General features: G+C 33.8%; 6 protein-coding genes, 1 long non-coding RNA gene and 2 pseudogenes across 8 annotated transcripts; 6 read left to right on the forward strand and 3 right to left on the reverse strand.

The window, feature by feature from the left end:
• The first annotated feature begins 18,778 nt into the window (after window positions 1-18,778).
• Window positions 18,779-21,284, forward strand: LOC146912214 (cytochrome P450 82A4-like). The gene is made up of 2 exons (XM_085719828.1): window positions 18,779-19,789; window positions 20,284-21,284. The coding sequence occupies exons 1-2, from the start codon at window positions 18,827-18,829 to the stop codon at window positions 20,911-20,913; spliced, it is 1,593 nt and encodes a 530-aa protein (XP_085575954.1). The 5' UTR covers window positions 18,779-18,826; the 3' UTR covers window positions 20,914-21,284.
• A 24,532-nt stretch (window positions 21,285-45,816) lies between these two features.
• Window positions 45,817-46,239, forward strand: LOC146912215 (cytochrome P450 82A4-like). The gene has a single exon (XM_085720702.1). The coding sequence runs from the start codon at window positions 45,817-45,819 to the stop codon at window positions 46,237-46,239; it is 423 nt and encodes a 140-aa protein (XP_085576828.1).
• Window positions 46,240-48,704: 2,465 nt separating this feature from the next.
• Window positions 48,705-50,986, forward strand: LOC146912216 (cytochrome P450 82A3-like). Its single transcript, XM_085719830.1, has 2 exons — window positions 48,705-49,798; window positions 50,281-50,986. Exons 1-2 carry the CDS (start codon window positions 48,830-48,832, stop codon window positions 50,560-50,562), a joined length of 1,251 nt encoding a protein of 416 aa, XP_085575956.1. The 5' UTR covers window positions 48,705-48,829; the 3' UTR covers window positions 50,563-50,986.
• Window positions 50,987-63,282: 12,296 nt separating this feature from the next.
• On the forward strand, window positions 63,283-86,183 carry LOC146912217 (cytochrome P450 82A3-like). The gene is made up of 2 exons (XM_085719870.1): window positions 63,283-64,265; window positions 85,266-86,183. Exons 1-2 carry the CDS (start codon window positions 63,300-63,302, stop codon window positions 85,893-85,895), a joined length of 1,596 nt encoding a protein of 531 aa, XP_085575996.1. The 5' UTR covers window positions 63,283-63,299; the 3' UTR covers window positions 85,896-86,183.
• On the reverse strand, window positions 85,265-88,022 carry LOC146912218 (cytochrome P450 82A3 pseudogene; annotated as a pseudogene). The gene has a single exon (XR_015016079.1). The product of XR_015016079.1 is annotated as a cytochrome P450 82A3 pseudogene (transcript).
• Window positions 88,023-92,919: 4,897 nt separating this feature from the next.
• Window positions 92,920-99,919, forward strand: LOC146912219 (uncharacterized; annotated as a pseudogene).
• Window positions 99,920-103,918: 3,999 nt separating this feature from the next.
• On the forward strand, window positions 103,919-106,061 carry LOC146912220 (uncharacterized). Its single transcript, XM_085719917.1, has 2 exons — window positions 103,919-104,100; window positions 105,165-106,061. The coding sequence occupies exons 1-2, from the start codon at window positions 103,992-103,994 to the stop codon at window positions 105,341-105,343; spliced, it is 288 nt and encodes a 95-aa protein (XP_085576043.1). The 5' UTR covers window positions 103,919-103,991; the 3' UTR covers window positions 105,344-106,061.
• Window positions 106,062-106,409: 348 nt separating this feature from the next.
• On the reverse strand, window positions 106,410-111,119 carry LOC146912221 (Major facilitator superfamily protein). The gene is made up of 4 exons (XM_085719916.1): window positions 110,855-111,119; window positions 110,002-110,219; window positions 107,759-108,285; window positions 106,410-107,344 (listed from the first exon to the last, which is right to left on the reverse strand). The coding sequence occupies exons 1-4, from the start codon at window positions 110,907-110,909 to the stop codon at window positions 106,516-106,518; spliced, it is 1,629 nt and encodes a 542-aa protein (XP_085576042.1). The 5' UTR covers window positions 110,910-111,119; the 3' UTR covers window positions 106,410-106,515.
• A 17,561-nt stretch (window positions 111,120-128,680) lies between these two features.
• LOC146912222 (uncharacterized) lies at window positions 128,681-131,315 on the reverse strand. The gene is made up of 3 exons (XR_015016095.1): window positions 131,182-131,315; window positions 131,003-131,088; window positions 128,681-130,615 (listed from the first exon to the last, which is right to left on the reverse strand). It is a non-coding gene; the product is annotated as an uncharacterized LOC146912222 (long non-coding RNA).
• Between the last annotated feature and the right edge of the window lie 11,304 nt (window positions 131,316-142,619).

Raw genomic sequence — 142,619 nt, forward strand, 5'->3', positions numbered from 1 at the left:
ATGAAGTTGTTTATGAGTTTGATTAAGAAGTTGTTATGATGATTATAAGATGCTAAATGATTATTGTTGTTGATGTTCATGATTGTTTTGATGATGATGTTTGTTTATGAGTTGATGATTATGATTTGATGATTATGGTTATGATTAGTACTTGATGTTATATGATGATGTTTATGTCTATGATTAAGATGATGTATGATACTATGATTAAAAGGATATATGATAATGCTTATGACCAATATTTGTAGATATGTGATGATATTTATATGATGATATGATACGAAGTATATGACTAATATAGGAAGAATAGTGACACTAGTTAAGAAAGTTTAAGTTGTTAGATATGATTAATGAACTATAAGATGCTTAAGTTGTTGAATGTACTTTATATGATTTATATGATTTATATTATTGTTTGAGAAATCTCACCCCTTCTGCGTATATGTTGCCTCGACCGTGGGTAATGTGCAGGTAACAAAGATTAGAAGTGTTCGTGAGAGGACTCCTCACATTGTGTCTAGGTGCTCTGATACGTAACGGGATGGGGATTGCTTTTACTTCTATTCCTTACGTGTCATTTTATGAACTTTTTATGAATAAGTATTGAACCAACCTTATGAGATTTTGATGAGGCCTGCGCGCCAAGACTTTTAGTATGCTGAACTATTTTCCGCTGCATGATTTTAGACTTTTGATGTTGAATTTGAGAGATAATTATTATTAACTATTTTATGATTTTCAAGAAGTATGTGACATCCCGTTAAAGATGTTAAACTCTGATTTTATTTAAGAAATTTGTATGTTGGGAAAACGGGGTGTTACACTAAACATATTTATTTATAAACATAAAATTTCATTAGATATAGATAAAGAAACTATAAATTGTAATAAGTTAAATATAAAGTATGTAAATAAATTAAAAATTAAAAATATAATTATGTCTATATATACTATATTTTATTACCGTGTTTTTTAAATTCGTTTAAATATTATTTTAATTAATGGTTAAGAAAAGGGAAAATTTCTTATACGATATTTAGTGTGACAATAACAATAGTTAAATATCATAATAATATGAAATCATGAATATAAATATGATAAAGGGCGACAACGGATTATACCCATGTTGGAGAATCGACTTAAACTAAACAATTTTAGAAGCTACTATGCATGTGTTTGATTATGCGGTGACCAAAATTGAGTTTGATTGAATTGATTTTATATATTTTTTTTGAAAAATAAAAGAAGGATTATATTAATTGGAAATGGATCCCAAATTTCTTTTGGATTTTCTTCTACCCAAATCTTATTTAAAAGACTTAAACGCACTTTTGGCCCCTAACTTTATCATAGTTGCAATTTTGGTCCCCTATTAAAAAAACCACTTTTTAACCCCCTAAGTTTACCCTTTTTTTTCAACTTTAAGGTCCCCTTAATCTTGACTCTATCAACGCCCACGTGGCTCATCACTTAAGTGAGTTGGATGCCACATGCATTATTTTTCAATTAAATTTAAAAGAAAAAGCCACATGTGTATATTATAATTAAAGAAACAAAAAAGAAAAAGGTAATGGGAAGGGGCGCACGTGACAATCTTCATCTAAAACACAAACAACGATGTCAGCAGTTCAACATCTTACAACATGAACAACAACAAACCACTTATTATCAAAAGAAAAAAAAACTATGGTCCTCTTTAGAAAGAATTTATCAGGCCACACTCATGCTTTCTCACCTACCATTTCTTCTTCTTTTTCATGGATAAGAAAATTCAAGGATGAAGGTGACATTCACAGCCATGGTCATGTGTATTTATAGTTATACCGTATGAAAGAAAGAAGTAACAAACAACACCTTTGTGTTCTTAGTAAAGTGGATGAAAAAATGGGGGAAAAAATTAGGTTTAGGGTTAGCTTTACGGATTAAGCATTTACCACGGTTTAGGGTTTATTTTTATCGAGAGAAACAGGTTTAGGGCTTCGTATATATAAACAAAATATTTGCTTCATAAAAAAAAAGGCGAGGATAAGAATAAAATTTGTGCGATGCATTTTTTTAGATGGAATTTGTTATGTTAAATTGCAATCGTAAAAGTGTAGAAAATATTTGTTTCAAAAAAAAAGAGGAGGATACGAATGAAATTTGTTAGGTTAAATTTTTTTTTTTTTGAAAGGGAAATTTGTTAGGTTAATTAATAAATAAGGATTCGGATGGCCAAAACTATAGGAAAACAAATTTCGGATTTAAGTGAATTGATAACAAATTTCGGAAATGACCAAAATTATAATTAGAGATAAATATGAAATAGTTGTTTCGGAAAATAGAAGAGATAAATACGAAATAGTTGTTTTGGAAAATAGAAGAGATAAATATAATATGATCAATGGCTAAAATTGAATGGCGCCTAAATGCGCAAGATCCAATGGCTTAGAAAAGTGGATGAAAAAATGGGGGGAAAAAATTAGGTTTAGGGTTAGCTTTACGGATTAAGCATTTACCACGGTTTAGGGTTTATTTTTATCGAGAGAAACAGGTTTAGGTCTTCGTATATATAACCAAAATATTTGCTTCATAAAAAAAAAGGCGAGGATAAGAATAAAATTTGTGCGATGCATTTTTTTAGATGGAATTTGTTATGTTAAATTGCAATCGTAAAAGTGTAGAAAATATTTGTTTCAAAAAAAAAAGGAGGATACGAATGAAATTTGTTAGGTTAATTTTTTTTTTTTGAAAGGGAAATTTGTTAGGTTAATTAATAAATAAGGATTCGGATGGCCAAAACTATAGGAAAACAAATTTCGGATTTAAGTGAATTGATAACAAATTTCGGATATGACCAAAATTATAATTAGAGATAAATATGAAATAGTTGTTTCGGAAAATAGAAGAGATAAATACGAAATAGTTGTTTCGGAAAATAGAAGAGATAAATATAATATGATCAATGGCTAAAATTGAATGGCGCCTAAATGCGCAAGATCCAATGGTTTAGAAAAGTGGATGAAAAAATGGGGGGAAAAAAATTAGGTTTAGGGTTAGCTTTACGGGTTAAGCTTTAGTAAATAAGATTTTGTTACGTCTGCAGCAACTTAACCTAATTTTTTCCCGCTCATTTGCTTCATTAGGTTTGCAATTATTTAACCTAACAAATTCCATCTAAAAAAAATGCATTGCACACCAATTTCATTCTTATCCGCTTGCCTTTTTTTTTGAAGAAAATATTTTCTACCATATCAATGATCATGTATGATCCTTCTATTTTATACTTTTTTTTTGTCAAGAATTTTACACTTTTTTTTGGATTTTTTTTAATTTCATGCTTTTTTTTGACATCCTTATTTATTAATTTTGTTACGTCTGCAGCAACTTAACGTAATTTTTTTCTGCTCATTTGCTTTATTAGGTTTGCAATTATTTAATCTAACAAATTCCATCTAAAAAATGCATAGCACACCAATTTAATTCCTATTAGCTTGCTCTTTTTTTTTTGAAGAAAATATTTTCTAGCATATCAATGATCACGTATGATCCTTCTATTTTATACTTTTTTTTTGGATTTTTTTTTTAATTTCATGCCTTTTTTTTTGACATCCTTATTTATTAATTTTGTTACGTCTGCAGCAACTTAACCTAATTTTTTCCCGCTCATTTGCTTTATTAGGTTTGCAATTATTTAACCTAACAAATTTCATCTAAAAAAAATGCATTGCACACCAATTTCATTCCTATCCGCTTGCCTTTTTTTTTTTGAAGAAAATATTTTCTACCATATCAATAATCTTACGGGTTAAAAATTATTTATTGGTCTCTATTATAGTCGAAAAAAAATTATTTATTCCCGTAAATAATTTGTTCCTCTTATTTATTGGTCTCTGTTTATTCCCGTAAAAATTATTTATTCCTCTTAATTTGTTTTACATATTATATTAACCAATCCAATTTTGTTGTCCTCGTAAGCTTAACTCAGTTGGTAGGAATAACGCATAATATATGTAAGGTTCGGGGTTCAAAACGATGTTTTCCTGACCATCACAAAAAAAAAAAAACCAATCACCATCCTTTATTATTATTTATTTATTATTATTTAAACCAATTTAAACCAATTATAATATAACTTGTGTCATTTTTATATAATAATCCAATCATACTGCATGTTTTTATATTTTTGTTTATTATTATTTATATAATATAACTTGTGTCATTTTTATATAATAATCCAATCATACTGCATGTTTTTATATTTTTGTTTATTATTATTTAAACCAATTTAAACCAATTATAATATAACTTGTGTCATTTTTATATAATAATCCAATCATACTGCATGTTTTTATATTTTTGCATCATCACAAACTGACACTGGGCAACAACAAACGCCCCCTCCCAAAGAGCACTACACAGTTCACACTCATAGCATCAACTCAAGAGACAATCACTTGAATTCCATAACCATTCATACAACATACATGCCGGAATTTTCATTCTTCCAAAACTTCATTGCCACGACAAAACTTTAATTTTCTCCACCAATTCTTCCGCCTTTTTAATTATATTTTTGGAAATACAATTATTTCTCGCTTTCTAAATTATCCAAATAGCCACATGCCACATCATCTGCCTCCCTTTCCGGACTTTCTTATTTATCGACCCCCGCTCCAACGTTCCCAATGAATAAACAAATTTGGGGGAATGACAAAATTGTTACCAACCACAACATCAAATTCAACCAAACATTAATTGACATATCACAATGCAAAAATAAATGCGCAAACGAGTCTCTTTTGTTAACACACCAACCACAATTCAACCCATTATCCGGAGGTAAAACATTCCTTCTCGCACGATTAACTCTTGTTGGAATCCTATCAAGAAGTAGCTTCCACGAGAAAGCTACCACTTTTCGATGGCGCCAGTGACTTCCAAATTTCACCAAAAACTCACCTTTCCTCTTCCGTACGCTCCTCCTCCCAAAGCAACAAGTCTTCCAATTTGTCAAACATCGACTTCAAAGGAAATAATCCATCTTCCTCTAAACTCCAACTCCACTTATCAAGATATTGATGCCTCACAAAATCTCCTAAATCTTACAATAAATTGTTGAAAACATCGTTTTCCCAAACAAAAAATTGACGCCTCCAAACAAAACCCCAACTCTACCGGTTATGTTATTATTCCACATCTCATCCACCATTGCCTCTTGTTGATTGGACATAGCATAAAGTCTCGGATATTTATGTATGAACGGTACCCCCCCCCCCCCCCCCCCCCTCTCCACGCCACCTTCCAAAAACTAATATCACATCGATTTCCAACTTTCTTAACCACCTCCGAATTAAACCATAAATGCCCCGCCCCACCTTCGAAATTAACAATGTCCTTCCACCACCTCGAATCATATCTAATCCAAGAATTTGTACCTCCCTCCAACAACCCATTTACTCTCGTGCCATATTTCTCCTCCAAAACTTCTTTTCAAAGGGCATTTTCTTTGGTCAACAAACTTCATTTCCATTTAGCCAAAAGACTCAAATTCACCACTCTAACATCTCTTACATCCAACCCCCAATTTTCCTTCGGTTGACACACGCTCTTACACTTAACCCAATTAATTTCCCTCCCTCCGGCCACACCCTCCAAGAAACTCGCGTTGGATTCTACCAATCTTCCTGCCAACCTTTTCCAACATTTCACCACTATAACGTCATTGTTTGTTTTTATTGTTTTGTTAATCATTTGTATTGAGTTGATGTTCTAACAATTGGTTTCATACAACTTTCAATCGTTATGTCAAAAAAAAAAAAAATCAATCCTAGTGCAAAGTTTGAACCCGTGTTTCCATATGGATTTCAAACATTTTTTTTTTGATGGAATATGGATTTCAAACTTCAAATGTATGATTTTCTTTACTTGTGAACTTTTAGTCTTAAATATATTTATGTCCCAAAACAAATAATTAATTTGAAGCCTAAAAATCCAATATAAAAATATGTGTGAATGATCAAAATAACATGAATTTTTTTAAATAAATAAATTGTTATATGAAATTAAATTAAAAGACGACGATAATAATTTTATCAAAATGGTAAACTCAATTCTTTTCTCATTTTCCTCATCTCAATTTATTGTAGGTCCATCGAAAAAGCTATACGCGGAAAAGAAACTTAATAATTTTCTTATTAGTCTCCTCGTGGTAAAGAAACAGTAGCTCTATCTCTTTCAATTCTTTTTCTCTATCTTCTAGTTACAAACCGTGCTTCGCACCGGTTGAACAACGGATTCGATAAAAAAATTATTCGAAAGAAAAGATGTTAAAACGACGGAATATTGTGATTCATCATAAAATATTTATGGGCTGATTAAGAGATCATATAATCAGTTTATGAGATTAGGAATTGACATAATATTTAGGATGAAAACAATTGGAACCAAAAAGGAACCAATGATGTGTGAATTATGATTACATATTATCCAAAATTATAAAAAAGAGTGTTGTTGTTGTAGAGTTACCGAAAAAGGATTGATACCCATATTTACATCAGATGAAATCAAGCAAAGAAGTAGCATCGGTGAGTGAAGATAATCTTGTCGAGGATTAGAGTTAAGGTGATTTGTTGAAAGTACGGATCTTGAACACCAAATCTTTATTTGGGAACGACTTGAACATGCATATTTTTAGGTGGCTTCTCTAGATCAAAAATTAGCTTATCACCTACCTCCAACATATGTTCTTGGCAAAAGTTGAACCATTGACCACCTAAGTATTTTTCGTAACTTGCTCTCTTTGCCGTTATCAAGCGACACTTATACCTTTTTTGAGTTTGTTTGTCGATGAGTGTGATTTTTTTCCCTATTCCTTTTAGAAATGTCCTTGATATCTCATTTGGGAAGTGCTAGGTACAAAACAAATTGCAGTGTTAATTAGATGTTATATATATAAGTACATTTCTAAAACATTTACCAAAGCATTATAAAGATTTGTTGTAGGAAAATAACATGTTTTATTTTGTTCAAGATATTAGAAAAACAACATTATAATTAACATGATACTAATTGGAACCAATGAAGGAACCAACAATGTGCAGATTAATGTTACATAATAGTTAGGTTTATTCATAGACTAACCAAAAAGAGATTTTTGCCAATATTTAAATCAGACAAAATGAAAAGAACAAATGACATCCCAAAGTCAAGATAGTTTACGATTACAGTCCAAAGTGATGCGTCAAAATAGTAGAAGTTCAAATAGTTCAGTAGCAAAGATCTACTTTGAAACAACTCGAACATGCAAGTTCTTCGGTGACTTTTCAAGATCAAAGATGAGTTTACCACCTTCTTCCATCACATGCTCTCTGCAGAAATTGAACCACTGCCCACCCAAGTATTTTTAATAGCTTTCTCTTTCGGCGGTAATGAGGCGACACTTATATTTTCTCTGTGTCTGGTCATCAATGAGAGTGATTGTTTCCTTTTAGAATTGTTCTTGACACCTCGTTTGGGAAATGCTAAACAGGGAAATAACAACAATATTAGTCTAAAGCATATTAACATGGATAAGATGTATGCGAATATAGTTACATATAATTTATAAAATAAAGACAGCATAACTGATTTTAATCTAAAGAAAATGTATCATGCCTTCTAATTTATCTTCCTAAAAAGGCTATATAAATGCATTCATTTGCATTATATTAACCCCGTTGACCAATTAACATTGTTGAAACAAATGGAAATTAAGCATACTCCCGCATGTGCATCTATAGCTAGCACCATTTGACATTGATTTCTTCAAACATTTGGTGCAACTCTCATAATATCATCCAAACTGGTTAAGATTGAATTTAGTTGCTTTCCAAATAGTGATGCAATATGTATCCTAACACAAATTATGCACACGAAATAAAGAATAATGCAATATGTATTTTTAATTTGTGCGTAAAAAAATTCAAAGCATGTTTGTGCATAAAAAAAGCAGACCTTGACTAAGTTTATCAATTCAACAATTGGCCTAACCTGAGACAGATTGAGAAGAAGCCGAACTCTGACTTAAGTTCTGACTGATGCTTTGACTCTGAGCTTGAGAAGTGTTAAGGTCACGACAACAATTCAAGAAACTTGGTCAAAAAACAATCAAATCAGATTGTGAAATAATAAGTTACTCTAACACTGTATTGTGAAATCATAATGCAAACTTACTAAGTCTTAAACTTCTCAACAACCAGATATTGTAGGTTGATGAGCAGCCTCGAACCTGACCAATTGTTACATATATTTGGGTTGCCATTGACTACAAAATGGAAGCAAAGAACTCAAAGTAAATAGATGGTAAATGATAAAGCTACGGAATATTTTTCCCATAGTGTTACGTCAACTATATTCTCAATGCATACGGAAAGACATCTTTCATGTCATTATCAAACTTATACAAAATCCTATCATCTGATGCTCACAAATTAGAAAATAATACCTTTTATCTTTCAACACAATGTTCGTACACATTTTCTTTGTAGTCCCAATTGGCATTGTCTTGACAATCTCATGAAGAACCCGATGATTTCTTAAAAAAAAATTACTATTATAAATGTTGGAATTTAATAAGAATTTATATTATATGATATTATATTTGTTACATTGTTGGTGTCATGGAAACATATATGTTTAGTTTTTTTGAAGAAGAAAAAGATATGCATAGTTTGTTACAATATAAAGGTGTGTATATATGGGCATTTCAAATGAGAGGAGTGGTTATTGTAAGAGATGAGAGGACTTAATAATAACCATTGGATCTAAACTAATCATGTTACTTCATCAATATCTATGCAGTCAATTAAAACAAAAAACACAGCTCTTCGTCTTTCCTCTGCACACGCTTCTCAATGCAACTTGTACATAACCCTTTAGTTGGCGATGACGATGTGATGCTTACTGCTTTTGTTAGAAGATTTCTATGGCCACCTAAATCATACATACCCCAATTGAATGTTTTTTTTTTCTTTCTATTTTCCAATTTTCGTGACCCGTTTCTTATCAATTGATTGAATTTTTTAAAAGGGTTAATTTAAGTTGGATTTGAACAATAGTAGAACTAAACTATAATTTCACTCTTAACCAAATCAGCTTGTGATTATTTGTTAGTCTTCTACGAAATTACTCTAACTAATTAGAATTTTTCTCCCAAAGCTATCATAATCTTTTTTTCTTTGACAAAATCTTATTATGTTTTCTTTCTATTGAACCTAAATTGAGGGAAAGGAAAGAAAGGAATAGAAGAACATTGAAGAGATCCTTTCTATAGAGAGAAAAATCAAGGAAGAACAATACATAGAAAAGGTAAAAAGAGCAGTCACTTATGACTTATGCAATAGAAAGAGAACGGGATAAGGGAAATGGAGAAAGCCAATTACTCTTAACACTCCTCTCATTTGATATGCCCTATATATATTTATATATATATATATATATATATATATATATATATATATATATATAAGTATAATTTTTTAGGCATCTAGACCTTTTTTGAAGAAAAGACATCTACAATTTTAAGTTTTTATTAAAATCAAAATTTTATAAAAATAATCATAACCATTATGCAACGCCAAAAAAATTATACGCAGTAGCGTAACAAAAAAACAGACACACATAAAGTATTACTCTAAACGCTAATGTGTGTGTATATTTGTGAGGTTGAAGAAAGAAAATAAAAATATTTGGTATCATTAAATGACAGCGTGAATAAAAATATTTGTGAGGTTGTGATGATTAAACAATATTGAAATTAAATATATAAGTGATAAAAAGATAATAAAATTCATTTGAAAAAAGGTAATAAAATTAAATGGGACCTCCTTAAAAAAAGTTAAATGGAACGGTTAAAAAAAAGTAAATGGAAGAAAAAAAACGAATTGAAATATAATATTAAAAAATAAAAGAAAAGGTTTCCAACGTGAATTGAAGAGAGATACTTGTGAAATAAATTGTCGAGAAGTAGTTTTTTGAAGTAGCATTCAACAACTTTTAGCCAAAGCTCATTCCATTCAATTTTATGCATTAAAAAAAGTACATTTTTTAGTAAGTACTTAATTGATATTGCATTTGGCCTAACTTCTCCTTAAAAATGTAGAGAAGTTGAAAAAAAAAACCGGATTAAACGGTACATTAGGGAGTGGCCTTGTCCTAATGTCAGTCACTGTATTTGATATTTTGATCATTGTTGTGTGGCTGTGATCCAAAATATTCAACACTTTTTCAGTGTTCTTTTGGCATTTTCCTCACCTCAATTCAATAGAGTATGCATGCCCAATTGCCCATATGTGGAAAAGAAACAGCAACATACTCAAAAACAAAAATTAAAGTTTCTTTATCAAAAATTCGATGTTTTAAAAAAATTCGATATTTCAAAAATTAATTTAATCTAAAATATATGATTATTTTATACCTAACTTATGCTTATATTTTCAATTAGACTATCGTTTTATTTAAAAAAATACGTTGAAATATTAATTTAAAAGGTCAAAGATATAAATTATGTTTACTTTTGAGTTATGTGATTCAATCTAATTAACAAGATGAATAAAGTTCTCCACAAATTTGAATATAAATTATGTTTACTTTTGAGTTATGTGATTCAATCTAATTAACAAGATGAACAAAGTTCTCCACAAATTTGAATCTAGTTAAATTCAAGCTAAAAGAAGTAGTTTATATTGAACTCAAATTGGATTTCAAGCTTAATAAATTCTTATCGATTTGAGTTGAGCCCAATTCGACTTGGTTAGACACATTTTAATTTCAACCCTATATGCCTCTTTAAAAAAAAATTCCAGACACAGAAAATTTTGTGAAAGTATTAAAATCTTAATTTTTTTTTTCTTTTCAAATAGCCTACTGGCCGGAGCTCACGCATTTTTAAATGTGAAGAAGTGGAGTGTCCGTGGTTCGATCCTCGGCCCATATATATATATATATTATGCAATGTCTCTACAAATTGAGATAAATTCATGAAAAAATATTAATATTTTATTTTCCTACTTAATTTCCTCTTTATTATTCATTTAGACCTTTAGACATCAACTCATTTTTTTTAAGGGTCATTTATCTCATTGATAAATTCATGGAAAAAATTTAATATTTTATTTTCCTACTTAATTTCCTCTTTATTATTCATTTACACCTTTAGACAGCAACTCATTTTTTTTAAGGGTCATTTATCTCATTGATATATTTTATGTGATTTATGTTGTATGTTTATGTGATAACTAGTTTGCAGCCCGTGCCCTGCACGGGAAATTTTTTGCTGAATTTTTGTTTATATTTTTTAGTTTATGTTGATAATATTTAAAATACATGTCAAAATGTAAGTATATTGTATCTTTGTTTATAAAGGGTATAAACATATTTTTTTAGGTGGTTTTTTTATTCAATTATTTCCATTCATTTAAATTATTTTATTATTTTGGGTTTCAAAGATAAAGAGGTAATCACGATGGAAACGAAAGTTGAACAAATGATTTTGCGGTCTTTACCAAATGCGCCAACCTTTTCGACTATTTTTTTAACATTACTTAAACTATTTAACAATTTTAATGACATCTTTTGATCTTATTTGCCAATTTTTTATTCTTTTTTATATTTGAGTGCAATAGAAAATCTCTAGTTTAATTAATATAAATTGAAGTGGGATCTATTTAAACATGAGTTTTTTCTATTAATTTTTTTTATCCAAACATGCTTATTCACAGTTAGAAATGGAATGTCTTTGATCCAAAAACTAATGTGATATACTTGCAAAGAAATCTATTAAAATAAACACCTAATTTTAACAACCTAAATAAATTTAAACGGGAACACAACCTGTGTTAAAAGAAATTAAAATTTTTTGTTTCGTTGCAAAACTAACTTAAGAACGGATTAAAAACGAACTTCATCTTCAAATATACCAGCCCGTGAAGTGAAATGATACAGATATCATGGTAGATCATCTTTGTCAAGTGAAATGAAAAAAAAAAATATCTTATAATTGACAGCCCGTGAAATGATACGAATTAAAAACCCATGAAGTGAAAGAAAAAAAAGTTTGTCAAGTGAAATCATCTTTGTCAAGTGAAATGGTGCGAATTAAAAAGAAATGATACCAGCCCGTGAAGTGGTAAAAAAAAAAGCTTTATAAAAGTCATCTTGACAAATATTGGCCAGTCCAGTGGAGTGAAATGGCACATAGTTTTGTGGTAGTCATCCTTGACAGCCCTTGTAAATTTACGCCTTAAAAAAAAACCTTGTAATTTTAGTATTGTACACTATGTATATTTTAAAGTTGTGTCTGATAGTATGATATTCTCTTGTGTTCTTAACAACATTAAACAAATTCATCGTACATACAACACCTTCTCTCAACTATTTTTCAAATATGTATAGGAGCGTTTTTCTACTCTTGAAATTTTTTTGATAAAAAAAGAATTAAGGACTATGTTTTTATGAAACAACTTCAATTTTGAGTTGACACCCATGGTTGAAACCATGATAATATAAAAATATATGAATTAAAAAAGATAGCAAAAAATACACATCGTGATAGTAAAATAATAAAAAAAATCTAATTAAAGACCAACAAAACAAAACTCTTCTATTAAGATGGTCAAATGTAAAATGGTGTGCTTCTCACTTTGTCACTTTACATATTTATTAGACAAAATGATCAATTTAGTGCACAAAATAATTACAAAACCAGTGCATAAATTTCGGATATTTTAAGTTACAAATTAAAATTTATTTAAAAGTTATCATAGAAATCAGTGTGTCTTAATAAGCTGTCTTATTAAGCACATTTAAAGATTTGTAATGTTAGGCTTAAGTACTATTAGTCAATTCTCGTTTCCAAAAAAAATCTAATTCCATGTAATTTTAATTTACAAATTAAAATTAATTTAAAAGGTTATTATAGAAATGAATGTATTTTATGGTGTAATTTTATTTTTACTTCAATTTTCTTCATTGCGGTGTTCTTGTTTATGGCACAGGTGACTTGACATTGTAAATTGTTTGGGTGTTTCTCTTTGTGCGAGATGAATCACCTTTGCTAATGTTATATATTCCATTTTGGTTTGTTCATAAAAAGAAATTAATGTATTTTAATATGCATACTTATAAATCGAACAATGTTAGGCCGAATTCAAAGTTTATTCTGATGTGTTCAGTGATCACCATTTTTTTAAAAATTGAATCATGTAACAATTTTAAAATAATTACATTTAGTCATGATTTTAGGTGTCATGGGATCAACTCGAATGTAAAATATAATTTCAAGTTTAAATATTATGTGTCATATGTTTAATGAAAATTAGTATTTAATGTGCTTTAATCATTTTTGTGCAAGTAGTTTCAATTTTATATCAAATTGACCCTAAAAATACTAATATTATTATACATCATAAACAATGAGGATTTGTTTTGTTTTAATGTCATTTCAATCAATTCCATTTTTTTAAAGGATTAACGAAATTCATTTGGTTTTTGCAAGAAATAAAAGCGTGAGTCAATTACATGAAGGACAAATACATGATACATATAAAGAGAAAATGATAATTGTCTTATATAGTACTTAATTAATGATGGGAAGGTTAATTGAAAACTATTATTTGTGATGGTTGCTGATGTACAAAAATCTAAAATCTGTAAATCATGGTCTTCTTAGAAGTTGCATGTATGTTGTTACCCTATATATACATTGAATTGAAAAGATTGTAGTACATTAAAGAATATAAAATAAAAACACAAAAAATAAAGACGTAATATATTGATCAACCTCAAAATCCTGCAAAACCAGCAAAACCAATTTGAGTGACTGAGATTTATGTGAGTTCTAGAACTCCAGCACAAGGCTCATTCTCAAAACCTCACCGTCAACACCAAATTGTGGAAATTTACGGTAACATCAGAGATAAGACGTTTTTGGAATTAACAACCATTTTAAAAACGAAAAAAAACCAAGTTAAAAAAAAAGTTTTCAAAGCTTTTTTCTGAAGAAAGATGTGATGGAAAATGATTGAAGGATGAACCAATTTATAGTTCAATTGAGAACACAATTTTGTTAAGCATATAAATTGTTGTAATTACATTAACAATGAAAATGAATACACATTATAATTGTTTAATGTAGCAGTTGACTTTCTTACCATATTATTTAGGGTTAATTATGTTTCTAGTCCCTATAAAATAGCGACCTTGTAAGTTTAGTCCCTACTTAATTTTAATAGCATTTTTAGTCCCTAATTTTGTTTTTCTGCACTGAGTATTAGTCCCTACTCAATTCAAATTTGTTTAATTTATGCTTAAACTCTTAAATTTTTGAACAATTTTTTGCAGACATGTTTAGAACATTACTAAAAGTTCGTCCGCAAAAAATTATTGCAAAATTTGATTTCTACATCCAGATTTTATTACTTTTTATCTTTAACTTTTGTCGTTTTAAAAAATTCATATTTAATTCATTTCATGTCAGAAAATTCTAAATTTTAGTAAACGAACCTTTCATAGTGTTCTAATCTTGTCTCAAAAAAACCGTTCAAAAATTTAAGAGTTTAAGGATAATTAATCAAACTTTGTTTTAGCACGGACTAAAATTATAAGTAATTTTTTTTTATAGGGACTAAAAATGCTATTAAAATTAAGTAGGGACTAAACTTACAAGGTCGCTATTTTATAGGGACTAGAAACATAATTAACCCTATTATTTATCAGATTTTTTTTTAACTTGACAATGAATAGAAATGTGTCACACAACCCTTCTGACATACAAATGTGCCTGGAAAAAAAAAATACAACTCCACAATTCTTCTTAATTTTTCTTTTAAATCAGCTAGTATTATTATTTTTCTGATTTAAATCAATTTGATACATATACTAATATTATGCACCATTATAATTATTTTTTTGATCTCAATCGATTTGGTGTAACTGTGTAAGTAGAATTACTACCTTTTTTTTTTCTTCAAATAAAGAATTAAAAAAGTAGTTACATGCAATTTATTTCTATTTGTCTTCTAAGAATGTTGCCCTTTATAATTAGTGTCATACAAAATGGTGAAATAATTCTCAATTGCCAAGTGGCAAAATATTCATGTGGATGGCTAAGAGAAGAGAAGCATTTAATTTGGCCATTGTAAATCATTCTCAATTGTTGTTTTATCTTGGTTTTCGGGTGTCAAACATTGATTACGTTTGAACCTTTTTAACCGGTGATATCTCATTTTTTCTTGGGAAGGGAAAAAGTAAGCAAAACCCTTGAGAATCGAGGTCCGGGAGTTGTTTTCGCTACGGGAAGGTGTTAGGCACCCATAACGACTATAGTATCCTATAGGAACCGTCTTTATTTTCTACGCGCGCGCTTTATTTTTAAATGCTATTTGGAAAATGATATTTGCACCTAAGAGTTTTCTAAGTGAAGAATTGGAGGGAGAAGAATGCGTTTGAATTTTTATTTTATTTGAATTGAAGGAATTTTGTTCCTTGCCTACGTACCCGTTTAAGGGATCAAATCCACCGTAGTTCTCTTCCAAAAATGTTTTTGTTTTTGTTGGTTGATTTTAAGTTTGAAAATTGGAATTTGAAGAATAAGAGAGAGGCCTCAAGGGCATGAGATTATGAAAAGAGTGAGGTGGAATTAGTTGCTTGCAAAATGTGGTCTAAGTATGATTATTTTTCATTGAGATTTGATTAAGAAAATAAAAGAGAAAATCAATGGGATTTTGGATCCCAAGGTTTATTTAGAAAATGATTTGAGTGAAGTTTGTTCATTTTTTTTGGAAAATTGATTTTTCTAAGTATAAAGCCTAAACATTCATCTAAACATACAATCCTAAACATACATCTAAACATGCATATTCTAGCTATATACCTAAAGTGAAGTGTGTGCATGTGTCGGTGCTTGTGTCGGTGTACATTGTTAGAGTCCATTGTCCTTATTACATCATTGGCCTAGATACATTCTATGGTCTTGCAAGAAATTTAAAGGCATAAAGGTAAAGTACAAAAAGTCCTAAGTGTTTACATGCTAAGTCTTGGTAAAACTTAAAGTACAAGAAATTAAAGTGGAGAAAGGGATGAGATATGGAACGCTTATGATATATGAAACATGAAACAAAAAAAGTTAGTAGCACAAGATATAAAACGAGTCAAAGCTATCATAACAAAAGTAAGAAAATTAACATAAAAAAACAAGCAAAAACAATGTGAAATAGGCCTAAAAAACATCACCAATGCAAGGCTTGAATATGACCCATAATCCTCATATTTCAAAGGGTTCCCAAAGAATTTCCATTCAGTTTTCACAAAGAGGATTAAAGGAATATATACTACCAAGCATTTAAGACAAAAATTAGGCAAATTTCACATTATTTATTTACAAACAAATCTTGGAATACAAGGCATTAATGAAATATTCACAAACAGCACCAATTTCATGGATTCAAAGTCACAATCTTCATAAAATTCATATAGCAAGGTTCCATATCAAATACTCAAGATTAAGGGCCAAGATCATGCAAGGTTCTTTCTAGTTCTTCACAAAGTATCACACATAAGCAAGAAAATTCCTACATTATTATTTTTTCAATTTTCAAATTGTAAAAACACTGCAAAAATGCCACAAATGTACTTAGAAACGTATAGAAAAAAGATTAGGACATTAACATGAAAATTGAGCAACATGGGGGGTGCAGCAGTAACACGGGTGGTGCAAACAATAAAACAGCAAAGAAACAACACAAAAGGAAAATATATGGGCCTGGAGCGGGTTAGTGTAGTGATGGGCATGGGTCAAAAACGGGTTAAGACCCTTTCTTCCTTGTTTGCACAGAACACGTATTTCTTTCTCCTTCTCCACCGTTCAACACTTCTTCTCTTCCAATCTCAAACGAAACCAGCTTCTCCTCATAACAACAACACCCAAACAGACTCACGTAAGCGTAATCATCCCCCAAATCGCCTTTCTTCTCCCTAAACGTTCATTCTCCTAACCTTCATTAATCGTTCCTCGTCTCTAACAACGCAACACAGAACAGGAATGGACGCAGGCGCGCAATGAAAAGAGCAAACACCAACGATTCCATTAAAGGCTTTAAATCCGACGCAAAAAAATGGAGAAACAACACGAGATCACACATGAACCAGGAACGAATTGGAACTATGACATGATTACAGGGGGAGTTCAAAACGTAGAACAAATGAAAGAGGAAAACGGTGATACCTGAGGTAAGATCGGAGAATTGAAGGATTTAACACGGAGAACTTCGACAAGATTTCGATCCAGCAAGCATCTTCAATGATCTGGACGCTTTTTCTTCTTCTTGATCCTGGTGAATTCGAACCCCTCTCCTTGAGCTTCGATGCGGTTTTGTTCCTGATTCCGTTTTGAGTCCGATTCGGGTGTGTCTTGACTCGTACAGTCTGAGTTCGTCGCCGTTGTTGCGATTGCTGCGTTTCAGTTTACTGCTTGGAATGAATCATTGTTTGAGGACGATGATTGTGGCGGTATTGAGATGGATTCGGATGAATTTTGTATCGAATTGAAGGTTTGTGTTGTTATGAATTCAGCAATGGAAGAAGATGAGAATTGCAACTGCAATGAGTTTGTGTAGATTTCGTTTTGGTGATGGAAGAATGCGAATTGTTTTGAAAGTGATGAAGGTTTGGGTTATGGAGGATTTGTGGTGGTGATGGAGGTTGAAGATGAAGTTTGATGGTGGTTATGGTGGTTAGGGTGGTTAGAGTGGTGGTTTAAGTTGGTTAGGGTGGTTGGAGTTGGTTAGGGATGGAGGAAGAGTTAGTTACGTGGTTGAAGAGAGGAGAGGAAAAAGAGAGAAATTTTGTGACTTTTTTGTGGAATTTGTAAAAAATGATTGGTGCCTTGAAATTTGACCATGGGTTTGACCTTTATAGGCTAGCTCATTGGCCTTGGACCAATAGGATAGAGACATGTGGCACTGAACTTGTAACAAACTCTTGTGGACTAATAGCATTTGGACACGTGGCACTTGGACTCTAACAAACTTAAAAAGGGATTAAAATGCAAATAACAAAAGTACGAGGACCAAAATGAAAATTAAACTAAAATTGACTTGAAAAAGTAAATTGGAAATAAACGTAAAGCGAGACGATTAAAAACAACAAAGCAGATAAGAGATTTTATGTGAAATGACCAAAATGCCCCTGGAGGCTTAAAACGACTAAAAATGACTCAGATGAAATTTTAAAATGGATTTTTAACAGGAAATTAAAGCAAGGACCTATACAAACAAAATTAAAAGACTCAGAGACAACTTTTAGACATTAAACAGGGTTTTAACATATGAAAAGACTAAAATGCCCCTAGGGGCTAAACTGACTCAAAATGACCTCAAATGCAAATTTTGAACTGGATTTTGACATAGAATTGAAATGAGGACTTATTCAAACTACTTGAAAGGATTCAAACAAATTTTAAAAGATTGAAAGAAATTTTGACATGGGAAATGACTAAAATGCCCTTTTGCAAATAACATTGAAATAAAATGCAGAGAAAGATGCAATTGATCAGAGACAGTTCAACTGACTTAGAATGCAAGAAAAGAAGAATTGATCAAGTATTTTTAGGTCCAAAATTAGGGTATAACAATTGTATATAATATAGATATAGATATAGATATAGATATAGATTTGAGGAAGCAATAATTGTTTTCAGCCACAAATGCTTCACATCTCTTCATCCTTTCTTTCCTATATTTAGCTAGCATTCAAGAGTGATACTAATACTAATTCATCAACCACCTACAAAACATAACCTCATCTAGCTATAATGGATTTAATTCTAAGCAGCCTAATGAACGCCACAACAATTGCACTCCCCTTTCTAATTCTACTATGTTTGTTTCTATTTGGATCTTTAAAAGTTGCTCAAAGCAAAAACAAAAAGGCACCAATAGCCAAAGGTGCATGGCCAATACTCGGTCACCTCTCACTTTTTAGGGGCAAACAATCGCCCCATAGAGTTTTAGGTGCCTTAGCTGATAAATATGGACCAATATTCACTATCAAGCTTGGTTCTAAACATGCTTTAGTTATCAACAATTGGGAAATGGCTAAGGAATGTTTCACTACAAACGACAAGGCCGTTTCTTCTCGTCCTAAGCTTGTTTCAACAAAACACTTGGCCTATAATGGAGCCATGTTTGGTCTTGGACCATATGGTCCTTATTGGCGCCAACTTCGCAAGATTGTAACCCTAGAGGTCCTCACAAATCGCAGAGTCGAGCAACAACAACATGTTCGTGTTTCTGAGGTTCGAGCATCGATTAAAGAGCTATTCGATGTTTGGTCTTGCAAAAATAACGAGTCATATTCATCAAACTATGTGCTAGTAGAGTTAGATCAATGGTTTGCACATTTAACATTCAACATGGTTCTTCGAATGGTTGTTGGGAAAAGATATTTTGGTCTAACAACTAGTTCTGAGGATGAAGAATTTAAAAGATGTGTGAATGCTTTGAAGAAATGGATGCATTTGTTTGGGGTAATCACAGTTGGAGATGTTATTCCTTGCTTGAATTTTTTTGATTTTGGTGGTTATGTGAAGGCCATGAAAGAAACTTCCAAGGAGTTGGATACGTTTTTTGATAAGTGGTTGAAGGAGCGTCGCCATAAAAGGACTTTGGATGAAAAGGTTGATGATCAAGATATCATGGATGTATTACTCTCATTGCTTGATGGAACAACCATTGAAGGGTTTGATGGTGATACCATAATCAAAGCCACACTATTGGTATGTATTTTTATGATATTGAATTTTGTTTTGAAGAGCATGATATTGAATATTTACTTGTGATCTCGCTATATTTGATAAAAATAGTAAATAAATTAGATAATTTATAACTAAAAATTGATCGTAAAACTTTGTGGGAGAGAAAAACGATGTGTTAATTTACTAAAAAAAGGTGAATTTTCAACTACAAACATTTTTATGAATTCTATTCAACTACAAACATTTTTATGAATTCTATATTAGAAGCACTCATTTTTAATTGTTAAGCAAATCACTCATTGGATTAACAAGTGCTTTCAATATGCACCTTATAATCTTTAAAAAAAAAAATCCACCTTTTAATAAAATGTTTAAAGGTGGACAGTTGAAGTTATAAATATACTTATTAGAAAATATATTTTTTTGGATTGTAAATATTTGTTGTTAAATTAATATTTAATATTTATTCATTCGTCGGAAATATACTTATTAGAATATTTGCACTTATTTGACAGACACTGTTTTCCGGAGGAAATGAGACAAGTAGTGTAATCCTTACGTGGGCACTATGTTTGCTATTGAATAATCCTCCTGTAATGGAAAAAGCAAAAGAAGAACTTGACACTCAAGTTGGCAAAGAGAGATGTGTAAGTGAGTCGGATATTAGTAAGTTGGTATACCTTCAAGCTACAATAAAAGAAACCCTAAGATTGTATCCACCGGGTCCTCTCTCTGGACCTCGTGAATTCTCAGAGAATTGCACTTTAGGGGGTTATCATATTATAAAGGGAACTAGATTAATCACAAATCTTTGGAAGATCCAAACCGATCCTAGTGTTTGGCCAGATCCATTAGAGTTCAAACCAGAAAGGTTTCTTACCACCCATAAAGCTGTTGATGTTGGAGGTAATCATTTTGAACTATTACCATTTGGAAGTGGTAGAAGGAAATGTCCTGCAATATCGTTTGGACTTCAAATGGTGCATTTCACCCTAGCTAGTTTTTTGCAGTCCTTTGATATCTTAAATCCTACACCTGGTGTTGTTGATATGAGTGAAGTCTTTGGATTGTCGAACTCCAAAGCTACTCCTCTTGAGATTCTCATTAAACCACGTTTGTCTCTCAGTTGTTATGAGTTTATGTGAGTTCGTATTAATCGTTTACATAACGATTGATGTGTTTGAAAAATGATATTTGTACAAGCAGTTTGTGACAACTTTTTGACAATTTTATTTCTCATACTCACATTATTTTCTTATTCTCTCTCACTCTCTCTCTCTCTCTCTCTCTCTCTCTCTGGTTTTTGACTAATAAAAAGAAAGAAAAGAGAAGTTGTCATAAAAGTTGTCTCAAATAATTGTTCAAATATTACTACTCAATGTGTTTATCTATGAGAAGTACTAGTAACATTTTTTTTTTGAGTTCTGCTATATACAATGAATAAACTCCTCCCGAAGAATATCGCGAACGACATTTTCCTTTTTTTTTTTTTAATAAAGCATTTACACTTGTTGAATTCACCGTTTGTCTTTATTTATTAGTTTTTCTATTATGTTCAAATTTATATTTGTTAAAAAATTTAAAAAAGTAAGTTTGCATTGGAAATTGTCCATTTACAATTGTTGTAAAAGAAAGAAAGAGTACTTAAAAAACAATCCAATGAATGTGTCAAAAGTAATGGGAGAGTACTGCTTTTATTGTTTTCCAGATTTGAGTAGATGTTACTGAAAAAAAGAAGTTAAAAGTATATTAGGGTCATGCTAACATGTGTCTCCTTAAAAAACATGTTAGGATTTTCCCACAAAGAGCAAATATTTATTGGAAAACATCAAATAAGAGCAATTATGTTCTGGTTTTGCCCCCTATTTTATACTCCATCCGTTTCAAAATATAAGCAAAATTCACTTTTTAGGTTCAATCATTTAATGATGTATGTGGTCCATATTATGAACCACATACATCATTAAATGAATGAATCTAAAAAGTAAATTTTGCTTATATTTTGAAACGTAGGGAGTACAATCTAGAGTGTTTGTAATCCACTCTCATAAGATAAACTTGGTAAATTTAAAACTTATCAACTCTGTGGAGTCGCACTGTCGTCCTCTATTGTTGGTAGTAATGAACTTTGGATGCATCAATAATTTGTTCTGCATTGCTCTATGATACTCCCTCCGTTTCAAAATGAGTGTCGTTTTAGGTGTTTACACACATATTAAGAAATGCAATGATTAAAAGAAAGCAAATGGTTATTTTACCAAATTATCCTTATTAACTATGGGTGAGTTTTAAAAGTAATATTTTGGAAGTAGTGTGCAGAGTATTAATTGGAGGGTACAATTGAAAAGAAAAAGTTATTATTGCATTGGAATCTGAAAGTGACATTCATTTTGAAACAATTTTTTTTGGCTAAAGCGACACTCATTTTGAAACGGAGGGAGTAGTAAATATAAAAGAGTGTTTGCATTGGTTCCGCTTGGGACCATGTACACCTCACTTATTTTTTGTTTTTCTTTGGATTAAATATATTTTTGGTCCCTAAAAATATGTTAATTTTTCGTTTTAATCTTTCTAAAAAATTTCTTCATTTCATCTTCACTTTTGGTCCTTTTTTAAAGTAAACTCATATGTAGAATTTATATTTTTGAATAAAAATTTTCAGAAAAATTCATAATATTATAAGAATCACTCCAAAAAAAATTAGAATTTTTTAACAAAATATGAATTTAATATGAATTTTTATATTTTTTATTGTTAAAAATTCATATTTAATTTGTGTTTTGTTAAAAAATTCTAATATTTTTACAATATTCTACACAATTTCATTAAAAAAATACAAAAATTAACTTAAAAATAGGGACCAAAAGTAGTGATTGAAAATTTTATAGGGACTAAAAGTTGAAGGAAATTTTTAGAGGGACTAAAACGAAAAGTTGATATATTTATAGGAAGTAAAAACATATTTAACCCTTTTTCTTTAAATGAAAGTACTTTTTTAGATATATGAGATGATAATAGCTATTGAAAACTTTAAGACCAAAGTAGAGGAGTTGAGGTTCGAACCCCAATCATGACATTTGGCCAAACAATTTTGGTATTTTTGTTAGTTGAACAATAACTTATGGACTAATAAAACTACCTAATAAAGACTCAATCACTCAAATCCAACACCTCTAAAAAAAATCACTAAATGAATCCCACTAAATGAAAGAGAATCCTAGGGTTAAATATGTTTTTGATCCCTATAAAATTGTAAGCTACTAAATTTAATCCTTACTTAATTTTAATAGGGTTTTTACTTCCCTACAAAAAAAATACTTCTAATTTTAGTCCCTATTACAACAAAGTTTGTTTAATTGTTCTTGAACTCTTAAATTTTTGAATGATTTTTTTGAGACAAATTGAGAACACTATGAAAGGTTCATTTACAAAAATTTAGAATTTTTTAACATGAAATGAATTAAATATGAATTTTTTAAAACAGCAAAAGTTAAAGATAAAATTAACAAAATCTGGACTTAAAAATAAAATTTTGCGACAAATTTTTGCAGATGAACTATTAGTAATGTTTTTAACAAGTCTGCAAAAAATTGTTCAAAAACTCAAGAGTTTAAGCATAAGATAAACAAATTTGAATTGAGGAGGAACTAATACTGAGTGCAGAAATATTTTTTAAGGACTAAAAGAACCATTAAAATTAAGTAAGGACTAAACTTAAAAGTCCCAATTTTATAGGGATCAAAAACATATTTAACCCTAAAAACTAACATGAAAGAATTGTGTAGCTCAACTTGTTTGAATGAAATGACAAATAGTTTGAGATAATTAGACACAAGAATTGCCACAACAAAAAAAGTAACTAATACGTACAACTTTTCCTTCTCTCATAGATGTCCTTGATAGCTTGGAGTTCCAATTAGATACATGACTTTTTTTTTTTTTGGAGCAAGATACATGACTTTCTATTAAAGATGCTAGTGTTCTTACTATTTAGAAGTATTTCTAATAACATAACATATATGGTAAACCTATGAAGACGGAGCTTAGTTTTTAACCCTAGGTTAGTCATCTCATTATTGCTTATAAAATTTAGTAGGTGTTTATATCATATTTAACATAAAACTACTTATCAATCTTAAAAATATTAAGAGTGAGAGAGATAAGAGAGAAAAAATTTGACTTGCATTTTTTTACGATCCCAAATTTGCTGGAATGGAAAAAAGAGATTGTTAAACTTAGTAAATTCTTTTAAAAAAATTTATATATACATTCATCAAGAGCATAAAAAAAAAAAATTCTTATTTACTCATCTTGTTTCTCGCACGATCCATAAAGAAAGAGATTTAGGAAAAGGCAAATGCTAACTTGTGCCCTCAAGGGCACATGTTAAGGAACTCATAATAGAAATATACGTGTTAAAAGTCGTGCAGTCAATTTCTTAAAAGTTAAATTATTATGTTTTCCAATGCAAAGTTGCTTATTTTGGACTCCTTAACATGTGCTCTTAGGGCACAAGTTAACGTGACCCTTATCATTTATCATAATATCATTATTAATTGTAGTTAGTGAAGTAATTAAGTTGGATGAAAGTCAATAAATAAGGGTATAACAGTGGAAAAAAAAATAATAAATGCTGCATTGATATTCTTAATTGAAAATTATCTTGAAAGAGAGGAAAAATGCTAGAGACAATTATTTTAAAATGGATGGAGTAATAAATTGAATCACCGTAAACCCATGTAGTTTCCCACCCTATATACCTGGATTTCCCATTTTTCTTTCACAAAACAATGCATTTTCAACGTCAAAAAAAACAATGCATTTTCCTTTTAATATTAATAACGTTAAGACTATTGTTTAGAAAAAAGCCTTTAGAAGTAAAAGTTATTATCTCTCAAAAAAAAAAAAAAGTAAAAGTTATTATAGTCGGATCCTAATGTAAACTTTCCTCACTTATCACTCCAAACTTTTCTCTATCGACGAAAACTCAATCCACATTTTCCTTAGTCTTTAATCTTTTTAGTAGTAGTACGATGGTGTAATTGTTTGTCTTTAATGCACTAAACAAGATTTTGTGGAAACAATATGAAGTTGTATGTGAGGTAATCATCTAAATTTATATAGCTACTTGTTACAAAAGTAATGCACAAATGGAGTTTTTTTGTCTTATTTCAATGTTTTTTGTTTTTGTTTTAGCATTGGACTTAGTCTTATACAAGATTATTCCATCCGGTATATAGTTTTGACCTAATACTTAAGATTTGGAGTTATGCTCGAGCTATCTAAACCCTTACAGTCAAAAATTATTTTTGGTATAGCCGATAAGTTGTTTCTATAAATTATCTTAAAAAAACTTATTAAAAAAAGCTAGAAACAACTTATAAACAATGTTATAAGCTGTTTTGCTTACAAGTCTTGCAAAACTTATGCTAATAGATAGTTTGAAATAAGTCAATTTAAACGTGTTGTCTACGGTTTCGTCTTGTACTCTCATCCCAAAAGAGTGAAGCTGGTCTTGGCCTAATGTCAGTCACTGTATTTGATATATATATTTTTTTTATTTTTTTTGTTGAAGGGACTGTATTTGATATTTTGATCATTGTTGTGTGGCTGTGATCCAAAATATTCAACACTTTTCCAGTATTCTTTTGGCATTTTCCTCACCTCAATAGAGTATGCACGCCCATACGTGGAAAAGAAACAGCAACATACTCAAAAACAAAAATTAAAGTTTCTTTATAAAAAATTCGATATTTTAAAAAAATTTGATGTCCCCGTGAACATAGCTCAGTTGGTAGGGACATGCATTGTTATATGCAGGGGTGAGAGTTCGAACCCCGGACACCCTACTTATTTAACTTTAAAAAAGGTGAATTTTAACCACTAGGCTACCTGAAAAAAAAATCGATATTTCGAAAATTAATATATATTATTATTTTATACCTAACTTGTGCTTATATTTTCAATTAGACAATCGTTTTATTTATAAAATACGTTGAAATATTAATTTAAAAGGTCAAAGATATAAATTATGTTTACTTTTGAGTTATGTGATTCAATCTAATTAACAAGATGAACAAAGTTCTCCACAAATTTGAATCTAGTTAAATTCAAGCTAAAAAAGTAGTTTATATTGAACTCAAATCGGATTTCAAGCTGAATAAGTTCTTATCGATTTGAGTTGAGCCCAATTCGACTTAATTATGTTTTATCTTGGTTTTCGGGTGTCAAACATTGATTACGTTTGAACCTTTTTAACCGGTGATATCTTATTTTTTCTTGGGAAGGGAAAAAGTAAGCAAAACCCTTGAGAATCGAGGTCCGGGAGTTGTTTTCGCTACGGGAAGGTGTTAGGCACCCATAACGACTATAGTATCCTATAGGAACCGTCTTTAATTTCTACGCGCGCGCTTTATTTTTAAATGCTATTTTGAAAATGTTTATTAAACCTAAGAGTTTTTCTAAGTGAAGAATTGGAGGGAGAAGGATGTGTTTGAATTTTTATTTTAGTTGAATTGAAGGAATTTTGTTCCTTGCCTACGTACCCATTTAAGGGATCAAATCCATCGTAGTTCTCTCTCAAAAATGTTTTTGTTTTCGTTGGTTGATTTTAAGTTTGAAAATGGAGTTTGAAGAATAGAAAGAGGCCTCAAGGGCATGAGATTGGAAAATTGTGAGGTTGAATTAGTCATTTGCAAAAACAAGTCAAAGTATGATTATTTTCATTGGATTTTTGATTAAGAAAATAAAAGGAAAATTCAATGGGATGTTGGATCCCAAGGTTTATTTGGAAAAGATTTGAGTGAAGTTATTCACATTTGTTTGGAAAATGGTTTTTTTCTAAGTATAAGTCCTAGGCATTCATCTAAACATACAATCCTAAACATACATCTAAACATGCATATTCTAGCTATAGTGGTGTGTGTGCATGTGTCGGTGCATTGTGTCGGTGTACATCTTTAGAGTCCCTTGTCCTTTACATCATACCCTAGATACATTCTATGGCCTCTTTGCCAAGAAAATTAAAAGCATGAAAGTAAAATATTACAAGAATTCCTAAATCTTTACATTCTAACTTTTGTATGGAATTGAAACTTAAAATGCAAGAAATAAAAGTGGAGAAAGAGATGAGATGAAAATATGATGTGAGATGCTATGGAAATGAGACATGAAACAAAAGACAAAGGGATTAGTAGTACAAGATATAATATGGAAAGTGAAGCAAGTAGAAATTGCATAACAAAATGAACAAGACTTAACCAAAAAGTAACAAACACTTTAGCCAAAAATGGGAAAATGGACTTGAAGAAATTGCACTAACACCAAAGCAAATTTAAGGCTTAAAGTTCTCATGTTAATGGTAATTTCCAAATGGTTCATTTCAGCCACATTATGAGAATTATAGGGACAAATATGGGCCAAGACCTATAGTGCATTTTCAAGTCCACTTTATGCATTATTTCTCATGGCAACAATACACATTACTTATGAAACAAGAAAATCACAATTTGCATTTTCAAAACAGCCAAACAAACACAATTTTCAGAAGTAAACACATCACACATTTGCATATTAAGTATTCAATTCGATGTGGCAAAATATTAGAACAAAAAAGCATACAAAGATTTCACAAAAATTGACAAGAAGTGACACAAAATCACAAGGGAATTCTACATAAACTTTGATCATTTTTTGACATGCCAAAATATCATGAGAGACTAATTTCAAGCATCAAAAATATTTGTAAGAGAGTTCACAATTTTTGAGGTTTTTTTTTTAACAAGGTTTTCCAAGAAATAGAAAGGAATTGAATTAATCAAAAGAACAAATTATTTCCCCATTTTCTTGACCAACACTTGACGTATAAATACATCAAGATTCATCAACAAATATCAAGAAAACAATTTGCTCATTTTAAAGATTTTTTTTGAAAGTTTTTGAAGAGTCCGGGGGTGAAAAGCGTTTTGCAGTGTACGAATAGCAGGAAAATCCACCAAAACCGAAACCAGCAACATACAATGGCCCAAGCCCATATCCAAAGGACAAAACCGGGTCAAAGTTATGGATGTGGATCAATGGAGCGGTTCCATGGGTCAACTACAAGTTAAAACGTGTGAAGCTTCTTCTTCTTCACATCGTTTTATTCTTTCTTTTCCCATCGCAAACAAAACACAGAGTTCCCTCTTTAATCATTCCCTGAATCACCTTTCTCTAAACTACTATCAATCGTCCCTCATCCCCAAGCACACAAGAACGAACGCAGGTGCAAAACAAGAAAACGCAAACACTAACGATAAAAGCTTCGAATCTGACGCAAAAATGGAGGAATAAAACGAATCCGTACGTGAAGCCACAATCGATTTGGACAGACAACAATCACGAGCACAATATTGGTCATTGAATCCAAGAAGAGGAAGTAAGGATACCTTAGGAAGATCGGAGAAGTAGAGGACTTCGGACGGAAAACGGCAACAACAATTTCGATTTCGCCGGAAACTTCGCTGATCTGAACCTTTGCAAGCTTGATCTTGATGATTCGTCTTTTCTTCTTGATTTTGCTTCAGATTCGTTCTTCCCCTTCCATGAATTGCTTCCGTATCCTCTTCTCCTTTGAACTCGATTGCGTTTGTTGTTGTTGTTACTTCTGGTGTGAAAGTCGTGAATGCAGGAATCGATTCAAAGGCTTGTGTTTACGATGAATCCGATTCGAATTGCTGCTAGGTTGTTTATGGTGACGGTGAAGGTCGGAGCAACTGTGTGATGCGAAGGTTGTTGGTGTTATCGGAGGCGCGTGGGAATTGAGTGGCGCGTGGTTGTGGAAAATATGGAGTGGATTCTGATGGTGATTGAAGGTTGAAGATATGGTTGTTAGAGGTTGTTGGAGGAGGAATCAGGTGGTTTTTTGGTGGTTAGGGTGGTTAAAGGTGGTGGAGGAGGTTGTTATGGCGGAGAGAGAAGGTTAGTTATGGTGGTGAAAGTTAGTTAGGGATGAGAGAGGAAGTGGTTAGAGGTGGAGAAAAGAAAATGAACACGTGAGGAAAAGAAAAGAGGGAAAAGAGAGAAAATTTTTATGACTTTTTTTTGTGAATTTTGGAAAAATGATTGGTGTTGTGAAATTTTGACCATAGTTTGACTTATATAGGTGATGTGGGAAAGCTTGGACCAATTAGAATGAGACATATGGCACTAGACTTGTAACAAACTCTTAAGAACCAATAACATTTGGACACATGGCACTTGGACTCTAACAAACTTAAAAGGGATTAAAACGTAAATAACAAAAGTGCGCGGACTAAAACGAAAATTAAACAAAAACTGAATTGAAAAAGTAAATCGAAAATTAACGTAAAATGCGACGATTAAAAACAACAAAGCAGATTAAAACGAATCAGAAATATTATGTGAAATGACCAAAACGCCCCTAGGGACTAAAACAACTGAAAACGACTCAAATGCAATTTTAAAATGATTTTTTAACAAGGGATTAAAGCAAGAGCTTATTCAAACAAATTAAAAGACTCAGAGACAATTTTTAGAATTTAAACAGGGTTTTAACACATGAAAAGACTAAAATGCCCCTAGGGGCAAAACTGACTCAAAATGACTTCAAATGCAATTTTAAAATGGATTTTGACATAGAATTGAAATGAAAACTTATTCACACTATTTGACAAGACTCAAACAAATTTTTAAAGATTGAAAGAAATTTTAACATGAGAAATGACTAAAATGCCCCTAGGGGCTAAACTGACTAAAAAAATGATTCAACTGATATTTTTGAAATGGATTTTGTCATGAGACTGAAACAAGGGCTTATACAAACCAATTTAAAAAGCTTACACAATTTTCAAGGATTAAAATGAGTTGAATGCAGGAAATGACTAAAATACCCTTTTTCATGAATTTTGCAAAAAATGCAGAGAGAGATGCAATTAATCAGAGACAAATCAAATGACTTATAATGCAAGAAAAGAAGAATTGAGTTAGTATTTTTAGGTCCAAAATTAGGGTATAACAGCTGCCCCTATTTAAGTTTCTTTGTCCGGAGAGTCAATAGACGAAGCCTTAGAGTTGACGGGACGAAGATACTTAAATATTAACATTTGCACTGCTTTTGGACATAAAAATACGTTTTCAGATTTTCAAAGACAAGAATGCCATGCAACATTTCATGCAAGACAATCGAACCGGAATCTACGGGCTGTGTCACACCACCAAGGGATTTATAGACATCAAGGTAGAAAGAACGGGCAACAAATAGACAGGTACAAGCTGTTCTTTGGATCGAACTTGCCACTTGACCGAGAAATACAAACAAGAGACGGGTACAAGCTGTTCTTTGGATCGAACTTGCCACTTGACCGAGAGATACAAACAAGAGACGGGTACAAGCTGTTCTTTGGATCGAACTTGCCACTTGACCGAGGAAATACAAACAAGAGACGGGTACAAGCTGTTCTTTGGATCGAACTTGCCACTTGACCGAGGAAATACAAACAAGAGACGGGTACAAGCTGTTCTTTGGATCGAACTTGCCACTTGACCGGAAGCATAGACAAAAGGTAGATACAAGCTGTTCTTTGGATCGAACTTGCCACTTGATTAATATCACAACATGTAAGTTGGTGCAAACTGTTCTTTGGATCGAACTTGCCGTTTGACCGATAACAAAACATACGCAAGGGGTACAAACTGTTCTTTGGATCGAACTTGCCGTTTGACCGGAGACATAGACATATAAGCAGGTACAAGTGGTTCTTTTTGAATTGAACCTGGCACTTGACCAGTAACAAGATACAAATTGAAAGTCTGGTTTAACAAGATACCGATTGAGGGTAAATTGTCATTGACTTGATTTGAAAATAGACATGACCATTTTTGTTGGCCCAAAAGTAAGTTGACATTGATTTGAACTGAATTGACAGTTGAAATTGACATTAGCATTGACATTGATATTGACATTGGCATTGACATTGACATTGACATTGGCATTGACATTGGCATTGGATATTGACATTGACATTGGCATTGACATTGGCATTTGACATTAACATTAACATTGACATTTGACATTGGCATTTGACATTAACATTGACATTGACATTGGCATTGACATTGACATTGGCATTTGACATTAACATTGACATTGGCATTTGACATTAACATTGACATTGACATCGGCATTTGACATTAACATTGACATTGACATTGACATTGGCATTTGACATTAACATTGACATTGACATTGACATTGACATTGGCATTTGACATTAACATTGACATTGACATTGACATTGGCATTTGTCATTAACATTGACATTGGCATTTGACATTAACATTGACATTTGATATTAACATTTGACATTGACATTGACATTGACATTTGACATTTGACATTGACATTTGGATATGCAACATGTATGTATGGTATAGCAAGATTTTTGGATGTATGAGCACATAAAATGCATGATTATGCATGTATGAATGCTTGAAATGCATGATTGGTTGACAATTTGGCAGAGAAATTTCACAAAGGCAGACAAGACATTGGAAGATTGGGCACGTAGTGGCTCGTGCTGCGACATATTCACAGGGGAAAAAACCTCTTTGGAGAGACCGTCGTTGAGAGACGTATCAAAACCATGGCTGAGGGCAATAAAACTTGTAAAGGAGGACCCTTGGAAGGTTCTTGGATACAGGTCGCCGTTGCTAGGCGTGTCAGTGCTGGGTAATCATTGGATGTTCGCATCTGTGGTCAATGCTTTTCAATATTCCATTCTTTCCTTTTTCATTTTCAAACCCCACTTTTGCCTGAACCGCCCTTTAGGGTTTTCGATTCGCCGGGGAGTAAAGATTCTTTTCATTGCCCCATTTTTGCCTGAATTGCCTTCATAGGTTGTCAATCAGCGGGGTGCTCATTTTTGCCTAAGCCGCCCTTTCGGGTTTTCAACTTAGCGAGCTTTTTATTTTCATTTTTTCATTTTTTTTTTCACTTTCATTCTGTTTTTTCATTCTTGCCATTGACCACAGATCATCCTGGGGAGTAACCTGCTTGTAACATGTATTGAAATAGACATTGACATTCATTCATTCATGCATGTTTCACTGAAATGTACCCTGTTGCTCAGGTTTGCTTTCAAAATAGACAGGAAAAGATTTTTCAATTTTCAAAGATGTTTGTTTCAGCCATTGATATCATCAAATAGAAAGAAAATATTCTGTATAAAGCATTGAAAGTAGAAAGAAAAATAGAGTTTCAAACAATAGAAAGGCTCAAATTGATGTAGAAGAGTGAAAGTCAGCCAAAGGCATGACTCCACGGATTTGCAAAGCTTGGAAAATGGTAATTTTATTGGTTGGTGATACATTGAACACGATGACCGCTACATTTCATAGAAATTTTGAATTCACAAATACAGAAGCCTCTGATGAAGAAGATCATTGACAGTTGCAGATGCCCCAAGGGGTGATGGTGGTTTGCCAGATATAGTTACTTGTCTTTTATTGACCTCATTTTTGCATGAACCGCCCTTTCGGGTTTTCGGCTCATCGAGGCGCTCATTCTTGCCTAAGTTGCGTACAATCTCAGCGAGCTTTTTCATATATTTGTTTTTTTTGTCCCTAACTTTTGCCTGGATCGCCCTTTCGGGTTTTCGATCCACCGGGAAGCGCATTTTTGCCTAGGCCGCCCTTTCGGGTTTTCGACCTACCACGCTGTTCTTTTCTTTTTAGACAAAGTATTTCTTGACTATATCGGCATTAACAGGATTTGGGAGTTCAACACCATCCATGTGTGTAAGAATCAGAGCACCACCAGAGAAGGCCTTCTTGACAACATAAGGACCTTCGTAGTTAGGTGTCCACTTGCCCCTTGGGTCGGGTTGCTGACTTATCCTTCTTTTCAATACAAGTTCGCCTTCCTTGAATTCTCGAGATCGGACTTTCTTGTCAAAAGCATTCTTCATTCGCACTTGATACAACTGTCCATGAGCCATAGCATTCATACGTTTCTCTTCAATTAGATTCAATTGATCATACCGACTTTGACACCATTCAGCCTCAGTTAGTTTTGCTTCCATGATTACTCGAAGAGATGGAATCTCCACTTCTAGTGGGAGAACTGCTTCCATGCCATATACCAGAGAGAAAGGAGTTGCCCCGGTTGAACTGCGCACCGTAGTACGGTAACCATGCAAGGCAAAAGGTAGCATTTCATGCCAGTCTTTGTAAGTAGTGACCATCTTCTGAACAATCTTCTTGATGTTCTTGTTAGCGGCCTCAACTGCACCATTCATCTGAGGTCTATAAGGAGAAGAGTTGTGATGCTCAATCTTGAATTCTTCACATAAAGCTTGCATCATGCTATTGTTCAGATTGGAGCCATTGTCAGTGATGATTTTGTTGGGAACACCATATCGACAGATGATGTTATTCTTGATAAACTTGACAACCACTTGCTTGGTCACATTTGCATAGGAAGCAGCTTCAACCCACTTGGTGAAGTAGTCAATTGCCACTAGAATGAAACGATGTCCATTGGACGCTTTTGGTTCAATTCTTCCGATCATGTCAATGCCCCACATAGAGAAGGGCCATGGGGAAGATATAACATTGAGAGCGTGTGGAGGCACATGAATCTTGTCAGCATAAATTTGACATTTGTGGCATCTCTTAGCATGTTTGTGGCAGTCACGCTCCATAGTTATCCAGTAGTAGCCGGCTCTTAACAGTTTCCTTGACATGGCATGGCCCGAAGCATGGGTCCCAAAGGTACCATCATGCACATCATGCATCAACTTCTCAGCTTCTTGTTTGTCAACACATCTCAGCAAGACCATGTCATAGTTCCTCTTGTATAGGATTTCTCCGTCCAGAAAGAATCTACTAGCCCATCGTCTCAAAGTCTTTTTATCCCTGTTGGAAGCACCAGGTGGATATTCACGATTCTGCAAGAATTGTTTGATGTTGTAATACCAAGGTTTTTTATCATTCACATCTTCATCAGCTTGATCTGGCATATTTTCAATAGTAAACACATGAGCGGGTCTATCAAGACGCTGCACCTTGATCACAGGCACATCATTCCAGTGATTTACACGAAACATGGAAGACAAAGTAGCGAGAGCATCAGCCATCTGGTTTTCATCCCGAGGGATGTGGTGCAGTTCAACCTTTGTAAAGTATGTCAACAGACGTCTTGCATAGTCACGGTATGGGATCAGCTTCTCATGATGAGTCTCCCATTCACCCTTTATCTGATTGATAACAAGTGCAGAATCTCCATAGATGTCAAGGTGCTTAATTCTCAGATCAAGGGCTTCTTCAATGCCCAAGATGCATGCTTCATATTCAGCTATGTTGTTTGTGCAGTCAAAGGTTATTCGAGCGGTGAAAGGAATGTGGTGCCCCTGCGGAGTTACAATGATGGCCCCAATTCCTTTACCATAAACATTAACAGCACCATCAAACACCAATCCCCATTTGCTATTGGGGTCTGGCCCTTCATTGATCAGTGGCTCTTCACAGTCTTTTGCTTTCAGATACATAACTTCTTCATCAGGGAAATCAAACTTAATCGGCTGGTAATCATCAAGAGGATGACAAGCAAGATGCTCAGCAAGGACACTTCCTTTGATTGCTTTCTGAGCTTTGTACACAATATCATATTCAGACAACAACATTTGCCAACGTGCGATCTTTCCAGTAACAGCAGGCTTTTCAAAGATGTACTTGATTGGATCCATTCGGGATATCAACCAAGTTGTATGATTCACCATATAATGACGCAGGCGTTTGGCAGCCCAAGCTAAGGCACAACAAGTCTTTTCAAGCATTGTATACCGAGTCTCACAGTCGGTGAACTTCTTGCTCAGATAGTAGATAGCATGTTCCTTCTTACCAGTCTCATCCTGTTGACCGAGGACACAACCCACTGAATCATCCAACACTGACAGATACATAATCAAAGGCCTTCCTTCCACCGGCGGGACAAGGATAGGTGGTTCTAACAAGTATTCTTTAATGCTATCAAAAGCTTCCTGACATTCATCATTCCATACAACAGGCTGATTCTTTCTGAGCAATTTGAAAATTGGTCCACAGGTAGTAGTCATGTGAGATATGAATCTTGAAATATAGTTCAGGCGTCCGAGGAAACCTCTGACTTGCTTCTCAGTTTGAGGGGCCGGCATCTCTCTGATGGCTCGGACTTTGTCAGGATCAACTTCAATGCCTCTCTGGCTGACAATGAAGCCTAGCAACTTCCCAGATCGTACACCGAATGTGCATTTGTTAGGATTCAACCGCAGCTTGTACTTTCTTAATCTTTCAAACATCTTTTTCAAATACACAACATGTTGCTCTTCATCACTTGACTTTACAATCATATCATCAACATATACTTCAATTTCTTTGTGAATCATATCATGAAACAGAGTTGTCATGCCTCTTTGATAGGTAGCACCAGCATTTATCAAGCCAAACGGCATTACTTTATAACAGAACGTTCCCCATGGAGTGATGAAGGACGTCTTTTCTCTATCTTCAGGAGACATTCGTATTTGATTATAACCAGAGAAACCATCCATAAAGGAGAACACCTTGGATTGAGCAGTACTGTCAACAAGCACATCAATATGAGGCAATGGGAAGTTATCTTTTGGACTGGCTTTGTTCAGATCTCTGTAATCAACACACATTCGAACTTTCCCATCTTTCTTTGGTACTGGTACGATGTTGGCAATCCACTCAGGGTATTCAGCTGTCATGAGGAAACCCGCATCAATTTGCTTTTGTACTTCAGCCTTGATCTTAAGAGCCATGTCTGGACGAGACCTTCTCAATTTCTGTTTGACAGGAGGACATTCAGGTCTTGTCGGTATCCGATGTTCCACAATCTTGGGATCTAAGCCCGGCATATCTTCATAGGACCACGCAAAGACATCTGGATAGTCGTGGAGAAGCTGAGTAATCTTCCTTTTCACTTCTGGCTCAAGTGCAGCACCAATCTTGATCTCTCGCTTGTTTTCTTCAGTACCCAGGTTGATAAGCTCAATCTCTTCCTGGTGAGGCTGAATGGCTCTTCTTTCTCGCTCAAGCAGTCGAGTGATCTCATATGGTATCTCTTCATCATCATCCTCATCTTCAGCTTCATATACAGGGAATTCAAAATTTGGATGAACCATAGGGTCACTGTGTTCAACGGGTTTATTATGGTTCAATCTGCATAATATGATTGGGATGATTTTTAGAAAAAGTTTTTCATGCAGATTTTTGAAATTAATAAGAAAATACAAATGTTTTGGTTTTTTCTGGCATTACCATTATTTCCAAGAAAAAGGCACTAAAAAGTAAAAAAAACAAAGAGTCGTGAGAAAAACGACAACTTTTATTGATAACGGCAATGCCGAAACAAACACGCCCTTACAATGATATCACTTTCGCCTTGGGCAGAGCGAAAGGATTGTTATTTTGAAAACAAAACACATTACATGGAAGCATGCATGACTAAAGGAACATCAATGGCTTCCCAATTTCTCACAGTGCCTCCTGGTATAACAAATGTAGGCACGTGACTTCCTTCAGCAGCATCTTCAGTAATAGCGTTGATGAACCCAGCACTGTAGAAAGTTCCCTTTGAAACAGCAGATGTTGGAGAGAATCCAAGGCCCTCTTTACGCTTGTTTTCCAAAATCTGAATCACTTTGCCCCAGCCAGCAGCTTGCCCTTCTTGACCCGGAGAATCCTGAAGCACCGGCACAATCACACATACATCACTGACGGTCAAGTGTTTGTCATCCATCAGACTCTGGATATCATCTTGCACCACACGACAGCCCATGGGATTTTGCAGACATTCTGAACAAGAATCATGATCATGTTTGAACAAAGAGGCCTGGCAGAGCTTGACATGTAATGGCACCAAGGGAGTAACGACATTGCGGACATCCAACATGGGATCCTTTTGAGGAGCGGGAATCCTTTCAAAAGCCTCAATCATATTGACAGCAGCATGGTCTGGAAGTGGATTGCCGAGGACATGAGGAGCATTATTCTCAAAAGTCAACCGTCCCTTTTCTATTAGGTCTTTCACAATATACTTCAGAGCAAGGCAACCCTCAACGTCATGGCCTTGAGCACCCTGATGAAATTCACATGTTAGATCCTGTCGGAACCTGGGAGGCAATGGATTAGGCGGAGGCCTGCCTGGTCTAGTGACACAGTGTCCTTTGGCCAGTAGAGTTGGGAGCAGCTCACCATACCGCATTGGTATTGGTGGAAAGGAAGGTTTGGGTCGGGGACCCTGTTGTTGCTGCTGTTGAGCAGGAGGCTATTGTTGCACTTGCTGGGCGATGGCATTGACAGGCACTGGTGGTTGGCCCGGTGGCAGAGGATATTGCTGGTAGAATGGCGGGAAGAAAGGATGCTGAGAGTACTGCATGTAATGATAAGGCATAGGTAATTGTGTGGCAGCTGCAGATGGGTTACCAGACACCATCCCCACATCAGATTCTTTCTTCTTATGATGACCATTACCATACTTCTTTGATGCACTGTTTGAAGATTCACCTTTCTCTAGGACAATAATACCATCTCGGACGGCCTCCTCTAGACGCGTTCCCATTGTAACCATATCAGAGAAGTTGTTTGGGGCAGAGACTATCATTCTCTCCTTATATTCCTTCTTCAGAGTTTTCAGGAATGTCTGTGTTAACTCTTCCTCATCAAGTCGAGGAGAAACACGGGCAGCTGCCCCTCTCCACCTCTGAGCATATTCTCGAAAGGTTTCATCTGATTTCTGAGACAAGGCTTTAAGAGAGTCTCTATTTGGCCTCAGACGGGTATTGAATTCATATTGACTCTCAAAAGCAGCAGCCAGATCCTCAAAAGTATGGATGTTGTCCTTACTCAAACTAGTGTACCAATCTGCTGCATCATCTGTCAAGCTACTCTGGAAGCAATGGATCATTAGTGCATCATTGTCGGCGTAGTTAGCCATCTTTCGGACATACCGGATAACATGGTTGTGTGGACAAGAAGTCCCATTGTATTTGTCAAATTCTGGCTCTTTGAATTTCTTAGGAACCTCAAATCGGGAAACCAAGCATAGATCACGAGCTTTAGCAGGAGCACCATTGTTTCCTCGGCTAGCCTTGACCTCACGGAGTTCTCCAGCCAACTCCATCAACTGTCTTCTCATAGCTTCCATTGCGGGATCTTGTCCACGCGGAGTATCGACATCAATTACCTGTTGCACAGTGTGTACAACAGGGTCGGTAACAACGGTAGTCACCTGAGGCATAGCAGTAGATACAGGAATCTGTCCTTGACCAGCAAAACCAGAGACACCAGCAGCAGTATTAGGAGAATAGTAAGCTGAGAGACCATAAGGACGCCCATTGGGCATAACAAAACGAGCATCAGTAGCCACAGTAGATAGTGGGATAGACGGAATTGCTTCAGTAGAAACTGGGACAGATGTGGCTGGTTGTTCTTGTGCAGCCAGCAAAGTAGACATAGTGTCATGAGCCTTAGCCAAGTCTTCTTTCATAGCAGCCAATTCGGCACGGAGCCGAGCATTTTCTTCTTCAAAGTTAGCCATGATCCTTCTCTTGTGAAATCTTGTTTGGTGAATTCTATCTGGTTGATACACTTTGCGAGCACGAGCCACTTTTCAGACTGCAGCGGACAAAACCAGGAGGCAGTAAGCACGAGAGAAGCTTTTTGTGACCAATGAATGCATATGATGCATGAAATGTGTAAATGCATATGCAAAAAGATTCTTTTTACGTGTTATCGAAGGGTTTTTAGACAAATTAGAAACTTGTAAACATTACTAAACAACGATTAACACGAACCGGAAACAAATAACCAACATATAGTTTTACAAGACGATTCCCTTTGAAATGCTAAGCCAAGGGATAGACTTTGAAATGTAAAACAACATAAACAACTGGAAATAACAACAGGAAAAGAAATCCTCAAGCATAGGAAGTGGAAGCATCATCCTCAGACTCAGACTCATAGCTGCAGTATCGTGCATAGAAGTCACGGGCGCCCCTAGCCCTCTTGGAGTCCCTCATAAGCATCCTATCTTTCTCTTCAATCTCTCTCTTAGCCTTAGCTAACTCTTTCTTCAGTGTCAAGACCTCATGAGTCTGCTGCTCACCCTTTCCATCCAAAGTCATGATCAAGTTCTCAGCCTCATAGTATCTAGCTCTCCACTGATGCTTCTCCCGACTCTCCATAGCTAGATGCTCCTGATACATCTCCTGGGTAGGTGGGAGTAGAGGTAAAGGCATGGTAGGAACAGATGCAGACACATATCTCATAGAGGGGTAAGGCATACCAATCTCCTCAGCTTGGTTTATCACCCACTGTGTATAGGCCTCATGAGCAATACCGGACCTTACACCCATATGCTTCACCTCTTTCTTCCGAAGCTTAGTCCAAGCATCCATGAAATCCTCTTTAATTCCCGTGGGAGCACTGGAGTAGTGAAAGAAGTAAGGAGCTGTAGCAAGATTGATGGGTTTATCTTTCATCGGGAAACCAAATTGTCGCAAAGCAAGCTCCGGGTTATAGTTGATTCCACCCCGGGTACCAAGAAGAGGTACATTAAGAAACTTCCCACCACCAAAGATAATTTCCTTAACTCTAGAAGCGGGAGTGAGCCAAACCACTTCATTAGGAGTGAGAGCCATAATCCTCTGTGAAATAGACCAATTCTCCGGATTGTCGTGGAAAGACTTCGGAAGGTGCAAAATAAACCACCTATAGAGGAGAGGTACACAACAAAGAATGTATCCACGACCCTTGCCAGAACGATCATGAATAGCATGGTAAGTGTCAGCTAGCAAAGTAGGAACCGGATTCTTGGAGTGGAAGATCATAATAGCATTCATGTCCACGAAGCCATCAAGATTCGGAAAGAGAATAAGCCCATAGATGAGAAGTGCGAGAATAGCCTCGAGAGTGTCCTGACAAGTAGTATTGAGGTTGGCTTTCCCAAGAAGATATTCTGAAGTGAAACCTCGGATGCGTGCCTTAGTGACAAGATTCTTGGAGACATCGGTGGTCTTGAGATAGAGATCCTTAGCAATAACCAATGGAGTAGGAGAATCTTCAGGTCCTGAGAAAGGTATACCCTTAGCAATAGATAAACCCATCAAGGAAGAATAAGCCTCTAGAGTAGGCACCAACTGAAAATCTGGAAAAGTAAAGCACCGATACTTCGGATCATAGAATTGCACTAGAGTGTGCACAAGCTTCTCATCCACATTAGTATGAAGAATAGTAAGTAAAGCCCCGTAACGACGTCGGAAACCAGTCGGATCCTCAATCTTGAGTGCCAAATCTCTCAAACTAGCCAAATCCACTTCCTTGAACTTGTAGGACTTAGTCATCTTCATCCCTACAATGTTTACAATTTCAACTTGTCTAAGCCCTTCGATAACAATGCATGGAAAAAGTTTATGCATGTATGCATGTATGCATGAATGCATGATTATGTTCAAGTTCGGAGAAAACATGGTGGGTTAAAGTTCAAAGTCGAGGAGTCATGGGTGGACACGGCGTCCGGTGAAACTAGGGCTTTAGGATAATAGTAACCGGGTTCTAAAAGGGTTCCCAAGTTGCAACCTCTCCGACGTATCTCATGGTGTCACGAGACAACACTCGCTCCATGATTATACGTGGAAGGTCTAACTTGAGTGTAGTATCGCGTGACAACTAAAACTCGAGACAACACTCGGTTTAGCCTCCGCACTACATCCTAGAAAATGGCCATGGATGGGTTTGGTTATCTACGGTTCATAGCGTCATAGAACAATTAGAAGTAAAGTGCCTAAACGCGACAACACGCGCCGACAACATCACCCCCAAAATGCCTCAGCTATGTGGGATTGATCGCATAATCCAAAACACGAGGCAACCCCCGGAATGAATTGTCGATTATATCCCTCCTAAATCCTAAGTTCACTCAGCCCGGGTGCAGGACTTTTGATATTCTCACCCCACACGTTTGCAAGAAATTAAACATTTATTCACATAAGAAAGCAAGTAAAAGAAGCAAGTAAAAAATACAAGCGCAAGCGTGGAAATAAAGACTAGGCGTAACTCTCGAATATCCCCAGTGAAGTCGCCAACTGTTTTATCTTGGTTTTCGGGTGTCAAACATTGATTACGTTTGAACCTTTTTAACCGGTGATATCTTATTTTTTCTTGGGAAGGGAAAAAGTAAGCAAAACCCTTGAGAATCGAGGTCCGGGAGTTGTTTTCGCTACGGGAAGGTGTTAGGCACCCATAACGACTATAGTATCCTATAGGAACCGTCTTTAATTTCTACGCGCGCGCTTTATTTTTAAATGCTATTTTGAAAATGTTTATTAAACCTAAGAGTTTTTCTAAGTGAAGAATTGGAGGGAGAAGGATGTGTTTGAATTTTTATTTTAGTTGAATTGAAGGAATTTTGTTCCTTGCCTACGTACCCGTTTAAGGGATCAAATCCATCGTAGTTCTCTCTCAAAAATGTTTTTGTTTTTGTTGGTTGATTTTAAGTTTGAAAATGGAGTTTGAAGAATAGAAAGAGGCCTCAAGGGCATGAGATTGGAAAATTGTGAGGTTGAATTAGTCATTTGCAAAAACAAGTCAAAGTATGATTATTTTCATTGGATTTTTGATTAAGAAAATAAAAGGAAAATTCAATGGGATGTTGGATCCCAAGGTTTATTTGGAAAAGATTTGAGTGAAGTTATTCACATTTGTTTGGAAAATGGTTTTTTTCTAAGTATAAGTCCTAGGCATTCATCTAAACATACAATCCTAAACATACATCTAAACATGCATATTCTAGCTATAGTGGTGTGTGTGCATGTGTCGGTGCATTGTGTCGGTGTACATCTTTAGAGTCCCTTGTCCTTTACATCATACCCTAGATACATTCTATGGCCTCTTTGCCAAGAAAATTAAAAGCATGAAAGTAAAATATTACAAGAATTCCTAAATCTTTACATTCTAACTTTTGTATGGAATTGAAACTTAAAATGCAAGAAATAAAAGTGGAGAAAGAGATGAGATGAAAATATGATGTGAGATGCTATGGAAATGAGACATGAAACAAAAGACAAAGGGATTAGTAGTACAAGATATAATATGGAAAGTGAAGCAAGTAGAAATTGCATAACAAAATGAACAAGACTTAACCAAAAAGTAACAAACACTTTAGCCAAAAATGGGAAAATGGACTTGAAGAAATTGCACTAACACCAAAGCAAATTTAAGGCTTAAAGTTCTCATGTTAATGGTAATTTCCAAATGGTTCATTTCAGCCACATTATGAGAATTATAGGGACAAATATGGGCCAAGACCTATAGTGCATTTTCAAGTCCACTTTATGCATTATTTCTCATGGCAACAATACACATTACTTATGAAACAAGAAAATCACAATTTGCATTTTCAAAACAGCCAAACAAACACAATTTTCAGAAGTAAACACATCACACATTTGCATATTAAGTATTCAATTCGATGTGGCAAAATATTAGAACAAAAAAGCATACAAAGATTTCACAAAAATTGACAAGAAGTGACACAAAATCACAAGGGAATTCTACATAAACTTTGATCATTTTTTGACATGCCAAAATATCATGAGAGACTAATTTCAAGCATCAAAAATATTTGTAAGAGAGTTCACAATTTTTGAGGTTTTTTTTTAACAAGGTTTTCCAAGAAATAGAAAGGAATTGAATTAATCAAAAGAACAAATTATTTCCCCATTTTCTTGACCAACACTTGACGTATAAATACATCAAGATTCATCAACAAATATCAAGAAAACAATTTGCTCATTTTAAAGATTTTTTTTGAAAGTTTTTGAAGAGACCGGGGGTGAAAAGCGTTTTGCAGTGTACGAATAGCAGGAAAATCCACCAAAACCGAAACCAGCAACATACAATGGCCCAAGCCCATATCCAAAGGACAAAACCGGGTCAAAGTTATGGATGTGGATCAATGGAGCGGTTCCATGGGTCAACTACAAGTTAAAACGTGTGAAGCTTCTTCTTCTTCACATCGTTTTATTCTTTCTTTTCCCATCGCAAACAAAACACAGAGTTCCCTCTTTAATCATTCCCTGAATCACCTTTCTCTAAACTACTATCAATCGTCCCTCATCCCCAAGCACACAAGAACGAACGCAGGTGCAAAACAAGAAAACGCAAACACTAACGATAAAAGCTTCGAATCTGACGCAAAAATGGAGGAATAAAACGAATCCGTACGTGAAGCCACAATCGATTTGGACAGACAACAATCACGAGCACAATATTGGTCATTGAATCCAAGAAGAGGAAGTAAGGATACCTTAGGAAGATCGGAGAAGTAGAGGACTTCGGACGGAAAACGGCAACAACAATTTCGATTTCGCCGGAAACTTCGCTGATCTGAACCTTTGCAAGCTTGATCTTGATGATTCGTCTTTTCTTCTTGATTTTGCTTCAGATTCGTTCTTCCCCTTCCATGAATTGCTTCCGTATCCTCTTCTCCTTTGAACTCGATTGCGTTTGTTGTTGTTGTTACTTCTGGTGTGAAAGTCGTGAATGCAGGAATCGATTCAAAGGCTTGTGTTTACGATGAATCCGATTCGAATTGCTGCTAGGTTGTTTATGGTGACGGTGAAGGTCGGAGCAACTGTGTGATGCGAAGGTTGTTGGTGTTATCGGAGGCGCGTGGGAATTGAGTGGCGCGTGGTTGTGGAAAATATGGAGTGGATTCTGATGGTGATTGAAGGTTGAAGATATGGTTGTTAGAGGTTGTTGGAGGAGGAATCAGGTGGTTTTTTGGTGGTTAGGGTGGTTAAAGGTGGTGGAGGAGGTTGTTATGGTGGAGAGAGAAGGTTAGTTATGGTGGTGAAAGTTAGTTAGGGATGAGAGAGGAAGTGGTTAGAGGTGGAGAAAAGAAAATGAACACGTGAGGAAAAGAAAAGAGGGAAAAGAGAGAAAATTTTTATGACTTTTTTTTGTGAATTTTGGAAAAATGATTGGTGTTGTGAAATTTTGACCATAGTTTGACTTATATAGGTGATGTGGGAAAGCTTGGACCAATTAGAATGAGACATATGGCACTAGACTTGTAACAAACTCTTAAGAACCAATAACATTTGGACACATGGCACTTGGACTCTAACAAACTTAAAAGGGATTAAAACGTAAATAACAAAAGTGCGCGGACTAAAACGAAAATTAAACAAAAACTGAATTGAAAAAGTAAATCGAAAATTAACGTAAAATGCGACGATTAAAAACAACAAAGCAGATTAAAACGAATCAGAAATATTATGTGAAATGACCAAAACGCCCCTAGGGACTAAAACAACTAAAAACGACTCAAATGCAATTTTAAAATGATTTTTTAACAAGGGATTAAAGCAAGAGCTTATTCAAACAAATTAAAAGACTCAGAGACAATTTTTAGAATTTAAACAGGGTTTTAACACATGAAAAGACTAAAATGCCCCTAGGGGCAAAACTGACTCAAAATGACTTCAAATGCAATTTTAAAATGGATTTTGACATAGAATTGAAATGAAAACTTATTCACACTATTTGACAAGACTCAAACAAATTTTTAAAGATTGAAAGAAATTTTAACATGAGAAATGACTAAAATGCCCCTAGGGGCTAAACTGACTAAAAAAATGATTCAACTGATATTTTTGAAATGAATTTTGTCATGAGACTGAAACAAGGGCTTATACAAACCAATTTAAAAAGCTTACACAATTTTCAAGGATTAAAATGAGTTGAATGCAGGAAATGACTAAAATACCCTTTTTCATGAATTTTGCAAAAAATGCAGAGAGAGATGCAATTAATCAGAGACAAATCAAATGACTTATAATGCAAGAAAAGAAGAATTGAGTTAGTATTTTTAGGTCCAAAATTAGGGTATAACAAATTAGACTCAGTTTAATTTCGACCCTATATGCCTCAGTTTAATTGTTTAGCAAATCACTCATTCGACTAACAAGTGCTTTCAATATTGACCTTCTAATCTTCAAAAAGAAAAATACAGACCTTTTGAAAAATGTTTTAAGGTGGACCGTTGAAGTTATATATATATAGGATTACTAGTTAAATTAATATTTATGGGAAAATTGCATCCACCTCCCTTAAGGTTTATTAGAATGACACTGACACCCACTCTAGTTTTAAAACTTACACTAACCACCCTTCAGTTTTTATCAAATAGACAAACATCACCCCCCTTCTCTTCTAACACCGTTAATTTTTCCGTTAGCTCTTTTTTTAGAGAGTTTTCCATTGACATTTAATGAGTACAAACTTCCATTGTTGAAATGAATCCAATTATGAGTAGATCAAACATTCAACAAAGTATACAAACATTCAGATAGTTTTTTATTTGAATATCCTTTTATTCAAAATTACCAATATCTCCGCAAGATGTTATACTCCAAATGTGTTAGCAATTTGAATCTCGTGTAAGTGATATGAATGGTGTTGGTGATTCAGTTGTTTCATGTGAGTGAATTGAGAGGATGAAAGATACACGAAAGCTTATTGTAGAGGCAACTTCATTTCATTCACTGGGAAAAAAAGGTGAAAGAAGATTTGGATGATTTTTTTAAAACAAAATGATGGGATTGATTTTGAAAATCTGGCTCCATACACTTAAAAGTTTGCTGATTCACAGTCACATCATCATCATTTTCTTAACAAGGTGGTTATTCGAATTGAAGAATAAAGAATAAAGTTCTTAGAACAAACGTTTTAATTTTCTCTCTAACGGAAGTTGGATGGTTCTAACGGCAAGGGAGGTGAATGATTTTTGAAAAAATAGAGGGGGTGTTGGTTGTATTTACATTAACTTCAGGGGAGGTTAGTGTAATTTTATTTATTCGTCCGAAAAATACTTATTAGGATATTTGCACTTAATTTGCAGACATTGTTTACTGGTGGAAGTGACACAAGTAGTGTCCCCCCTTTCACGGGCAATATGTTTGCTATCGAATAATCCTCTTGTAATGGAAAAGGCAAAAGAAGAACTTGATGCTCAAGTTGGTAAAGAGAGATGTTTAAGCGAGTCGGATATAAATAATTTGATATACCTTCAAGCTATAGTCAAAGAAACACTAAGATTGTATCCACCGGGTCCTCTCTCTGGACCACGTGAATTCTCAGAGAATTGTACTTTAGGTGGCTATCAAGTTATAAAGGGAACTCGATTAATCACAAATCTTTGGAAGATCCAAACAGATCCTAGTGTTTGGCCAGATCCATTAGAGTTCAAAGCAGATAGATTTCTTACAACTCATAAAGTTGTTGATGTTAGAGGTAATCATTTTGAACTATTACCATTTGGAAGTGGTAGAAGGAAATGCCCTGCAATATCGTTTGGACTTCAAATGGTGCATTTCACCCTAGCTAGTTTTTTTGCATTCCTTTGATATCTTAAATCCAACACCTGATGTTGTATATATGAGTGAAGTCTTTGGAACAACGGACTCCAAAGCTACTCCACTTGAGATTCTCATTAAACCATGTTTGTCTCTCAATTGTTATGAGTTTGTGTGATTTCCTATTAATCGTATTCATAACCATTGATGTGTTTGAAAAATGATATTTGTAGAACTAGTTTGTGACAACTTTTTGACAATTTTATTTCTTCTACTCACATTCTTTTCTTATTCTCTCTATATTGTTTTTGATCAATAAAAAGAAAAAGAAAAATGAAGCTGTCACAAAAGTCGTCTCAAATGATTGTTCAAATATCACTACTCAGTGTGTTTATCTATGAGAAGTACTAGTAACATATTCTTTTTTGGGTTGTGCTATATACAACGAATAAACTCCTCAACGTCATTTACCCTATTTTTCATTTTTGAATAAACCATTTACACTTGTGCTATATGAGTTTTTCTATCATGTGCAAATTTGCAATTGTTAAGAAATTTAAAAAGTAAGTTTGTATTGAAACTTGTGCATTTATAGTTGTTGTAGAAGAATGGAAGGGTACGTAAAAAAACAATCCAATGAATGTGTAGAAGTAATCAGAGCGTACTAATTTTATAGTTTTTTAAATTAGAGCAGATGTTACTAAGAAAAAAGAAGTTAGAAAAATGATGTATTCTTAATGGAAAATGATGTTTGAAGAGATAACTTTTTTGAAAAGAAAAAAAAGGACTGTAAGGTAATTACCCCAGTTTTTCTATTATTTATACTTTTTTTTAGGGATTCTACTATTTATACTTAATGCGCCTCTTCGTGATTTTTTGTTCACGCGATCCGCATTTCTCTTTTTTTATTTATTTATTTATTACAATTCATATGTTTTCCATCAAATCATGTAAGTTTTCTATAAATTTGGTGAGAGCTATGTCATTTTTAATCAATAAAAGAGAGTAGATTGTACTAAACCAACACAATGGAGTTAAGTACAAATACTATTATACCCACTTCAAAAATAACAAGAATCACTCAACAGAGAGAAAAAAATGTTAAAGAGACAATTATTATTTTAAAATAGATGGATTAAAAAATTGAATCACCTTAAACCTACATAGTTTCCCACCCTATATATACTTGGATTTCCCATTTTTCTATCATGAAACAACGAATTTTCCTTTTAATATTAATAACCTTAAGACTCTTGTCTAGAAAAAAGCCTTTAGAAGTAAAAGTTATTAGAGTTGGATCCTAATGTAAACTTTTCTCAGTTATCACTCCATTATCTTTTTTCTATCGACGGAAACTCAATCAACATTTTCCTTTTGTTAAGACAATATATGTGAGGTCATCATCGAAATTCATATAGCTCCTGGTTACAAAAATAATGTAGATACAAGCCTCTAAAAGCAATGTAGATCCATGCCTCTAAAAGCTTTGTGTGTGGTAAGTCACTCCATACCTCTATTATTCTCAGCAATCGGAATTAAGACTTCATTCTCAACAATCGTGTGCTATGTATAAGAAAAATACTCAAAATATATGATGTGATATATTGAAGTACGGTTCAATAATCTCAATATCAATATGATTCAGACTAATTAGTGATATATGAAGTTTAATGATTTTCTCCAAAAAAAAGGTGCATCTCTTCCTCTACCCTATCTATTAGGCGCAAACCAATAATCAAATTTCAATATATATCTTAATTCTTCAATGTTTTTTGTTTTTGTTTTACCATTGGTCTTAGTTTTATACAAGATATTATTCCATCCGGTATATAGTTTTGGCCTAGTACTTAAGATTTGGTGTTATGCTTGGGCTATCTAAACCCTAACAATTAAGAAACTCTTTTTTTTTTTTTTTTTTTGCACTAACGCTTATCATAAAAAAATAGTAAAAAATAAAACAATTTTTTTTTTGTAAGCGATAAACTGTTTCTATAAAATATCTTAAAAAACTTATTAAAATAAGCTAGAAACAACTTATAAACAATGTCATAAGCTCTTTTTATATGTTCTTATTACAAGTCTTGCAAAACTTATGCTAATAGATATTTTGATCATTGTTGTGTGGCTGTGATCCAACCAAGAAAGGAGATTTGCTCAAAATATTCAACACTTATCCAAAATTCTTTTGGGATTTTCCTCACCTCAATTCAATAGAGTATGGACGTCCATATGTGAAAAAGAAACATCAGCATATTCAACAAAAAAAAAAAATTCCTTTTCAAAATAAAATATAATAATTTTAAAATAATTGAGAAAGGAGGATTTTATTATCAATTAAAGTGACATTAATGATGATTTTACATCGGTTGTCGTTGAGATCATATCATACCTTTAGATGAGACAAATCTCCTTTTTTTTAAAGGGTTAATTATCTCAATGATACTATATTTTGTGTAATTTTTTTTGTAGAGAATATTTAATGTAATTTATATGTTGTATATGTTATGTGATAATGTGAGGAACCAATAATTGTTCTTCATCTTTTCTTTCTTTTAGTAGAAACTTTCCTATATTGAGCTAGCATTCAAAAGTGATACTAATACTAATTCATCAACCTCCTACAAAACCTCATCTAGCTATAATGGATTTAATTCTAAGCAGCCTCATAAACGCCACAACAATTGCACTCCCTTTTCTAATTCTACTAAGTTTGTTTCTATTTGGATTCTCAAAAGTTACTCAAAACAAACACAAAGAGGCACCAATAGCCAAAGGTACATGGCCAATACTTGGTCACCTCTCACTTTTTAGTGGCAAACAATCACCCCATAGAGTTTTAGGTGCATTAGCTGATAAATATGGACCAATATTCACCATCAATCTTGGTTCTAAACATGTTTTATTTATCAACAATTGGGAAATGGCTAAGGAATGTTTCACTACAAACGACAAGGTTGTTTCTTCTCGCCCTAAGCTTGTTTCGACAAAACACTTGGCCTATAATGGAGCTATGTTCGGTTTTGCACCCTACGGTCCATATTGGCGCCAAATTCGCAAGATTGCAACCTTGGAGATCTTAACGAATCGACGAATCCAACAACAACAACATGTTCGCGTTTCTGAAGTTCAAACATCGATTAAAGAGCTATTCGATGTTTGGTCTAGCAAAAGGAACAAGTCATGTTCGTTAAATTATGTGTTGACGGATTTGAAGCAATGGTTTACACATTTAGCTTTCAACATGATTCTTCGAATGGTTGTTGGAAAGAGATATTTTGGATCAAAAACTGTTGTTGAGGAAGAAGAAGGTCAAAGATTTGTGAAAGCTTTGAATGAGATGATGCGTTTGTTTGGGATAATTTCGGTGGGAGATGTCATTCCTTGTTTGAATTCGTTTGATTTTGGTGGTCATGCTAAGGTCATGAAAGAAACTTCTAAAGAATTGGATAAAATTACAGGTGAGTGGTTGAAGGAGCATCGCCATAAAAGGACTTATAAAAATATTGATGGTCAAGATGATCAAGACATCATGGGTTTGTTACTTTCATTGCTTGATGGAACAACTATTGAAGGGTTTGATTGTGATACCATCATAAAAGCCACGGTATTGGTATGTATATGCTATTGAACATTTTCTTGTCTCACTATATTTGCTAAAAACATTATATAAATTAGATAATATATAGCTAAAACTTATAGTATAAAGTATTCCATATATTTTGAGAAAATCACTCTTCTCCCTTTAAAAATTGTTCATTCCCTTAACTCAGCTAGAGTTTAGAAAATGAACAATTTTGAAAGGAAGATGAACAATTTTCAAATTTTGAAGGGTGTTTCTAACATAGACCTAAAGAAGAGTCTTAAGATGGACCTCATCATTTTCAATAAAATAGTTGATATTGTTATTAAGAAATAGAGGAAAATATGTGATATGTTACTCAAAATAGTGAGGGTCTAACTATAGTTTTCACTATTTTTTGAGTTTCATATTAGAAGTACTCATATTTTTAATTGTTTAGCGAAATTACTCATTAAAAGGTGGATCATTTAAGTTATAAACAACTTATTAAGGAATTGACACTTTATTCGCAGACAATATTTGTTGGAGGAAGTGACATAATTAGTGTTACCCTTACATGGGCACTATGTTTGCTATTGAATAATCCTCTCGTATTGGAAAAAGCAAAAGAAGAACTTGATAATGAAGTTGGCAAAGAAAGATTTGTAAACGAGTCAGATATAAGCAAGTTGGTATATCTTCAAGCTATAGTAAAAGAAACCCTAAGATTGTATCCACCGGCACCTCTCTCAGGATCTCATGAATTCTTGGAGAATTGTACTTTAGGTGGTTACCATGTTAAAAAGGGAACTTGATTAATCACAAATCTTTGGAAAATTCATACAGATCCTACAGTTTGGTCGGATCCATTAGAGTTTAAACCCGAAAGGTTTCTTACTACTCATAAAGATGTTGATGTTAGGGGTAATCATTATGAACTATTACCATTTGGAAGTGGTAGAAGGAAATGTCCTGGAATATCCTTTGGACTTCAAATGGTGCATTTCACTCTAGCTAGTTTTTTGCATTCCTTTGATATCTTAAATCCAACACCTGAAGTTGTTGACATGAGTGAAGCCTTTGGATTAACGAACTCCAAAGCTACTCCACTTGAGATTCTTATTAAACCATGTTTGTCTCTTAATTGTTATGAGCTTATGTGATTTCGTATTAACTTGGTGTGTTATTTATGATAAGATACACTTTTTTATTGATTATAATTCACATGTTTTCCATTAATTATGTGAGCTCGTATAAATTTGTTGAGACACACACACACACACACATATATATTTTGTTGGTTAAATAACCTATTGATTATAAATTCATCTTTTTTAAAGGGGAATAAGTGAGGTGTCCGGAGTTCGAACCCCGACCCTTGTATCTTACAATGTGTTATCCCTATCAATTGAATTAAACTTACAAGGATGGGATATATTGTTTTCAACCAATTATAGAGAGCCTCAACGCGTTATCGCTTTTAAGTTCTTTTGATATTTTTTTCCCAATGGTTCCTTGTTAGAGAGCCTCTCTCTAACGTTCTCTCTCATCTTTCTTCTGAACAATGTATGCTAATGATATTGATTAACAAGTTATCTTTTCCAAACACTTCCAGCAAGAGGAATGAGTTCTTAAGTAGCCTCTTTTGTATCTTCTTCTACATGCATTTTACATGCCTCTAACTTGGAGAAGTTGCTGAAACATTCAAGTTGAAACTAGGCCAATGGAAAATGACAAACATTTAATTTAAACATAACCTATTAAAACTAGTTTGACGATCATGAAAAATAATTCCATGAATGACAACAAATAAAGCTTTGAAATTTATGCTCAAGACATATGAAGGAGCAGATCCAATTTGAGCTGATTAAATTATACAAATATGAAAGTACTCATAATTATTTCACACGAATGAATACATTGGTCAATGAAATGAAGAATAACAGAATAAGAAGTCATGGAGAAAATTATGCTAACACTAACAAGTTGATTCAATTACGCTGTAGCAGCAAGTTAAGAGTTAAAAGATCTTAAAACAATGACCTCGATTGACACTACACAATATATGAGATTTAGTAACACTTGAAAAATGTAACTAAATCATGAAAAATGTTACTAATTAAATTTAGTAACATTTAAAAAATTGTTAGGTAAAGCCCGTGTTACTAAATAACTTCAGTAACAGTTCATAGTATTATTTGTAACATTCAAGAAATGTTGCTTATTTATATTTTTGCAACACTTTAATATCACCACTAAATCGAAAAAAAGAAATGATATTTGTACAACTATTTTTTGAGAATTTTGGTGACAACTTTCTATTTCATACTCACATCATAATTTTGGTGACAACTTATGTGAACAACTTATGGGAACAATTTTGGTGACAACTTTCTATTTCATACTCACTACATAATTTTCTTCTATATATTTGGTTGTCACATAAGTTGTCCCACAAAAGGTTGTTCAAATAACATCCCTCATCGAAAAAATGTCGCATAATGACTTTTGAGAATTTCTAAAAGGTGTCGCAAAGATGTCGCATAACAATGAATATCGGTAGTATTGAGTTGGAAATATAACGATTTGACATTGTTTCTCGTTGAGATTACTTTTTAATCACCTCTGGTTCACATTTGGATGTCGGATAGTTTCAAATACTTGCAACTTGTACCCAATTTGATCAACAAAAGAGGCACTGTATTATTGAAGCGACACAAGGATAAGGCCTTCAAAATTGACAAGGTGTGGTTGACATGGAGGTGTTTGTTTCAAGTTATATTTGTTGATTCCTGGGAATAAAATGATATAAATATATATAGCCTATGTTTGTTACAAGTTTACTAAATTTTATTCTCAGGTATAAAATGTTCCTGGGAATAGAAAAAATTTCCCAAAGAAAAGGGTGGGAATAAAGTTCCCATGGAGATGAGAATAAATTCATATGAATTTGCCTAATATAATCCCTATTTTTATGGTTCATAGGAATCTTATAAAGTTAACCAAACATATTTTTTTTTTCTAAATACCTTGGGAATAAAATTTTCATCTTCATATTCCAAGAAATGTTATTCCTAGGAATAAATTTGATAAACTTCAAACAAACACACTAAACTCTGTTATGTGTAGTGTCTTTCTTCTAAAAGATACATTTTGGAAAACATTTTATATAGATTGGGATAATTAATTACTCTCATTATGTGGCTTTACTTAAATTGGTTTGTGGATAGTGTGGCTTATCCAGTGTGCAACACACAAGAAAGTAGGTAGGATCTTCTCTATTTAATTTTTTTTAATTTTTTTTATTTAAAAAGATAAAGACATAAAAATTAAAAAAATATAAAATAATTAATGTTAGTGAGATCCACTTTACGGTAAAACTCACTATCCATTTATTATAAGAAATAGAGAAGAACCTACTCCTAAAATAAACTACTTAAACTACATGAACCATTATTTTATCATCATTAAAATCACATCATTATCCATCCTTTCGAGATCAATCTTGTCCTCAAAATTGTAAAAAATATTCGAGAAGTGATAAATTTTCCAGAGTCCCATTGCTTCATCCTTCCTTTGCTATTTTTTTTCTTTCCCACGACAGTAAACATGAGTAGCCTTCCCTATGAGTAAGAATCCTCTCCATTTCTCAAAGTTTTTTGGTATATTACATGCTAATTTACATCAGCGGTCCTTTAAGTTATTTAATTATAGCAAACTGTTGGTATTGATTTGGGATCTGGAAATGTGCTCCTCCTAAGGTCTTATGTTCGATTCTTTCTGATGCCAATTTGGATGGACTAATTTAGCTTCTTCAAAAAAAATAAAAAACAATAAATTGGTCCTTTAAACTTTTTCGCACCAATTACTTCCTTTAAGTTATTTAATTGTAACAAGTTATCCCTTTAAGTATTTTTCGTAACATTTAGGTTCTTTAAGTTAATTATAATGTTTAGACCCTGAATAACTTACATTTTTAAGGTCTGAATTAAATCCCGCAAATAACTTAAAAGATCTAATTGGTACGAAAAAACTTAAAAGATCAACTTGCTACAATTAATTAACTTAAAAGACATAAGTGGTACGGAAAAACTTAAATGATCAATTTTCTACAATTAAATAAATTAAAGGATCTCTGGTGTAATTTACCCTATATTATATTTGTTATTGTGTAATCTTATTGTTGTGTGTATTTTTTTTTGACAAGATTATTGTTGTGTGTATGCCTTATTATATATAAGGATTGTATTACCTCTATGAAATAAATGGAACCATCATTAATTATTTTTTTATTTTTCATGCGTCTTTATCTCTTTAAATGGAGGAAATGGAAAGGGAAATAAATAGAGAGGATCTTGACCCCTCGATTTGACGCTACTCGAATTGGGTAGTATCACGGTGGAGTGGTATCTTCCTGCTTTTAAGAAGATATTCCTCCACTGCTCAAACCTACACAAATTTAAACTAGGCCAAATACATCCCTGGGTCCTTTAAGTTTCACGTTTGTAACAGATAGGTCCTTTAAGTTTTTTAGGTAACAGATAGGTCCTTTAAGTTTTTTAGGTAACAGATAGGTCCTTTAAGTTTCTAAGGTTTCAGATAGGTCCTTTAAGTTTCGAGTTTGTTTCAGATAGGTCCTTCATATCAACTCCGTTAAGGACCTATCTGAAACTTTAGAAACTTAAAGGACCTATCTGTTACCTAAAAAACTTAAAGGACCTATCTGTTACAAACATAAAACTTAAAGGACCCAGGGAGGTATTTGGCCTTTAAACTATTATCCAAATTTTCAACTCTAAAAAAATATATGTTGGCATCAAGGAAGCCGACTGTGATATACCCAAAATAAAAGAAACAAACACATCAAATAACAAACGGAGAAGAAGTAAACGAATTTGCCTAACGCTACCATCGTTTTCTCAAGTCTCATAATAATAAATAAAAGAGTATCATAAAAGAATAATCTTGTTCAATGTTTTTATTACACAGACAGCTATGACGTAACACTAGCAGCCAATTTTCTGACATCAAAACTTGATAATTTTTGTGTGATAATTTGTTAAGTATGGTGCAAGATAATGTACGCAAATTTTTTGTTTTCCACCATAGGAAAGTTTTTTTCAACCATTAGATCAACAAGGAACGTTGATCTTATCATGATCTCTCATCACTAGATTTTTTGTTTACACTTTCTTCAACCTTTTAACCTTGAATGAAAACAGCCCAGTGGCTTCTTTCTTCATGCACTAATTAATTTCGTTTATCTCACCAGTGGCTTCTTTCTTCTTTCTTTTTATCAGTAAAATCATGTTTAACAACTTTCTCTCTTAAAACATTCATTTCTCATAATTTCTAATATTCTCATCTTCAATCAATAACTCAAATCAAAATAAAAATCAAACCAATTTGAATATTCTCATCTTCTATTTGTGAAATGAAAGCTAGATATGTAAAAATCCACTTTACATATCCAAATTTTAAAATACGAAAGTATAAAACTTCATTTTTCAGTTAAAAGAAGTTCATAATGTTTCCTTACATACCAATAGGTATGATGAGAATAGTAGAAATTATGAGACCTATTGGTATGATACCAAGAATCGGTGCTATTAATGTGACCTTTGTTATTGTCAACCTAGCATGTATAATCATTGGTTGGAAGAGTATGTTTGAGCACTGAAAAAATTAAACCAACTACCAGAGTCGTGTACACTGGAAAAATTGCTTCCAAACATTCTTAGTCCATCTAATTGATTTTACACTTATGAGCCGGTTATAGATCTTAAAAATAATTCCAGATTTAGGAAAGAAAAAAATTCCAGATCTGAACAAAAAAAAAAGTTGCAAGAGAAAGAGAAAGGAAAAAAAATATAGTATTGGCAGTCCATGATAAAATTGATACACCTCTTTAATCTAATGGTTGAAAAAAAACTTTCCCATGGTGGGAAACAACTCTCCTTTCCCATACTAAATCTCACAATAAGTCTCATATTTATCTAAAAACTGGAGATTGAATAATTACATGTAAATGATAGAATCCTATAAACTCATTGCGTTAGGGTCCGTTTGGTACGCATGATAGAATAGACACATGATAGGATTAAAAAATGGATAAAGATAGGATATGATAGTGACATGATAAACATTTATACTATCATGCGTTTGGTACACACATGATAAGAAATATGATAGCATTACTCTATTCTATCATGTGTTTGGTGCACATTTTTTGCTGACATGATAAAAATAACAACACTCCTTTTTCTCAAAAATAAAATAAAATAAATAACAGCATTGCATAACTTTAATTTTAAACACATAATTAAATCGATTGGGAATAAGATAATTGGGAACGGTGGAATTGATATTATATTGATTGTAATTTTATGAAAAAATTATGAAGAAAATCGTAATTCAGAAAGATTGGGAACAAAATTATGAAGAAAATTATAAAGAATTAAGGAAAAAAAATTGTGCAGAAAATCGATTGCACAAAACATAACATTGGGAAGCAAGAATGATTGGAGGAACATTGGGAAGGAAATTGATTGCAGAAAATCAATTGCACAAAACAGTCAATTTTCATATGAAGAAAATAATGGAAAATCGTAAATGATATTTTCCAATTCATGTGCAGCACTCAAATTGATTGGGAAGAAAATCTATTGGAGGAAAAAACATGAAGAAAATTGATTGGAATTGATATCGATTGTGAAGAAAATCAGGAAAAAATATGAAAAAAGAATAGAAGATGAAAAACGTAGCAGAGAGTCGAAGGAGGTTTTCCTAGGAATAGAGGATGCGCGTTTGATAGCCGTCTATCAGGTTGCTAACCCACCAAAAACTAAGGATTAAAATTACAAAGAAGCAATAGGATAGGATAAGTAATAGGTTTGTTTTATCATTTCCTATTGATGCACCAAACAGTGGATTTAAGTAGGATATGATAGTGTTATCATATCCTGTCTTCTTACTCTGCGCATCAAACGGGCCGTTAAGGTTTTGGATTAAAGTGTGGTGTCCAAGCCCATAAACCCAATTGCTTACTGCTATATGGTTTAGGTTCGATTTCATTGTATTATATGGTTCTTAGTTTGAAACAATGCATATGCAATATGAAGGCTTGAGAAGGATGACTTGTTTTAAGTAGCTAGAAGGTTGATAAACATTTTCGCCTGAAATTGTATTTATATATTACTACTTTAGAGACTATGGATTGCATGATAAAGGACTACAAGGCATATAATGTTCGTAGTGCTTATCGTTTGTGTATGAATGGATTACTTGACACAAATAATTTTAAGGTGAATGGTTCATGGGATTTGATTTGGAGACTCAAGATACCACCAAAAGCAGAAGAAAAAAAATTATGTGGTGAGTTTGTAGGAATTGCCTCCCAACTCACGAGACTCCAAGATAAAGGAGTAAATTGTCCTACAAATTGTATCTTTCGTGATTCAGATAATAAGGATAGTTTGCATATATGAGACATTCTGGTTCGTTTGAAGGACTCCTTATAAGGAGATATTAGGAATTAGTTGGTGATTTTATGAGTAGGCTTGATCGGGTCTTGGTATTTGATGTCTTGTCTATATTGCACACCATCCTTGTTCCATTTATGATGGTGTGTTCTGTTATTGTGTTGTAATTGGTTCACCAAGTCCATAACCATGGTTCCTTTGTGTGTGCGTTAAAGGAAGTGTATGTCTAGTTCCACTTCTAAATGAACAAGAATTGATTTTGAAGGTGTAGAATTGATTATGAAATGTTTGGTTGCTGACTTGCTGTCAAGTAGAATTTTTTTTTGACCGAACTGTCAAGTAGAATTGATTGTGCCTTCAGAGTTGATTTTACTTGAAGTTTGGATTTGTAACTTTTGCATGATTGTATCTAAACACAAATCACTTTTAGTCGTAATAACTTTTAATCGAAATTAATTTTACAGAATGAATTTTACGAAACCCTATCAGTTTCAAGTATGTGGTGTTGGGAAATGCCTGCATAATTTCCCTCCTCTGTGAACTCAAAATAGGCACTTTAGCGGAAATGTAAAAATGACACACAACACAATTTTTAGCGTGGAAAACCTTCTCAATGTGAGTAAGGAAAAACCACGGGACCCGCAGGCCTCTTAAATCTCCACTATAATAATAATGGGAATACAAATCTTCACCCTCAGGTGGACCTAACTATGTATCTCAATTTGTAGATACAACTCTCACAAATTGGCTTACTATATTTTTCTCTCACACTCTTATGAGGAACTCTCTATTTTTATTTTCTCGCAACTCTATGTGAGTTGAGGATTACTTGTTGTTGTTGTATGTTTTCTTTCATTGTCGATGCCTCTATTTATAGTAGGAACTGATGCACTGTTGGGAATTGTTTTTTTCAAACATTGCACCGAAAGCTATTGTTTATAGAGTAAACAATTTGGCAATTTGCAATTGCCTTTTTCCTTTTGGGCTGGCATGTCCACATGCTTCACGAGGCTGGACCCCACAATTCTCCCCCTCCAGCCAAAGGGAAACTATCCTTCGATTAGTTTGGGGTTGCTGCCAAGCCTGCAGCTTCTTTACAAAACTCTATCTTCTCTTTTGGTAGAGCTTTTGTCATCATATCTGCTCCGTTGTCATTGGTGTGAATTTTCTCTATTTGCAGCAGTTTATTCTCCAACACATCACGTATCCAATGATACCTCACATCGATGTGTTTCGACCTTGAACGGTATGTCGAATTCTTGCTGAGGTGAATTGCACTTTGGCTATCACAATAGAAAACATAACTTTCTTGATTCTGGCCTAACTCTTGCAGGAACTTCTTCATCCACAGAATCTCCTTACAACCTTCAGTGATTGCGATGTACTCTGCTTCTGTGGTACTTAAAGCAACGAACTTTTGTAGTCGCGATTGCCATGAGACAGCTCCCCCTGCAAAAGTAATCAAATATCCGGATGTGAATTTTCTTGAATCTACATCTCCAGCCATATCAGCATGCATTTGATTTCCATTGCCAAAACATAAGCACTTTTTGACAGTTCCTTTTAGATACCTCAGTATCCATTTCACAGCACTCCAGTGTTCTTTTCCTGGGTTTAATAGGAATCTATTTACGACTCCTACAACATAACCGATGTCTGGCCTCGTGCAGACCATGGCGTACATAAGGCTACCCACAGCTGAAGAATAGGGCACCTTGCTCATTTCTTCTTTCTCTTGGTCATTCTTTGGACATTGTGTCTTACTAAGTTTCAAATGAAAGGAACTGCCAAAAAGTGCTTATGTTTTGGCAATAGAAATCAAATGCTCGTTGGATATGTAGATGTTGATATGGCCGGAGATGTAGATTCAAGAAAATCCACATCCGGATATTTGATTACTTTTGCAGGGGGAGCTGTCTCATGGCAATCGCGACTACAAATGTGCGTTGCTTTAAGTGCCACAGAAGCAGAGTACATTGCAATCATTGAAGGTTGTAAGGAGATTCTGTGGATGAAGAAGTTCCTGCAAGAGTTAGGCCAGAATCAAGAAAGTTATGTTCTCTATTGTGATAGCCAAAGTGCAATTCACCTCAGCAAGAATTCGACATACCATTCAAGGTCGAAACACATCGATGTGAGGTATCATTGGATACGTGATGTGTTGGAGAATAAACTGCTGCAAATAGAGAAAATTCACACCAATGACAACGGAGCAGATATGATGACAAAAGCTCTACCAAAAGAGAAGATAGAGTTTTGTAAAGAAGCTGCAGGCTTGGCAGCAACCCCAAACTAATCGAAGGATAGTTTCCCTTTGGCTGGAAGGGGAGAATTGTGGGGTCCAGCCACGTTAAGCATGTGGACATGCCAGCCCAAAAGGAAAAAGGCAATTGCAAATTGCCAAATTGTTTACTCTATAAACAATAGCTTTCGGTGCAATGCCTGCATAATTTTCCTCCTCTGTGAACTCAAAATAGGCACTTTAGCGAAAACGTAAAAATGACACACAACATAATTTTTAGCGTGGAAAACCTTCTCAATGTGAGTAAGGAAAAACCACGGGACCCGCAGGCCTCTTAAATCTCCACTATAATAATAATGGGAATACAAATCTTCACCCTCAGGTGGACCTAACTATGTATCTCAATTTGTAGATACAACTCTCACAAATTGGCTCACTATATTTTTCTCTCACACTCTTATGAGGAACTCTCTATTTTTATTTTCTCGCAACTCTATGTGAGTTGAGGATTACTTGTTGTTGTTGTATGTTTTCTTTCATTGCCGATGCCTCTATTTATAGTAGGAACTGATGCACTGTTGGGAATTGTTTTTTTCAAACATTGCATCGAAAGCTATTGTTTATAGAGTAAACAATTTGGCAATTTGCAATTGCCTTTTTCCTTTTGGGCTGGCATGTCCACATGCTTCACGTGGCTGGACCCCACATGTGGAAGATATTGTCTCTGTCCCACCCCGTTGTCATGCATATCTAGAATGCTATTTAGCGAAATGAAGCATAGTCAAAAGGGGATATTAGAAAATTTTAGGTGAGAGTGGGAAAAGTTAACTCGCTATCTCACTTTCAGAATAGAAAGTGGATGAATGAATTTTTCAAAAAGGAAATTAGAAAGTGGATGTAAGGGATAAGATTAGGGTTGAAAGTAAATGAAGTTATAAAAGTAAAAAAAATAGTGGGGCGTCACAATAGTAATAAAATACTAATTTGATTAAAAATATATTTTACAAAAGCAACTTGATTCATGAATCTCCACCTTATCCATCGTCCAATTATAATAGAGTTGGAAAATTTGAAATTTTGAACTTTTTTTTTATCAATGCCTTTGGTTGTGATCCAAACTTAGAAAGAAATACGAGTTACTTTTATTCCTACTAAATTTTTAATACCTTTCTTCCCGAGTAAATTTGGACAAAATAACTCCCCTTTTTTTAAAGGATAATGCATAATATATATGTGTGTGTATATATATATATATATATATATATATATATATATATATATATATATATATATAGGGTTATGATAGAAGACACCTTTTGTGAAGGTGTTTTTTATCAAGTTACTCTATGAGCATTTGCGAAAAGACACCAACTTACTTTTATGAAGGTGTCTTTTAGCAAAGTTATAACTAAAAAGTGAAAATCACACCTTAAGATGTGATTTGATAAAAGACACCACCAAAGGGTGGCTTGTAACATAACCCATATATATATATATATATATATATATATATATATATATATATATATATATATATATATTCGAACTGGCTACTTGACCAAAAACCAAATAAATTTAAACAAAATAATGGATTAGTTGATATCCAAACTTGATAACCTATGAAGATTTTCTCTTTTTGGTTTGGATATATTTACTTTGAATATTTACCAAAAGACACGTAAAATTGTAATCTATTTTTCAATCAAGAATCAAACTCAAGTATACTGTCAATCAATTAATCAATTTTAATTGAAGTTCATTAATCACTTAAGTTAAACAAATATCATTAATTGTTTAAGATGTGCAGTCCATGGCTTTGCAAGGTTTCACTTGTTCTACAAGTATTCTCTCATTCAAGTAGGTTGAACTGAGGAGTTATGACCATATCTCATACATTTATTTATCAAATAGATAACAAAAACTTTATCAAGTCCCTTAAGACTAAGTCAAAGATCAAAATTTTGCAAAATATTTCAATTAATAACATGTATTCAAAACACAAGTTGTGCCAAGAATAGAACAAAAATACAAACGTCAAACGAATAATTACAAAAACATAAACCAAAACTATCAACACACCCAACGAACAAACCAAAGTAGCTCCAACACAAACCCAAAATACAAGCAAAAAAATTCTTTACAACCAATATCTCTTATAGAAAATAGATGACCAAATATGAGTAGAGATGATGAGAGAGGGGCGGCTAAATATTAATATCATTATGTTTGGATTTTTAAATTAACCATCCACCAAAAGTGGATCTTTACCACATGGTAGTGTGGAATTTTTATTGGCAAATGTTAACTTGTGCTCTCAAGGGCACATGTTAAGGAGCTTATTAAAGAAATATACGCATAAAAAGTTGTGCATTCAACTTCTTAAAAGTTAATATATTATGTTTTCCAATGCAAAGTTACCATTTTTGGATTGTTTAACATGTTTCATAAGGGCACAAGTTAACATGACCCATTTTTATTTGGTTAAGTAGTTTAACAATTAAAAAAATTCATCTTTTAAGGTGAATAAATAAGAAATTTGTGGTTCAAACTTCACCTTTTTGGTACTATGGTGTATTATCTCTATCAATTAAATAATGTTTACGAGGACCTTAGCATGCACTTTTATCACAATTAATTTGGTTATGAGGGCCAGGCTAAGGGGCTACCAATGAGGCGGCTGCTTAATTTAATTAAAACCATTAATTTTTGTAGTATTTTTTTAAGTTTAAAATACCTCTAAATTTGTTTTTGAAGTATTTTTTATTACCTTTTTCGCACGCTTCCTACTTGTTCCTCAAGTTTCACCCCAAGTTTTCCAAATGACAGTTTCTCACAGATAAGTTGTAAAATATATCTATAAATATAGCGTGTTCAAAATATTAATCGGTACACCAAAAAGGCTTATGAGTTATCAATCTTTTTTCTTCTCTTCTCCCTCTGGCTTGAGCCATCAAGCTATTATTTTCTTCTCTCTTTATTCAATCACTTTCGATTTCGGGTGGTATATGTACCATATTTGAGTGATCATAATAACCATATTTTAGAGCATAATTTTTGAACTGTTTTCTACAATGCAATAGTATATTGCAATCGTGAATTTGGTTGTTTTATCCTGAAAACGGCGTGGTTGATAGTCTGTCTTGCACAGCTTTAGACGGTGTAGTGAAACGTCTTAAAATGAGGGATCTAGTCGTGACTCAATCCGATAATCTTTTCGTTGATAATTTTCAAATTTCAAAACAACACTTATAATCGTGTCCAAGATCAATTATACTATATTTTCAAATTTCGACCTTTTAGACGAGACAAATTGTCTCAAATCTATTGTGTACTAGATTTGTATGTTATGTGAGGGAGTTATATATTACTCCCTCTGTCCCTCAATACTTGACCTATTTGGAAAAAATATTTGTCCCACAATACTCGACCTTCTCAAATTTTTATGCAGAATTTGACAAATTTACCCTTTATAAATATTTTTTGTGGTCTTCATATAAAAGTTTGTAATGGAACAAAGAAAGTAATCATTACTTAAAAGTGAAGGTTTAAAAATAATAAGGGCAATTCAGTAAAAATATCATTATCTTTCTTTTATCTTTACACTTTTCTTAATCTGTGTGAAATGGTCAAGTAGGTCAAGTATTGAGGGACGGGGGAGTATTGCTTTTTGTACACATATCCACACTTCACTCTCCATCCTTTCTTTCTTTCTTTTTCAATATTAATATAATTATTTTTATATTTATAAGCTAGCATCCAAGAGCAACACCAACTCTAATTCTATTTATATCCACCAACCTCGTACAAAACACAACACCATCTAGCTACAATGGATTTAGATTTAAGCAGTTTAATAAACACCACAACAATTGCACTCCTAATTTCTCTAATTCCCCTGTGTTTGTTTCTATTTGGACTCTCAAAATTTGCTCAAAGCAAAAACAAAGAAGCACCAATAGCCAAAGGTGCATGGCCAATACTTGGTCACCTCCCAATTTTTAGTGGCACACAACCACCCCACAGAGTTTTAGGTCCATTAGCTGATAAATATGGACCAATATTCACCATCAAGCTTGGTTCTAAACATGCTTTAATACTTAACAATTGGGAAATAGCCAAGGAATGTTTCACTACACACGACATGGTTGTTTCGTCTCGTCCCAAGCTCATTGCAACCGAACACTTAGCCTATGGAGGAGCCATGTTTGGCTTTGGACCTTATGGTTCTTATTGGCGTGAACTTCGCAAAATTGTAACCTTAGAGATCCTCACCAATCGTCGAATTGTTCAACAACAACATGTTCGTGTTTCTGAAGTTCAAACATCGATTAAAGAGCTCTTCGATGTTTGGTATAGCAAAAAGAACGAGTCATATTCGTCAAACTATATGTTGGTGGATTTGAAGCAATGGTTTACACACTTAACATTTAATATGGTTCTTCGGATCGTTGTTGGGAAGAGATATTTTGGTGCAAAAACTATTGTTGAAGAAGCTCAAAGAAGTGTGAAAGCTTTAAAGGAGATTATGCGTCTATTTGGGGTAATCACGGTGGGAGATGTTATTCCTTGTTTAAAATGGTTTGATTTTGGTGGTCATATGAAGGCCATGGATGAAGCTTCTAAGGAAATGGACGAAATTTTAGGTGAATGGTTGAAGGAGCATCGCCATAAAAGAACTTTGAGTGAAAAGGTTGATGATCAAGATCAAGACATCATGGATGTATTAATTTCATTGCTTGATGGAACAACCATGGAAGGGTTTGATTGTGATACCATAATCAAAGCTACAATATTGGTATGTATATATATCTTCTACTATGATTTTGCATGATTAAGATAATTTAAACCAAAGATTTATAGGTAAAGAAGTATTTCATATATTTTGAATTGTTTAGTGAAATCAGTCATATATTCAACTAACATCTCAAAAAAATTATATTAATCACATCTTATTATGAATATAAGTAAATAGAGACAGAAGTAGAGAGAAGGAGAAGAAGAGAGAATAAGGAGAAGTATTCTTATTCACTAATATGTTTATGAATGTTACAATGAGCTCTATTTATAGGGAAATAGAGTAGCATATGAACTAAGCCCAATAACCTAGTGGAATGGCCCATTAACCAATTTGCTATTTGGACATCCACTATTAATATTTATAACACTCCCCCTTGGATGTCCATTGAGGATATGCCTCATTAAAACCTTACTAAAATAAAAACCAAGTGGGAAAAAATTTAGTGAAGGAAAAAGAGTACAATATCCTTTTGAGTGTGAGCTGCCTCATTAAAAACCTTACCAGGAAAACCCAATGGGATAAAGCCTAGGTGAAGGGAAAAAGAGTGCAGAACACATTTATTTCTCCCCCTCATGAAGACAAATATCTCTTAGACGACAAAGACCAATTTTTAGTACAAGTTTCTCAAAAACTTTACATGGGAGTGACTTTGTAAAAACATCTGCAAGATTATCACACGACCGAATTTGTTGAATGCTGATATCACCATTCTTCTGAAGATCATGAGTGAAAAAGAATTTTGGAGAAATATGTTTTGTTCGGAGTTTGATAAGTGTTTAAAAGTGATATATTTCGCATAGGAGTTTAGGCGTTTTAGTGACTTGTTTTGCAAGATTCTCTATGGAAAACTCCAAATATTGTGTTAATATGTCATTTATGCTTTTGAGCCTTAGTCTACCCTTTTTGTGCAGGAAATTACAAGCAAGGAGCAAGAAATGTCAAAGTTCAAAGAAGCTACGCCATTAGCGTGTCCTACGCTATTGGCGTGATGAAAAAATGCCAAAGGTCAGAGGGATACGCCATTAGCGCACCTGGGGCGTGGATCTGGAGCACTCTTGAAGAGTACGCTAATAGCGTATTCTGAGCTATTAGCGTACAATGTCCAGAGAGCTACGCTATATGCGTACCTGGAGCGTGGAAGCAGAAGCTGGGTTTGAAGAGCTACGCTATTAGCGTATTTCACGCTATTAGCGTAAATGCTCCAGAGAGCCACGCTATTAGCGTGGCTGGAGCGTAGCAGCAGGGCAAGAACAACGTGGCAGGCTCCCATTGGCCAAATTATAGGCCGCCTTACCACGCTATTAGCGTGAGTTGCGCTATTAGCGCAGGTGCAAAAACACAGGCCATTTAAATAGCATTTTTTACCTCTCTTTTAGGTATTCACTATTCCATTGAAACATTTTATACATTTTCTAGAGAGAGGTTAGAGCTATTTCAAAGAGAGAAACACAAAGCAAGTGATTAAGGAGTAGATTCAACCCTAGATTCATTGAGACATCAAGGATCTTGGCATGGAATCTTCATCTTTCCTTCCTTCCTTGCATTAGTTTACATGTCTATATGTAACTATCACCTTCTATGTAGTATTGAGGTAACAATCAAGCTATTATGTAATCTTTTGATCTTTTAATATATAAGGTTCTAGCTTAATGATTCAATATTGTTGTTATTCTTGCTTTTAATGCTTTCAAAGAGATTCAAGATGATTTGGACACAAACCCTTGAATCTAGACCTAGAATAACAATCTATCTTATGTTATATCATTCTTGACAAGTTTGTAAACCTTTGATAATTACTTTTAATCAAGCTTTTAATGCTTTCGGATACTTAATCAGGCTGGACACGGTCGGTTAAGTCATCCGATCGACTTTGTTATCGTTTAAGGAATTTGGACACGAATGTTTAAACGATAACCTAGAAATAACGATGTCGCTTTGGACACGAAGGATATTGTAGAAATGATTGTAATAATATTGGTTATAAAGCTAGAGTCTGTTAATCGATCGAGAGATTGCTGCTGTTATGCTTGCTCGTTATCTTATACCGCAAGCGAAATAGTTCGATCCCCTCTCGTTTTTACTTTAGTGTCAAATATGGATATAGTGTTACAAACAAACAAATTATATCCAAACCCTTAATGTGAACGATTGTGTAAATGCTTATGATTAACGTAACTCCCTGTGGAAACGATCCTATATATACTCACGTGTACATAGTTATATGACGTGTAGGAAAAATCTTACATCAAAATGGCGCCGTTGCCGGGGAGTAACGGAAATTTTTATCATAAGTATCGAAACAATTTTGTCATGTTAAGTCAATTTTGCACAAAATTCTTTCATGCATATACTTATACACATATATCATTCATTATTTTTTTATGCTAACCACCTGGTATAGTCTTGGTGAACTTTGTTTATGCGAGGTACCGTTGATAAGGAAGACCTACAATTTGATCCTGAAATTGAGAAAACTGCTAGGTTACTTAGAAAGCAAGCAAAGGAAGCCAGGAGATTAGCCAGGCTGGCTCAGCCGGAATCTTTACTTTTTATTCCTTCTCCGTCAGGTTCGGTGCATACTATATCACTAGGTGATTCTTCATCACATTCTTCTGCACATTCATCTCCGAGGAGTGATCCAGAAGTAGTCATGGCTAATGAAGATGAGAATGCTCTACCTATGTGGGTTAGTCCGAGGAGGCTAGCTAATCTTGGCAACCGTAATGCCAAATCTTTTGAGCTGAAGTCTGGGTTGATAAACTTGATAACTCATAACCAGTTTACCGGTATGGATCATGAGGATCCATATAGACATCTTACCAACTTCTATGTTACCGCCGGTACACTTGGTATGAAAGAAGATGAGGAAGAGGGTGTGTTTGTGCAATTGTTTCCTCATTCTTTGATCGGGAAGGCTAAGGAGTGGTATCTTGATCAACCAACTTCTTTGATGGAAAATTGGGGTGAGCTAGAGAAAGCATTTCAAGAAAGGTTCTTTCCGGAAGATAGGCATCTTGAGGCTAAAACTTCAATTACAACTTTTGCTCAAGGCCAAAGTGAGACTCTTTGTGAAGCTTGGGAGCGCTATAAATCATTGCTAAGGAATTGTCCAAAGCATGGTTTTGATAGCCAAATGCAACTATATCTTTTTCGTCAAGGGCTTCAAGACATGTCCAAGACGATGCTAGATGCAAGTGCTGGAGGTTCTATTGCTTTGAAAAACCCAGCTGAAGCTGTCAGAATCATTAACCAAATGGCTCTCAACACAAGAAAATCTTCTCACAATCGGAATCCTAATCAAAGGAAAGCCGGTATTCTTGAGCTTGAAGCAAATGATGCGGTCTTAGCTCAAAATAAGCTTCTCACTCAACAATTAGAAGCTATGCAAAAGGAGATGAAAGCTATGCCTAAACAAATTCTTGAATCTCTCAAGCAAGAAGGAGGAACCGCTCAAGTCTATACTTGTGGACTTTGTACGGGGGATCATCCCACCGGCTATTGTCCCGAGCCCGGTTCTTTTGAAGGGGAAGAGGTCAACTATGTGGGAAACCAACAAAGGCCTAACCAATCACAACAAGCCGGAACCTCACAACAAAATCCGGGTACTTCCAACTTCCAAGGAAGGTATCCGGCCAACCAAAACCAACAAAGACCTTGGAGAACACCGTACAATAATAATTATCAATATCCACCATCAAACTACTACCAACAACCTTACCAACAACCATTCAATAATCAATACCAAAATCCACCACCAAATAACCCCCAACAACCGAATAATTCCCAAAGCACCGAGGAGGTCTTGAAACAATTCATGCAAGTGTCCATGGCTAACCAGAAAAACACCGACGCGTCCATCAAAGGCCTTGAAACGCAAGTTGGTCAGTTAGCTCAACAAATGGCTCAAGGTCCTCCGCAAGGTGGAGCTTTCACCGCTAACACTCAACCAAATCCTAAGGAGCACAACAAGGCATAGCAGTCAAAAGCTATAGCTACAAGGAGTGGGAGAGTAGTAGGTATAGGGGTAGGTGATGATATTGTTGTTGAGGAAAAGGATGATGAAGTTGTCAATAAGGAGGACAAAGAGGAGTTCGAGGAGGATAGTGTAGAGATAGAGGAGGAAGTGTATATAAAGAATAAAGAAGCATTAGTTGAAAAAGAAAAAAATCAAAAAAGAGATCTAGAGTTACAAGAGGAGATGGAGAGGAAGAATAAAGAGGTGGGGAGAGATAAAGGGAAGAAACAAGTAGTTGAGAAGCAAGTGGTGGCTCAACGCTTACCATACCCACATGCTCCATCGAAGAAAGACAAAGAGCGGCAATACGCAAGGTTTCTTGAACTCTTCAAGAAGTTGCAAATTGATATACCATTCTCGGAAGCCTTGGAACAAATGCCGGTCTATGCAAAGTTCATGAAAGATATCCTTTCCAAGAAAAGAAGAATCAACGATGAAGAGACGATCCAAATCGATGCCAATTGTAGTGCTATTATTCAAAGAACAATGCCAAAGAAAGAGCAAGATCCGGGAAGAGTCACTCTACCGGTAGCTATTGGCACAACACATGTAGGTAAAGCACTACTTGATCTTGGATCAAGCATCAATCTCATGCCTTTGTCCGTTGCCAAAAGAGTTGGTGACCTTTGTATAAAGCGGACTAGGATGATGTTGCAATTGGCCGACAAATCCTTTGCAAAACCACTAGGTATGGCCGAAGATGTTCTTGTAAAAGTGGACAAATTTATTTTTCCGGCTGATTTTGTGGTTATGGATGTCGAAGAAGATGAGGATGTGCCTATCTTAATGGGAAGGAATTTCATGCAAACGGCTCGGATGATGATTGATCTTGATGATAATATCATGAAGGTCAAGGTAAATGATGAAGAGGTCACCTTCAACATCCGAGAAGCTTTGAAGTACTCGAAAGACAAGGGTGCATGTTTCAAAATGGATGCAACCGAAGAAGTCATCTTGACTACTCGGAAGCAAATGCATAATAGAACACCCCTTGAGAGTGCTTTGGTGGACGCACTCAATGCTATTGATGAAGACGAAGCAAGTGCCATTGAAGAGTGTTTAAAGGAGCTAGATTCCTTGAAGGAGGTTCTTCCTAATCAAGCCATACTTGAAGATTTGAAAGAAGAATCCAAGGAAGAAGCCAAAGTTGATGACACCAAGGTAGAATTAAAAGTTTTACCATCTAATTTGAAATATGTTTTTCTTGAGAAAGATGGTACAAAACCGGTGATCATTAGTAGCTCCTTGTCCATCGATGAAGAAACAAAGTTGGTAGAGGTTCTCAAGGCCAACAAGGAAGCGATAGGGTGGAAGTTATCCGATTTGAAAGGGATAAGTCCATCTTATTGTATGCACAAGATCATGATGGAAGAAAACTTTAAACCGGTAGCACAACCGCAACGCCGCTTGAATCCAAACATGAAAGAGGTGGTGCGAAAGGAAGTAGTGAAGTTGCTTGAAGCCGGCATGATCTATCCTATCTCGGATAGTGCTTGGGTAAGCCCGGTTCAAGTAGTTCCCAAGAAAGGAGGAATGACGGTGATCACTAATGATAAAGATGAGTTGATCCCAACTAGAACCGTCACCGGATGGAGGATGTGTATAGATTATAGAAGACTCAATCAAGCAACAAGGAAGGATCACTTTCCCTTGCCCTTCATGGATCAAATGCTTGAGAGACTCTCCGGTCAGTCCTTTTATTGCTTCCTAGATGGTTACTCCGACTACAATCAAATCGCCATGAACCCAGATGATCACGAGAAGACGGCTTTCACTTGTCCCTTTGGTATTTTTGCTTATCGAAGAATGCCATTTGGCTTGTGTAATGCACCAGCAACTTTTCAACGGTGTGTTCAAGCAATCTTCTCCAAACTTATTGGAAAATGCATGGAGGTGTTCATGGATGATTTCTCAGTTTTCGGTTCGTCATTTGATACGTGTTTGAATAGCTTGGATACCGTGCTGAAGCGGTGTATTGAAACTAGCTTGGTGCTCAATTGGGAGAAATGTCACTTCATGGTTACCGAGGGTATTGTCCTTGGTCATAAGATTTCTGCTAAGGGTATTGAGGTAGACCAAGCAAAGGTCGATGTCATAGGAAAGCTTCCACCACCGGTGAATGTCAAAGGTGTTCGGAGTTTTCTTGGTCATGCCGGTTTCTACCGGAGATTCATCAAAGACTTCTCAAAGATTGCAAAGCCTATGAGCAACTTGCTCAACAAAGATAAGTCTTTTGTTTTTGATAATGAATGTCTTGATGCATTTGAATCTTTAAAAGAAAAGTTGACCACCGCACCAATAATCATTGCTCCTAATTGGGATTTAAATTTTGAATTAATGTGTGATGCAAGTGATTATGCTGTTGGTGCGGTCTTGGGTCAACGTAAGGATAAAATTTTTCATGCTATTCACTATGCAAGTAAGGTTTTAAATGAGGCACAAATCAATTATGCCACAACTGAAAAAGAGTTACTTGCAATAGTTTATGCAATGGAGAAATTTCGTTCTTACTTTGTAGGTTCCAAAATTGTTGTTTACACTGACCATGCAGCTATCAAGTATCTCCTTACTAAGTCCGACTCAAAGCCAAGGCTCATCCGTTGGATGTTGTTGCTTCAAGAGTTTGACTTAGAGATCAAAGATAAGAAAGGCACGGAGAATCTTGTAGCTGATCACCTTTCAAGGTTGACAAACAATGAGGTAACCAAGAATGAACCGGAGGTTCGTGAAGAATTTCCAGATGAACGGTTGCTAGCAATCAATGTGAGACCGTGGTTTGCCGACATGGTGAACTACAAAGCAACCGGGTTCATTCCGGAAGATTTTGAATGGCAACAACGCAAGAAGTTCCTTCATGATGCTAACCACTTTGTGTGGGATGAGCCTTATTTGTTCAAAATTGGAGCGGACAATCTCTTGCGTAGGTGTGTGGATGATGAAGAGGCAAAGAAGATCCTATGGCAATGTCATAATTCGCCCTATGGAGGTCACTTCAACGGGGAGAGAACAGCCGCAAAGGTACTTCAATCCGGGTTCTATTGGCCAACTCTATTCAAAGATGCCAACTTACATTGCAAGCATTGTGATGAATGCCAAAGAACCGGATCAATGTCAAAAAGAAATGAGATGCCTCTACAACTCATCCTTGAAGTGGAAGTGTTCGATTGTTGGGGTATAGATTTTGTTGGCCCTTTCCCTTCATCATATTCAAATGAGTACATCTTGGTCGCTGTTGATTATGTGTCAAAGTGGGTGGAAGCCGTAGCATCGCCTAAAGCCGATAGCAAGACGGTGGTGAAGTTCCTAAAGAAGAATATTTTCACCCGGTTTGGTACACCAAGAGTGCTTATTAGTGATGGAGGATCACACTTTTGCAACGCACAACTTGCCAAGGCCCTAGATCATTATGGAGTCAAGCACAAAGTAGCATCACCGTATCATCCGCAAACGAATGGACAAGCCGAAGTTTCTAACCGGGAGGTCAAACGCATACTTGAGAAGACGGTCTCTACATCTCGGAAGGATTGGTCGGCTAAACTTGATGAAGCTTTGTGGGCATATAGGACTGCATACAAGTCTCCTATAGGCCTCACTCCTTTCCAAATGGTTTATGGCAAATCTTGTCATTTACCGGTCGAGCTCGAACATAAAGCCTTTTGGGCATTGAAGTTCCTAAACTTCGATCAAGAGAAAGCCGGTGAAAGAAGAAAAGTTCAAATGCATGAGCTTGAAGAATTGAGAAATCAAGCTTATGAATCTTCAAAGCTCTACAAAGAAAGGACCAAGAAGTATCATGACAAGAAGATCACTCTGAGACAATTCATGCCGGGACAAATGGTATTACTTTTCAATTCAAGACTGAGGTTGTTTCCGGGCAAATTGAAGTCTAAGTGGTCCGGACCTTTTATGGTTAAAGAGGTCAAACCGTACGGAGCTGTTGAACTTGAGGACCCAGTCACCAAAGCCAACTGGACTGTTAATGGGCAAAGGCTTAAGCCCTACTTCGGTGGTGAAATTGATCGGTGTTTGACGACGATTTCACTAATCGAGCCATGATTTCTTCAAAATGCGTCAAGCTAAGGACGTAAAACAAGCTCTTGCTGGGAGGCACACCCAGTTTTGTAAGTATTTTTATGGTTATTGCATATAGTAGTAGTACATATACATTTACAGCAGAAATGAAAGACTTTGAAAAACTGATCCTGAAGCCTCACGCCAATAGCGAAATTTGCGCTATTAGCGTGAGAGCTCCAGAGAGCCACGCTATTAGCGTGAGTTTGGCGTGGGAGAAAATTTTTTTGTGGGCCCAGGGGATTAACTCCCCATAACTTCCCACAACCCACTCCTCTTATTCCTTTTACGGTTTCATTCTTCCCTTTCTCACTCTCACACACAAAAACTTCTCTCACTCACACACTAACCCTAAAAATCAAAACCCTTTTCTTTTGGGTCAATTGGTTCCAAGCATTCATCTTTGCATCATTCATTCTATTGCTTGCATCCAATCTCTGCACTAACAGGTTTGATTCTCTTCCTATCTTTGTTCTTAAATTTCAAAAAAAAAAAAAAAACCATGTTTTTGACATGATTAGAGATGGTTAGGTTAGGGTTAGAGTTTTGATTTGTGAATAGAGATTGTTCTTTAATGATAATAGTTGGAAAAGGAACAATAATCATAACCCACATGCAACAAACATTCATCTTTTGATTTTGACCCATTTTGTAAATTTGAAAAACAAGGGTTTTGAATGATTTGGTGTCAATGTTGTGATTCTGATTCCTTTTCATGATTTTATTGTGTTTTAGAGACATAGGATGAAACCTAGGGTTGAAATATGCTGGGTTGTGCTGAGAAATTGCAGGAACAAAGATTTTGAAAATTTGAAAATTGCAGGAACGAAGAAGTACGCTATTAGCGAAATATACGCTAATAGCGCAACTTTTCCAGAAAAAGTTCGCTAGTAGCGTATCCTACGCTAATAGCGAAAGTTTCCCAGAAAAATTTCGCTATTAGCGTGACTGGCGCTATTAGCGTAGTTCTTCGTACTTGTCCAGATTTTCAAAATTTTTGATATTTTTAAATGACCAATTGTAGTTTGTGCTAATATTTTCTATGCAATATGTTGGTGTTTCCTGGTTTTGTTGCAGATGGCACCGAAAAATGTTGAAAAAACTACCGGGACTAAGCGTCCTAGAGGCAAAGGTGCCTCTTCCTCTGCTGCACCTGCAATCCCAAACCGTTTCCCCACCCCTGCCCACTCTGCCAGGTTTAAGAAGATGGCACAGTACAAAACCTGGCACGAGAAAACTTTTGACATTCATCCTAGTGGTGAGCATTCTGATATGCTCCACATTTTCACTGGTCGCAAATGGACCAAACTCCTCGTGCCCGCAACCGAGATTAACACCGACCTAATCAGGGAGTTCTATTGTAATGCTGTCCCTGATGCCTCACCCGCTACCTTTGCTGAGACTTTCTCTTGGACTTCTTACGTCCGAGGAAAGCAAATCCCTTTTGATAGGGATGCAATCAATGATTTCCTTGAAAATGCTTTAAACCTTGAGCCATCTGAGGACCCCACAATGCCCACCTTGTGTACCTATGCTAAGAGAAACGCTCAAGGAAATTGGAAATATCAGCAAATTGAGCGTGATATAATGAACAAGGGTAGGCTATTTGTCAAAAATGACAAGGGAGAGATTAGGCATGCACTTACCAAGGAGATGACAGCTACTGCCCGCTTAATTTTCCAATTCCTTGTCCACAATGCCCTTCCAAGAGCCCATACTTCCGATGCCCCAAAAGCCGTTCTACCACTCATCTGGTGCATTATGAAAGAAGTGCCTGTTGATATTGCTCGCATCATTGCTAATGAGATGAAGGCTGTGGCTTTGAAAGTAGCCACTGGTGCTAAGAAGGTGGCTTTGTTCTACCCGGGTTTGATTATGGGATTGCTGAAGGCTTATGGAGTGCCTATTTCTGGACCCTATGATGAAGATATTGAAGGGGTCATTACTGACACTCATATTCGCACCTGGGAGAAAACAGAGCAAAGGGCAGCCCAATACCATTTCTCTGATGATGAAGGTGGCCCATCTGAGGCTGCTGGTTCTTTTGACTTTTCAGGTTTGCAGACCTTTATGCTGGAGCAGCAGATGCATAACCAGTACGTGAGGGACCAGAACAGCTTCTTAATGGACCAGAATGAGGCAATTTGGAGGAGCAACATGGGCATACACCAGGACCTCTACAATGCTCACATGCATCCAGGAAATGCTGAGTACCCGGTTATGACTCCTGAGCAGTACCAGGCTTATGTTCATTGGCCTGAGGGCAGGCCAAATCCTTATGTGGGGGTGGCTGATGCTGTTGATGATGAGGCGACACCTGATGATGCTGGAGTCGTGGGTGATGATGATGATGTGTACCAGGATCTTGATATGGATGATGCTGGAGAGGATGATCAGTGAACTTGAGTTTTTAGTGATGTTTTTCTTTTTGCTTTATAACTCTTCGTTTTTATTTCATGTTGGAACATCTGTTTATTTTGGTTGTATTTTGTACTCTTCAAGCACTGTGGTTTTTAGTGCTTGATTTGTTACTTTGTTACTTTGTTACTTTGTTACTTTATATTTGGTTTAATAACTTAGCTTTTTAGTTTAATAACTTATGCTTTGGATGAAATTTTTGTTACATCTTGCTTGTGTCTCTCAAAAGAAAATTGCTCATGAACAATAAATCTTAAAGTGCTCCATGGAGCCATGTTTGAGCAAAAGCAGGTGAGTGATAATGATATTACTTGTGATAAAGCGTAAGGCCAAGGTATTGGTTTTCTTTTATTCTAGGTTTTTAATAAGAATTTGAAACTTGTACTTTGCACAAAATATATATCATTTAATTCTTTTCATAGACATAAATATTTTTGAACCACTTAGTACTTGACATAAATGTGAGGTAGCTTTAATCTGTTGTATATATGCTGGAGACCAATAATCACCGTCTAACTTGTTTTAGTTATGTTAAATCTGATAATTATTTTGAATTGTTTGAAAGCATGGAAAGGATCAAGGCACTTTTTGAATTGAGAGTAACCTACTTGACCACATAAAGCCTACCTGTGAGAAGAGCGAGTATCTGATACCCCAATCCGAGCCTAATGAATCAAGTCTTCAAACATGAACTGTCAATATTCATAAGCACAATGCTTGTTGAATTTGCCTGAAATTTTTCAAAAATCCAGTTCATGGTTGAATCTTATAGGACTTTGATATTTTTACTTTATTGAACCCTTAACCTTTTTGTACTTTGTCCCTTGCCTTAGGATAGAGGAACATTCAATTAGAGTTTTTGTTGTATTCAAGTTGGGGAGAAAAAGGAGGCATTATATGTTAAGTTCTGGTGAAGTTGTAAAATAACCTGACAACATTGAATCAAAGAAAAAAATTGTACATTTGAAAAAGAATAGAAAAGAAAAGAAAAAGAAAGAGAAAAATCAAAAATAGAATAAGTTGTCAAGGTTATAAGTTTGATTGTTAATCACCAAAGGTTTTAATTCTTGGTAGGGAAGTATATGGATTTCAAGTTGTGATACAAAAAAATGTTCCTCTTTGATAGGCTTTCTGATCAATTGCCCCACATATGACATTTCTTTTGTAGCCCGGCCAAGTTATAACCCTTGCTAGACCTTTTGATCCATGCTTTTATGCTTTTTGAGACGATATTTGGATGGACACCTAACTTAAATAGGATGTTAGCATGATTGTTGGATGTGTGTTCATTACCTCATTCATTGTTAACATTATATTGCATTTACTTTCAAAGAAGTGTGTTAGGTGTGGTTCATAGATAGATATGTTAATGTTTTGAAGTTTGTGATGTATAGTTTGTGCTTAGGACATTTTTCGCATTCTTAGTTTGAACCTAGAGTAGCGGAGGACTTCATGCTTGTCCACGCGATCATTTTTGAATCACCATTTGTTTATTTTTGTTTTGAATTGTTTGACATCATGTTGAAAACCTTGTCCAAAGCCTTGTTAGTTTCCTTTTCAATTGATTTGTTTGAGGACAAACAAAAAGCCAAGTTGGGGAGAGTTTGATAAGTGTTTAAAAGTGATATATTTCGCATAGGAGTTTAGGCGTTTTAGTGACTTGTTTTGCAAGATTCTCTATGGAAAACTCCAAATATTGTGTTAATATGTCATTTATGCTTTTGAGCCTTAGTCTACCCTTTTTGTGCAGGAAATTACAAGCAAGGAGCAAGAAATGTCAAAGTTCAAAGAAGCTACGCCATTAGCGTGTCCTACGCTATTGGCGTGATGAAAAAATGCCAAAGGTCAGAGGGATACGCCATTAGCGCACCTGGGGCGTGGATCTGGAGCACTCTTGAAGAGTACGCTAATAGCGTATTCTGAGCTATTAGCGTACAATGTCCAGAGAGCTACGCTATATGCGTACCTGGAGCGTGGAAGCAGAAGCTGGGTTTGAAGAGCTACGCTATTAGCGTATTTCACGCTATTAGCGTAAATGCTCCAGAGAGCCACGCTATTAGCGTGGCTGGAGCGTAGCAGCAGGGCAAGAACAACGTGGCAGGCTCCCATTGGCCAAATTATAGGCCGCCTTACCACGCTATTAGCGTGAGTTGCGCTATTAGCGCAGGTGCAAAAACACAGGCCATTTAAATAGCATTTTTTACCTCTCTTTTAGGTATTCACTATTCCATTGAAACATTTTATACATTTTCTAGAGAGAGGTTAGAGCTATTTCAAAGAGAGAAACACAAAGCAAGTGATTAAGGAGTAGATTCAACCCTAGATTCATTGAGACATCAAGGATCTTGGCATGGAATCTTCATCTTTCCTTCCTTCCTTGCATTAGTTTACATGTCTATATGTAACTATCACCTTCTATGTAGTATTGAGGTAACAATCAAGCTATTATGTAATCTTTTGATCTTTTAATATATAAGGTTCTAGCTTAATGATTCAATATTGTTGTTATTCTTGCTTTTAATGCTTTCAAAGAGATTCAAGATGATTTGGACACAAACCCTTGAATCTAGACCTAGAATAACAATCTATCTTATGTTATATCATTCTTGACAAGTTTGTAAACCTTTGATAATTACTTTTAATCAAGCTTTTAATGCTTTCGGATACTTAATCAGGCTGGACACGGTCGGTTAAGTCATCCGATCGACTTTGTTATCGTTTAAGGAATTTGGACACGAATGTTTAAACGATAACCTAGAAATAACGATGTCGCTTTGGACACGAAGGATATTGTAGAAATGATTGTAATAATATTGGTTATAAAGCTAGAGTCTGTTAATCGATCGAGAGATTGCTGCTGTTATGCTTGCTCGTTATCTTATACCGCAAGCGAAATAGTTCGATCCCCTCTCGTTTTTACTTTAGTGTCAAATATGGATATAGTGTTACAAACAAACAAATTATATCCAAACCCTTAATGTGAACGATTGTGTAAATGCTTATGATTAACGTAACTCCCTGTGGAAACGATCCTATATATACTCACGTGTACATAGTTATATGACGTGTAGGAAAAATCTTACATCAGTCTCCTTTAATGTATCCTTCTTTCAACTGAGCGATGCATGCCGTGTTATCTTCGTAAATAATTGTTGCATCCATTTTTCCGGAGGATAAACCACAATTCTTTTGTATGTGCTCAATCATGGATCGTAACCAAACACATTCTCTACTTGCCTCATGTAATGCTAAAAGTTCCGCATGATTTGATGATGTTGCTGTTATTGTCTGTTTCACAGATCTCCATGAAATTGTTGTATCTCCACTTGTAAACAAATAACCTGTTTGTGATCTACCATGATGAGGATCTGACAAATAACCTGCATCTGCATAACCAATTAATTCTAGTTTGGGTACTTTAAGATAAAACAAACCCATATCCATTGTACCTCGAAGATAACGAAATACGTGCTTGACCCCATTCCAATGTCTTTGTGTAGGTGAAGAACTGTATCTTGATAATAGGTTGACAGAAAATGATATATCTGGACGCGTATAATTAGCAAGGTACATTAGTGCTCCTATTGCACTAAGATATGGTACTTCAGGACCAAGTAGTTCTTCACCATCTTCTCGAGGTCTAAAAGGATCTTTCTCCACATCTAGTGATCTAACAACCATTGGAGTCGGCAATGGATGAGATTTGTCCATGTAGAAACATTTTAACACTTTTGCTATGTAAGTTTCTTGATGCACAAAAATTCCATTATTTAAATGTTCGATTTGTAATCCGAGACAAAACTTTGTCTTTCCCAAGTCTTTCATTTCGAATTCTTTCTTCAGGCAATCTATGGCTTTTGGAAGCTCTTCGGGAGTCCCAATAATGTTTATGTCATCAACATAGACAGCAATTATAGCAAATTCATTTTCAGATCTTTTCATAAAAATACATGGACAAACAGAGTCATTTTTGTATCCCTCCTTTAACAAATATTCACTGAGGCGATTATACCACATGCGTCCAGATTGTTTTAGCCCATAGAGAGACTTATTTAATTTTATGGAGTAGTCTTCCCTAGATCCTGAACTATTTGCATCAGGCAAGTTAAATCCTTCAGGGATCTTCATGTAGATGTCACTATCAAGTGAGCCATACAAGTAGGCAGTGACCACATCCATCATGTGCAAATTTAGCCCTTCATGAGCTATAAGACTAATTAAATATCTAAAAGTAGTTGCATCAACTACAGGTGAATATGTCTCATTAAAGTCAATCCCAGGTCCTTGCGAAAATCCTTGAGCAACGAGTCTTGCTTTATATCTTGCAATTTCACCATTCTCGTTACGTTTTCGCACAAACACCCATTTATACCCAACTGGTTTCACTCCTTTAGGTGTTCGGACGACAGGTCCAAAGACTTTTCTCTTGTTGAGCGAGTTTAATTCTGCTTCAATTGCATCTTTCCATTTTGGCCAATTCTCGCTTTGTCTACAATCTTTAATAGACCTAGGTTCATGATCCTCGTTATCATTCATCATATTTAGCGCTATATTATATGCAAAAATACCGTCAACGTTGACTTCATGTCGGTTCCATTGTATTCCATTAGTGACATAATTTATTGAGATCTCTTGATTTTCATGTATTTCAGGTACCTGATCAGCTTCTTCTGGAACTGAAATATTGATTATGTCAGAAGGTTCTTTTAAAGTTTCTATATCCTCATTTGGACCATCTTTTCTTTTAGCTCCTTTTCTTGCTCGAGGATTTTTATCTTTGGAACCGACTGGTCTACCACGCTTCATGCGTGGTTGAGACTTGTTTGCAATATGAGATAGTCCAACAGGAACATCCATTTTTATTGGAGCATTAGCAGCTGGTATGTATGATTTAGTCACACCTTTTGGATCAGTGAATGCATTTGGCAATTGGTTTGCTAAGCTTTGCAAATGAATTATCTTTTGAACTTCTAGTTCACATTGTTTAGTTCGAGGATCAAGATGAGACAATGAAAGTTCATTCCAACTGATCTCCTTTTTCAGCTGCATTTTCTCTCCCCCTAATGTTGGAAAATTTGATTCATCAAAGTGACAATCAGCAAATCTAGCTGTAAATAAATCTCCTGTTGTGGGCTCGAGATACTTTATAATTGATGGAGATTCATATCCAACGTATATTCCCAACCTTCTTTGAGGACCCATCTTAGTGCGTTGTGGTGGAGAAATTGGAACATACACCGCACATCCAAAAATTCGTAGATGGGAAATATTAGGTTCTTGACCAAAAACCAATTTCAAAGGGGAAGAGTCATGATAACTGGTTGGCCTGATGCGAATCAATGTTGCAGCATGCAGAATTGCATGTCCCCAATTGGAAATTGGGAGTTTACATCTCATCAGAAGTGGTCTTGCAATTAACTTTAAGCGCTTAATAAATGATTCTGCAAGTCCATTTTGTGTATGAACATGTGCTACAGGATGTTCAATGTCAATTCCAATGGACATGCAATACTCATTGAATGCTTGAGATGAAAACTCGGAAGCATTATCAAGACGTATTTTCTTTACAGGATAATCAGGGAAGTGAGCTCTTATTCGAATTAATTGAGCTAGCAATCTCGCAAACGCCTGGTTACGTGTTGACAATAAACAAACATGTGACCATCTAGTTGATGCATCGATTAAAACCATAAAATATCTAAATGGTCCACACGGTGGGTGTATTGGCCCACAAATATCACCATGTATACGTTCTAAAAAATTTAGAGATTCATTTCCAATTTTTGTTGGTGATGGTCGAGTTATTAACTTCCCTTGTGAACAAGAAGTGCATGAAAATTTATTAGATTGAAGAATCTCCCGGCTCTTCAATTGATGACCACATGAATTTTCAATTATTTTTCGCATCATTATAGATCCGGGATGGCCCAACCGTTCATGCCAAACCACAAAGTTATCATGATTTGTAAACTTATGGTTTACAGTTACATTTGCTTCAATTGTAGTAATGTAAGTGTAGTACAATCCAGAGGAAAAAGCAGGTAGTTTTTCCAATACACATGTTTTATCTAAGGCATGTTTTGTAATGCAAAGATATTCAACACTTTCTTCGTTTCTTGTTTCGAGATGGTATCCATTTAGGCGAATATCTTTGAAACTTAATAAATTTCTATGGGACTTAGGTGAGTACAACGCATTCTTAATATATAATTTTGTCCCTCCACATAATGATATATTAGCTCTTCCGGAGCCTTCAATTATCTTAGTAGTACCAGATATGGTATTAACGTTCGATTCTCCTTTTAATAGGTAAGAAAAATATTTTTTATCTTTGAGAATTGTGTGGGTAGTTGCACTATCAGCGAGACACATTTCTCCATAGCTACTCATTCTATAAAAATAGAAACAAAATAAAAAATACATAAACAAGAAGAATAAGAATGATAAGTAATTATTTAAACGACGAGGAAATAACTTTTATTATCATAAAATGACATTGTCAATAACATTGAGAAATTCAAAAACACACTTAACATGGAGAAATTCAAAACACACTAAAACATAAGACTTTATTACTATCATAAAAAAAAACTACTTCTTCACGGTTCCATCTCCAATAAGGTGATCAATTTTTCCATTTGGATCTTCAAAGAAATCACCAATATCCAAAGGAGTAGTATCCATGTCACCATAAATATCATAATTAGCATCATCACCATCATTATAAGCATAATGAGTTTCAACCTTTTTTTTCTTTGTTTTTCAGTGATTGCTGATAAAGGTCAACCAAATGCTTTGGAGTACGACATGTACGAGACCAATGACCTTTGCCCCCACATCGATAGCAGAGATTTTCATTTGTTTTGCTACTTTGTCCACCTTTTTCCTTTTCATTCTTTTCATTATTTTTCCATTTCTAGTGGAAAAATGGGTTTTTGAAATTTCCATTAGGATTGTGGGCATGACCACGACCGCGACCATGGACATTGCCACAACCTCGACCGCGTCCACGACAACGAGCTTTTCCAAAGTGATTGTGTTGTGATGCATTCACTTCAGGGAATGGAGCTACACCAGCAGGGCGAGCTTCATGATTTTTGATTAATAGCTCATTATTCTGTTCAGCAACCAGAAGACAAGAAATTAATTCAGAGTATTTTTGAAACCCCTTTTCACGGTATTGCTGCTGCAGGAGCATATTGGATGCATGAAAGGTTGAAAATGTTTTCTCTAACAGATCCGCATCTGTTACCTTTTCACCACACAATTCTAATTGAGAAGTAATTTTGTATACTTCAGAATTATAGGCAGTTACAGATTTAAAGTCCTGTAAGCGCAAGTGCATCCAATAATACCTAGCTTTTGGGAGGATAATGGCTTTCAAGTGCTCGTATCTTTCTTTTAGTTTATTCTAGAGCACAAGTGGATCTTTCACAGTGAGGTATTCATTCTTAAGTGCTTCATTAATATGATGACGAAGGAATATCAATGCTTTTGCTTTTTGTTGCTCGGATGCCATATTTCCTTCTTTTATGGCATCTCCATTTCCTTCAGCAGCTAAGAACATTTCAGCATCTACGGCCCAAGTCAAATAGTTGCCTCCAGAAATGTTAAGGGCCTCAAAGTGGAGTTTTGAGAGATTTGACATTCTTACTACTATCATCAAATTATAAGATTAATCAAGTTAGATAAAATACAACTAATAAATATTTTAAGTGAAAACTTAATAATAAAAGTGAAATTTGTTTCGTAATATATACCTTAAGGTTGCATTCCCTAAAAAAAAGTTGTTTCGCAATAAGTTTGTTTCATACTAATGAAGTTTTAATGGAAGAATAATAGTAAAAGGGAAAATCATTAAGTAACAATATCACTATTATTATGAAGCATTAAGAACTTAATTTGTTCCTTGGGATAGACATGCGTAAACATAAGTAAATTAATAAATTAACTTTTAAAATTTAAAATATTCATGGTTTTGTTTCATATGTTAATACTCATGTGACCATAATGATATAATGCTAACCATAATGACATAATGTTTTAATATGGTAATTATTCATGCATATTAAAATACTATTGATTACAATATTAAAATACAATAAAATTCATATTAAAAAAATTTGTCACTATTCTTGCACATTAAGATATTATTCATCACAAATATTAAAATAAACACTAAAGATGATCATACTAAAATAGAGCAAATTTACGATAAAAAAAATAATGAAAATTGTGTTAGTTTTGCAATCCTTCAGGGATATTAAAATACTTACTGAATTCTTTTTGAGTTCTTCTGGAACTATATAATAAATTTTATCTTGATCAAAAATATAATAAATATAATTAATTCATTTTTACAATCCTTCAGGGACGTATCTTTGTTGAATTCATCTGGAATTCAGTAAAAATTGTGTTTTTTTTAAGCAATCCTTCAGGAATGCAACATCTTTGAATTCATCAGGAATTTATTGGATAACAATTTGAGTTTTTAAGCAATCCTTCAGGGATGCAGCACCTTTGAATTCATCAGGAATTCATTGGAAAACAGTTTGAGTTTTTAAGCAATCATTTAGGGATGCGTTTCTTTTTGAATATAGTTCTTCAGGAACTATATTATAGATATGATCAATCTTTTATGCAATCCTTCAGGGATGCTTGAATTTTTTTAATTAAAAAAATAAACAAACAGTATATAATTTGCATAATAACGATAAAGTGTATCTATAAGGCATTGATTCCAAATTGATGGAATTACAACAATAGCCTATAATCATCGATACAAAATTACAATCTACTATAATAGATTAAGAAGAGTTATGTACCTTCTTAGTTGATTAGAGCGTGCTGATAACGTATTATGAATATAAGTAAATAGAGACAGAAGTAGAGAGAAGGAGAAGAAGAGAGAATAAGGAGAAATATTCTTATTCACTAATATGTTTATGAATGTTACAATGAGCTCTATTTATAGGGAAATAGAGTAGCATATGAACTAAGCCCAATAACCTAGTGGAATGGCCCATTAACCAATTTGCTATTTGGACATCCACTATTAATATTTATAACACATCTAATTTTATTTCTATTAGGAAAACTTAATACTCAATAATAAAAAAAAAAACTTAATACTCCAAGTACTAGGTATTGTAAAATAATACTAATAAAATGGAATCTTTCATAACTATCTCTTTTTTTTTTACAAGATGCCATATCAGATCCTAGCTAATATGTGGTATTGGCTTGGGTCTTGGGGGTGTGCTCCTCCGCAAGGTCTCAGGTTAGATTCTCTTCGGTGCCAATTTAGGTGGTCTATTTAGCTTCTTAGGTGGGCTATTTAGCTTCTTCAAAAAAAAAAAGATCCTAACTAACATTTCTTCAAAAAAAAAAGATCCTAACTAACATGAACTTTTTTAAAAATTAGTCCACAGAGATGTACTTTAAGTTTAAGGCTAGGTGGGCTATTTAGCTTCTTAAAAAAAAAAAAAAATCCTAGCTAACATGAACTTTTTTAAAAATTAGTCCACAAAGATGTACTTTAAGTTTAAGGCTAATTTTTTTTTTTTTTTGAGAACAAGTTTAAGGCTAATTGTTGATAGAAATTTACGCAAAATGAACGGTAAGCGTACAACAACTGCGTCGCTTTTCCCTTTTTGTTTGGCAAAATAAATCCTCTTAAAAACTACGTATATTGACCTAGGGGGGCGATGTTCTTACTGGTAAAGCTACTAAAGTTAAAAGCCAAAACATACCGAAGCATGTTTGAAATTAACTTGATATTGCATGTTAAACCGAATATTTTATTCCTATTAAAAAAACTTAATATTATTGTAGACTGATAACAGTAGAATACTAATAAAATTTGTTAAAATGAGTTTGGATCTCATCCCAAAAGTTAGCTCAAAGGGCAATGGTACTCAAACATATTTATACACTAAACAGCCTGGGAACCTGAGCAATGTAGGACTAGAAACAAACTACAAACAACTTCAACATCCACCCTCACACCTAGCGTGGGTCTGGGTCCAATTTACACACTGTAATCCTTAACCCAGTTCTGATACCATGTTAACAATACAGGGTTTCAATAGAGAATAACAAAGAGACGACTACGGTTTCAATATGATAATAATAGTTTAACATACAAAAGGTTACAAGAGAATATATATATATATATATATATATATATATATATATATATATATATATATATATATATATATATATTTATATATATATATAACCTAATAGATTACTAACTTAATAATATAAAGGTCCAATACCTTAAATTCAATACTTTATTATCTTAACAAAATTCTCCTTAAAAAAACAGTACTAATGAAATTTGTTATACCAGGTCAATCCATGATCATCCACCATTAAATCCATCCTTTAACTAATATGTAAACATAAAATTATAAAGAAATATGGGACAAAGCACTTACAATATTTGCTTTTTATTCAAAAGTTACAAAATTGAACTTGATTTGCAGACATTATTTATCGGAGGAAGTGACACAAGTAGTGTTACTCTTACATGGGCAATATGTTTGCTATTGAAAAATCCTCTTGTATTGGGAAAAGCAAAAGAAGAGCTTGACATTCACGTTGGCAAAGAAAGGCTTGTAAAGGAGTCGGATATTAGTAAGTTGGTATACCTTCAAGCTATAGTAAAAGAAACTTTAAGATTGTATCCACCAGGTCCTCTCTCTGGACCTCGTGAATTCTCAGAGAATTGCACTATAGGTGGTTACCATGTTAGAAAAGGAACTCGGTTAATGCTAAATCTTTGGAAGATTCAAACTGATCTTAGTGTTTGGCCAGATCCATTAGAGTTCAAACCAGAAAGGTTTCTTACCACTCATAAAGTTGTTGATGTTAGAGGTAATCATTTTGAACTACTACCATTTGGAAGTGGTAGAAGGATGTGTCCTGCAATATCTTTTGGACTTCAAATTGTGCATTTCAGTCTAGCAAGTTTTTTGCATTCCTTTGATATCTTAAATCCAACACCCGGACTTGTTGATATGACTGAAGAATTTGGATTAGTAAACACCAAAGCTACTCCACTTGAGATTCTCATTAAACCACACCTGTCTCTCAATTGTTATGAAATGATGTGATTCTTGTTAAGAAAATATTTGTTAGACGCCTCAAATATTTGTTAGATGCCTCAAAGGTGTATATACACTTTGAGAGAGATAGAGATATAAGAAAAAGTGATGTGATAAATGTGATAGGTTGATGATGTGATAGAAAAGAGATATAGAGAAAATGATGTCTTGAATGAGTATATCAAAATTTAGGGAGTGTCTAAATATCATTGTTGTTGTTTCTATAATACTTGGTCTATTGTCAATTATCAAACTATTTATCCTATGTAATGTATTGTGTGGGTGTTTGTTTATTAATTTGATATTTGATAGAGAGAAGCAGAAAACTAGTATGTTTAGGGCCGACATAAGGGCCAAGCAACCTAAGCAAGGGCTTTAGCCTCAAAATTTTGGGTGGAAAAAAGGCCTCTAAAAAATTAATTTTGTTATAAATATATTATATATATGACAGATAAATTACAGACATTTGCATAGCCTACTTGATTATAAAAAAGGCCTCAATTACTCTAGGTCACGAATTCAATTTTTGGTCTGCACAAAATTGATTTTATATAAATATTCTGTTAAAAAAAATAATAATTTTAAAGGCCACATTAAAATTTTTGCATCAGGCCTCTTAATCTGTTGGGTCGGCCCTGGTATGTCCTAGAAACAAATGTACAGATACGGGCATAGTGATAGAGGAGCGTTATAATGCATTTTAGGGATATGATAATGTTTGTACCACAACATTTTTTATCGAAAACGTGCTTTGGTGTTCGACACATGTCAATATCAAAGACAGATACATGTGATTACATTGAACTATGTTATTTTCTTAAAAGCTTATCGATGTCAATGTGCATATGTCCATATCATATTTAATGTGCATATCCCTCATGAGGCTTTAATTTTTTATTGGCTTAATTGGACACTTTTGTCTCTTAATTAGTTTTTGCATATCATTTTCGTTCCATAACTCTGAAGTCTTGATGATCCCGATCAACCTCCTTCTCACCCGTACTCCTTTTATGGCGGTGCTCCTCCAACAAATCACCTAAAATCTTGTCCAATTCTTTAGAAGTTGCTTTCATGGCCTTCACATGGCCACCAAAATCAAACCATTTTAGTAAAGGAATGGCATCTCCCATTGTGAACACCCCTAACAAATGCATCAACTTTTTTAAAGCTTTTACACATCTTTGCCCTTCTTCCTCGTTGATCACATTCGTGGCACCAAAATATCGTTTCCCAACCAGCATCGGAAGAACAATATTGAAACTCATTTGAGTAAACCATTGCTTCATCTCCACCAACGCGTAGTTTGACGACTCATTCTTTTTACTAAACCAAACATCGAAGAGCTCTTTAATCCACCTTTGAACTTCTGAGATATGAAAATGTTGTTGTTGTTCAACACGCCGATTGGTGAGCAGCTCTGAAGTTGCTATCTTTCTTATTTCACGCCAATAAGAACCATTGGGTGCAAACGCAAAAAAGGCTCCATTGTAACTCATATGTTTATATGCTTCAAGTTTAGGGCGAATGGATATTGCCAAGTCAATTTTGGTGAAACATTCCTTTGCCATTTCCCAATTGCTAAGAACCAAAGCACGTTTGGAACCAAGTTTGATAGTGAATAAGGGTCCATATTTGTCAGCCAATGCACCTAAGGTTCTATAAAGTGATTTTGAAGATCTTAATAGTGGGAGGTGACCAAGTATTGGCCATGCCCCTTGAACTATAGGAGCCTCTTTGATATGGGAAACTTTGTAGGAACGATAAAGAAACAAACAATAAAACAAGAGTATTGAAAATAGTGCTACTATAGTGGCACTAGTTGGAAAATCAAGAACCAAATCCATTTTATTAGGTAAGGAAAAGCTATGATGACGAGAAGATTTAAGTTGGGAGAGCTTCAGAAGCAATAATGGTTAAACGTTGAGAAACTCTAAGAGACGTTGGCATCACATCTTAACTTAAAACCTTAAGGAATTATGCATACATATCACTACTTTTACATATCTAACATTTCCTCTATTCTTACTTGAGAGACTAGTCACTCACAAAATAATTTCTCTCTCTCAAGTGAGTCACCTAAATCACTTGATTAAGACTTGATCCATTTCACTAGAAATGTAGGAAAAGTTGAATATATATATATATATATATATATATATATATATATATATATATATATATATATATAAAAGAGACCATTCAACCGGTTTTTCTATAGGTCACTTGGTTGAAATTTTCCGGGTTAATTAAGTTTTTAGTCCCTGTAAATATTCACAGTTTTGTTTTTAGTCCTTATAAAATAAAATCATACTTTTTAGTCCCTGTGACATTTTCCTTAAGCATTTTAGGGACCAAAACTATTGATGAAATTTTTTTACAGGGACTAAAAGTGTTGACGGAAAAATTTATAGGGACTAAAAATGCTGATGGAAAATTTTATAGGGACTAAAAATTGTGATTTTATTTTGTAGGGACTAAAAACAAAACTGTGAGTATTTATAAGGACTAAAAATTTTACTAACCCAAATTTTCCTCTTCAACCATGAGTTCAAGGTTTTGATACCGACTATGAGAGGAACGAAGAGGTGACCCATATATCGATTGCATCAATGCTTTGGATGGAAATATAATGACAAAGTCTATTAACGATTTAGATGTTTAGCTGATTGTTGTCCCCACTTCTTGCCCAGACTCCCCAACACAACATTGAAACTATAGTACCCTACCCATTGGGTACCCATTGCCATCCCTATTTCAGATTTCATGCCAATGATCAAAGTAATTTCTACTTTGTATACTCTAACCGTGGCTACGTGCTGTCTCATTGGTCATGGACGTTTAAACAATTATGTGGCGAGTAGATAGTTTTGGTACACTTGTCAAATATATGTGGCATAGTCATTGTTAACTCTATTGAATGTGGTGACAAAGACAAGGATGCTGAAGCTGAAGAATGTGTGAGGCAACTTAAGTTGAATTCCTAGATGAGTAGCTATTCGCTATTGTCGAGATGTCATGGTTTGCAGACATGGCGAATTTAAAGGGAGGAAATTTAACCCCCGGATGATCTAATGCAGCAGCAGAAGAAGAAATTCTTCAAGGAAGCAAATATTTTTACTTGTGGGATGACCCATATTTATTTAGGACTAACATTGATGGTTTGTCGCATAGATGTGTTGCAAGTGATGAAGCAAAAAGAATTATGTGGCATTGTCATAGCTCAACTTATGGAGGCCATCACAGTGGTGAAAGAATGATAGCGATTTTCGCAAGGGTACGAAATTGTGCAAGAAGTAAAATTAAAACGGTAAGACCGAGTGTCGAACTCGAGGATCGCGTTATACTGTCGAATAGTATTTGTGACTTAATTGAACAAAAAAGTACTGAATTTGTTTGATTGAAATAATGCAAATTAAGCAAAGTAAAATTGTTTTGAACTTTATAATAATAAAGTTGTCAGAGATGAGTTTCACTAGATGACTATCATGAGTTAACAATTTGAATATGATTATTGAATTGACTTATCGAATTATTACTGAATTCTCTAATGTATTCCTGCCCTAATTCCTTAGTGACAGAACCATTAATTCTAAAATAACTCCTAATTCCTTAGTGAATTTAAGATTAGAATTAAGCATGAATGAACAAAAATTCTCAATTGGTTTTAAGGGTTTGCATCTATTCCTAGATTACAAAGGCAAGAATTTCAAGGGTTTATAAATTCAACTTCCGTATCACAATATGAACAGTAAATCAATTTAAAAGCGGCCCAGCAATAAAAGCATTAAGAACTGAGATAAGAAAAATGATTCAATAAACTTCTTAAATAATCAAAATAAAGTCATATAACAAAAGTTGTCATCTAGATAATCTCATCCCTAACAATTGGGAATTTAGCTATTCATGGTGAAGGAAATAAACAACAAAGAAAAGAGAATAAAACGAAAGAATTTGCTGACACTGCCGATGTTACCCTGCATTGGCGTTCTCCCCCTGACTCTTCTTCTCCCATTTCCGTCGTGCCGCTCCCAAAAGTTCTGAACCACTTTATGTTGTTGCTGCCCTCGCTGTTATATTCCAACACAAGTGAAGAAACCTAATTCCCCCCCTCTTTTTTCACGTGCAGCATAGCCTTCTATTTCCTTCTTTTTTTTCTCACGTGGCCTACCCCACACAAAAATCCAATTTCCTTTCTTATTCTTTCAACCCATCATGCATGATAAGTGTTTATTAGGCCACCCCTTTTATTTTCCTTCAAAGACCACTAACAATGATAAATATATATAAATAATAACCAAGAAATATTATTTGTAATCATCCATAATGCACAAAATCTTCACAACTTTGATGGTAGTATTTCACTTCAATGCGTTCAACCTGTCAATCTAAAAATGGAGAGCGAGCAAAAACTCCGAGAATTTGTCTAGTTAGAGATAATTAGCAACAAGAATAACCAACGCAATGTGATATTTTCAAAATCTTCTTTTATCTCAGTTTGGCTAAAAAACACTCTAAATTGATTCAATTTAACTTAAAACTATTTAAAAATGACTGTGGAATGAACGCAATAACAGGTTTTTTAGAAACAAGGAAATCAATATGTGTAGCTTGTTGGAAAAAAATTAAGATTCACTCGTATTGGTGGATGAAGGCAGCTAATGTTGTTTTTGTTTTAGGAGGTCACAGCTGGCTGGCATGCCCGCTAACTTGTTTGGGCATTGGCTAACCTTGTCAGTTTTATTTTTGGTCTCTGTTTGTGAACTTTAGTTGCACTCTTTTGGCACGTCTTGTGATGGAGATGTGGCTTTGTTATTGTTAATATATTCCATTTTTGCCTCATCAAAAAAAAAATATCTGAATACATTCGAACACAATGCGGTTTTTTGCAGTTTCGATTTGGATTGCTTTGGTTTGCAGTTTTTTTTATTGAATGAGTTTGGTTTTGCTAAGAAAAGTATGCTTCATTGTTTAAGGGATTGTGTACAGTTTTCTCGAAATTGGCAAGCGAAGAGATGTTAATTTCTATTCCCAGCAGAAGGCTGATTCATGGGCCAAAATATTCAATAATAGTAAAATTCTAGTATTTACCTAACTAGTTTGCGGTGAAATTGGAAAACTCGAAATGCTTTGTGTATTGGAAAATAGTCTTTTGCAGTTTTCAAGCCAATGTCTTGTGTTTAACTCCCAATACTACCATTTTTTAGAATTGATTTTTGAAGTGAATTCTTAGAGCCATGTTGGATTCACATGTGGCAGTCAAATAAGCACCACGTAATAAATGTCATGTAAGTTCCACGCAAAAAAAGCAACATTAGGATGGCTCACAATATATTAAGCGTCACATCATCACTCTTTTGTCACATAAGTTCCACTGAATAAATGTCACATTAGTGTCCGACTATAACATCATTGTTTCTGCTAAAAATATGATGTAAATTTGACATAAGGAACAAAATTGTATAATTCAAATTAGAGTACTAAAATTGCAAAATTAAAAATGAGGAGAGCAAAATTGCGGATTTATCATATAGTAGGGGGACCAAAAGTGTAAATCTCTCATATTCTTATCTATACAATGATAAATATTTTTATGTGAAAAATAATAATTTCACATTTTTACACCTCAAAAAGTATTACTTTTGCACATTTTGGTATCAAATGTTATAGGATGTGGCAAAAATAATTAATCTATAAAACATAGTGAAATACAATTTGAACTATAGGTCAAATAAGTGTCTACATTTAGTGTCCAAAAACTTATCGAACAAAGAAACAACTTTACACTTATAGAAACATGTCAGGTATGTCGGTGCTCTAAAAGAAACAACTTTTCTCTTTTAGGATACCGTCTTTGAATTTTATAATTATAATTATGCAATGTATTGATCTTATAAAATGTCAAATGCGTGTACATACAACTTGCAAAACAGAGAACCATATTTTTATTTCTCATTGTTAATTTTGTCTATCTAAAACTCTTCAATTCTATTAGGATATATATATCCATACATTAAAAGATTAGATATAAATAATTTTTTAAGATATAATAAAAACATCATATGCATGTACATACAGCTGGCAAAACAGACTACCAAATTTTAAATCTCGCTATTAATTTTGTCCATCTAAAACTCTTTAATTCTATTAATACATACATACCCATATACTTAGAAGATTAGATGTAAATCACTTTAAAATTTGAGGTAAGATATCATAAAAATAGCATATGCGTGCACATACAGCTGGAAAAACAGACTACCATATTTTTCTATCTCGTTGTTAATTTTGTCTATCTAAAACCCTTAAGTTCTATTGAGATATATATCTATATATCTAGAAGATTAGATCTATATAATTCTAAAAGTTTATCAAATATATCATAAAAACGTCATATGCATGTACATACAACTGGCAGAAAAAATTCCATATTTTTCTATCTAACGGTTTATTTTCTCTATCTAAATATCTAGAGCTATTTAATTATTAATTTTTTTAAAATCTAGTATCCGACCCAAACACCTACTAATCTAAGAATTTTAATTTTATCGCATGTGGATTTGTCCATTTATAGTTAGAACTTGCAAAACTCCATATGAACTAGTCCATCGAAATTGATATCGAGAGATATCAAACATGAGAGCTTAAGAGAAACACACACCAATATCTCAAAGCAACACCACCTGACTAACTCAGGTAGGTTTAATGCTATTTTAATTGAATGCATGTAAGTGCATAAAATTAATATATATATATATATATATATATATATATATATATATATATATATATATATATATATATATATATATATAGAAACAAGTGAGCTACCATCCACTCGATGAATTAAACATACTTAATTTCTTTAATATTTCTCAATATATTTTTAAAAAATGATGTAAGTTTTTTGTTATTTTTTATTTATAAAATTCAAACTAATATTAATTATTGTTTAGTCAAAACTATTTTTGACTATTAATTATAAAGAGATGAGTATGTAAAATGAAATAAAAAATTATTAAATAATTCCATAAAAATAAAATTTATTAGTTTTATTGATACAATAAATCAATTTTCCACATTTTTTTCACTGTTTTCCTGGCAATACAAGTTTCAAAACCAACGGTTGTGATTGCATCATTAAAAAAAATGATAAATCATCCACTAAAAAAAAAGGAAAGGTAAATTAAAAAGGAAAAAAACGAGGATTTGGAAATAAAAAATAAAAACCACCCAAAGCGCATCGTAGGAAATAGAGCATAAACTTAAGCCGAACTTTATAACCACCACCGTCTATATAAATGTACACGAAACCAAAAAACACATAACATTTTCCCGACTAGTTCTCAAGCGACAATTTTTTTCTCTTTCATCTGAATTTCACCGAGAAAATGGTATTTTCTGCTGAAGAAAAGGAGAGAGATGTTGTTATGGGTAATGGTTTTGGTGCTGACAAAGGTGAAGGTGAAGGTGAAAGAGTGAAGGCTCCTCTTCACAACTTCGATTTACCTTCTTCTTTGAAATGGGGTTCTCAGCGTCAACTCAGGTGTCAAAAGGTCCCTGACAATGGCGATGGATCATCGCGGAGGGATATGGTATCATTACCGGAGAGTGCAATGGAGAGGTTGAGCAAGCTAAGGATCAATTACGGTGATGATGAAGGGGTTGATGCTATGTAGGAGAGGTTGACACTTGATCTGAAGTTCGAAGGTAGAAGGATGAAAGATGCCATTATGAAGAAGGAGAAAGAGAATGGTCTCGATAGTGGTGGTGAAGGGTCGTCAATGGTTATCGCAAGAGAGAAACCCTGGAATTTTAGGACAAGGAAAGGTGTTGCTGGAGAGACTGGTAAAGGGTTGAAGATTGACGAGAAGAAACCCAACATATCATCGTCGTTAAAAGGTGGTGGTTCTACTGAGAAGAAGGCGATGAAGTTTTCTTTGTCGTTGACAAAAAAGGAGATTGAGGAAGATTTCATCATGATGATAGGTCAAAAGCCTCCCAGAAGGCCCAAAAGGAGACCTAAAAATGTTCAGAAGCAAATAAATGTAAGTTGATTCAATTGAATGATTAATTAATAGGTACTAATCCTAATTTTATATTCTGATTATAATGTTGATTTTATTATTTGTGCAGGCCCTTTTCCCTAGTGCGTGGTTGTCTGAGGTTAATGCTGATTCCTACAAGGTTCCTGATGCTCTTGAGAATGGCAAGGTATGTACGTGCATGTGTATTTTTTGTTTTGAATTGGTTGTTACAATTAGTTTAATTTGAAATTTGAAGAGAAATTAAGTCTTGGATTGGATGTGGTTTTTGCAGAAGTAGGAGAAGCATTGAGAATGGCACCTTGGAAGGCATGTATAAGCTGACTGTTGGGAGTTATAACATCTTAGGATACATCTGACTACGATGTATGATTTGACTTTGTTTTTCCAGTAGCAGTTGATTTGTACTTTTTGTTGTTTTCAATGACGATTTTGGTCCCATATGGATCAGTTCATTTTTTTTATAAGAATTATTCTCTTATGAGATGTCATTGGGGGAGTGCTTGCAGTTTCTGGTTCTACAATGCTTTCATCAAGCTTTGTAATTTTTAAAGAACTAAGCTGATATAATAATGTTTGACAATTTTAAACTTTGGTTTCCATTATTTTACAATATTACATGATAATTATTTTATGTGTTTGGTCTTGCTAAATAATTTATGGTAAAAATTTAACTTCACTTATCACGTTGCGTTTATGAGATTGCATCAGACCCATATCTATTACAAAAAGAAAAGAGGGTTTCTGCAATTGAAAGTGATATGTAAATATATTATATTGTACTTAATTATTTTATGTGTTTGATCTTGTTCAATTGTTTATGGTGAAAGTTTAACTTCACTTGTCATATCGCGTTTATGAGATTGCATCAGACCCATATCTATTATAGAAAAATAGAGGTTTTCTGCAATTGAAAGCGATAGGTAAGTATATAATTGAAATATGAAGAGTATAAAATCGACTAAGGAAAGTTATTAGAGGACTGACCAATGAAGCTTATTTCCAACATAACTTAGTAATTCAAAGTATCAACCTAACCGTAATTTTTAAGAATCATGATAGTTGAACGATTCATTTAGCAGGTTCATGTAGACCAATAGTTGTAAATCTTTGGTATTGGTAAACCCATTCTTCAATTACCGTTTTCATTATAGGGAAAAATGTAAACAATTAATTAATGAAAATTCTTATATAAACTTTGGTCACTTGAAACACTCTTTTTATCTCATAATTTCATCTCTTTGTTGTTAATTTTACACTCACTTTTACTCTCATAATTTTTATCCCATGATTTAATCTCTTTGAGTTTCATTTGACAATCCTTTTTTACTCAATCTTGCATTTTATTACTTCAACCTTCAATAAAAGAAAATATACATTTCTTTGTGTCAAATGGGTCCAAATTAATATGATTTTTAACTGTCTATGTTGCATTTTATGCAAAATTATCCACATCCTAATTCTCATTTTTTTTCCGTCAGGCCACCACTAACAAACCGCAACAAGTTTTATAGACCTCAAATGGATACTCAAGGTTTAGGAGTTTTCTTGTTATATATACTGTTGAATTGAAGTGAGAGTGGTCGGTCTCATATCAACTATATGGGTAATAAAATGTTAGATATATTAAGAGAGTAATTCCTATATCTAATGCTTTGATGTTTTGGATAAAAATGTGGTATCTAATTCTCTTATGGTCCTTGGTCTTCTGTATCATTAACACATCGTTATTCCCGAAGCTCTCTCGAACTCCCTAACACAAACATTCATAGTTGCCACTATTTGATTTATATGGGTACATGAAATTGACAGTTTGGCACCATCATTTTGAATCAACTTTTTTTCTTACATTTTTTTGATCGAGTTTAATCAGACTCGATATTATAATTAATTGAAATTCGCCTTTTCATAAAAATAATGAATTGAAATTCTACAATTTGAGTTGAGCTTATGTGGTTTCCTGTCAAACCCAAACAAAACAACTTGTGATAAAGAACAACTTAGTTTGAGTGAGTTAAAATCAAATTATGACAGAATAAATTAAGAGTTTAAAGGCGGTGTATTGTCGGTTCAAAACAACTTTCAAAAGACAATCAATGAAACATTCAAAAGTGAGAGAAGGTAATTATACAACATCACGATTGTTTTTTATTTTACTTTTTATTATTCTAATGTGTCAATTTTTAGTGTTTGTATTGATTGTCCGTGCAGAGTTGTTTTGAACCGAAAACCTACCATTTTGAAACTCAGTATTTTGCAAACTCATAAATAAATGTAACGTTTTATTCACATTTCACGAGTTTGTTTGGTGAGTAACATATGATAGAGAAAATATACAATGAATAGATGGATATGATAGTGTTTTATCTTGGTTTTCGGGTGTCAAACATTGATTACGTTTGAACCTTTTTAACCGTTGATATCTCATTTTTTCTTGGGAAGGGAAAAAATAAGCAAAACCCTTGAGAATCGAGGTCCGGGAGTTATTTTCGCTACGGGAAGGTGTTAGGCACCCATAACGACTATAGTATCCTATAGGAACCGTCTTTGCTTTCTACGCGCGCGCTTTAGTTTTAAATGCTATTTGAAAAATGATATTTACACCTAAGGGTTTACTACGCGAAGAATTGGAGGGAGAAGAAAGCGTTTGAATTTTTATTTTATTTGAATTGAAGGAATCTTGGTTCCTTGCCTACGTACCCTTTTTAGGGATCAAATCCACCGTAGTTCTCTTCCAAAAAAAAAAAAATTTGTTTTTGTTGATTGATTTTAAGTTTGAAAATGGAATTTTGAAGAATGAGAGAGAGGCCTCAAGGGCATGAGATTATGAGAAAGGTGAGGTGGAATTAGTCATCTTGCAAAAAGGTCTAAGTATGATTAAAATTTGTTAAGATTTTTGTTTAAGAAAAGAAAAGGAAAAATACAATGGGATTTTGATCCCAAGGTTTATTTAGAAAATGATTTGAGTGATGTTGTTTATATTTCTTTTGAAAAGAGAATTTGCCTAAGTTTCAAAGTTCCTAAACATACATCTAAGCATACATTCCCTAAACGTACATCTAAGGCATGCATATCCTAAACATACATCTAAAGTATCTATGTGATGTGTGTGCATGTGTCGGTGCTTGTGTCGGTGTACATTATTATAGTCCATTGTCCTTTACATCATTGGCCTAGATACATGCTATGGTCTTGCAAGAAATTTAAAGGCATAAGGTAAAGTACAAGAATTCATAGATTTTACATTCTAACTTTTGCATGAATTTAAATGGCAAGAAATTAAAGTGCAAGAAATAAGAGATGAAAGTATGATGTGAAATGCTATGGGAATGAGACATGAAACAAGAAGGGTTAGTAGCATGAATGAAATAGAAACTAGCAACAAAATGCATAGTAAAGCCATTATAACTTGCAAGAAAAGTAAACCAACAAGCTTGACAAAAAAATGATAAAAGAACTTGAAATTTAATGCAAAACTAAAATTAGATTGAAGCCTAGATTCTCATAATATTGGAGAAATTTTGAATGACTTGTTTCAAGAAAACCAACATGGGAATCTAAGGATTTAACTATGCCAAAGTTTATAATATTTTCAAGTTCTTTATGCACTTTTATTTCACATTATATTTCATATTATTCACAACATAAAGGATCCACAAAATTCACACAAACAAAACAGCAAGTATACACCAAAAATAAAGGACAAAATCACTCCAAAAACCACATGTTCAAGACTACAATTATGTATCAAAACCCAAGCTCAAAATCTCATCACAATTTCACAAAAAATGTTAACAAAAAGTGAGCAAAAACAAGAACATATCCTACATATTTTTAAAATGAATTTTCACATGTAATTTTATTCCAAAGGATAGGTCTCAAATGCCAAGATTACTCACACAAAAACTCACACAAACTTTTAGAAGTTTTTAACAAAATTTTAACAAGAATTAAAACATTGAATTAACAAGAGCACAAAACATTTTCCAAACAATTTTGATCAAGATTCAACATGCAAAAAGCATCAAGATTCAATCAAAATAGCAAGGAAGACATTCACAATTTTTTTGGAATTTTTTAGTAACAAATCACATGTTCGGGGGTGTAAACAGCAAGAAATTATCAAAAAACACACAGACAGGGGGAGTGCATACAACAATAACACGCAGAACAGTGGAAAAGCAGTTATTGGGCTTAGGAGCAAAAAACAGTGGGTTGGGTTTGGGTTAAAGAGTTGGAGCGGGTAGGATCCATGGGTTGTGCATGGGTTAAGTTAATGGCATGGGTCAATATAAAAGATTCACTGTGTTGCAAAAAAAAAAAAATCATTCACTCATGTTTCTTCTTCTCTTCTTTCTCGTTTCAGGCCAAAAGAACACGCCATCCCTTCTTATTTCTTTAAATTGGCCGGAAACAAACTCCGGTACGGTGGCCGGTGGTGGTGAAGTGGATAAAATAGTCACAAGAAAGGGGGGGTTTGAATTGTGACCCTTTAAAAATTATCCTGCAACTTTAAAAATGATTCTCAAGTGGAAACTTGGAATAGTTAAGTTAATAGCAGACTTCAGAACGTTCTGATGTCTGAGTACAAAAACAGTTTAAAGCAGACTTCAGAATGTTCTGGTGTCTGAGTGCAAAGACAGTTTAACAAAGTAAATGTGTTTGTGTGTGTTTGTGTTTGCAGTAAGTAAAGAGTATAGGGAAGAGAGAATCAACACACAGAAGTTTATAGTGGTTCACCCAATGTGGGTTAGTCCACTCCTCACAATCTTGTGAGAGTTTCCACTATGATGCTTGAGATAACCGCTTGTTCAAAAAAAAAAAATGATGCTTGAGATAACCTCTCAAATCCTGCACCATACAATCTGAGTTCACCTGAACACTTACAATCCTGTATTCTCTAAGCCTCAGCAGGCTTGCATCTTGTTGCTAAGTTACCCACTTAGACTTTTACACCTTCTGCTCAAACTAACACTTTAGCACCTCTAAAGCTAGATGAGACTTTCTTTTCTTCTTGCTAAGTTACCCACTTAGACTTTGCACCTTCAGCTCAAACTAACACTTTAGCACCTCTAAAGCTAGATGAGACTTTCTTTTCTTCTTGCTAAGTTACCCACTTAGACTTTGCACCTTCAGCTCAAACTAACACTTTAGTACCCCTAAAGCTAGATGAGACTTTACAAGATGTTTGGAGTTTGAATGTTTGAGAAACAAACAGAAGAAGAAAGAAGAAGAAGTTATCTTGGAGATAACAGAGAGTATTGATTTGCACTAAGTAATGAAAGCCTTAGTCATTGATCAATTTCAGTTTGCAAAAGCTTCAAACAAAATCAAGTTGTTTTCTTGTATGCTTTGCAATTTGTGTGGAGTTTGAATGTTTGAGAATCAAACAGAGGAGGGGGAAGAGAAGTTATCTTTGCAAGAGATAACAAAGAGTATTGATGTGCACTAAGTAAATGAAAGCCTTAGCCATTGATCAATTTCTGTTGCAAGAGCTTTTAAACAATCTTCAAGTTGTTTATTTGAATGCTTTGGCAAGGTGCAAGTTTTGCTGAGCCTTAGATCTGTATTTATAGAGTCTTTGGGCTCAAATAGCCGTTGTAGGGTGTCCAATGGTGTTATGCCATGTGTCCTGGGTCCCACAAGCTTTTACTTGAAATTCTGGGCAAACATTCTGATCTCTGATGAACTTCAGAATGTTGTTGCGTTCATGATGATCTTCATCTGGGTTCATCATGTTCTTCATCTGGGTTCATCATATATGAATGAACATATGAAGTTCTGGGCGTGTCATATGCTTTTCATATGAATTTCTAGGCAATAACCAAAGTATGGACTTTTCTTCATACTTCAGAAAGTTCAGTTGCCAGATCTGCCTTGGAACTTGGTGCAGGAGGATATAGTGGGATTCTGCATCTTCATACACAGGCTTTGAGAGATTGTGTGGTCCTTGTTCTGTACCAACTCTCATACGTGTCTATCTCTGATTGAGCAAGATAGATTTGCTTTGCTTTTGCTTTTGCTTTTTACCTACTGTACTGTTCATAAAGTAGGCCTGTGCTTAGCTGAACATTCTGATCATCAGAATGTTCCATTTGTTTCACTTAGGATGATTTGTGAGACTACCATTTGATGTAATCAAATCCTAATAGTGAAACACAATGAAGAGCAGTAAATATAACATCTAGGATGATATTCCCTTGTGGAATATTCCTAGGACTTTAATGTTCATAGTCTTAAATGAACATAAAGTATCCTTTTTGACATAATCCTTGTATATGCCTTTATTGCTTGATTGATCCATGCAAAAGTACTTCTCTTGACATTTATTTATGTCACATGTGCCTTGCATGACCTTGATCCATGTTCTTGAGATTCTGGGCTTGTATAAAAGCAATCTTCTGATCTCTTGTGCGAACATTCTGATCTCTGAGCAACATTCTGATCTAACTTTCTGATCTCAGTGTTAGATCTTGAAATCAAATGTCCTTTGATTACTTGATTCTTGGTATGATTTGAGCCTTGTTCCTGTCTTAGTAAAACACTCAAGAGCACAAGTTAAATACCAAGGAATTAATCAAAGTCCATTAATTCTTTAATCATATTGGTTTATTATCTTTAAAATTAATTAGGGATTTTGCCTCAACAGGTGGCACCACCGTGCCGGAGTAACCAAACCACTCTTCTTTGAAAACAGAAACGATCTTGAAGATCTCTTTCACTCCTCCACTAGATTTTGAAAATGCTTTTCGAAAACAATCACTCACACATTTAGATCTAACAACACACATTGAGAGCAAAAAGAAAGGATCTACCTCTGTTTTGGATCGGAGATGAACAAAATGCAACGGCAAGCTTCGATCCTCTGTGCTAGTAGGCTTGGTTCTATCTCCCTCCTCTGTTCACAATCTGAATCTTTGGGGCTGGAGGATTCGATTCATTCTTGCTTTGTACGGTCCAGCTAGCTTTGTTAATGATGCTTCAATGATGATGAATTTGATTCACGATCAACATGGCTTGTGATGGTTTGAGATCGGTTTCCTCTTTGATGTTGGTGAATTCGATTACGGCTGAAGGTTGTTAGGGTGGAGGAGAGTGGTGGTTGAAGGTTTTGTGGTGGTTGAAGTTTGTTAGAGATGAAGATTGTGGTGGTTATGGAGGTTTTGTGGTGAATTTTAATGGTGGATGTTGTTGATGATGATGGTGGAGGAAGAAGATTGTGGTGGTTGGAGAGAGGTTGGAGATGAAGTTGTGGTGGAAGAAGTTAGTTAGGGTGGTTAGAGGTGGTGGAAAGAGTTTGTTATGGAGGTTAGAGGTGGTGGAAAAAGTTTGTTATGGTGGTGATGGAGGTGGTTACGGTTAGAGAAGAAAGAGGGAAAAAGAGAAATTGATTTTTTGTGATTTTTGCGTATTTGTGAAAAAATGATTAGTGTTGACTCTTTTGACCCATGGGACCCATTATATAGATGGTGAAAGGGATGTTGGACCAATAGGAGTAGGACATGTGACACCTGCAAGATTACTTGGACTAAAAATGAACTAAAATGCAATTTTAACAACTTGAGGACTAAAATGCCAAATTAACTAGAATTGCATTAAAAAAGTAATTTTGAAAATTACGTAAAGTAACAATAAAAAAGGACTAAAATGAAACAACTACTAAATGAGGTACTTCAAAGTAACCTCTCTCTGTCAAAATTTCATGTGAAATGACCAAAATGCCCATAGGAACTAAACTGACCCAAAATGACACAAATGCAATTTTAAAATGGGTTTTTAACAGGGAATTAAAGCAAGAGTTTATACAAGCAAATTAAAAGACTCAGAGACAATTTTTAGGGATTAAAAGGGGTTTTAACACAGGAAATGACTAAAATGCCCCTAGGGGCTAAACTGACTCAAAATGACTCAGATGCAATTTTTAAAATGGTTTTTTAACAGGGAATTAAAGCAAGAGTTTATACAAACTAAATGAAAAGACTTAGAGTGCCAAAAAGTAGATCGAATGCAGCATCACTGTAAAATAGGGGCCTCCCCCCACCCCCCGTAGTTACTTGACATTAGAGTGCCTTCTGCAGGCACACATTCCTTAACTTGGAGGAGCGTATAACCATTCGCGATGAATTTGTTCACCGGCGTGAAGACTACATCCTCTGATCAGGAAGTACACCTTGATTGAGTTAAGTAAACCACCAAATTCGTCCCTAATCTTGTAGGACACTCAAATAAATATACGAGGTTATAGTTATTTTGAAAAGATCTTTTACTCTATCAAATTTTATTCATATTAGTTTTTCTGAAAGTGCGTTAAGTACGAAATTGATTGTAAATGGCTAAATATAGGATCAAATTCATAGTAAATGTGTAAGAACTTATGTTTACTCACTTTATATGACTGAATATAGGGTGAGCAAATAAATAACAAGGGTAATTAATGTGGTTATTTTTTAATAGGTTGATTGTAAATGGCTGAAAAATCACATTAATTACCCTTATTATTTTTTATTAATGACTTATATTTACTAGAAATATTAATAAAAAATATACTCCTATTTTATGGAAAAAAATATCTAAAAGTTTGCAAAATGTCTTATATTACTCACAAGCAAATCTTTTAAAAGAGATCTATAATTAGAGACGAAGAATGTAACCGAAATTGGATTAGCCCTCTTGGGTCTAACGTGAAGAGGGAAATAAATATTAAGATGTGCAAAAATTAAAAAATAAAATAAAATTGCATATGCAATCTTAATATTTTAGGGTGTGAGATGCACACCTTGAGCTATGCAATCTAACCATTTTACTTTTGCATATTTAAAGTTTTAAAAATCAAATCTTATATTAAGGACTGCAATGCAACATGATCAAATGCTTGGTATAGGTGGGAGATGAAAATTCAAATTCAAATGAAATGAATGAATAAATATCTAAAACATGGGCCATGTTGAATAATTTAGAGTCACATGAATGTACGAACCATAAAATATGTAACAACCAATACAATGCTTCCACATAAATGGGACCACATTGCCATCTCAATAAAACATCATCATTTTGATACTTTGAAGGACATACGTGTCAAGCCACGACTGCACTGTCGGTTGTAAATCGTTAGTTGAAGCATCTTTTCATCTTATAGAATAGATACCTACCTCTCTTTTTTCCTTCTTTTCTTTTACTAGGTAACGACTTTTCGAATGTCTATGTTGGTAGTTAGTTCTTGTTCTCTCCGATACTATTTTTTAGTTATCATCGTAATTACAATTTAGATGATAAATAATCGTATTAAAAATGCTCTAATACTCTTTTATTTAACGAAATCATATTATCTCTACATCAAAATATTCGGTTCCATGTGAACTTTACTGAATAAGAGAGTAAGTAATAAAAAATGTTAAAATAATAGAATGAAAATGTAAACTATAATTCTCCATTTTTTTTAAGAATTTAATGTGTTTGATGTGTCAAAATTTAAAGTAAGCGATCCACATGACATTCTATAAAAAAATGTTATAGATATATTTTAAGAATTTATTTTTTGAAAGATATTTTTCAAAGATGTTTGTAAGATTTAGCTCAACTAACACTATTGACATTTTCTTGACCCAATAAACAATATTGATATTATAAGACTGGATCTTGTTAAAAAAAATATATATTATAAGGTTAGACACATTCACCTAATTTTAGACCGTAATCTTATAGTTTTGTGTGTAAGTTTCAGATGATGTTTATTACAAAAACAAATTTAAAGACGTTACAAAACAAGTCTAGGACATGGTAATGAATTTTCATTGGAAGATTGTCAATGCATAGTCATCAAATTCTTTTTTTAACATATTTTGCATTGATATTTTCTTTTTCATTTTTGTCTCTTAGATATTTTTCATTAGACGGTGTAAAATTAAGCCAAGTCTATATTATTATTTTTTTAAAAATTAACATTATTTATTTTTTACTATTAATTGTTGTGGTTGTGTTGAACATATCATATATCATAACATAAACATTGTGAAGTAGTGGTGAGTGTGTATCTTCACCTACCGAGACTGTATTGAAGAATATGGAGAAGATGAAATTCTCTCGGCAGGTGGAGTTGTGGCAGAATATCATGCATCCTTTTAGAAGGTTTTGGATTTCCATTGCCACACGTTTTGGAATTCGTAAAACTGGTAATAATTCAAAACATGTTTGGTCTTTTTTCTGTATTTTTTGGTTATAAAGTACATGTTTGGTTTTGATGTTTGCTAATTCTTCAAATAATAGCATGTGCTGAGTTTTGCACGTTAATTGTAACATGTTTGGAATCACGGTGAGTTTGACAGAATCAGAGTGAATTTGTGAATTATTGTAACATATTTGGATTCATACACTGTTTGATTTTGTTAAAGCTAAGAAGAATAGTTTTTATCAAAATAGTGATTCTGGTAAACTCATGGTCAATACAAATATATTATATCATTTTCAATGAATGCACTATGAATGATTCAAACTTTGAAATAACCTTGTTAATTTGGACAAGAAATTCTTCCGTTCTATCTGATTTTTGAAGATGGAGTTTAATTTTGATACACTGACAGTGTAAACAATTTTTACAGCGTTAGAGAACCACGACTAATTACATGCGTGGCTTTAGAAGTAGTTGTGGATAAAACCAAATATTTTGAGTGATTTGATGATTACGATTAATTCACATTGAATATTCTTTTTAGGCCGGCAGTGTATAAGTATCAAATCCTGTTGAAGATTATTGATTCAGCCTTAAAATCTTTTTCTTTTTTATGCCGGCCGTGTATAAGAATCAAATCCTTTAGAAGATTATTGATTCAGCCTTAAAATCTTGATTTTGAAGATTATTTGTTTTTGAAGATTATTGATTCAGCCTTAAAATCTTGATTTTGATGATTATTTGTGGCAATGATTAGACAAAGCTTTTTAATTTAATTCTAATGCACGTTAATTGTAGCGTGTTTGAATTGCTGGTGAGTTTGATGAAATTATGGTGAGATGTGATTTTGTTGAAGCTCAAGATTATAGCTTCTGCTAAAATCGTGGTAGCGACCGTGATTCCGCTAAATTCATTGTCAATTCATACATGTTGCATCATTTCGATGAATGACACTTGAGTGAATGCAAAGTTTGGAATAAACATGTTAATTTGGACACGAAATCGTTCCTATATAGCTCTCTGATTATGTTTGAAACAATGAGTTACTGAAATTGGAAAAATGTGCAGGGTTGAAGAACCTAAGAAATGATGTGAAGTCTTGTGAATATGAAGATATTCGTGTGATGTGGGAGATGCTAAACAGAAATGAATCATTATCAGAGTTTGGTGGTGGTAATTCTCCAAACAAAATCAAGAAAATTCATTACTTGAAATTATTCAAATGGGCAAGGTGTGCTGCTCCATAAAATTCTCACTCCTACTAATCATGTGTGTGAGTCTATTTCTCTTCACAGAAATTAGGGTTTTCTTGCTTCAATCATGAATAAAGAGAATAGGGTTTCATGTTGAACATGGTCTCTTCTCTCGTATGAATCAGCTCAATTGTTTCATAGTTGGTGCACAGCGTGTGTGAGTGTTGTAAATTTCGAAGTACCGAGTTTGATTCCTACTGATGAAAAAAACTCGATCATTTTGTAAATATCAAATGTATCCACCAATTTGATGTAGCCACCCTTATCGTATATGAAAATAACTGAGTGAATCATCAATTTAGTCCTTGAAGTTGTTAGAATCAAGAATTTTGATCCTTGAAATTAACAAAATTCCAAAATGGTTTCTGAAATTAAAATTTCTCGATCACATTAGTGCCTATAGAACCTTTTCGCACGAACTAAATTGTCTGACTCAAAAAGACTAATGTGATCTGGGGAGAAAATTTCGGTTACAATGATCATTTTAGAATTTCGTCAATTTCAGGGACTAAATTTTCAAACATCTACAATTTAAGGACTATATTTGTGATTCACTTGAAAATTATGTGTAGTTTTGTGGTATGATTCATCATCTTGTTATGTTCAATTAGACCTTCATGTATTGCTTTTGTAGATCCATGAATTGTGTCTCAGATTTTACCTTGTATCTCTTGGTTTTGTATCAGAAATAAACCATCAGCATTATGCAGAATATCTTACCTACTATATACTTTATAGAATGAAATCAAAAGAGTTTCAGTTTCATGCACTGTCGGTGTAAAATGTTTTACACTGTCAGCACATTGCAACCAATTATGTGTTTGGCTTTAAAAGTGGTTATGATAAAAGTCAAACATTCTAATGATCTGACAGTTATGATTAATCGATAGTGTAAAAAGCTTTTACACTAACCATGTATATATGAATTAAATCCGAATTGAAAAGGTAAAATTGTACATAAAAAAGATAAGAATGTGTTAAATCTTATTTTTTATAAAAAAAAAAAATGTATGTTTACCATGGTAATTTTTCTTCAGTTTACCTTCTTACAGTAAGAACATCATACAATTACTGCTATATTAATATGATATAATGGCAACTTGTTCCACAAACTTTGTGATAAAATTACACTTGAAAACTATATCAGAAAAAAATAAAACTCAGTTTTAACTATCTGATTCACTCTTATTATAGTAATATTTACACAATAGTGTATACAACAATAAGCTAATTGAACTTAACCAAGCTAGAAGCCAATAGTAATTATCCAAACGTGCCTCGACCATATCATCAGAAAACCAACTTGGAGTTCCTTTTGAACTTGTGTATACTTCAACAAGTGTAATCATCAATGCACTAACAAAGCTTCCAACTCCGAAAACACTTGTATACAATGCAATTCCCATTGTTCTCATATTCTTCGGAACTTCACCGTAAAAAAATTCTTGCATACCAACCACTGTGAAAATATCTGATATACCAAGAAGAATGTACTGTGGTAACAACCAGAAAATGCTTATTGGTACTATTTCTGATAGTAATCCTTCACTTCTCATTTGTCGGCCGATAGCAAGGCGTTTCATTTCAACTAGTGCCGCGATAATCATTGCTATGATTGAGAGTACCATTCCGATTCCCATCCTTTGCATCACGTTTATACCTTTTTCCTGTCGTGTTATCAGCTGAGCAAACGGTATAAAAACTCTGTCGTATAACGGCATTAACAGTATTATGGACAATGTTATTGCACTTTGAAGTGTGGCCGGTGGTATCTTGAAATTTGAACCTATGTTTCGCTTCATTGTCATGCCTTGTTTTGTGAAAAATGTTGCAGGTTGTTGGAAAATCACTGCAAACATGAGAAGCATTGTCCATATAGGCAATAGCTTAATCATAACCTTTACATTTGGTAGCAGACACATGCTAATTTTTGAATCCTTATTTATGACCTTAATGCTTTCACAATTTTCGCGACAAAGTGGTCTCTCTTGAAGCCTGTATCACAAGAAAAATAAATGTTTTTCTGTAAGCACTTCACTATAGGTCATTGTAAGTCTCATAACGGGTACACGTAACCATTTTTCACACATTCTCTTACCAAAAAACACAGGTCTTGTTACGTTACTGACGTGACAGTAACCGAGTTGGTGACTTATCCTATGCATACCGATTTCTCATCTCATATGTGTAATCTTGTCCTTTTCAGAATTAGGTTAAACAATATGGCGGAAACAGTGAGCGAGAGAGAAGAGGAATATGCTGTGTAGCCTAGAGGTAATCGTCATCCAACGTACGAAAATCTCAGAGGCAAATTCCCTCGATTCCTCTATTCTCTCGCACATTTTTTTTTGCTTATTATAAACAGTAATTTAGTAAATGTAAATTTATGTGTATGAAAGTGTAACTTACTCTAGTTCGACATTTTCAGACTTGTCATTTGGTAGAGTAATTTCACAATGGAAGCATTTCAATGCAGATTCTTTTATACTCTTAAACATGTTCGTGAAAGGCTTCTTATCTCGAAGATCATCATCATCATCTTGTTGCTTATACGAATATATAGAGCTTCCACTAGAGAAAATCAAGATAGAAAGAAGCATCGAAATCGCAGGTATAGCAAACCCTATTACCCAACCAAATGTGTCTTGGATGTAAGACATGAATGTTACACCCATTAGGCTTCCAGCACAAACACCAAAATACCACCATTGAAAGAAAAGTGCTTTTTTGTTGCTACTTGTGTCATCTGTGTTACTACAAGGTAGTTCTTCATCTTCACCAAGTTGATCAGCTCCAAAGGCTTGTAGAGATGGATTATATCCACCTTGGCCTAATGAGATTAAATAGAGAGATAATGAAAGAAATGAAGATGACATTGATCTGTTTTTGTGATGCCATGATCTTGCTAGTGCTGTTGTTGTCAATGCTGCAAGTCCCTATAGGAAGAAAACACAAGAAAAATGTCATTGACTAGTGAAGAAAAAGTTGAATATTCAAATTAACAGTAACTTTCTGTTTGAATTGGCTTATTTGAGTTTATCTACTGACATAAGCATTTGCGAGCCTTTTTGAGAATGCATAGAAACGGCTTACGATATGTCCATAAGTTGTTTTAACCTTATCTTTATAAGCCCTCAAGGATTAGCTTATGATAACATCTTTGAAATTATGTGATTTTGTATGGATTTCACGATTTTGATGCGATTTTACTGGGAATTTTCCTATTTTGGGATTCTGCTATTGATTTAAGTTGTTGAAGGTGAATAAAGTCGCAAAATCCTGAATTTTAGAATTTAAGTTGTGATTTTGACAACAATGGTTTTACCTGTTTGTTTTGGTGAATATATAAGATCATGACATCAGAATCATGGTTTCATGTCTATATAATTGGTTAGTAACTTCAGTTCATTCTACTAAGAGATTTTTGCAATTATTATATCCTTTTAGCATATGGTGCTTAATTGAATAACTTAAAAAAATAAGAAGTGGTTTACTTTTTCTCAAAGTAAAGTAAGATATGAAATTTTTATAATCATAGAGGCATTATTGCCTTATCTATTAACTATACTGTTTAGATACAGTGACAACTTTTATGTGTATGTTGTATCAATTTGGCTACTGTTGTTTGGAAATTATGAAGCACTGACTCAGATGCGGACATGACTCTGACACGTACACGTAGACAATAATAATAAATTGGTAAACATTTTCTTCTGTAGATTAAATGAAAAAAAGTTTAATATTATTTTTTTAATCAAAATTTAGGTGGATATTCTAGTGAAATGTAGAATCTGACTTGGAAAAGTAACAAATTGTTCATTGATTGATAAAGGCACCTGAACTCTTCAAAAACTGTAGAAAACTTTAGTCTCGTATATGCTTAAATATGAGTGGTTATGACTCAGACTCCAACAAAACTTAATGGATCTCCTAATGCTAATACTATATAGTATATACTATATATAAAGTAAGACATCTAAATTTCCAGCCACGTATATTAGTCATTGCAGATAAATTTTGAGTAAAATTTTATAACAAATATATTATAAAAACAAAAAAAAAAGAAATGGAATAATCTTGGAATAATCATGAAAATTCTAATACTATACTATAACAAAATTAATGGATTTCCTAATGCTAATACTATAGTATTTGTATAAAGTAGTAGGTCAGGTAAATTTCCAGCCACGTGTATTATTCATTGCATATAAAGTTTGAGTAAAGCTTTATGACAAATATATTATAACAAGTAAAAAAAATGAAATGATCTTGCAATGATTATAAAAATGCAACTTTCACTATGAGTTTAAAATCAATTTTTACATTTCAACTTTTTCATAAAATCCACTGTCTTACTTCACAATCAAGTAATCAACTATAGGTTTAAAATAATTCTGTTTTTGAATTTTAGAACTTAGATGCCAAATATTTGTATGAAATATCACTTCAGTGGTATGAGTTTGACTTTGTAACCCTAAATGACTGAGTTCAAATCAGTCAAAGACGGTTGTAAGATGATCATTAGTGTAACTTTAGTCAATAATAATGTTAGAAATCAAATCAAATATATCTCTATAAAGTTAGATAATTTATGTTGTAAATATGTAAATGCAAAAGGAAGGAAGTATATAATTTTGTGGAAGGTGACTCACCATAACATAGAGAAAAGATGAGGACATTATGGTGGAATATTTAGCCCAATAAGCATCAGCAATAGGTGCGACCAACAATGGCATTATGGAAGTGAATCCAACCCAACTATTAACCATCTTTGCTGCAGATGAATTGCTCAAGTCCACAACATCAGTTAGATAAGTTACCAAATTTGAGGCTACCCCTTTGAATGCAAACCTCTCTATACCTGCAATGACTGTTTCAAAGAGCACAAAAAAATTGTAAAAATTTAATTTTTACACTAAGAATGATATAATAGAATATCATAAATCAAAAGGGCATGCAAGAATAATAGAATATTGTTTGAATTATGACTATGGCTCTCTTCTAGAGTTTTAAATCATGGTAATAGTTGTGTCGCAATTCTAGATATTGAGTAGAATCGCGGTTAAATGAGATTGATGCAAGTTCAATAGGGATTAGGATTGCCTATAGTTAAATTCAACTACAGGACATTGTAGTTGAATTCAACTGCAGGCAATTCAAATCCATTCAACTGTGGTATGAGGATGCAGAGACATCAAAACCCATAATGTTGCAAAGGAGATTACGGCCGTGGAAAATAAATCCTATTAAAGACTAGTTTCCTAGGTTTTTCAGCAGAAAATTACATATAATCAATGGAATTGAGGCTTAAGAAGGAAACTAAGATAAAGTTAGAGAAAATATCACAAATGGTTTTCTCAATCCAAACATATGCTTTAATTCAACAACCATTGTGATCAATCATGAGCAAAATTCATCCCTAATAAGGTTGAAACTTGAAAATGCAACTACAAATAATAAACATATATTTATATATACAAAGATAAAGATACACATAGAGTTTACCTATGAGGAGAATGCATGAATTGCTGAGCCTCTTGGTTTTCTGTCCACCAGCCATTATAAGAAGATACCAAATGCTTCTAGAAAAATGAAGCAACCAATATCCAAACTTAAGAGAGAATCAAAAACATAATTGATTGTGTTTCCACATGATCATGTTTTGGTTTTTTTTAAGGTACTATACAAGATTGGTATATTCACGAAATTATTGTGAAGATACCGATAGTACTAACTCTGTTACAACTTTGAGACCCTAAGTTTAGGCTTTAAATGGAATTGGAAATTGTATAGTACATATATAGCAACATTGATTTGTCTTTAGCAACCTTAATGGGACACTAGACTTTCACTTTGTGCCATACCTAAAAGCATGACCAAAAATATGTTACAAATGCATTTCGGTTATTAGCTTTATTATTATTATTATTATTATTGTAATTATTATACCTTTTGGATGTTGTTGTTGTTGTTATGATTACTTATAGTCATAAGATACATATGAAAAAGATTAGTAAGCACTGAGAAATATATTTTATATAAAAAAAAAAGTTTGAGAAATATATTTGTTATTATGTTTAGTAATAAAAATAATTGTGTTGTCTCGTAAATATAGCTCAGTTGATAGCTATCAAAGATATTATTTGTAGGGATCGGGGTTTGAACTCTGTATTTTTCACTTTAAAAAGTGTACGATGTAACCACTAAACTACTTGTCAAAAATATTTATTGTGTTACTCAAAGATGAGTATAACATGTAACCAAAAACAAAAAGATGTGTACAACTTCAGGTGGATTCTGTGAAACAACCTCTCTACTGGACACGTACCATTGCATGCTTAACACATAAGATGCAAATATTTTTGTCTCTGAATTTAGGACTCTTGAATTTTCTTTATCCATTTTTATATGATATTTTATAAATTTTCAACCGCTTCCTTAGTTCATTACTATAACATCTTTTTTTGGGTACAATTTTACTACAATTTCTTTAACCGTTCTTCATTTAGTTTTAGATATAAATAGCTATGATGTGAAGATAAATTAATTCTTTCTTTTTGAGGGATAAATAAATATTACAACCAACTTTCTGAATTAGGGTAATTTAGGTAATATATATTATGACTGATGAATAGGACTGAAGGTGTTGACACATGTCGCCATGTATTTGAAATTTTTACAATCGATAGGACAATCTAGACCCTCAATTTAAAATCAAACGGTTCACGTGAATTGTGTAATTTTTTTGAATGTTAAGAATCTGAATCTATGTTGTCATAAACTTTTCACTGCCAATATTTACATGTGCGTTAAAATTTGTGGTAGTTAATACAAGTAAAACTTGTTTACATGTGTTAAATTTATCAAAACAAAAAACACTTATTAAGTTCCTTGGTGCGTGTCCTCGTGTGCTTAGCTCAGTTGGTAGGGACAAATACATAATATGTGCAAGGTTCAGGGTTTACACTACAAGAATTTTGGTTATTACTGGTGGAAATAATCCCTCAGTAATGCAAAAAATCCCTCAGTAATACGCATTACTGGCGGATTCGAGTCCCTCAGTAATATGAGCGTCAGAAATGTTACTGGCGGATTTTTCCCTCAGTAATGAGGATGTAGTCCTGACAAAGCATTACTGACGGATTATTCCGCCAGTAATTACTGACGGATTATTCCGCCAGTAATTACTGACGGATTATTCCGCCAGTAATGTAAATTCAGATTTGTCATAATATTACTGACGGATTTATCCCCCCAGTAATGTTAATCGAATTTGCATTACTGACGGAAATGTCCGCCAGTAATGTACTTCACCTTTTTTTTTTTTGATCCCTTCCCCCACTTTTTGATTTTAATTAGAGAAATAAAATTAAATAAACACAAATAAATTAAAGAAATAATTTTTTTATTTAATACGACAAATTAATTAAACCACATATCATTATAATATTTGTACAATACATAAATAATTTTCATACAAAATCATAAATATTTTAATAATATTCCTACAATCTAGAAAACTAAGAAAAAAAACTAATTATCATAATATTCGGACAAATTTGATCTTGATCTCCCTCTCGGTGATCTTCGCTCCTATTTCCTCCTCTTCCACAAACCAGAATAAGGAACCAAAAGAACAGCCACATAGAACAGAATGCTGCTCATTAGGATAACGAACAACAACAATAGGACAAACACAATGATGAACACAGTAATCACTAACACTCCCAAGCTTCCCATCACTCCCTCGACGCACCGCGCGGAATCCACGGCTCCCCATAATCACAGCACTAAGACCAAGACGCTCAACTTCAAGACATAACCTCTCCTTCATATCATGATCCTTCACAATATGGATCTTATACGGAATCTGAGCTTCTTTGAGGGGGTTTTGCAAGATCAGCAGACTTCATCGCGGTGAAAGCGTCGTAGTCTTCTTCTAGCTTCCGTTTCGGCGAGGGGAGGGGAGGGGAGGAGGGGTGGTGGATTCGGATTTGGGGGAGTTGTGGGTCGGATTCGTATGCGAGGTTATTGGGGTTCTGCATTTTTTTGGTTTTTGGACAAGAAGAGAGAAAAAAAGAGGGGTTTTCTAAAGAGAGATTACCAGCGGATATTTTGAGGTTTTGACGGATTTTTAATGCACGATATTATTGGCGGATATTAAGCATTACTGGCGGATTATTTAATCTGTCATAACATTACTGACAGATTTATGTTCGTCAGTAATGCAAAGGCATGTGCAGCTGTCCTTCATTATATTATTGACCAAAAATTTCCGCCAGTAATCTGAGACAGGTTCGTCATTAACATTACTAGCGGATTTATCCGTCGGTAACGTAAATGTCTGAATTATTGAGGGTTTTTTTCCGTCAGTAACATTATTGAGGGTTTTTTTATTGTTACTTAGGGGTTATTCCGCCAGTAATTATTGAGGGTCTAAATCCCTCAGTAATGCAATTTTGTATTGGTTAGTAAATAAGGGAATTCTTGTAGTGTTAAACCCCGACCACCACCAAAAAAGTTCATTGGTGCGTGTAATAATCTAAATGGAGGTGGTGGGTTGGTGATTAATTCAGAAAATCCATAGCTTGTTAGAATGCAGATTGCAAGGTTAAAGTTTGCCATTTGTATCGTGAAGGTAAATGAGTGTAGATGCTCTAACAAAGATGGGATGTAACAGTGAAGATTCTTGGTGTTTGATTGAGTCTTGCCCGAGTAAGATTAGTCGGTTATTAGCTAATGTTAATGGAGTTTATACTCCTCGTCTAGTTGTTTTGTAGTTTCTTTTTTCCGGACTTAGACGCTCTTTGTTAAAAAAAAAAACATTTTGTATTAAATGGTCAAAGCTATGGAATATATTAGAGTATCATTAGCTAGATAATGATCAACTTAAACGTGATTGTGTAAAATTATATGTGATTGACATTAACTAGCTAAAAAAGGAAAAAAGATGATCAACACGTACAAAACTTCACAAGCAAAATTTTGAAGTGGGGTTGCATATATCCTATGATTCTATTTCTCTATGCTTCATCACCGAACATTAAAAAAAACAGAAGGTAATGGACAGGGTCGTTCCAATAAAATTGGAGGCTCGGCACTAATATTAAAAATGGCTCCTAATAAAAATAGTTAATGATAATTTAAACAATTGCAAACAAATAAAGAGGATTATTTTGATTTTAATTTATTTTGTTGAATTTTTATTTTGTTGATAGATGTGTGGGTTTGACCTAACTTGTCTATTTACTTTTTATTTTTGTCAAATAATAAGTGTTTGATTTAGACCTACGTAAGAAAACATTATACTACATCCCAACAATTATACTTGTACCCTTACAAATAATTGAAGCCCCGATAAATTAGAAGCTCGGCTCCGTAGAGCTCCTTGCACTTGGCAAGGAACGGCTCTGGTATTGGAATTAAGCTTGTTTAAATGGTAGCCATTTGGGATTTGGGACGGTAATTAAATCAAGGGTTAATTATGTTTTTGGTCCCTACAAAATTGTGACCTTGTAAGTTTAGTCCTTACTTAATTTTAATAGCATTTTTAATCCCTACAAAAAAAATTTACTTATAATTTTAGTCCCTGCTAAAATAAATTTTGTTTAATTATCCTTAAACTCTTAAATTTTTTAACGATTCTTTTTATACAAGTTTAGAACACTATGAATGGTTCATTTACTAAAATCTATAATTTTTTAACATGAAATAAATTAAATATGAATTTTTTAAAACGACAAAAGTTTAAGATATAAGTAACAAAAATATGGACGTAGAAATCAAATTTTTGCGATATTTTTTTCGGAGGACCTTTTAATAACGTTCTTAACACGCCTGTAAAAAATTGTTGAAAAACTTAAGAGTTTAAGCATAAATTAAACAAATTTGAATTGAGTAAGGACTAATATTGAGTGCAGAAATTTTTTGTAGGGATTAAAAATGCTATTAAAATTAAGTAAGGACTAAACTTACAAGGTCGCAATTTTGTAGGGACCAAAAACATAATTAACCCTTAAATCAAATATATATACGTAAACATATTGACACATCATCTCAGTTATGCACAGTTTCCATCACTTAAATAAGTTATTGGACTACTTCATCACCTATTATATGTTTTTATTATAAAATCATAGATTTTTTTTAAGAAATATAAAAAATTGTAGTTATTAATTAAAAATAAATGTTCCCTCAAAAAAAAATTAAAAATAAATGTGACTATAAAAAATATATGTACACAAATAATAAATTGCAAATTTAATTGCAATCTTAATATATAATTTTTTATGTCATTATATTTGTAATTTTTCACTTTTTCACTTTATCATGGAAATTAAAATGCATGTACCATCATGGTCAAACTATAAACAAATAAATTATGATTTGGCTTTGCTGCCTTTGTGCAATCGTAGTGTCCATTATCAACTTTATGTTTTGTCTTTTTATTATCACAAGTAAAATTGTCTTTCTAATCCTGTTTTGGCTTTTGGCCCTCTTTGTATACCAAAAATATTGCCTTTCTAATCCAACCTTTAATGATTTTTTAACTAGTTTTGGAGTTGACCAGTCACAACACATCAATTCATCTTTTCCCTCCATTACAAAATTTTAATAGTTTTTATCATTTTCACTTGATTTCAAAATGTTGGATACTTTGGAAATTAATATCACAAAATAACTCACCTTTATTTTTAATTGTACTCTTTGTATCATTAAGATAATTTGTTTTACAAAAATGATTGTACCAAGGACGAAATTGTTAGTGCACTCACAAAACCTAAAGCGGATATTACCTCGAAAACGATATTTGCGGATTTGAAGTTGGACATAACACCTATAGTAAAATAGAGTTTGAATTCTTGACCAAAAAAAAATAAAAATAGAGTTTGAATTAAACAATGAGTAGGGGTGGGCGAAAAAACTAAAAAGCAACCGAACTGCTGAATTGAACCAAAACAGAAGTTCAGTTCGAAACAGTTCGGTTTGGTTCAGAATTGTTCGGTTCAGTTTTACAAACTTCAAAAATTTGATTTCGTTTGTTTTTTCTTTCAATGGTACCAATAATAACAGTTCAGTTCAGTTCGAAACAGTTCAGTTCAGTTTAGAATAATTCGGTTCGGTTCAAAATGCAAATAGTTCAGTTCGGTTCAGTTATTTTAAATTTATCAAACAGTTCAGTTCGGTTTAGTTCGATTTTAATCTCGAACCTAACCATACCCACCCCTAAAAATGAGAAGGGTGTAGTTCAGACCTCTTCGCAATGATTATTAGTAACACTTTGATTTATAATAATCTTTTTCTTATCCAATTTTTTTATATTAAAAACATGACGTTTTAACCCTAGGGCATAAACCATAAAAACTATTAAAATATGACCAAGGAGCAAGAACATGTTAACCTTGAGGCAAGCATGTCACACACGCAGACACACAGTTTCCACAAGCAAGCACAAGATGAACACATAGTAAGAAAGAGTATGTGGGAGTATAAATAAACAAGATTTTTTGCCTAACCACCCAATGAACAGACACAATATAACATTGTTGTGCAAATGATTTCTGTTTATGTGTACTTTCTTTTTAAGGTTGGTGCTTCAATGAGATGTACAGCACTTAGCTTAATTATGATATTAACAAAGCTTCCTAAGTGGGGAGTTACACATAGCAGGGTAACAGGATACGTGTATATTTGAACCCGCCACACGTAGTTGCCACGTGTAGCTGATGTGTGTTCAACATGACTGGCTGAGATAAGGCTATTGAGTAGTGCCGACAACACTCGTTAAGACTTTTTTTTAGCATTCGTTTTTTTTAATATTGTATGTAAAACGCATATGATTTTTACTATTTTATTGGAGATCATTTACAAAATAATGGTAGATTCAACATGAATTTCATTAAAAAAAATTGATGTCAAAAAGAGTGTTGGAAGCACTATTGCTAGCACTACGCAAGGTTATTAAAACCTATGTTTTAGGCCTCGTTAGGAGAAGAGGTCATGGTTAAGAGGGATTTAAATCAAGAGAGATTATGCAAGAGCTATGTTATCGGAACACAATTTTCTAACACCGTGTAGTTGACATAAGGTCAAATACATCGTAGGATTGTGTGTGCATGGAAGCCGAAACAAAAGAAACAATTGTTAAGGAAATTCTAAAACATACTCTGACCATATCATTTCTCATTTTGCAATCAATATTTTACAGGTCTCATCTAGAGAGGAAATTACATTTGTCTATTTTGAATTTGAACTTACTCGACATATTGGATTTGTCAAACTCTTTCAAATATGTTTGAAAATTGAATAGAGATGTGTTTAATACCTTGTCAAAAATAAATGTGTTTAATATAATGGTAAAAAAATAAGTCTTAAATTTTTAGGTTTTGGAGTTTGAGTTCCGCTACTGATGTTGGAAGATATTTTTAAATACGCTATGAGCTCTAAGGATTACTCTATTTTAGACTAGGGATCCATGTCCTAACCCTAATTTTTTTTTTTTTTTTTTTACAAAAATTGAAATAAAGATGACAAAATATTTTATCATATGATCTCCACTAAAGTAAAAAAGTTAAAAGATTATTTTCTTTAAATTGTTCTTCTCTTTATCTTTCCTTTCAAATTAATTTTCTCTCTCATTAAATCTTATGTAAATAGTGGCCACGTGTTATAAGTTTTCCATGTGACCACTTACATGGTTATTGACAAGAATTACCCACATGGATTAGGTCGTCCTACTGACCACCCCATCCACCACCCCATCCACCACCCCCAAGTATGATTATACAGCATCTCTGATTTTTCATCAAAATATCAAGATTGTTATGTTTACACCATAGTCTATAGTCTTTAAAATATATCTTTAATTTTATTTTTCGATGGTCGATAGACAAAGTAAATATCATTTAAACCTGACACATAAAAGTAAAGTTGTTTCCGTGAACATAACTCAGTTGGCAGTGACATACATTATTATATGTAGGTGTTGGGATTCGAACCCTGGAAATACCGCTTATTCACCTTGAAAAAGATGAATTCTAGCCATTAGACTGAAGAGAAAAAAAAGAGTAAAGTTACTACTAGCACACACATTTCTCTTCCATGTAAATGTTAGTTTTGAAGAAAAAAATTATCTCTAAATATATAAACTTTTGTTTAAATTACTAGATGTAATAGTTGTTTTCATAGAAAAATATAGTTGATCAGTTGTTTTATAAAAATATTATTGGTGTGAAATATCTATAGACTTTGTCGATGTTTAGTCTTCATTAGTGAACAATCATCTTTAACGATTCTCTTCTCTCGACCCCGTTTTTTGTCCACAAAACTTGAATCTATGATCATATTCATGATTTTCGAGTCGAGTTTCACTTATACCATAGTAATGTTGATATATATTTAATTAGTTTGTACCTTGTGATTAGAGCTGCCAAGATGGGTTATCCGACCCTATCAAACCTCGAACTTTATCGGATCAAATCAAAGAGATATCTTTAAATATGAACTCCAAATATACTACTTGAATCTGACGCTATATGGACTGCAGGCTACCCAGTCCTAAACGAGGTAACTCTTGTTTTTTTAAATAATATAAATTAGGGAAATGCTAACAAGTGTCTTATGGGCACTTGATAAAAAGCATAAAGCAGAATTTTTTTGGAATATTGTTTATTCAACACAAAGAAACATCAAAAATCAACTTTTTTTTACATAAAAATTATCAATTATTTCCATTTTTAAATTCTTAACAAGTGCCTTAAGAACATGCCCTAAAGGCATTTGTTAGCAAAACCCTATAAATTAACACCTCAAACCTCAAAGCATATATATTTTGGAGCATAGTTTGAATAAGCAGTACTACTATTTCTCTTTACACTTAGTGTATGTCTATTTCGTTGTTATTACTTATTAAACTCTAAATAAATAAATAAAATTCCTGCTTGATATTTCAATTCTCCCTAATTCATATTTCCTAAAGATCCTCAATTGGTTTGTGGGAGAAACTTGACTGCCCCAGCATTATACCTTCTACTGTATGTTATTCCCTTAAATTCCTTAGTTGACACCTACGCAAGGAACACAATGCCGGCATGAGTGCGCTTACGCACTAGTCTTTGTTTTAAACCTAAAATTGGTTTCTAATAAAAATTGGTAGTAAGAAGACTCATTCAAATACTCTTTTCTTAGACTATTATTATTTCCGTTCTATGAGTTTCTCGTACGTCATATTCGATTTTAAAATCTAAAATATTTTAACATGTTTTTGAGGTTTTTATAGTGTTTATGCCATTTAGATTCTATAATTTAAACTCTATAGGACGCGTGAAAAATCAATATAATGGAAAAGAATGAGTCCTTTTTCAACCTCTCTTTCTGTTATTGGTTGAATTAAAGAAGGCCCTACTATATTAAATATCACACGTAAATGAAACTCATAGAAAGATGTTGAATTTACATAAATTGCATGTACTAAATGTGATATTAAAAGGAGAATATTATAGTGACAGTTACTAACACTCCTTTATATCCGTTTAGGGTAGCATGGTTCCATGAAGAAGGATTAAGTTGAAATTTAAACAAATCTATTTTTAAAGTTAATAATAACATTTTATTATTAAAGAAATAACATTTTATTAAAAATATTATATATTTATTTTCAAAAGTATGATTACTATTATTGATGTTAATTTTTGTTGGATGTACATATGCAATCACATGTAAGATTTGCATTAGTTTAAGCCTTAGGGCTTTAAAATATTTTTTGTGTTAAGCTTAAATAACAATAAATAAAATTATTCAAAGGCCTAATCAACTAAAAAAATTATAGGCCTATAATTCTAGCTTTACTTGTTTCTCCAAATGGAATAGCCATGTGAAGATTGAATAGTTCATATTTTTTTTCCCAAAAGAGTTAAACTGAGTTGGGTCTTTGGTAGCTTACTAGAGTGTTGAGAGAGGTTTTACAAATCATCTACTAATAATGTTCTTACATTAACAACGGTAGTTGAAATCACATTATTATGAAGTACAAGTCAATTTTTTACCAATTAAACTAAATTGAAAACGATAGTTGAAGTCATATTATTACGAGGAACAAGTCAATTTTTTACCAATTGAACAAAACATTGAAAAATGGTTCATATTCTAATGCACTGATTCCCCTTATAATACATCTTAAAATAACTACATTACTTTAGATAACCCTACTTTTTTTGTTTCTCCCTTTGCATTGGCTCTTTCTTCAAATTGGAGGAAAAAAAACAAAGCTATTTATTTTCCTAATTAAGCCAATATTAACTCACATTCATAAACGTGGACTACATCACTACTTTTTCTTTTATATATAATCATGAATTGTATACATCATATCAAATATTCACATATTCTTGCAATTATCCAAATTCATATCACTACTTTGCTTTTCATTACTTACACGCCATTTGCACTTATGCACTACATCCAAATTATATTGGGTAGTATTATCTACACTCCACGTACGTGATGTAGTTTTCTAATTTTATATATTTCCCTTTCTTTGATACCATGATGGTCCTATAACCCAACTCAAACCAAATGATAGTGTCACTAACAAACATTACGCAACCCTAGTCCTATTGCTTCTTCTTTTTTATTTTCTAAAGCAAAAAAAGGTGGTTTCAAAATATAAAAGAAAAAGAAGCATAGTCCAAACATATTTTTCCCTACGTTAATGTTTACAAGTAAATACTTTATCGCTATAGTGCATCTAATCTTTGAGATGTTTTATCCACACACAAATAAAACAATAAAAAAAGAAACAAAATTATCTTACATCATACATGGTATGGACATGACCATGTTACGTGATAGAGCTATAATTTTTTGCCAAACACAAGTCATTAAAACAAAGTGAGGCTTCATAGAAAATACGTGGGAGTATCACTCTTTAAAAACGAATTTTAAATGAGTCTTTAAAAACAAATTTCAAAGTTTTGTCCATTAAACATCCATCTTGAATGATACTATTGGCTTTGTTGCATGAATATTGTAAATGGTGAGGATCCAAATCAAGACTCTAATTCAAAATCGGCTTTCGTAGATTGGCCAAATTATCGACTGTGATTTGATATAATATTATATTAGGTTTATATCGATTCTTATTCGTCATTTTAAATCTGACTTATAAGGTGATAGGTTTCAGTGTTTATAAACTCACTTTAGACTTTATCTTTATTTTACGTGAGACTTTGGTTTTTTCAATGTGGTGGGATGAAGACATGAAGTAATGGCTTGTTTGGGCCGGTCATAATACATAGAGTAATGGAGGACGCAATTTCATGCTTATAAGGCAAAGCAGACAAACATGGATGGAATGTGTAATGGGAAGGCTTTTGAGGACAGAAAGTGGTGCCTACTAGTAAGATTTTTATCAAATAATTGTGAAGGGTGTTATCAAGATTATATGTTCATAAAGGAATTCATAGTCACAACATCTTTAATTTCCACTAATCAATAACAAAAAGGAAGATAGGTTCTCATTTTGGAAATTTGATTTAAACTTGAAAGGATATTTTTCTTTTCAAATAGATACCAAAGAATCAGAATCTTTAGATTGATTCTCCATATTTGTATGTGTGATTGATCCCAGCATTGACCACTAAAGTTTTGGTACATGGGTCTCAATGTTTCAATCATCAACATCACTATCTTTCCATACACATCCTTAACTTTATATCTCCACATTCAAAGATTAGCTAGGAAAAAGAAGAGAGAAAGAACAAAAATTGAAATACATAATGACTTTTTTCTTTTAAGAAAGTATTGTTCAATGCTCATCACACTAATCAAATTATTATGACACTAATTATTTTCATGTGGGGCAGTATATATTTATTTATTTATAAGGTGAAGAAATATGTGAAATTGATGAAATTATTATCAATTGTGAATTAACTAAAGCAAGTATCAATAATGATAGTTAAAGATATAAAATGTGTACCTTAAAGAGTTCTTGGAATAATTCACTCCTCTTGGATCCACAAAATTCAAGTTGGCATCAAAGTAGATGTTCACAAATAAAGATCAAATCAATTGCATATAGTTGTTCTTTGGCTTCTTAACACATTAAAGATTTAGTGTCATCACAATTTTTGATGTACAAGAGAAAAACTTTGTTTAACTTGATGAATGGTGATAGTGATCAATGAATCTTTTTCTTACTAAAATATCTCCTAGGAATTCTGAAAGCATGTTGGAATGTTTCAAATTCAGAGATCTGTTTTAACATCTTCTCCAAAGTAAAAATTCCATTTTTTTGTGGTTTCATTCTAAATGAAAATGTTGGCAAAATTTAGTAATTGTTGCCGTCAATTGTTACATTTGTTGTTTTTTCCCAAGAAAAAGAGAGTTTCTTGGCTAATTGAATATGTCGTATATACTATTGAATCAATAAGACAATACGTTGTCTTTATATATGATGAAAGAATTTAATATAATATATCTAATCACATGGTAAATTAAATGGGACAAGATCAATTGACGTGTGAAACTAAATATTACTCCCTTCTTCTCAAATTAGGTGTTCTTAAATTATTTGTCCATTTTATGATATCAATACAACATTTGTTTTTTTTTTTTTTTTTTTTTTTACATATAATACAACATTTGTTATTATTTTCATTAAGATGCTTTTATTTATTACATTTTATTTTTTTTTAACTACTTCGCTAACTATCATAAAGGTGTTTTAGTAAATGAAACATATTTTTCTATTAAAATCAATGTTACTATTCATTTTCTTAATAATTGCGTAAAACTCAAAAGTTTCGCCGAATTTAAGACAGATGTAATATAAAATAAATCATGTCTATAAAATTTGGCATTAATCTAAAGTAATTTGAGATGTCAACGAGATATATCAAAATTAATTTGCTTGATAAAAGTTCATAAGACGTTAATTTTGATATATTTCATTGACATATCTGAAATTTTGGCACAGGGGACATATGTCCTATACGATATCCAGGACATCAGGAATGTCGAATGCAATGTTCAGGACACTCAATAACAAATACCTAATACAAGAACAAATAAACAACTTTAAAGTAAAGTGCATGAAGGAAATAACACAGGAAATTTGTTAACCCAGTTTGGTACAACGTCACCTACATCTGGGGGCATCCAAGCCAGTAAGGAAATTCACTATAATAGTATTAGCTTGAAATCCTATGTGAAAAACCTCTTATTCACTGCCTTCTCACCTAATCACTACCAGTGATGTTTTTATCTAAGCCTCTCCTAGATATGAGATCTCATCTCACGTCCTCTCAATCACACAACCCGTGATTACAAAGAATACAATCAAGAAGGAGACACACTCCAATAAACAAAACATACTCTTTGCTTAAAAGCTTTAAAGTAATTCATAAATACAACTCAACTATCAGTTCAGCTCAATGCATCAAGGTGATACAAGAGTGTCTAACAAATAACAAGGACAGACTAAAACCCTAAATGACTATATTCTCAATTGCGGCTTCGGTCGTCTTCTTTAAGTTTGAGTCTTCCTTTATGTAGCCAGAGAATGCATGGGCTTGATGAAAAATCAGGCTAAACAATACAACTGATCCAATAATGTCTTTAATTACAATCTTCTAGAAGTGTATATGATACAATGTTCCTACAATGTTTAGGACATTAAAGGCTAAAACATGATAATGCACAAACCGATAAGAGCAGCTTCTAGAACCACACGCCTCTTGGAGCACAAGCTAGGTGAATCATATCTTCAAGTCATATCTTCAGTGATCTCGCGCATAAACCAAATCTTCCAAGATTGTGAAACATAATACTTCACCTTAAGTTAAGATGTCGTACTAACATGTTTAGGACATTAACATGTTTAGGACATTAACATGTTTAGGACATCTAGTCCAATGTCTTGCTAGAACATAATGTTTTAACAAAATGCGGCCAACACAATATAAAAACCCAACAATATCATATGGTTTCATCTTAATGTTAAAATTTATAGTCATGATAATAGTTTTCCATCCAACAGTGACTTTTTAAATACAGATATGCGATAAGTTTGATATAGTGGTGCCAATTGAATCTATCCAAATTTAAATTTACATCAGAATATTTTTTAAAACAAGTGTATTTTTTTAAAACAAGTGTACTTCAGTGTATTTTTTTTTAAAAAAAAAATATCCTCACTTTGTTTTTTGATATTGTGTTGCATTTTTTGAAATCAGATTATATTATTTGAGGTTAGTTTTTTCTATTTCATTTTAAATTGTTAAAAGAAAAAAGTCATAGTTATTAGTAATAAAAATGTTACTTAGTAAAAGAAGTGTAGTTTGTGAAAAATAGTTGGTAAAAATGTTACTATAATTGTTAATAAAAATATTAGTTAGTAAAAATATAATTTTTTTTAGAGATGATATTAATTAAAAATGATTTTAGCTTATAATAACAAAAGTGTTAGCTTGTAAAAAAAAAACTTGTAGTTTAGTAAAAACACTGTTTTTAAAATATTGATTTTATTAACCAAAAGGTGGCGATAAATCAAAGCAAAGAGTAAAAATATGTGTATTTATATATTGTTATTGTAGTTATTAAAATATGTTGTATTAGTTTTTGTAGTTTCCTTGCTTTTGATCCATTTTGAGGTTGGTGTTGTTGCTTCTGTTGATGCTTTTTTATGCATCCACTTGTTCACCGGCTTATTATTTGAGATTGGTATCTTTTACTTATTTTAAATTGCACCAATGGTATGATTAGTAATAAAAAAATTAGTCATTAATATCATAAGAGAAATATGTATAAAAAAATTGTTACAAAAATAATGTAAATTATTATGTTAATTAAAATGAAATATGTGAATTAGGTTGTGGTAATTAATTTTGCCAGCAGCGCGCGTAATTATTATCCACATGTAACTCTTATTTGTGGATCGTAATTTTTATCTGACGCGTAATGTTTAATTCATCCAAATTTTAGAAAATGTGATACAGATTAGAATATTGTATATATTGGTTATAAAATACTCCCTCCATTTTAAAATACATGTCGTAATTTTACAATGTGCACTATTCATATACCTTACTTTGATCATATTTTTTAACTAATAATAAATAAAAATGTTAGCAGGTAATGTTGTTTGATTTGTCTGAATATTTTCAAAATATCAAATTTTTATAATATTTTATTATATATAACTAAACATATTAATGGTCAAAGTTGTGTATTGGCGTGTGCAGTGGTTGACTTCGACATGTTTGTTAGAAAAAGAATGTACATAGTAAAGAATTGTGATGTTAATTAATATCATATATGTTAATTAGGTTGTAGTAATCAATTTTTGTTGACAACGTGCGGAATTATTATCCGCGTGTTATTGTAAAGAATAAATAGAGCTAATTTGAGTTAATATCAGTGACACGGATCAATATATTTTCCATCTTAGAAAATATATCCGGGAAAAGGACATTTAAACCGGCTATTGTGGATGGAGTTACGCTATGTCGCTATGTGCACTTGAAGTACAATATCATGTAAAGCAAGGCAAAAGGTAGCATATCGTGCCAGTATTTGCAAGTGAATGTCATCTGATGGACAAACTTTTTGATATTTGCAGCTTTGACGGCTAAGATGACTCAGTAGGCGAGAGATCTCTTTGGGAATCTCTTCATCCTCCTCTTCTTCAATTTCGAACACAGGGAACTAAAAGTTGAGAGAGAGTACATGGTCAAAGTGTTCAACGGGTTTATCAATGCATGATTTATTGTTGATTTTGACAAGTAAATCAAAATTATGATTATGCAGACAATTGAAAATGATTATATTTTTTTGGTTTTTTATATTACCATTTTTCCAGAAAAAACACAAAATAAACACAAATTCGGGATCAAGATGACCTTTTTCATTAATGATGAAAATATATAAAGCAAAAAGGATTTTTTTTTGTTTTGTTTGGAAAACATAAAACAACAAACAAACAAAAAATTTGAACAAATGAGTAGTAGAAAGAAACATCAGCAACAACCCAATTGCAGCTAAACATTCCATGTGTCACACCACTCGGCACCATGATCTGGTAGCGGGTTAACTTGCATATTCAAATTCAAAATCTTCGAAAGGCAGAATGTTTTTTCGGATCAACTTCTGGACTATTAGACGCATACCCATGGTCACCATCTCTGCGAAGTTGTTGGGTGCACTTGCAACCATATTCTCATAATAGAACTGATCCAGAGTCTTCAGGAAAATCTTGGTCAACTCCTTCTCTTCTAGAGGTGGAGTGCGGCTGCGGCGAACTTTCTCCACCGTCGGGCATATGCTTTGTAGGATTCTTTATGTCATGGCCTGCATTTCATCTATGTCTGGTGCCAAGGACAAGTTGTATTTATATTGCTCAACAAAAGCCTCGTTCAAATCATTGAAAGTTATGATATCAACCCTTTCAGACCCATGAACTATATCAGTGCGGTACCAGTCAAACTATCGACATCGGTCCCTCAGCCTGCTAGCACTTCTCTACTTCAGCCAAATACATCTGCTATGCCTATTTCGACGGTGTTTGCTAGTAGTCCTCAACATGCTATGCTTGAAGGTTATCCTCTGGGACACACCATTTGGTTCTGGTGAAGTACTCCTCCCCAGTCGTTCAAGCTCCTTTTGTGCAACAAACAACGCCCATCCCGACCGGGCACTTTGTTCCCTCAAGCTGCTATGACTTACTCATCACCTTTGATTCACACTATTCAGCAAAACCATGAACCCATCTTCCATTCAGGGAGTGTGGGGGCATATGATTGAGTGGACGACTTACATCAGAAATATGATGAGATGAACTGAAAGCTCTCAGCGGGGAAGAACCGTTCGGGAAAAATGTTTATGATCTTTGTTTGGTTCCCAATGTCGTGATATCACCCAAATTCAAGGTTCCTGATTTTGAGAAGTACAAAGGGAACACTTACCCTAAGATCCATCTGGTGATGTACACGAGAAAGATGTTCGATCAAGCTGACAATGATAAACTCCTCATCCACTGTTTCCAAGATAGTTTGACTGGTACCGCACTGATATGGTAGATCGCTCAAATCATTGAAAGTTCTGATATCAGCCCTTTTACCATATCAGTGCGGCACCAGTCAAAATATCTTGGAAACAGTGGGTGAGGAGTTTATCATTGTCAGCTTGAGCGAACATCTTTCTCGTGTACATCACCAGATGGATCTTAGGGCAAGCGTTCCCTTTGTACTTCCCAAAATCAGGAACCTTGAATTTGGGTGGTATCACGACATTGAGAACCAAGCAAAGAACATAAACACTTTTCCCGAACAGTTCTTCCCCACTGAGAGCTTTCAGTTCTCGGTTCATCTCATCATATTTCTGATGTAAGTCGTCCACTTTATCATATGCCCCCACACTCCCTGAATGGAAAACAAGTTCATGGTTTTGCTGAATAGTGTGAATCAAAGGTGATGAGTAAGTCATAGCAGCTTAAGGGAACAAAGGGCCCGGTTGAGGGATGGGTGTTGTTTGTTGCACAAAAGGAGCTTCAACCACCGGGGCGGAGTACTTCACCTGAACCAAAGGGTGTGTCCCTGAGGATAACCTTCAAGCATATCATGTTGAGGACTACTAGCAAACACTGTCGAAATGGGCATAGCAGATGTATTTGGCTGAAGTAGAGAAGTGCTAGCAGGCTGAGGGACCGATGTCGATAATTTGACTGGTGCCGCACTGATATAGTACATGGGTCTTAAAAGGGCTGATATCATAACTTTCAATGATTTGAACGAGGCTTTTGTTGAGCAATATAAATACAACTCGTCCTTGGCACCAGACAGAGATGAAATGCAGGCCATGACTTAGGATGATAAAGAATCCTACAAAGCATATGCCCGACGGTGGAGAAAGTTCGCCCCACCTCTAGAAGAGAAGGAGTTGACCAAGATTTTCCTGAAGACTCTGGATCAGTTCTATTATGAGAATATGGTTGCAAGTGCACCCAACAACTTCGCAAAGATGGTGACCATGGGTATGCGTCTAATAGTCCAGAAGTTGATCTGAAAAAACCTTCTGCCTTTTGAAGATTTTGAATCTGAATATGCAAGTTAAGCCGCTACCAGATCATGGTGCAGAGTGGTGTGACACATGGAATGTTTAGCTGCAATTGGGTCGTTGCTGATGTTTCTTTCTACTACTCATTTGTTCAAATTTTTTGTTTGTTTGTTGTTTTATGTTTTCCAAACAAAACAATAAAAAATCCTTTTTGCTTTATATATTTTCATCATTAATGAAAAAGGTCATCTTGATCCCGACTTTGTGTTTATTTTCTGCTTTTTCTGGAAAAATGGTAATATAAAGCAAAATCATAATTTTGATTTACTTGTCAAAATCAACAATAAATCATGCATTGATAAACCCGTTGAACACTTTGACCATGTACTCTCTCTCAATTTTGAGTTCCCTGTGTCGGAAATTGAAGAAGATGAGGATGAAGAGATTCCCAATGAGATCTCTCGCCTACTAGGACATCTTAGCCGTCAAAGCTGCAAATATCAAAAAGTTTGTCCATCAGATGACAAACTTTTTGATATTGTACTTCAGATAACAAGATGCTACCTTTTGCCTCACACGGATATTGTACTTCAAGTGCACACTTCAACAGGGGCAACCCCCCTCCATCCTTCAGTATACAACATAAAGGCAGTGCCTCCCATAGAGATCGGAGTCCCGTCAACGAAAATTCCGATGAAGGCTAAACTTGATTGAGCTTAAAAGCATTACTGCAGTATGTCATGGACAATTAAAGGACGAAACAAGCTTTCGACAAAAGAAGGCTTGTCCCCGTTCAAAAATATATTATCTTTTCAACCAGACTCCATGGGCAAATGGATGTCTAATTACAAAGGATGGTGATGAACTTGTATGTCCTGTGAATATCGATGCAATCAAGAAATACTTTGTTAAAATGAAAAATCTCGATAAGTCGCAAACCTGAAAAGGCGGCTTAGGCAAAAAAGAGCGTCTCGGTGGACTGAAAACCCGAAAGAGTGGTCCAACAAAAATTAGAGAAATATAAAAAAAAATGAATGATTATCTTGATAGGTTGAAACCCGAAAGGGCGATCTATGCAAAAGTTAAGGATTATGACAAAGTAACTGCATCTGGTCGGGCATGACTCACTTGGGGCATTTCAGCAGTCAAAAGACCTCTGACTTATGACAAGCGCTACTACTACTAAGCCCCCCACATATACTATGCCTGGATTTACTCCGCTCACCACACATTCGTCGGGTTACAAGTTCACCCCATATTATGTCCAAGAAGGATTTAACACAGTTGTTCTACCACCATCATCAACGAAAATGATGCAACTACGATGGAAAATCTATGCAAAAGTTAAGGATTATGACAAAGTAACTGCATCTGGTCGGGCATGACTCACTTGGGGCATTTCAGCAGTCAAAAGACCTCTGACTTATGACAAGCGCTACTACTACTAAGCCCCCCACATATACTATGCCTGGATTTACTCCGCTCACCACACATTCGTCGGGTTACAAGTTCACCCCATATTATGTCCAAGAAGGATTTAACACAGTTGTTCTACCACCATCATCAACGAAAATGATGCAACTACGATGGAAAATATATTGATCCATCTTCCACGTCATTGATATTAACTCAAATTAGCTCCTATTTATTCTTTGCAATAATAACGCAAGGATAATAATTTCGCGCGCTGCCGACGTAAATCAATTACTACAACCTAATTAACATATATGATATTAATTAACATCATAATTCTTTACTAATTTGCATTCTTTTCTAACAAACTTTTTTATACATTCTTTCCTAAAATTAATAACAATTTAATAACATTTTTTCTAAAAACCTAAATGATTAGAAATTTGTACGAATTACACATGCTATCGCATAAAAATTATATAATATTTTATAATCTAACATATATAATATTTCCTAATATGTATCACATTTTCTAAAATTTGGATGAATTAAACATTCCGTTCGTTGCCGACAAAATTGATTAACACAACCTAATTCACCTTCTTTTTCTAACAAATTTTCTTAATTCATATTTCTTTTTTGATATTAATGACTAATTTTTTATTACTAATCATAGCATGCAATGGGGCAATTTAAAATAAGTAAAAGATACCAACCTCAAATAATAAGCCGGTGTGGATGCAAAAAGATGCAGCACTGCAGTAGCAACACCAACTTCAAAATGGATCAAAAGCAAGGAAACTACAAAAAATAATGCAACATATTTTAATAATTACATTAACAATATATAAATACACACATTTTTACTCTTTGTTTTGATTATTGCCACCTTTTGGTTAATAAAATCAATATTTTTATAAAAATAAAAATAAAAAATATTTTTCTACAAGTTTTTTTACAAGCTAACACTTTTTTTTTATTATAAACTAACATCATTTTTAATTAATATCATCTCTAAAAAGGGTTATATTTTTACTAACTAATATTTTTATTAATAATTATAGTAACATTTTTAGCAGTTATTAATTTTTTTTTACAAACTAAACTTCTTTTACTAAGTAACATTTTTATTGCTAATAACTATGACTTTTTTCTTCTAACAATTTAAAATAAAATAGAAAAACTAACCTCATAATATAATCTGATTTCAAAAAATGCAACTTTGAGTGGGAGCAGCAACAACAACCAACAAGGAAATGGAACCCAAAGATCAACTACAAAAATAACACAACATATGTTTGATTAATAACTAAATTAACAATATAAAAATACACATAAAAAAACTAAAAGGATATCACAAAACTAACCTTTATTAATAAGCTGAGCATAAAATAGAAGTAGAGAAAAATACTTGGAATTAATAAGAGTGAAAATTGATTGAAATTAGAATGAATTTTTTTTTAAGGAGAGATATTAGAGATGAATTAGAAGAATGAGAGGGATCTGGTCTGATATATCCTGCACATATATATCCTGCTATTTGCAACGGCTAGAATTAATACAAATTCCCAACGGCTTAAAGTAACGGCTATTTGCATTAAAATAGTGATTAAAAAGTTTCCAAAAAACTGTCACCCACACTCTCCTTTCAACGTTTTTGCATGTGGGTCCCAGTGTTTCCGAGGAATCATTTTCTCGATAACTTCGGCCAATAAGAAGACTTCACATCATCTATTTCAAACCTTATACGTGCATGTGGTACCCATTTTTTACTAGCAAATCCTTTTCGATGAATTTTTTTCTCGATAGGGTGGTTTGCGAGGAAGCTAGTTTCCTCGAAAATTTTCTTAGGAAAAGACCAATTTTCTTGTAGTGATTGAAACTTCATATCATTCTTTAAACTTTAATCCGGCTTAAAATTCTTTAACAAATTCAAAATTGTTTTAATTTCTATAGGTTCATATGGATAGATAATGGTGGGAGAATATATGTGCCAAGAAAAATGTAGTAAAATGGTGGGACAATACTAGAATTTAATAGGCTTAATAGCATTTTTAGCCCCCTAACTTTCCCAAAGTTGCGATTTTGGCCCCCTAAGAAAAAAACTACAAAATCGCCCCTAAGTTTTGCACATGTGGCAATTTTGGCCCCCAAGGCAAATTTTGACTCGGTCTACGCTGACGTGGCACCCTACGTGAGGTGACACGTGTTATTTTTTTATTTTATTTTTTTGCCTTGGGGGGCCAAAACTGTTACAGTTGCAAAACTTAGGGAGCGGTTTTATAGTTTTTTTTCTTAAGGGACCAAAATCGCAACTTCGTGAAAGTTAAGGGGCGAAAACTGCTATTAAACCAATTTAATATATCCTCACAACTTTAGATCCGTTATGTCTAATCATTGAGTTAACAACAAAATATTCAAAATAAATTATATGGATTAAGTTATCTTTCAAATGGACAACTTCAGAAAACAAACTCAAATTCTCTTATGGGTGAGAGTTATGTTAAAAACTCTTTCATACCATGTGGATTTTTTGTGTGTAACTCGGGTATCTTCTGCGTGCAATTGTAGAGAATAATCCCTAAGACTGGATAGGATCGCAATAGATGGCAAAGTTCTTCCACGAGCATTTAATATTGTTGCATTTTCAAAGATGGATTCAAATTCAAGATCTATGGTTAAGCTGAAAGAGATCTTTTATCATCTTTATTACATGATGATAATAATAATAAGGATATCTTAGAATCCAAGCAAGTTAGTTTAGCTTAGTTTCTTGTATCATAAGCTACTGCAACACAATTGTATGTTATGGTGCAACTGCATTTTACTATAAATACTCTTGTACTCTTTGATCAATTCAATAATAAGATTCCATTTTCCTAGTTTCATAATATGGTATCAGAGCTTCCCTCAAGGGAAAGTTTGTTACGGTCCTTGTAACCGTTTTTCGTTGTGCCTTGTGGATGAAGTTTGTTGAATCTTCATCTTCTTCCTTCGTTTTCCGCCATTTTCGTTGCTTCGTTTGCAGCAATTTTCGTTGATTTCTTGTTGCTTTTGTGAAGAAGCTTCGTGTTCTTCTTCGTTATTGAGTTGATTTTACTCAATTTGTGTTTTCTGTTATCGTTTTGATCTTCGCCATTACTGCACCTTCTTTCTCATTCTTTCAATCGATTGTACTCTGTTTTCGCTATGGCTCGCAACAACAATCAACAACAACAACAATCTGATTCTGAATCAGCTTATTTCGTTCATCCAAGCGAAGGTCCAAATTCTGTAGTTGTTTCTCCAAAGTTCAATGGATCAAACTATCTTTCATGGAGTCGTTCTATGCAACGCGCTTTAGGAGCTAAGAAGAAGCTTTCTTTCATCAATGGAACCTTACCTGAACCAGATAATGATGATTTGAACCGTAATGCGTGGGAACGTTGTAATCATCTCGTTCATTCATGGCTTATCAACTCGGTTTTAGATTCAATTGCACAAACACTTGTCTTTCATGACAATGCTTTTGAGGTTTGGGAAGATTTGAAAGAACGTTTCTCCAAAGTTGATAGAATTCGCATTGCTCAATTGAGATCTTCACTTCACACACTGAAGCAGGGTGATAAATCTGTATTGGATTATTTCACAGAGATGAAAGCTTTGTGGGAAGAATTGCATTCACATAGGCCTCTTCCTACATGTCACTGTCCTTTCTCTTGCAAGTGTGATGCTGTGAAGTTACCTAAAACCTATAGAGTTAAAGACCAGATCATTCAATTTCTCACTGGTCTCAATGAATAATTTTTCAGTGGTTAAGACTCAAGTTCTTTTACTAGATCCTCTTCCTACACTGAACAAAGTCTTTTCCTTGGTTGTTCAAGAAGAGAGCAATAATGCTTTTGTTCCTGCTATGGTAACTCTTGATGATAGCAGTGTCTCCATTAATGCATATGATGCCAGAAAGTCTCAGGGGCGTGGTAAAGGTGGTTACAATAAGCCTCCTAGACATTGTACTTTCTGCAACAAAACTAATCACACTGTTGATTACTGTTATCAGAAGCATGGATTTCCCAATGTGAATAAGCAGCATTCACAGGCCAATGCCTCTTCTGGTGATGTATCTGAAGTCCACACTTCTCCTGGTGTATCTGGTTTGTCTCAAGATAAGATGGATCAACTTGTAGCTTTATTGCAACAGGTAAACTTGCTTCCCTCAACTTCAACCTCCACTTCTAGCACTTTCAACAACACAAGTGCATCTCCTCAAGTTTCCTCCAGCTATGTTGTTCCCTCTTCAAGTTCTTCTGCAGGTAAAATCAATGCCACTTCTCCCTTTTTATCTGAATCCTATTGTTTAATTGACTCTGATGCTAATGAGCACATATGTTGTAATCTGAATTTGTTTAGCTCATATCATGTTATTCCTCCTGCAAATGTCACTTTACCTAATGGATCTATTGTCACTGTCACTCACTCTGGCAACATTCAATTCAGTCCTCAATTTTATCTTAATAATGTTTTATATTCTTCTTCATTTAGACTCAATCTCATGTCTGTAGCCAAAGTGTGTGAATCATTGTCTTGTTTCTTTAAGTTTTCACCTGACCAATGCATCATACAGGACTCCAAATCCCTGAAGATGATTGGTTTGGCTAGTTAGCAGGATGGATTATACAAGTTTCATGCCTCATCTGTTTCTGCTAATAAAGTGCAAGCTAGTTTAGCTTCCTCTGTTTCTTGTAATTCAAGTACTATCATTCCTAATAAAGCCATTTGGCATTTTAGACTTGGACATCTTTCTCATCAGAGATTGCATATGATGTCTTCCTTGTATTCAGATATTGTTTCAGATAATAAAAACTCCGTGTGTGATATTTGTCAATTTTCTAAGCAAAAACATTTACCTTTTTCATTAAGTACTTATAATGCTTCCTTTAATTTTGAACTGTTACATTTGGACATTTGGGGTCCCTTGTCAATTTCATCTATACATGGTCACAAATATTTTCTTACTATTGTTGATGATCATAATAGATTTTTGTGGATTATCTTACTCAAAAAAAAAATCAGAAGTGTCTCACCATGTTAAATCATTCATTACAATGGTTCAAAATCAATTTAATGTCACTCCCAAATGTATTAGATCTGACAATGGTCTAGAATTCTCCATTCCTTCATTTTATGAATCCCATGGCATTTTACATCAAAGATCTTGTGTGGAGACTCCTCAACAGAATGGTAGGGTAGAAAGAAAACACCAACACATTTTGAATGTAGGAAGAGCCCTTTTTATATCAGTCAAAACTTCCTGCTTCTTATTGGTCCTATGCTTTATTGCATGTTGTGTTTCTTATCAATAGAGTGTCCACTCCTTTACTTCAAGGTCAGTCTCCTTATTATATGCTTTATCAGAAACTACCTGACATCAATACCTTTAAAGTTTTTGGTTGTCTCTGTCATGCCTCTTCTCTTCAATCCCAAAGAACCAAACTCCAAGCTAGAGCCAGGAAAACTGTTTTCTTGGGCTACAAGTCAGGTTATAAAGGCTTTCTTCTTCTTGATATTCATACTAGGGAAGTTTTTGTTTCAAGACATGTTGTCTTTCATGAACATTATCTACCTTATCCATCCAATAAAGACTCCATTACTACTCAATGGGATTATTTTTCCCCTTCTGCATCTCCCATTTCCACTTCTGACTCTGTAGAAACCATATCACCAACTCCCATTATTGATGATTATGCTCCCTCTTCATCATCTCCTCCTATGTCACCTTCTCATTCTTCACCAGATACATCCCCTAACATCCCTTCTTCACTTGTTGCCTCTCCTGATATACCTCCTTCACCCAGACACTCAACTAGAACCAGAAATGCACCTGTTTATCTTCAAGATTATGTCTGTAATCATTTGCATCTTTCTCTATATCCTATTTCCAACTATTTGTCTCATGCAAATTTATCTAACACTCATTCTCATTTTGTCATGTCTTTACATTCACACACTGAACCTAAAACATATGCTGAGGCAAGCAAGCATGAGTGTTGGAATAAAGCTATGCAAGTTGAATTGTCAGCTCTTGAGCAAACTGGTACCTGGAAGATTGTTGATTTACCAGATCACATCAAACTTATTGGTTGCAGATGGATTTATAAAATTAAGTATCATGTTGATGGTTCAGTTGAAAGATACAAGGCTAGATTGGTTGCAAAGGGTTACACTCAAATAGAAGGCCTTGATTATTTTGATACTTATTCTCTAGTTGCCAAAATGACCACTATCAGGCTTGTGATTGTTTTAGCCTCCATACACAATTGGCATCTTCATCAATTAGATGTTAATAATGCATTTCTTCATGGAGAGTTGCAAGAAGATGTTTACATGATGCTTCCTCCTGGTGTCACATCTTCTAAACCCAATCAAGTTTGCAAATTACTCAAATCCTTATATGGATTAAAGCAAGCTAGTAGAAAGTGGTATGAGAAGTTGACCTCCATCCTACTTCAACAAAATTACACTCAAGCATCTGCAGATCATTCACTTTTTACCAAAAAGACTGATACTTCTTTCACAGTTTTATTAGTCTATGTGGATGATATTATATTGGCAGGCAACTCTCTTGCTGAGTTTCAGCATATAAAGTCCATTTTGCATTCTTCCTTCAAGATTAAAGATTTGGGACAACTGAAGTATTTTCTTGGTCTTGAAGTTGCTCACTCTAAGCAAGGTATTTCACTATGTCAAAGAAAATATTGCTTAGATTTGCTCTCTGATTCAAATACAATCAGCTCCAAACCTGTCTCCACACCTTCTGATGCATCTCTGAAGCTTCATAATGATTCTTCTCCACCATATGAAGATATTCCTTCTTATAGAAGATTAGTTGGGAGACTTCTCTATCTTAATTCCACCAGGCCAGACATCACTTTCATAACACAGCAATTAAGTCATTTTTTATCTAAACCTACACAATCTCATCATCATGCAGCTCTGAGAGTTCTCAAATATCTTAAGGGATGCCCAGGCAAAGGTTTGTTCTTTCCCATGAACTCTTCTCTTCACCTTCAAGGTTTTTCAGATGCTGACTGGGCTGGTTGTGTAGATAGCAGACGTTCCATCTCTGGCCAATGTTTCTTCATAGGTTCCTCTTTGATATCATGGAGAACCAAGAAACAAACCACTGTCTCTAGATCCTCTTCTGAAGCTGAGTATCGTCCTCTAGCATCAGCTACCTGTGAGCTTCAATGGCTTCTTTATCTTCTCAAGGATCTTCATGTTCAATGCTCCAAGCTTCCTGTGTTGTTTTGTGACAATCAGAGTGCACTCCATATTGCTGCTAACCCAGTTTTTCATGAGCGCACCAAACACTTGGAGATTGATTGCCATCTTGTCATAGAGAAACTTCAATCTGGAATCATGAAGCTTCTGCCAGTTTCATCTCAGAATCAACTTGCTGATTTCTTCACTAAATCCTTATTGCCTCAACCTTTCACTATCCTCTTATCCAAGTTAGGGTTGTTAGATTTATACCAACCTCTAACTTATGGGGGGCTATTACATGATAATAATAATAATAATAATAATAACAAGGATATCTTAGAATCCAAGCAATTTAGTTTAGCTTAGTTTCTTGTATCATAAGCTACTGCACCACCATTGTATGTTATGGTGCAACTGCATTTTACTATAAATACTCTTGTACTCTTTGATCAATTCAATAATAAGATTCCATTTTCCTAGTTTTTCCTAGTTTCATAATAATCTTATCTAAGGGCTTTTGGCTAAATCATACGTTGGTTAATTCAAAGCATATATCTTTTTACCAAAGGTTTAATGCACTTCTATTTAGAATTAATATCGCAAGAAACTTAATTAAATTGAAAAAAAAATATTTTGTGTGTGAGAGTAAATTGTATGTTTTTTAGATAAACAAACTCTTTTTTTAAATAAGAACAAGTTTAGACTAGCCAAGTCAAATGTTACCTTTGTGTTTGCATCATACACTAGAACTAGAACTTTTTGTAACATGAAAGGTGAGAACTTTTTGTAAACTACCAAACATGTGGAACCTGAATGGGTGATGCTTAACAAATGATTCAGTTTTTTGCCGTTGTCAAGTTAGTTAGGTGTAACTGAAAGTTTGTTGCACTCTTGTTATATTTCATTCTCAATATTATATGTGTGACAATATTATATGAGCAACTGTTTCAAAAAATATTATATGAGCAATGGCATTAATGTGGTTTTTGATGCAAGCAAAAATGGGCCAGACAAGGAATCACTCGTACTGGGACCAAGCCCAAAAATGGTTGAGAGGATCCACAGGAGAGAGTTTGACTTCATACCCCCTATTTATACCCTATACCCCTCATCACCTGGTATTTGCAAATCCGTCAATAAATCAAGGGTTTTTTGGGGAGAGGAGACTACGTGTAATTGTGTAGTTTTGTAGTCACGTTGAGATAACGAGAGTATAATCAAACTGGCTATGCGTTGGGACATTTTTCATCCCCATTTTGAAAGTCAAATACATGTTATCAATACACATAAATTTCAAAAGCCAAAAGTATATTAAAAAACCAAACTCTTAATTCTAATAACCAAACTAAATTCTTTCGCATATGACCAATGATCAAGAATAATGAAAGATCACAGTCTTCAATTGCATCCATCGTCGGAAAAATAAATTGTTGATGGTGTTTGCACATTTTGACTATAAGCGGTCTTTGAAATGATCAATTCAACCACATGTTGACAAGTTATTTGTAAGACTCGGAATGTTGAATTTTGTGATAACCACGATAAGTCCCTTACTCCGAATACAATGTCGACAAATGAGTCGCTCTCAACATTTCATCAAACTATGAAGTACGGCCTTGAAGCAAATTAAAAATAACATTAAAATACAAACAAAGAAGCAAACTTAAAAAAACATAGAAACTTCGAACATAATTATTGGATCTCAAAACGGAAAGTGATGGAGTGACCAAAACACATAGATTTCATGGTGGCTTTTCTAGGAATGCGCTTGAAGATCCTTTGTTCAATTGACGATGGCAGCGAGCAGCGACAATAACACGTAAAAACGGATACAATTTTGTTATTGCTAGTGCAGCTAGTAAAATTTTGATTATAGTTTTGGTCAAGTTAAAATAATTCATTTTATTTGTTTTTTAGTTACAGTCTTTTTCAATGATTTACTTTCAAATGATGACAAGAGGAGTAGTGCATAAGAAGATAAAACAGGTGTGTAATATAGTTGTTCGAAACTGGTGTTTCATGGTTACAAAGTGGCAAATTATGTGTGATCTTCGTCCCATTTCTTTGTGTAATGTCATTAACAAGATAATTTTGAAAGTACTCGCCAATTGTTTGAAGCCTCTGATGTCAAATTTCATTTCGCAAGAGCACTATGCTTTTGTTGAAAACAAATCCATTATTGATAATGTTAGCAAAGAATTAGATGGAGTTGATTGGAAGAAGGCTATCTTTGGTCACCTACGAGACAAAGTTTGGAAGAGGATACAACAATGGTCCTAGACACATCTCTCAAAAGAGGGACAAAAAGTTCTCATTAAATCAGTTGCGCAACCAATCCCAACTTGTATGAGCACTTTTTTGCAGCCTACCACTCTTGGCAAGGAAATTCAACGGATGATCAATTCTTTCTGGTGGGAAACAAATGGTAGTCAATGTAGATGAATCAATTGGCTACGTTGTGATAAATTAACAATGAGGAATGAATATGGAGGTATATGTTTTTGTCATCTTTTTGGTTTCAATTTGCCTATTTTAAGGAAGCAAGGTCGGTGTCTCTTAACCAACCAAGATACCTATTGTTTCACGTGTCTTTAGAGCTAGATATTTCCTGAATGTGACTTTTATGGGGGTGCGTTTAGCCATAACCCAATTTTATTTGGCGTAGTATCTATGCTTCACAAGTTATATAGTTAGAGGTGGAATGAGATGGTGCATTGGAAATGGAGAACTTGTCAATGTTTGGAAAGACCCTTGGTTAAGGTGCTTGGAAAATTCATATATTACCAGCTCAATACCTCATGGATACGAGACTCTAGGTCTCATATTTGATAGTGCAGGGCACACAAACTGGAAGTGGAATATCATTAGTAGCATTGCATTGGTGCACCGAGGTGAAGATAACACCAGGGTGTGAAATACAAAAACAAAGACATGTACACTCATTGATAATGAGAAGTATCGAATTCCCAGTGATTCGAGTAAGCTATGAAGCTTGAAGATACCACAAATAGTTAAAATTTTATTGTGGCGAGGCCGAGTTGTGAGAGGTTGCCTTTCAACAAGAGATATATTTCAAAGAAAAGGTGTTCAATGTACAAATGCATGTCCTTTTTGTGAAAATCGTTACGAGAATGAATGACATTTGTTCCTAGAATGCGAAAAGGCTAATGAAGTCCGACTACCGCTGATTTGTGGTCACAAATTAATTCTTTGATGCTAAATGTTGCTGATTTTGTATCTATTTTCTTCGCTATTTTTTCAAACTTGCAACCATGCAAAATAATTGATAGATGTCTGTAACAAACAAAGCAAACAAAAATAACAACAACGAAGAAGAGTCAAAGTTTAGTCCTTAAGAAGCAAAAATGTCTATATGAGTCATAAACAATAATGGATAGATGTTAAGAAACTTCATTTGCATGGAAACCTTTGCTTCCCTATGTAAAATTAATGGAATTCATCCTAAAGAAAAGAAAGCAGATTCTTCATATCCTGTCGACCACCATAAAAGGGGACTATTATTTTTTTAATTTCTTTTAATTCTACTTTTTTTTCTCTTTAGATTGTTCCTATTTTCTTTTTGTTTTTAGGGAGAGTTTTGTTTAGCTTTTATTTGTATTTCTCATAGTTGAGTAATATATTTTATTTTTTTCTCTTTAGAATTATTCCTATTTTCTTTTTGTGATATATTTGAGTGTGCATCTTTTTTTTTTAGTGTTCGATTCCATACCTTTTTTTTTCTGGTACTTGGCTTGATTCTTGATTCTTGATATTTTTGTATAGCTAGTTCCAAATAAGCCTACCTTATATTTTGCAATTTTTTAAGCCCATTTTTTGTTGAATGAAATTACAAACCATTGTCTGAAAAACCAGTCGTTCATGCAAGTTGGAGTTAAAGGTTTGAAATATCGTTTTGTTCAAATTGGGATTAGGATTGCTTGATGTTGATTTTGAGTGAGGTGGATATTACTTTTTCAAAAAAAGCCATATAGTTTCAAAATTTTATCTCACTTTATTCAAGCCTCAATGCAACTTTTGGAAGTCCTTGAATATGTGTTGAAGATAATTGAGTGTACGCAACATATAAATACTTGAGTATGAGTGAAACACTTTTGTCTCCATCTACCCCTAATTATAAATGGGAAAAATATAAGGGATCAAGATTGCTCCCATAAAAATAAAGGATCAGAATTGCTCCATCGTGATAGTAATTGAATGGCTAAAAGTGCAATTAAGAAAGAAAAAAAATTTAATGAAAAATATCGACCACATATATCATTTATTCAATGAATTTAGAAAGTCAAAATTTACTTATCAATGAGATCGGAGGGAGAATTGATAGTTATGTTTGTATCTTCTTACTTGACGTGGTCTAAACATTATACATTTAACTTAACTTATTTAATCTCTTAACCCTATTTAATTTGAAACTAGAATGAAAATCGTGTGTCCGTTTTTCCTTTTTCTTTTACAAGGAAATAAGTAAGGTGTTTGGAATTCGACCATCAGCCCCTAAATATGTATTGTCCCTGCCAACGGAATCAAACTCACAAATACTATTTTTATTGAAAATGACAAATAATATATAAACTCAATAGAGAAAGTAAGATGATATACACACGTGCGCGCACACATATAAGAGTCAATTATTATCCTTTTCTTTAATATATTTTTTTCTTCTTATGTTTAAAAACACACACAACCCTTCTTTTAAAGTTTTTTTTTTCTTTTTCGAGAGGTCCTTTAAATTTGAATTGTATATTTAATTTGATCCGAACTTATATTATTATGTTAGCTTTCTTTTAACTTTGTTAAAAAAATTATTTTATCAAAATGAACTATATATCCAATTCCTATCGGTTTTATTGGCCATCAAATAAGTAGTAGTCTCTTGCTCTTATCTTCCCAACATGTAATCCACCTAGCATTTCAAAGCTCCAACACAAGTACAACAATATCAAAGTGTGCTATCTTTTCAACACAACTTTTTTTTGAACGAATCTTTTCAACACAACTTGTTTAATAATTAAGAAAATATATTAACATCAAACGCGACGATGATTGACGGAAAGAGAAAGATGGACGGTATGACACTAGGGAAAATGGACAAAAAAAATACATTTTGGTAAAATAAAAAATTGTTTAACAAGGTTAAACGAAATTTAACATAAAAATATCAAATTATATCAAAATATATAATTTAACATCTTGAAAGGAGAATTGTGTATATTTTGAAATGCGAAGCTAAGGGTTGTAATATCATTATATTTGAATGAAGATTGAGTAATTTACTCCACATAGTATTGAAGTAAATTTCACATCAGTTTGTTGGAAAATACTTACTTGAACACAAGGGTTTGGACACTAAATTTAGACACACATACATAATTGAGAAAAGATAGAAAGAAAAAATAATTAAATAATATTTATTTTTATGTGTGTGTCTAAGTAGTGTGCCCAAAACCTTGTGACCATCCAAGACTTTCTCCGGTTTGTTTTTTTTTTGTCCATTGTCCACCAAATAAAGTAAAAAACAAAATGTTTTCTAGCATCATAAAAGTTT

Source organism: Medicago sativa, chromosome 6 (assembly GCF_051527215.1).
Source record: "Medicago sativa cultivar Bolivia chromosome 6, Bolivia_mono, whole genome shotgun sequence".
In the NCBI taxonomy this organism is placed as follows: Eukaryota; Viridiplantae; Streptophyta; class Magnoliopsida; order Fabales; family Fabaceae; genus Medicago; species Medicago sativa.

Bases quoted from the DNA above. Each gene is read 5' to 3' on its own strand.
- LOC146912221 (XM_085719916.1), bottom strand. From the start codon at position 110,909: ATGGCTGGTGGACAGAAAACCAAGAGGCTCAGCAATTCATGCATTCTC. The intron at 108,286-110,001 runs GTGAGTCACCTT...TTCTTCCTATAG, and splicing joins CATCTTTTCTCTATGTTATG to GGACTTGCAGCATTGACAAC. The intron at 107,345-107,758 runs GTAAGTTACACT...CTTGTGATACAG, and splicing joins TCTGAAAATGTCGAACTAGA to GCTTCAAGAGAGACCACTTT.
- LOC146912216 (XM_085719830.1), top strand. From the start codon at position 48,830: ATGGATTTAATTCTAAGCAGCCTCATAAACGCCACAACAATTGCACTC. The intron at 49,799-50,280 runs GTATGTATATGC...CTTTATTCGCAG, and splicing joins TCATAAAAGCCACGGTATTG to ACAATATTTGTTGGAGGAAG.
- LOC146912215 (XM_085720702.1), top strand. From the start codon at position 45,817: ATGGAAAAGGCAAAAGAAGAACTTGATGCTCAAGTTGGTAAAGAGAGA.
- LOC146912214 (XM_085719828.1), top strand. From the start codon at position 18,827: ATGGATTTAATTCTAAGCAGCCTAATGAACGCCACAACAATTGCACTC. The intron at 19,790-20,283 runs GTATGTATTTTT...CTTATTTGACAG, and splicing joins TAATCAAAGCCACACTATTG to ACACTGTTTTCCGGAGGAAA.
- LOC146912220 (XM_085719917.1), top strand. From the start codon at position 103,992: ATGGAGAAGATGAAATTCTCTCGGCAGGTGGAGTTGTGGCAGAATATC. The intron at 104,101-105,164 runs GTAATAATTCAA...AAAAATGTGCAG, and splicing joins TTTTGGAATTCGTAAAACTG to GGTTGAAGAACCTAAGAAAT.
- LOC146912217 (XM_085719870.1), top strand. From the start codon at position 63,300: ATGGATTTAGATTTAAGCAGTTTAATAAACACCACAACAATTGCACTC. The intron at 64,266-85,265 runs GTATGTATATAT...CTTGATTTGCAG, and splicing joins TAATCAAAGCTACAATATTG to ACATTATTTATCGGAGGAAG.